The sequence below is a fragment of the Candoia aspera genome, chromosome 4 (genome assembly GCF_035149785.1).
Source record: "Candoia aspera isolate rCanAsp1 chromosome 4, rCanAsp1.hap2, whole genome shotgun sequence".
Lineage (NCBI taxonomy): Eukaryota > Metazoa > Chordata > Lepidosauria > Squamata > Boidae > Candoia > Candoia aspera.
The window spans coordinates 103300526-103444704 of record NC_086156.1 but is presented as its reverse complement, the minus strand read 5'-3'; the positions used below and the strand labels follow the sequence as shown (position 1 = coordinate 103444704).

Genomic DNA, 144179 nt, shown 5'->3' with positions numbered 1-144179 from the left:
GGGGTCTTTATCAGAGGGAGCAGCAGGCTTCCTGCTGAACGGGAAGTGGGGCAGCTTAAGCCTTCGGTCTTCAGCTGTTCATCTATTCAGAAATGTTCAGATGCTTCCCCTTCCTGGAGCTTTGCTTCCTAGGATTAGGAGTTGCATGGATCCACCTCTTATTTTTCTGGGAGCAAAGTAGCTGGGGATAATTTGGTAGATGGGAAAGAAATTTTGAATGGATGAAAATAACACGTTGTTTCCCCATCGTGGATTCTACAGCTGTTTTATTGGAGGAAAAAAACCTTCAGGATGTGTGTATGGAGAGGGGAGGGGGATCAGAGCAGAATTACATATACAGGAAGCCCCGTTGACATCCCCAGGAGCTGCTAGGTCATGCCAAGGAGATGAAGAAAGTGCATGGAGGTTGGCTGGGGATACTGCTAAAAATGTTTGAAGCACGGTGGCTGCTAAATATTCAACACCTTCTCCTTTCAAGCAATGTTGTTATTTTCCAGTTAAAAAATGAACTGAATTAACTCAGTCTTAACCCTGCCAGCGCAATCACTTGTATGCCTCAGAGCTTGGCTTTTAAAAGTATTATGGAAACCAGTTTAGTTTACATCAGCCTTTGCTAGCCTGGCATCATCTGAATGCACTGGAACACAGCTTCCCTGACTCCAAGTCAGCATGGCCACAGGCAGAGAGAAGTTATGGGTTTTGTAGTTCAGCACACCCGAGGGGCGAAGCTGGTTTACATCTTAACCATGCAGGGCTAGAGTTTTCACACTCGTGAATGGTACACACTTAGAGCTTGGTACACGCTTCACCATGTGTTCTCGGGCTCCTTTCTATTGGTGAAGGCGGGTGGCTGCTCATTTGGGGCATGTTTATATATTTTTTCAAAATAAAATAGGTTTTTAAAGAAAAAATGGATGTTTGTCTGAGTCAAATTACCAAAAAAAAAAAAAAAAAAGACTGGAGTTAAAGAAGAAATACAGCTCCATCACTCCCAGAGTTATTACAAGCTCTGCATCTATCAGTGACTTCCCCAGTAGGTATCCCTGCATTTAGAAAGCTATCTCATCAAAGGGTTCTGTAGCCCAGCTTTTGCACAGACATCTTTGACATGCTCAGAGTTTATTACATGGGAACGTGCACAGGAAGATTCGCCCAAGGGGACATGCAGCCAGAATGGCTCAACCTGGATTGTGTGTCCTCTCCTTCATCTCTAATTGATGCTGCCACTGTTGTGCTGCGGACACGCTCAAAATGAAATATTTTATTGTTGATGGTTATGTTGCACCTGGGGGGTGGGGATGCAAACTTATCCCTAATTGGGCATGCGGGAGGGCAGGGTTTGGGAAAGATCAGATTCCTAGGTGGCTTTTCTTGAGCCAGGGCCTGGAAAGTTTAAAAGGCCAGGTTGATGGTCTGTCCTGATTGATGCTTGCTGGAATAGAAGCTTGGACAGATTGAACCCTTTATCTGTGACCTGCCTTTTCAGTGAAAGGATGGTGCAGAGCACAGGATATTCACAATGTGGAATTGGCAGGTCAGCAGGTACACTTTTATTCTGCTTTCATCCTGCAGACCTCTCTACTTTTGTCCCTTTTTATTTTTACCACCCTGCAAGCTTGATTGAACCATAGTACAATTGTGGACTCAAGTATGCTTGGTGACAGCGTCATGCCTGAGTAGGGCCTCCAGACCTAATCAGAAACTACTCAGCTTTCTCTAACCTGTCATCCAACTTCTTGATGTTTGGGACTTACAACTCCCAGCACTGGCTTGGTGTTGTAGTCTCCACATCCCTGGAAGATGGCCACATTGGGAAAAACTGCTTTCTCCGAGATGCCATGACTGTGAGTTCGGATTCCCATTTCAGCCCCTACCTACCCTGCCATCCCTTCTGTCCAAGCCTTTGGCTGCCCCCAGGGTTGTCTGCAGGGGTTCAAAGCAGTCAAAATGGCCACAACCACAGTGAAAACTCTCTTTTTTACAGGAGTCGTGATGCCACTAAAAAAAAGGGCAGACTTTGATTGCATGGTGGTAGCCGTCGTGACTTTTTTGACCTCCTGGGCCTGCCCCCTGCTGCCTTTTTCTCTATTATTCATTCTATTCCTTATTTTGGAAAATTCCCATCTTCCTTCCCAGGCCTTGTAAAGCTCTCCCTTTACACTGCATTCACAGCCTCTGCATCATTCCCCTTTTTTTTGAGACGGAATCCATTTGGGGGCTGGCTGTTCTTCAAGACTGATGAAATGTTTCTACAGTCTGGGAATAGTCGTGGCCTTGGCTGGGGAGATTCCAAGGAAGTCTGGGAAGAGACAGACAAGAGCTAGGGCAGTTGGAATTCGGGCAGCTGAGAGACCAGCACTCCTAGCTGGATGGGGGCAAAGATGCTGTGGGGAATGTGGGGGTTCCATGCACCAACGTTTGCACCTTCCAGTGCTTGTGAGAAAAAAACAAAGGCTCTTACTTATTAGTGGGAAGAGTTTGTCAGCATTTTGCTTCCACAACACATCTGTGGCTGGCTGGGATGACATCCTTCTACAGTCCCCAAGATGTGTTGAGATTTTCCTGAGCTAGGGGTGCAGCTAGGAAATCAGTCTCTAGGCAAAATTCTTGTGCTTCCCCACCCTTTTAAAGAGACACCTGCCTTACTTGGGAAATCAGTGCAAAAAAGAAGGGTGCATTTTAATGTCAAAATGATGGGATGCAGCTCTGGAACAACTCTGGCATGGGAAAAAACGGCGGGCACCCTGGTTGAATTGTACGTTTCAATGAATCCCTAAGTAAAGAGAAGCTGACAAGACCTCTGTTGGTGCAAAGTGAGCACGGTATTTTTCTGCAGACTGGAATGTATCCTTGGTATCAGTGCATAGTTGTTTACAGATTCAATAGAACAAAAGGGTGAATGTGGTAGGTGCTGAAGGGGAGACAGCTTTTCTTTCAGTACTTAGTAACCTCTCCTTTGGCAGAAATAGCAAGTTTCCAAACATTTCCTGTAGCTGGCTTCAAATCTATTCTTGCTTCGGGAATTTTTTCCTACTCTTCCTTGCAGAACTCTTCAGCTCAGAAATATTGTTCTGTCTCCTTGCATGCATGGTGTGTTTGAGATTTCCTCATATTTTTGATAATATTCAAGTCTGGAGACTGAAGGCTAGTGTAAAATGTTTGTTTCTTTCCTATAAGCACTTCATGGTTGTTTTGGAAGTGTTTGGAGTGCCTTTCTTGCTGAAACACCCCTTTTCAGCTTCAGTTTCTTTACTGGACATGGAACATCATCTTCTGGTTTCAGGCTTGCTACATTTTGAGTATTTTGGATGATTACTTTTGTGATGAAGTCAAAAAAGGTTTCCTTCTGTCAATTCTCCCATGCAGATTGTTGCTGAATAAGCAATACTGTAGCCCTGCGGACAGCTTCTAAACTTTTCAGCCAGTCATTTGCAGTGATTTGTGGGTTCCACTTTGCAGTTCTGACCAGTTTTCAAGCAGTCGTATCAGAGATTTTTCTTCCAGATCTTGTTTTGACTTCAACAGTTCTACATAATTTTCCATTTCTTAACGTTTCTCACAATTCAAATACTAGCTGGAAGATGATGTTGTAGATAAATAGAAAGATAATGGATAGATTCTTCCCTTACTTTGTAAGAATAAATTATCTTCATTTTCCAATTCATAAGACAGCTGTTTAAGGGAGCCCTTGGTTATTGAAAGCAGACAGCTTGATTACAATCCAAGAGGTGTTCATCTGTATAATTGTCTTTACCCAGCTAATTGTAGGCCTAACAAGGCAATCACCTTTTTATAGTATAGGGGAAAAAAACAGCAGTGAATCAACTGGAAGGGTGTCCAAACTTCTGCACATATTTTGAATCTATTAAAAACTGCACATAAATAGTAAGCATCATTCAAAGTTGCAGAAAGATGTCACGTTTAACTGCGTATCATAGAGGTGGTGTCACCTTCCATGCACTTAGGAATTCATTGAAATATACAATTCAACCAGGGGTGCGTAAACTTTTGCATGCAACTATATATAAATGTACTAGGGACGCGGTGGCGCTGCGGGTTAAACCGCTGAGCTGTCGATCGGAAGGTCGGCGGTTCGAAACCGTGCGGCGGGGTGAGCTCCCGTTGCTCGTCCCAGCTTCTGCACACCAAGCAGTTCGAAAACATGCAAATGTGAGTAGATGTACGCATAGTTGACCTTGCTGATCTCAAAGAGTTAAGTGGGTCTGACCTGGATGTGAAAACCACTAGGAGGTTTCAAGATGGTAGGGAAGTCCAAAAAGCATCCTGGAAGAAAGCAAAGGGATGACACATCCTTACTGTTGCCAAGAAAATGATGGTGATGTACTGGCTGGGAGTCAATCTTCACGTCAAGAAGACAATTTTTTTAACTACATACATCCCTAGCTGCTGCTCCCTAAAAATGTTTTGTAATAATGAAAAGATTGCAGTAGCAACCAATCCAAGGGGCCTTGGCCTAGCTATGTATTAGCCCCACTTAATAGACCAGACCAGGAAATAAATTCCACAGGAAGGCTAAAACTACTTTTATTGAGATTGCCTATAATTGTAAGAATCTTGCAAGTCTGACTGTGCCGCCCCTCCTCCTCCTCACACTTCAGTGACTAAGGGTGGCATCTGCCTGAGCCATTTCCAAATGTTATCTCATTGTTCTAGACTTAAAAATGTTTTAGCCCCTTTTGCCTAGGTAGCAGTTCTTGCGCATTTTGGTCAAAGTCACCTTCCTTACCCTCTGTCAGCTAGATGTTTAGGCTGGGCCTGTTTGCTGCTGCTTCAAATCCCTGCTGCTTGCAAGATTCTTATTTAGGCTTCCTTGAGGTAAAGACCTTGGATTTCTCACTTGAGAGAGAGGTTTTACAGCATCCCTTCTCATACACTTTGCTCTAAGTGCAGCATGTATGTGAGTAAACAGAAGCCTAGTCAGTGCAGAAATAGGTAATAAACGTTACCCTTGAATAGAAGTTCCAGAAACACCTAAACTGAGCTCTGCTTGAAACCCGTCATGGGAAGAATCAAACTAGCATTAGGGAGAACCAGATCTTCTCTCTGCGGGATGCCTTCACTGGAAGACTTTGAACCATTTTTTGTCTCAACACAATCTATTTCAAAGGACTCTTGTAATTATGAAAGATGTCTGTGTATGTTTAAGGCTATCCTTCCTAAGGAAGGCTACATTAAATATGAAATAAAATCATGCAGCTAAAGCAACCGCAAATGTGGCTTTGAAGACTACAGGAGTAAGGGACTAGATGAAAGGGGACTATTTCTGATAAGGAAGAACCATTTCTGCCTGTGTGTCAATTGTGTTCTTTTTAAGGAGCAGCCAGAGGCTAAATTTTAGACCTTAACAAGTGCTGCCATCTAGTGGAAAAAAATAGTTACTGTATACACTCTAATGTGATAGCCACTTTGGTCTAGTGGTTCAGGCAACCGGCTAGAAACCAGGAGACAGACAGACAGAGTTCTAGTCCTGCCTTAGGCATGAAAGCCGGCTGGGTTACTTTGGGCCAGTCACTCTCTCTCAGCCCTAGGAAGGAGGCAATGGCAAACCACTTCTGAAATTTTGCCAAGAAAACCACAGGGACTAGTCCAGGCAGTCACCAAGAAACGGACACGATTGAACGGCAAAAACAAAACAACACAAAAACACAAAAACCCTCTAACACAGGGTTTCTCAACCAGGGTTCCGTGGAGCCCTAGGCTTCCATGAGATGTCACTAGGGGTTCCCTGAGAGAGCACAGTTTCTTTAAAAAATTATCTCAAATTTGGGCAACTTCACATTAAAGAGGTAAGTTTCATTCTTTATTTTTAGTTGAAGAACACTGTTAATGCATCTATACAGGCCTACCCATGAAACAAATAGAATAATTTTGTAACTTCTGGCCTGTATTTGAGCTGGAATGCACAGGGGTTCCCTGAGGCCTGGAAAATATTTCAAGGGTTCCTCCAGAGTCAAAGGGTTGAGAAAGGCTGCTGTAACATATTTCAAAGCAAAATAACTTTAGGAAGCAAGGTAATATGCTGAAATCAGATGTCTGTTTTCACTCTATGAACAGGGACACAGATTTTTTATATACACACTCAATTATTATTCTGGTTCAGATGTTAAAAATATACTCAGTTACATTTATAATTTGATAATATGAATAGTGGGTCTTTAATTATAATCCCAGTTTATATCCCCTCTGGGTAAGGATAAATAAAACAACAGGAATGGGATGGCAGATACTTCTTTAGGCTCCACATAAAAAGAATTTCAAGGTTAGTGAAACATTGCAGAAAGTGTTTTTTTAGATTATTCTGAATTTTAGAATGCTGTTTCAAGAGTTTTCACCACCATTCACAACTAAAAAATACTCAGGTGTCAAAGCATTTTAAGAGAAAAAAGGACCCCATTAAAAAGCCACTGCACTGAAATAGATTGCTCTCCGAAGCTAGGAAGTTTATTAACTTTACAGCTTACTAGGTGTCAAAACAATGATGCTAACCAGCTTCTTGGAATGGTCAAAAGTTCCAGGGCTGTAGAATTTACTCATGTTTGCTTTTTGAAAGCAGTAACTTGAGGCTTATTGGTTTAATGACAATACAGAAGCTCAACCCAGAGGTAGGTGGGCTGCTTCAATATTTCAAAAGGTACCTGAAGTCCTTAAAGCACAGATAAGGAAAATTTGCAACAGAGAATGCCATAGTTTTTTCTTCTTCTTCAAATATACTATTATATTGGGAATCTGAAACTCTTTCAGAACAATTACGAATAATCCAGAGTTCAACTACAGAAACTGATTTAATTTCTGCCTGCCCCTTACTCACCTCTCTGCTTTTCTCTTAAACCTCTCCCCAATTTTTTTTTCTTTTATATAAAACACTCACTCCCATTGTGGCCGGTCCCTTCATTTGCTAATCCTTTACTGGAATTTCTTCATATGTTCCAGTACAAAAGAACTGCTTAACCACTTTAATTCCCCTGATCTGTTCATTATGTATTATAAGCCATCAACAGAATTTTGTTTTGCTTGTAGAAGTATTTATTTCTTAGATTCATATCCTGCTTTTCCTTCAAGAACTCAAATAATATACATATATACTCCACCTCCTGTTTTTTCCCCACAGCGACAACCCTGTGACATAGATTGGACTGAGAGTGACTGGCCCAAAATCACCCAGTGAACATCTATGGCTGAGGGTGGCCTTTACCTGGATCTTCTAGATCCTAGTCTTTCATCAATATTCCACACTGTCCTGCACACTATACAACCCTCAACACTACTTGCTTTGGAGAAAGAACAATGAAATGTAATAGAGAACCTGCAAGAAAATTAACTTTGTGTGTATATTGAGCAATATATTATTTATTTTTGTTTAATTTATTAAGGATGAAGATTGTAATATAAAAATCTGACCACCATCATGCCACAGTGATCGCTAACATATTAAAAATTCAATTATTATTGATTTATTCCAAGCACTGAACATCATGCTTTTCAGGAAGGCATAATCTATTATGTTACTTTTTGCCTCCTATATGTATTATTACACATTTTATTTTGTAAAAATGCATCTAGTACAGAGACTTTTCAACAGGCTCCTTAGGCATTAATTAGAAGGAATATCCAGGAATTTGTATTCTGTTAGCTCCAGAAAGCTCATGGAAATGAGCCATCCAGTGAAGCTAAATGGGCTTTACTTCCACCTTCAGTGCAATCCATCATCTGGCTTTCCTTTGAGCCTTCCCGGTACAGTACTTTCTATTTCAAGAGTCAACAACTTGAAACTTTTAAAAGCCAAAACAGGGAACAGGTGAAATTCTGAATGTGTTATTGACATCCTAATAGAAGGCTGTACAAATTGTTTAATAGAGATTAAGCTTTTTCTAGCATGGTGGGATGAATTTCTGCTTGTCCCACGCCTATTAAGAGCACAGAGCCACTGCAGTTGAATGGACTGCAATGCTCCTTTCAACAGCATGTCCCCCATCCCCTAAGAAAACTTCAGGGAGCAAATCAGCTCTGTGTTATTATTCTTTATGCAACACCACAGAGAAAGAGTTGTGTTCCTGCTCTGCTGGATTCCCCCGTGGGAGCTGAAATCCATTCTAACCGCACCTGTATTGAAAGAATACTATTCTGCAACATGGCGAAGAAATATGTGAGTATTTTCAATATCTGCCCCTCTGGACTGGGGCCTGAGCAGATCCAACTGCCTCCAAACAGCCCTATAGTTAGCCAGGCATCCTCTCCATCTTGCTTCTCTTCTGGGGCGCGAGGTTTGCGATTTTAGCTGGCAGCGAATGAGCCAAAGAGGTTTCCGATGAGCTCAGCCGTCCCTCGGTTTTAGGGTCAGTCGCCTCAGGTCGGAGCGTAGCAGGCCTTTTCCAAACGACGAGGCAAATTCAGGAGGAGGAGGAGCGTATTGTTGTTGATGCTGTTGCGTGTTTCTGTTTTAACCCCGCTCCATTTTGGTTTCATTCTCGCGGCAAACCGGGCACTTCCCCTCCTACCCTGAGGAGAAAGTGTCGCCCGTCCCGTTAGAAGGAGCTGGGGCTTCTCTCTCGCAGATTCGCCCCTCTCCCTTTCGTCCTCCACCGAACCTCGCGAAAAATTTCCACCAGGGCCACCTCTCGCCCACAAGGCAGCATGCGACCAGGGCGCATCGTAGGGTCCCTGAAATGACGCGTCTTTTTCCGGTCAGCCGAGGCAGAATCTACGACGACGGAACCGCCGACTCACTTTCCTTCCGGAGTCTAGCGGCCATTTCGGAACCAACGATTCGCCCCGAGGTGGCGCTCCGCAGGAAGGCTGCAAAAAATTCCAGAGTGCCGCAGAGCTGCCCGAAAGCCTCCCGCGACACGGGTCGGCGTGCTCGGGGGGCCACACGGCGGCAAGCGGATTTCTTCCCGCGCTCGTTTGCGTCGAAAGTACGGATTAGTGGAACAAAAGGAGAGCCGGCGGACCCCGTCTTGCGAGGAGGCGGGGCGAGTGGAGAAAAGGAGCGCGGGTCTCGCGAGGTCTGACGCGAGACGCTCTCCTGAGTGCGTTGGCCCCGCCCCCTGGTCCCTGTCGGTGGCGGTGGAAGCAGCGGCTTGTCACCCTTTTTCCCCCCTTCCCTCTTTTCTTCTTTCCCCCTCCCCTCGTCCTTCCCTCACAGGGCGCGAGGCGAAAAGGCAAGGCGAGCAGCGGAGCGCGAAGCGCCGCGGGGGCGCGAGGCCGAACCAGAGGAGGAGGAGGGGGCCGCGCGTGCGCCCCCTTGAGCGGAGGAGGGGGGAGGAGCGGGTAGGAGCAGGTGACGCGCGCGGGGGACGAGGGGCACAGCGCGAGACCCCCTTGGCGCGGGAGGGGGGACGCCGCGGAGGAGCGGCGCGCGCCTGAGTGACGGGTGTGCTGGGAGGGGGGGGCGCGCATGGATGAGTGAGCGCGCATCTGGTGGGCGGGGCCGGGGATACCTGATGGGGAGGGGAGGACCCTCAGGGGGGAGGAAGGGGGTTGAGGAAGAAAGAGGAGGGGCTAAGGGGAAGGTGTAATATTGGGGGGGAGTCGAAGTGTGGTAGTCGAAATGGGGTCCGGGAGGAGGAGCAGAGAAGAGAAAAGGCCCTCAGGGAGATGGCGGGGCAGGAGGGGGTCCGGGAGAGGAGAGAGAAGCAGCCCATCTCCCCCCACCCACAGATCATCTCACGTGCATAGAGGGTACGTGTTTATTAGGTCTCCTGAGCAAGGGAAGCTTGGGGGGTGGCTGGTGTTGAAGTTGGCCACCCTTCTAAGAATGGGATACTGTGGATGGTTTGGCTGAGGAGGGTGAATGAAAAGGGGAGCTTTAGCGTGGTAGGCAGTTAGTCAGAGCAGGAGGGATGATTTTGAGGGTTTCTGCCAAGGGATCTTTTCCGAAGTACATCAGTTTGATCCATGCATCCAATCTGGTTCCCCACCCCCAGGCACCCTCCTTTAGCCCCTCTCAATTCACCCCTCTTCATACAGTTTGTGCCAACTATTAAACTGAATATCAGGTGTGCTGGGGAAGAGAATCTAAAAGGTAGTTAGGTAAAATGGGATGAGGCAGGAGATGTCTCTTGGTGGCCTTGGGGATCTCAGCAGTATGATAGAAATACTTGTGGGAGAGCAATATTCTATAGAGACAGGACACTGGAGGTGAAATATGAGGGTGGAGAAGGGAATAAACTGAATTGTGGAGATACTGGGAGACCAAAAAGAGAGAGAGATGGTAGGATCCTTGTGGAGATGGGAAAATCATCTAGGAAAATGGGTTGAGAAAGGCAGGAAATTGGAAGTATGGCCATGCTGAAGTGTAATGCTGAGAATGACACTTAACTATAAGATAAAGAAGCATCAACAAATTAGAAATATTGTTGTTAGCAAATGCATAGAATGAAGATGGCAGGCTTTCTTAACTGCAAAGAAAATGAGTAAGTACTTAAGACAGAAACATTGTAGGAATAGACTAGGGAACTGAAACAAGAGGGCAGATCTTTGTCAGCATGGTTTGTAGGGTTAAGAGATTATTAGGTCTTTATGCTATTTATTATTCCCTTGGCAAAAGAATAGAACTGTGGGAATTTTCTTCCTCCTTGCAGGAAATTTTATAACATGATACCTTTAGCTGATCGTTTATGGGTTCAGTTTGCTCCATTTTGTTTTATTATAAATTATATAATTATCTGTAACGTTCAATTTATAACTTTTTGAATAATTTGGTTAATTTTAAATTTGTGAACTTATAAATTTTCTTCATATGGAGGAGTTCATCCCAAAAAGATCAAATTTGGGTTCTCATTTCTAGATCTATTGTTCATCTTCCAGTGGTTTGCATATAACAACAGAAGGTACTGGAATGCTATAATGCTACTGCCTGAAAATATTTCAGAATTCAAGTTTGTATCTTTCATGAGAATATGTCATATTGCTTGCTTTTTAAAACTCTTACTTTTCTGCTTTCTTCCTAGTCTCTCAAATACTCTGTTTCAAATTATGGACTGAACCGACTCTAACCTGATTTTATTGAGAAGCAGAGAAAAATACTGCTATAGCTATACATTGAAATTTACCAGTAGTTTGACCACAGAAGAGATCATCTACAACAGGTTTAAGTTTATTCCTTTCTTTTGCTGTCATATACTTTCTGTGTATTCTGAGATATGCATGTCTGTCTTTAGGTGGTTAGTAGCTGTGCAAGGGAGTGGAATGCAAGTCACTAGGGTTTCCAAGCTTGCATTGCTACTTGAAATTAATTCAATAATTTTATTTAAATTCAGCAGCAGGGAGATTATGAATAAGGAGGCACAAAAATAGGGTTTAAGGTCAAGTGAAGATGGAATAAATTAAACTTTTAGTCAGGGATGTTTAAAAAAAAAAATTACCAATAATTTTATGATATTGTGGAATATACTACTTTGAGGTTTTTCCAACAGATTTTGGTCAGGCATCTGTCTACATTACTTCAGTTCCAGGACAGTTTGACTCAGGGATGGATGTATGAATAGAGGAGATATCCCAGTTCTAAATAACTTCATAAGGCAATATTAACAGTTTATTACAGAATTATTTTTTCCGTGCTTTCAAAAGCTATTTGCCATCAGCTTATTTTTATTTCTTCAAATAACAAAAAGCCCCAACTCTTACTTTGATCGTTCTTCAGTTTCTGAGATTGCACAGCGATTGCTAACTTCCAAACATTTCTTCACAATAATTAGAAGAAGATGTGTAGAAAGAGTGCGCACGTTCTTGTTTAAACTCTTTTAGGCAAATTTCTGTGTGCCACCTTTTGCAGGTTTACTCTGTCTACAAACACGTAAGACTGTAGAATCACATGTCCGGGCAGTTCTGCTCTAAGTATATTCAATGATTACTTTCACCTTGTGCTGTAGGCTGCAAGCCTCGATTAGTGTAAATACGCCCATTAGTTCCGTCAGGAAGAAAATGGCCACTGCTTTCTGAGGTTCCTTCTAGTCAGAAGTATTGTGTGTCTTGCATTGAGGCAATTGTGGAAAACAATGGACAAAGTAGGTCTTGACAACTAGTTAGTTGCACAGTTCAGGGGAAGAGAGAACAGGTGTACTTAACCAAACCTTATAGCTTAGGATGTCAGCTGAACACAGTTGGCGGGGTTCAGCTATTTTCGAAGCCAGCTTTGCACATTCAAATACTTCAGCATAAGCCACTGAGCCTTAAGTAAGTGAGTAGCACTGGGAATGTTAAACAGATCTTGAAATAGATACAGGAGAAATTTTGTGAGCGGGCTGCCTCAGAGTGCTTAATATTAAAACCTCTTCCAGTGCTTTTATACACACAGGTATATCCTTAGATGGCGATGAGTCGAGTGTTTCAGGGGTGGGTGGGAGTAGAGCCTCTCACTGAAGTGACTTCTGCTGGAAATGAACTAATGTCTTCCTTTGGTTCCGTGTGCATCCTGCAGTGTAAATGAGTCAGAATGGACCAGGAAGGCGGGGGTGACTTCCAGAAAACCCCTAATTTCCAGTGGAGAAACTACAAGCTCCTTGTTGACCCCGTGCTTAAGGATGGCCCGCACAAGATCTACCGCTATGATGGGGTGCATTTCAGCACTAACGTAAGTGGACAGTATTGGATTTTTACTTTTACTGAATTGTGACACTTGTGAGTATTTCCTGCTGCGGAAGGTAGAATGGATGGTCTACTGTTTGGTAATATCTCTAGGTCCTCCTTCATACCTCTTACAGATTCCAAGTTTTGCTTCTCCTGTCTTCTTGATGTATTGTGTTTTGGGGAGTGTTAACATTTTAGTTTGCTTTCCGTCTCTTAGAAGAGAGCAGCTCCAGTGCAGTGGGACACAAATCCTTGGATGAGTCAGCTCTACACTGATCTTTGTCTGGCTTTTACATGATTGCCACAGGCTCCCCATTCCATACTGCTCTTTTTCTGTCTGTGTCATTGTGCATTTAGGGTTGGTAAATTTGCTAATAAACCAGAATGCTTCCCGTGGTTTTCAAAAGGACCAGTGCCAAAGATTCTGATATTGTCTTCTGAAGTATTGAGGCTGGCTCAATACTTTCCAGTTTTGATAATGTTTTATTATATCTAGCATGCACTGGATTTCTGCTGTGAAACTTAGCAAGTGGACCTTGTGTGTTGCCACTGAGAAAGAGAGCTGTCGTTTATTTGCACCTGTTGATGGTCTAGGAAGCCAGAAAAAGGTGGTGATTTGGTTGAGGGAAGGTAGGAATGACTGGGCTCTAGGCTTTTGCTTAAATCTCATAGCAGCCAGTCTTCTGATTTTCTTTCAGGACATTGTAGAGTGAGTTAAAGCATCCCATTGGAATAATCAGTGCTTAAGCATTTGAACCCCACACAGTAGGAGTTTAAATTACTTTCTTTTTCTAACACCTGTTAGTCAGAAGTTTCTCCATATAGAGTATGCAGGCAAAAAATCCAAGAGTATGCTTATAATTGGTTTCTATTTGATTAAAGCTTCTGAAACATCACTGGTATAATACGGAAGGCAAAAGGTTCTTGGTGGTTTCCAAGCCTATTTATTCATATTCTGTACTGTGTTACAGCAAATGGAGAACTTCAGGACAACTGTATTTTCCTGTCTAATTCAAGCAAGAGACAGGCCCTGACTTCCATAAATAAAATTCTCTGTTAATTCTTGAAATCCCAATCAATTCTTAATAAGAGCTATTATAAAAGAGAAATGGCTTCCTTCGAAGATGCTCTTAGAAATGGGAACAGGCCTTGAAGCACTGTGAAGATCACAGTCCTTGGTTTCTCAGTTGCTAACCATACTTGTGTATTTTCTCTTTTAAGCCGTCCATGAGATAATTATTTGTTGATGCTTAACATTGTCTTCTTCAGCAAGCCCCTCTTCTAATTTCCTGAAAAGGAAATATTCTGAAAACCCATTGAAATATAAAACATATTCCACTATAATCTGCGTCAAATTGTGTCAAATTGAGGTATGCAAATTTTTTCAAAGTCAAAATGTTTTCACCATGAAACATTCCATTTAAATATCTGAATGTCCATGCCATCTTAATATGGGTGTTCCAGTATTAAAACAAATAGTTCAGACTGTGAAATAGAGACTAGAACAGCTTATTTTGAAGTCAGCATGGTTTGATCTGAAACATATTTCCGATGTCTAGTGTAGGATCAGAGTGTTTTACCTATATATAATTATGCTTGACTTGTGGAAAGATAATTGCTGTTGAGAAGAATCCAGAAGTAATTAATTCCAATAATTAATGTAATTGGATAGGGGTATGTGAAATGTTTTGAGCCCAGCATTTCATGAAACAGCTTATGGGCTTTGTCAAGCACTATAGAATTTTTTTTAACTCTGGAAGCTCAAAACAGTTCTAAAAAAAGCAACAGATAGCTTATATTGCACTCAGAATGGAAAATTTCACAATTTGTGTGTTTGAAACATTTTGCACACCCCTAGAATTGGAACACTACTTTTTCCCCCTAAGTTTCATTACAGAGGTAGTCCCCGAGTTAAGAACAAGTTCCATTCCAAAGTCTGGCCTTTAAGTCGAATTTGTATGTAAGGTGGAACGGTATTATTGTATAATACTGTGTAAGTAGTATTGAGCAATTAACTCGAACCATTGTGTAATTAACTTGAACCACTGTATATTTAATTCGAACCATTGTGTATTTAACTCGAATTTTGCTAAATAGGCTCCATTCTTAACTATGGGTCGTCCTTAATCTGGGGCGTTCTTAACCTAGGGTCTGCCTGAGGTAGAGCACAAGTTCCATTCCCAAGGTCTGTCCTTAAGTCAAATGTGTATGTAAGCGAGAACAGTATTATTGTATAATATTACATCAGTGGTATTGTGTAATTAACTCGAATCATTGTGTATTTAACTCAAATTTTGCTACAGTAGGCTTTGTTCTTAACTATGGGTCGTCTGTAAACCAGGTGTTCTTAACCTGGGGACTACCGTCTTCTAATATACTGTGTTTGCAGTTTGGTAGAACTCACCTGATAATTATTTTATTTTTTTATTTTTCGAATTTCTATCACCGCCCATCTCCCCCCAAAAGGGGGAGCATCTAAACATGCTTTAGATGTTTCTCTGATTTTGCCTGGATGCACTTTTTTTAGAACATCACATCTCCTCTGGATTAGGCAGAAGATAATGCAAATATAGAGTCATGTAAATCACATGCATCCCCTTCTTCTAAAAAAAATTCTTAATGCCAGTTTTAGCTTTGGCATTGAACAGCACAAAATCAAAAGTAACTCAAAAACTTTCCACATGCTATCATTCAGAGGAATATCAAGAAGGTAACCAGCTGCTATCTCCTTGAAATAGGATGTTCCTTGAAGCTAGAAATGGAATGAATCTTCTCTGCTATTTGTTTTTTTCTTCCTGTACAGCTTGATGTTGTTAGATGTGGTCAGTTTCACATTCATTATAGCTTGTGAGTCTTTTTTTTTTATTATTATTATTAGACATTGCTTTGCCTGGGCATGTCCCCAAGCAGCAGAACTAGCAACAAAACCATTTCAGAGACACTGAGAACCTGGAAAGGAAATCATTCTATGGTGATTTTTAAACTTTTCCTCAAGTTTAGTGCCTTATATAGTTGACTTTTGTGAGTCCACAAATTTAATCCTTAAAAAAACATAGTTGTACATGTAGATTCTTTCTTAGTGTTGCAGGCTGATCTTTTTCTGTTAGAAATCGCAATTTATTATGAAATAATTGTTTCTTAGAACAGAGGTATCTATAATGTACTCTTGCAGTACATTCTAGTCTTCCTGTGCAATTATTTTTAAAATACATGTATCTTTTCCATTATTTTCAGATTGGAAGCTCTTTTTGTTTTCTCTTTATTTTTGTTTTCTGATTATTCTTGGGCCCAATGGCCATTTTTTTGTGGCCTTTGAAGCTGTTAGAAATTGCACTGGGACGTTTTCCATTGGTTTTTGGCAGAAAACAAAATGCAAGCTGACAAGCCTGTTTATACTGTAGACTAAATACTCTCCTTAAAAACCTTCCAAAAGAACTTAAGTCCCCAAAATACTGTTTGAGCTCTCAAAGGAAAGGTAGGATGTATAATAATAAATAAAAATAGCCAAGCCATCTGAGTCTAGATTTCCACTTTTTTTTTTTTTTTTAACATCAGGATAAGCTCTACTCCCAGTTACTCATGCCCTGGTCACCTCCCGAATGGACTGTTGTAATGAGCCTTACATGGGGCTGCCCTTGAAGAGTATCCCGAAGCTCTAACTGGTGCAAAATGCAGCGGTGCAGTCAGTTATGGGTGCTCCTAGAACTGCACACATTGCACCTCTGCTCCACAAAGTGCATTGGTTGCTGGTTTGCTTCCCGGCTCAATTCAAGGTGCTGGTTTTGACCTTTAAAGCCCTACATGGCATGGGGCTGGGTTATTTGAGGGAATCACCTCTCCTCAGTTACATCTACCTGTCCCATCAGTCTGGCAGGAGGCCATATTAGGGTCCCATCTGCTAAGGAGTTCTATCTGATGGGACCCAGGGGGTGAGCCTTCTCTGCCATGGCACCCGACCTATGGAACATCATCTTCCCAGAGGTGAGGTTGGCCCTGACCCTACTGATTTTACAGAAATCTCTTAAAACTTGTTTTTGTCAGCAGGCTTGGGGATCCCATGGAAATAAGGAGCCAGTGAAATGGCTATATAGCATGTAAGTTCTTGAAGGCACTCTCCCATGGCTTTGTTTTTATTTATTTATTTATCATATTTATATGCCATCCATCTCACAGATATGTGACTCTGGGCAGCGTACAATAGTTATGTTTGTGTTTTAATTGTTCAGTGGTTTTTAAAGTTTTATTTCTAATTGTTCTGTTTTTATTGTATACTGCCTAGAGTCACATTTCTGAGATGGGCAGCTATATGATTTTGATAAATAATCAAGAAGTACTTAATGCCATACAGTATTCTTGTTGTCAATAAGACCTTTGAATCATTGCTGTTTTCTAATCTCCTTTTCTCAAGGATTCAGGTCATGCTCCTGTGAAAGTTGTGCAGGATCCGAGACACAGAAAATGGTCCAAAACCAGAGATCTTTCTCTTCCTGTTCCAAAGTTTAAGGTAAGCTACACTTACTTGATCACAGATAATTTTTCTCCAATTCTCTTAAAGTTTCCAACTCCATCAGTACCACATCTGAGTTTCTTGGAAGCCCACTGAATGTCCAGAAATACAGTCTGGGATTTCCTTGTATGTCTAAAGATTTCCTCATGATAAGGAAGGTTGGAAGATAGAGTAAGTTGGTAGGAAAACTGAGACTTGTCCATTTAAACAGTATGCACGTATGTCTGCCTGCTTTGACGTTAATGCTGAAAAATAAGATAATATTAGAGGAGATTGCTACACATCTTTTATAAGAAGTAGAATTCTCAGGACTGGGGATCAAATTTGAATAGCAAGAACAGCAGTAGTGGCTCCCAAGAAGACAGTCTATGTTGCTATTTTTTGTTAGAGTTTCTGTATTTCTTTTGAATGCATTTTTGTGAAATGTCACTGGATAATAAATCTGTGCTTAAAGGGTGAAAAATAAAAGAAGGAGAGAGTCTTCAAAAGAAGTTCAGGATATCTTCAGAAGTTTGTAAGTTAATGACATCCAAATATGTGTCTGGATGTATATCAAAGTGTCAGTTTTAGTTTTGGAAATTATTGCCAGAGAAATGATAAAAGAAATAAATTCTGCTTGACATAATCTCATGGCGAAATATTTCTCTTAATTATTGGTATGTAACTTATTTGAGGTTGATTTTAGCTTCCTTACCCTGTCTTGCCTTCTGTCATTGCTGCAGCTAGATGAGTTCTATGTGGGCCAGATCCCTCTGAAGGAGGTGACTTTTGCCCGGCTCAATGACAACATCAAGGAGTCCTTCCTGTGTGAGATGTGCAAAAAATATGGAGACATTGAGGAGATTGAGATTCTGTATAATCCAAAGAACGGCAAGCACCTGGGCCTGGCCAAGGTGCTCTTCACCAGCACAAGAGGGGCAAAGGAGACAGTCAAGAACCTGCACAATACTTCAGTCATGGGCAACATCATCCATGCCCAACTTGACATCAAAGGTAATGATCTCCCTTTAGTTGCCTTCCTGATGTAGTATTATCACCCTAATTTTGAATGGCAGCTGCTTCCTATCAACTGCTTTTTTTCCCCTCACAGGTCAACAACGTATGAAATATTATGAACTGATTGTGAATGGCTCTTTCACACCTCAGACTGTCCCCACTGGAAGCAAAATGCTGAATGAAAAGTTCTCAGCTGATTCGGTAACTTTGGACAGTTATTTGAATCTACTGGATTAGTTTTGGTGCCCTTTTTCCTCAGAATGTCTCCCCTGTAGGTTTTCTTCTTTGTTTAAGACTGGCTTACTACTTTGATCTCCCAGTAATTTCCTACTAATTTCTGCTTTCCTGATACAGTCGGGATATTGGTCCCTTCCCTCTGCCGAACTGCATTCATTGCCTACCTGCAACTTTCCTGTGTCCTGTAGGTAGCAGCCGATGCCTTACTTTAGGCAGCTCAGTCTTCAGTTTCGCCATGGGTACATTTTGGTAAATGAAGTAGCTGAGCTAAGAAAATGTTATGTAAGTCTAAGACAGGTGATGACACGCGAGGCTGCTGGTGTGAGCCATTTGGCTCGGCGCTGCACGTGAATTTTAGCCGTGAGCAAGAAGCGATAGCAAGCTATTGTCGACATTATTCCCTTTACAGTCAGAGTCCCGAAGACATCATTCGACCAATTCATCGTACCCCAGTAACGCAATGCCTTCGACGCCTGGCAACGGCACCCCTTGTTCTCAGGACACTCCGTACTCCAGTGGCCGACAAGACACACCTTCTTCGTATGGCCAGTATACGCCACAGTCCCAGGGGACTCCGTATACCCCTCGGGGGGGAACACCGTATTCCCAGGATTCTGCCTATTCTAGCAGGTAAGGTTTTTTCCCCCCCCTTGTCACAAGGTCTGGGGAAACAATCTTAAACGATGTGCGAGCTTTTCAGAGCCAGATCCTTGTGGGGAGGAAGGAAAAGCAGGTGCTCACCGAACAGCTTCTTCCTTCTTTCCCTCTCCAAGGCAAGGGACCCCAGGCTACTCAAGCTACCAGCCAGAGTCAACGTCGTACAAATCCTCCCGGCATGAGAACAGCTTTTCAGACTCATATTTCCGCCGGCACTATACTTCCTCCTCCTCATCCTCCTCATCCTCCTCATCCTCCTCCACTCACTACCGCAGCAACGACCATCACTACCCCTCTTACAGTCAACAGTTTGGCGGCGGCAGCGCTGCCACAACCAGTAGTAGCCGATACCAGCGCCTCTCATCCACTTCGGGGCGGTCTTCCTCCTCCTCCTCCTCCTCCTCCTCCTCTCACCGCTCTCACTCAAGAGAGGACTCCGGCTTCCATTCCCGACACAGGGAACGCTCTCAACGGGATGACTCTACTCTCTCGTCCACAGCAACTACCACTGCTCCTTCCACCTGCACCGTCACCGCCGCTTGCTCCTCCTCGGTGACAACGGTATCCGAGAGCGTTCAGTTCCAGAACAGTCACAGCTTTGCCCCGCAAGGCGTGGAGCATTTCCCAGCACCCAGCGTGCTCTACCCGCCTTTTGCAGCCACTCCGGAGCCCTTCTCCGTGCCTGCAGAACCCCACGCTGTGGATCAGGATTACCGGCTGCTCCCCACGGCAGAAACGTTTGCGGCCAACTCCCTGCCTCCCACTGAATTTCTCGCTCAGGAAACTAAAGAGAACATCAGCCCGGCAGTGACAGTAGCCCTCGGGGTCGATGACCCATCCCATTCTCCTGCTGTGCAGACCTCACCGGCCCGATCTGGTTCCCCTGCCCCTGAGACTACCAATGAGAGTGTACCCTTTGCCCAGCACAGCAGCTTGGACTCCCGCATTGAGATGCTGCTGAAGGAGCAGCGGTCCAAGTTTTCCTTTCTCAGTTCGGACACAGAAGAGGAGGAGGAAGAGAAAGGGGGGTCGAAGGGAGCAGAGCCACATGGGCCCTGCACCCCCCCGCCCCCTCTTCCAGTCAGCTTTGAAGATGTGGTGCCAGCCCTGGATGTGGGACCAGGAGATGAATCCCCTAAGGCTAATGGGCAGGACAGAGTAAGTTCGCAGGATCTGGAATCTCTTTTTGTTTCGTTTAATAGAATTGATGAGGGACGCGGTGGCGCTGCGGGTTAAACCGCTGAGCTGCCGATCGGAAGGTCGGCGGTTCGAAACCACGCGGCGGGGTGAGCTCCCGTTGCTAGTCCCAGCTCCTGCTCACCTAGCAGTTCAAAAGCATGCAAATGTGAGTAGATCAATAGGTACCGCTTCGGCGGGAAGGTAACGGCGTTCCGTGTCGTCATGCTGGCCACATGACCCGGAAAATGTCTACGGACAACGCCGGCTCCAAGGCTTAGAAACGGAGATGAGCAGCGCCCCCTAGAGTCGGACTCGACTGGACTTTACGTCGAGGGAAACCTTTACCTTTACCTAATAGAATTGATGAGTGTGAGTGAGTCTCTCAACAGCAAGCTCTTTCTCTGAGCAAGCAGCCTTCTGCTGCAGAACAGTACCATTCGCCTGCAAGAGGAAGGCCTCAGGGCTGATGTCTAAGTAAGCTTGCTAAAGTGCAGTGCTTTTTTAAAAAAATAGGATCTAGGGTAAAACCCCTAAATGGGCCTGTAAAAACAGTATGTTTAGTGCCCAAAGAACGTTAGGAGAATAGAGGGGGGCATCTAGAGAATGCCTAGCCGTAGTCTTATTGCCTGCAGTTTGAACAGGGGCCCCCTAGGTCGTAATATGCATAGGTGTGCTTTTTCCCTGTCTGTGCATATCAGACACTTTGCAGTTCAAGCATACATACGGCAAATTATTTTTAATGTCATGGCAGTTTAATTTGCATGCTTACCAGAGGGTAAATTTGTTGATCTTGCAGATAATGAATCCTTGGACCCGTCAGGTGGGTTGATTGAGCATGCAACATTTAGAAGTAGAAATCAGACTAGCAATCTTTCCGTAATCAAGCGCTTTGAAGTTTGGCAGATATGGCGCTGTTCTCTTGATTTTTAACCTGAGTGTATCCGTAGCTAGATTAGGGCTGGGCAGGTGAGGAGAATGGCAGGAATGGGGAACTCACGCTTTGGTTGCCGCAACAGAGAGTTGCATTCAGGCAAATAGATTACCTGCATTACTCATTCACTCTGCCACTTTCTCTGCTGTTTTCCTTCCTTCCTCTTAATCAGGCATCTCAGCAGTCTTCCGGTGAAGACATGGAAATCTCCGAAGATGAAGCTGAAGTTGAGCCTCCAACTCCCGTGGCAGGGGTGTCTGATCCACATTTTTCTGTGATGCCATCAGTTCTGGGCCACATGCAGTTGGGGGTGTCCTCCTTTACTTCCCACCATCGGCCAGAACCACCCCCCTCTTATCCAATACAGCCTCTCATGTCTGTCTCCCTCCCTCATCTAGCGGGTAAAACCCACTCACTCTCCAATTTTGGCCAAGTTGGTCCCCGGCACGGTCATCGCCTGTCAGATTTCAGAGGACGGGCAAGTGTGGTGGGTGGAGGCCGTGGTGCCCCCCACATCTATGACTTTGTCAACTCCATGGAGCTCATGAACAGACTTGGCAACCAGTGGGGTGGGATGCCCATGTCTTTCCAGATGCAGACCCAGATGCTGAGCCGCCTTCAGCAGCTGCGTCAGAACAAAGGCCAGTATGAGGACCCTTTCTCCTACCACCGGGAGACGGCTTCTTTCTGTGGTCGGCCTCTGTACGGTCCTGGGTACTTACTGGAACAGGGGAGTCACCCCTTTTCGAGAGACCAGCTTTTCATGCAGCAGCCCTCGGCGGTTGGGGCCTCAGAGCAGCAGCAGCAGCAACATTCCTCAGAGCAACCGCCTCTGCCACCTCCACAGCGGCTGCTTGATTTCCAGACAGCTGCGTGGGGCTATCAGGACGAGGAGGCTCCGCTTCCACCGCTTCCTGAGGATCCGCATGCCTCTGTCGTGGACAGCGTTCTCGCCACCCTCATGCAGGAGATGAAGAGCATCATGCAGCGAGACCTCAATCGCAAGATGGTTGAGAACGTGGCTTTCAGCACCTTTGACAAGTGGTGGGAGTGCAAAGAGGAAAAGGCCAAGGTGACTTTGGTGAAAGGGAATTAACGACATAGGTCACCACCCATTTGGGGCAGACTGGAAGGAAATCGGAGTGTATTGGGTTGTCTGTGCAACATTTGGGCGGTTTGGCAAAATTGGGGCCAGATAGATACATGTGAGGAACCAAACTTAACAGTTCGTATGTTTTACAAGTTACAGCTACAGTGATGGCTTTGGGTTTCTAAAGTTGTGGGTTGTGACATCAGGGAGGAGATCAAAGGGCAGTGGGGGCATTGAGATGGGAGAAGCCCTCCCCTCATCCCGTAATATGGTTTGTTTAAAAATAGCTTGTTGTGAATACAGCAGTTGTGCTTTATTATGTGAAACCAGCCCAGATGTCCCAACAGGAGTTAAAACGATAGGGGTGGATAACAGTACGCAGACAGGCAGCTTGAAACAGTGCTGTGCCACCGCGCATAGAAATTGAACACTGATCTTTACAGGAAGGGAGCTCTGTCACAAACTTTGATACCAGTAAAATAGTATCGACTACGAGACCAACAACTGTAGTTATGTAGACCTGCTTACTCCTTTGGAAGAATCTGCTCCGTTGTACCTTCTCTTCTCCCCACCTCCCAAGCGCTGCTTTCTTCCTCTCTGCCCCTAATCGTTCCCACTAACGCTGCAACCTTACTCTCTTCAGCCTTTCCAGAACACTGTTAAACAGCCAGCCAAGGAAGAGGAGAAGGACAAAACCAAGCTGAAAGATCCTGCCCTTCTGTCTCTAGTGGATTGGGCCAAGAGCGGTGGGACTGGTGGCCTGGAGGGCTTTGGCTTCAGGACCGGCTTCCGAGGAGTCCTCGGGCTCCCCTCCTTCAAGGTAAAGGCCCAGATATCCCCTGGGGTTGGAGGCCTGTTCGGGACTCTGCACAGAGTGGGAATCATATTTCTTAAAGGACAAAAGGGTTAGCTGGAGTGCCGTCTGGAACGCTGGTGCTCAGGAAACCCCCTGTTCCTTTTGCCACAGGTGAAGAGGAAAGAGCCCTCTGAAATCTCGGAGTGCAGCGAGGTGAAGCAGCCCCGCCCTTCCACTCCTGCCGAGGAGGACGAGGAAGGTACGTCACCTCACCTCCAAGTTGTCATTTGTACCCTTTAACCTTTTATAATCAGCCAGCGTGTGGCTTTTTTTATTTCGTTACAAAACCTTGGTGTCCCTTGCTTTAGTCAGGAAAGTTCCCATAGTCAGTAATAAAAACCAGGCTGTCCCTGCTCTCTGGCTTACAGTCTGAATCAGGGTTTCTCAACTTCAGCAACTTTAAGATGAGTGGTCTTCAACTCCTAGAATTCCCTAGCCATCTTGAAGTTGCCAAGGTTGAGAAACCCTGGTCTGAATAGATGTGACACAGAAGTGGGTAAAAAAAAAGAAAACCGAAACCAGGTAACTTTGGCCCGCTGTGATGGAAATGGGCTGCCCAGGGAGGTTTAGAGGATGCCCCCCCCCCCCGCCCCCGGATACCAGCCTTGCTCTTCCTCGGGGCCACTGGTCCCAATGGCCTGGGAGAGAGCCTACTTGGCTGCAGCAGCAAAGGGAGATGGCAGTTCCTCGGTGTCTCCTCCTTTTTTCTTCATTTTGAAATGAACATCCTTTCCCCTTTTTCCCCTCCATTCTGCTGTGCAGATAAAAAATCCTTACAGATGCCCAAGACCTCCAAGAGGGACGATGAACGGATCAAAGGTCCAGGAAAACGGCGAAAACTTTTTTGTCTGGACAGCGAAGGGGAGGAGGCGTCTGAGGACTCCTCCTCAGAGAAGGTGAGAGGAAGCTGACATTGAGCTGCTCCTGCCAGCATTATGCTTGTTTGCTGGTGATACTTGTTGGCTTTCCCTGTACCGTTGGTTCCCACCACAGATTTGCTTGGAAGCAGTTTGAATGTCTCTGTGTTATAGAAGGCTTAATGGCCTCTAGATCCTGAGTTTTCCTTGTGCTCTTGGTCAGATGGCATGCTGATTCCCAAGAGAGCCTTCACTCCTTTCCTTTCTTCACCTGTCATGCTTCTCAGCTTGCACTTCTTCACCATGCCTATCGGGGTGCACAGAATCTGGTTGCTGTTGCTGTTTGCTGAACTGTGGCTTGTTTCTTGCATTCTTACATTGCTGCTGGGGTTTTCTGACCCTCTTTAACTGCATCTGCTGTCTCCATCCAGTTTTGCATCTTGCTATTCTTCAGCATCTGAGCGCTCCAAAGGAGTTGGTTCCCCTGCAGAATTCAGAATCATTCTGCAAGGCTTAAATGTTGTTTAGATTGGTCTGCTGCTCCGGTTCCAACAACTCTGTGATTTGGGAATTCTAGCCAGTCTTTACTATAGATGCTTTTTTGGGACGAGTGGGTAATGGGCTTGTCCTTGAGGAAATGTATGTCACTGTCTTCCTAGGAGGAGGAGGAAGAGCGGCAGAGAGAGGAAGATGAACAAGGGGCCAGAGAACGCAGGAGAAAGAGGGAACAATCTGAAGGTATTTTCCAGTTGGTAGTTAATCAGTGGGACCTCATTACTTGGCACATACGGTGAAGTGCCAGTATCATCACCATGCTAGTCTTAATAACAGGTTGTTGATATCTGTGGTGATCAAAGCTGGGCTTTAATTTAAATTGTTTATCTTGTTTTGTTTTATTGTGTGCTGCCTGGAGTTTCAGTGTTTGGGTTGTGCAGTCATATAAATTCTTTAAACAAATAGATAAAGTTCTTAGAAATGTGTTTAATACAGCTTTTAATGAATTAATTGCAGCCTTTTTCTTCCAAATGCGCATTCACCACCTCTACCACTCCCAAGATCATCTCCCCCCCCCCCCCATTCATATCATTCTCAGAGCATTTGTCTGTCCCATAGGTCAGCTGAACATCAGCATTTGGCAGTGTTAGTGGTATAAATATAACCTAGGTGCTACTCACTGCTTAGGCTGATTAAAACCCAAAACTAAACTCTGTGTAAAGCATGCAGTTTGGGCCTTGTTTGTTTTCCTTTAAATACATAAAGGAAAATACTTTTCAGATATTTTGCAGATCAGAAGGAAGGGCAAAGAATTATGTAAGTCTCTGAAGTCTGACCCTCCTGTTTCTTCAGCCTTCTCACATTGAAATGTATTTTTCTCATTTGAGACAATAATAATACTGGAATCCTGAGAAAGCTAAATTCTGGACCTATCATCATGCAGCCTGTGGAAAACCACAGTGCTTATTTCGTTTGTTTCTTTATCCTTCGCACAGATGGTGATAGCGATGGTTCATCAAAGTATTCAGTTTTTGAGGAGTCTGATGAAGACAGCGACAGCACTTCTGATTCAGAAAGCAGCTCTTCTTCCTCATCTTCCTTGTCATCGTCGTCATCGTCGTCATCTGATGAGGAGGAGGTTGAGAGCATGGAGGAAATTGACGATTCTGCTACAGACATCCATCCATCCGAGTCATTGGGAGGCATGGAAGAGAGAATATGGCCAGGAACTGATACTGAGATGGGCAGGAAGAAGCCAGAATCAGTTCTGCTTCGAGGTGAGATGCTAAGCTCTGGGAAAAGCCTGTTGGTCCTTCCGGGATGATGGCTGGGAAGTGGGGAGGACGGCGGCTGGATTTTATCAGAGTTCCTGTGCTTGGAAGCCAAGGGGTAATTTACCCTGTTTGCAGCCACTAATTCAAAATAATTCAGGGCTTTTTGTACAAATCACAAGTATGCTGTCCCTAGATAAATTAATTCTGTGCTGTGATTTTTGGTGCCACCTTTATGCTGATGAACCTCAGTTCTATCTTTCCGTACCAGAAATTTCCAAGTGCATTTCTGATACTGCCTCAGAACTGATACGTCCAAGGTCAACCCACCTTACCTTTATTCCTACGGCCTCTTTGTATGGGCTTTCAGTGTCCATTGACAGTGTCACAGTCTACCTTACTGATCAGAAATAAAGCCTTCATGTTCTCTTTGACATCTGTCTCTTTATCTTCAGTTTGTCACCAGATCATGTTGCATCTTTTTTGACAGTCCTACAGAAGTAAAGTCTGAACACTGCAGTTCTCTCTCTCTTCCACCACCACCACCACCACCATTATTGCATTTGGGGCCCTCACATCTCAGTTTTTTTTCCACAGGCCTTAGTAGAAACTGGCCAAGTGGAATGACAGATTACAAATAAGCTTAATTAATAACAAATTATCATGAGTAGGAACAGGGAGAAGGGTTGATTTTGCTTGGACATGCCTTAAGGATGATGTTAAGGGATGTGCAGAACATTCCAAATGTGACTCATTTCACATTTGAAATGCCAAATTATATGCTCGGAATGTCTAATTTTTATGTGCAAACTAGCTGTCTTGGCTGTGGAATGGCTTTTCAATCATTTTCAAAGTGTTTTGAGCTCAAAAGAGTCTGAATTGCTGAAATGTTTACATGCCCATAATGATATGAATATGATTTTGCATCAAAACCTTCCCAAAGAGAAACAATGATTGCTTTGATTGCCACAACAGGGATCATAGTTGTCAAAAGACAGTAGGCGATTGCCATCTAAAAAAAATCTTTAAGAAAAGACAGAGGTTGGTCCTCCCAGTTTCAAGTAGAACTAATCAGTTTCAAACTTCCATAGTAAGTTAGTACAAAGCAAAGAGGGTTTCTTAGTCCCTGGCTGATTCTTTTTCATTTGAGCCAATTGCTTTCATGAAGTCTTAGAATCATTGAATCACAGGATTGAAAGGGACCTTGGGCATCTTCTAGTCCAACCCTCTGTCCAGTGCAGGAATCCTCAAACCATCCTGGACAAATGATTGTCCAATCTTTTCTTGAAAACTTACATCTTCAGGAGGCAGGCTGTTCCGTTGCTTAATAGTTCTCACAGTCAGGAAATTCCTCCTCATTTCAAGTTTGGATCTTCCTCTATAATGCTTCCACCCATTGGTTCTTGTTTGACCTTCAGGTGCTCTGGAGAATACTGTAGATCCCCACCCTCTTCCCTGTGACATCCCTTCATGTATTGGAAGACTGCTGTCGTGTCTCCCCTGAGCCTTCCCTTCTTTAGGCTAAATATTCCAAGTTCCTTTAACCATTCTTTGTAGGATTTAACCTGCAGAATTCTTACCATCTTTGTCGCTCACCTCTGCACTCTTTCCAGTTCTTCACTGTCCTTTTTGTACTGGGGCAACCAGAACTGGACACATTTTTCACAGTGTGGTCTGGCCGGTGTAGCGTAGAGCAGTACTATCACTTCCCAGGAACCTTACACTTAGGTGTCGGATGTGCTTTAATTTGGATTCTTGCACTAAGCAGTGTATTGGATTTGATGGACTACATGGCCCTTCCAACTTCATAAAATTATGATTCTATAAAATCCTCTATAAATAAGTGAAATGTTAAACTACATAGTGTCTTAGCTCAGAATTGGGGGGGGGAAACAAAATAAGCCAGTGTCTCAGTTTGAATTCTAGTGTTTTAAAGTCAGCCCTTACTGTCAGAGAACTTTTTAAAAAACCAGTCTTTTAGGAAAGCAGGCAAATGAAAAACTGAGATTCTGTCTAATTGTAGTGTTTGGAATCTACCTCCCCCTCGACTCCATCATCCTTTTTCTCCCCCATTGGGGGAGAGGGGTGGTAATATAAATCCAATAAATAAACAAACAAACAGTAGACATGCATACAATAATGATATAAACCTTCATTCCAGTGGCTGTAACCGTGTTTCAGCATTTTCTGACTTCCTGTTGTCTATTTTAGACAAGATAGAAGATAGAATTGCCATGGTTCTGAAAAACTAGGTGATATTAAAGTAGTCCTAGATATATTTGAAGAACCAAAGTTTTTAATTTGTTTGTGTCCATTCCTTTTCAGTTGTGAAAAAATAGATCAGTTTCCTCTTTAAACATTTGAATTTATTAATGACAGGCTAAGATATCTTTTCTCTAAGGTTTATCTGATACTCAGGTGGAACATGAGAGCATATTTTAAACTCTGCAAAATAGCCTGCTTTGAAAGTAATTTATGTCTAAATAAGCAGCCATTTTTCTAATAGTCCCTGTCAAGATTAACTTAGGTCTCATAATAACAAATCAATTCCTAAACACAATAGTTTTGCGCAGCTGTTTTCCGGCTGAGATTTTTTCCAAGAACACTTTCAGGTTAATAATGTAAAGATACAAATAATTGGAAATGTTTAAAATCCAAACTGTGCACAAGTCCCAATTTACTTAAGTGTTCTTTTCCTCTCTTACCTTGGCTGTATGAAGGAGACAGACTGCATCTCAAAAAAAAAAAAAAGAAGATGAAGTGAAGAAGGATGGTGGGTGGGTGGACTGGCTCCTCTCATAAGACAAGCATATCTTTATTGGTTTGCTTTGATTATGTGCCATCAAGTCGGTGTCAACTCTTAGGTTTTCACATAGGGTTTCTCCATGATGATCTGTCCTTAACACAGTCCTTCAGGACTTCTAATAGTGCATCCATCACCACTATAACTGAGTCCATTAATCTGGTTACTGGTCTTCCTCTTCTGTTTCCTTCCACCTTTCCCAGCATCAGAACCTTCTTCACAGAGCAAGGTCTTCACATAATTTGCCAAAGTAAGATAATTTGGACCTGGTCATTTGTGCCTCGAGTGAGAACTCTGGGTTGCTTTGTTCAATGATCTATTTGTTTGTTTTCTTGGCTGTCTGCAATATTCTCATTCTTCAAAAGCATCAAGACTCTTCCTGTCCGGCTTCTTTAATGCTCAGCTATGAATGTTAGCAATCTAAATATTAAAGTCCTCGTTTAAACAAGTACACCAAATCAAGGATCCATAGATAAAGAACTGTGTTTTCTTTTTCTTTTCTTTTCTTTTTTGTCCCTTACTTATCTCAGTTTTCATTGCTGAAAATAAGAAAGCCTTTTGTATTTCTATGCCTAACATTGTAAGGACTCCTTACATTGCTAACATAAAATTTCTCTCTCTCATGTAGGCCGTGTTGTTGAGGAGAAGCCTACTCCTCAGAATGATACTTTGCTAGTCCCACCAATAGAAGAGAAGAGCATCTGGACAGCACCAGGAGAGCGAACGCGGCAAGAAGAGCGACCCTCCTCGCCCATTCCACTTCTGCCGCCACCCAAGAAACGCCGGAAAACGGTCTCCTTCTCAGCTCCTGGTGAGGATGAAGGGACCTTGGAGAAGCCACTTGAATTGGCACCTTTGGCTTTTCTAGCCCCACCACCCCCACCTCCTCCTTCTGTCACCACAGAGGAAGCACAGACTCCATTGGTGCCTGTGGAGCCCATGCCACCACCCCAAGTGTCCTTAACCTCAGATGCCCCAGTCCCGATTACCTGCCCCCTGCCTCCCATGGCTTCCCCAGCAAAGCTAGCGGCTGCTGCCAGCCGCAGGCGGGAGCCCCCAAAAGTCAGTCAAAGAACAATCAGCAACCTGCCGGCAGACCATGCTTCTCTCGTGAAATGTTGGTCAGAGGATATGCCAGTTGGTCGGTCCCGAAGCCGTTCTCGCTCCCGAAGCTCAGAACACTTGAGGGTACCGCAGCCCCCAGAGGAAGATAGGCTGCACATGCGTGAGCAAATGGGAGCTTCCTCGCTACTGGAGTTGGCCAATCAGCCTGACCTGGCCGTGTTAGCAGATGTGGCTCTCAAGATGCCTGCTGTTGCAGGCAGTGAAGATTCGGAGGAGACCTCAGATGAGGCTGAGGAGCCAAAGCGTCTGCTTTTGCCTGCTGCGTTATCCCTTGAAGTCAGCGGCATCCTGATGGAGCATAACTATGCCATGGCAGTCCGTGCAGCACCCGTAACTGTCCCCCGGAAACAAGATGAGACAGCACTGCTTGGTTCTACTGACCTGTTGCAGATGGACTTGTATAGCGAGCACATTGGTGAGGTTCTGGAGGCTCCTGAGGAGATAGTGGCAGATGCCAGTGAAGCCAGAACTGAATCTGAGGTGGGTGACCTTGTCGCACTGCCCCCTCCACCTCCCCAACCCATTGAAAAGCCTAAGGTACCTGTCCCAGACCAGCAGCAGCCACAGACAAAGAAACCTCCACATTGGCTAAAGGAGGAGGCCATAAAGGATCCAGGAGCATTGCCTTTTGGCCCAGAGAATCTGTTCCCTTCTGAGAGTGAGGAGGAGGAGGAAGAGGATGAAGAGAGCTTTGACAGCAGTGATGAAGGGGAGATTCGTAGGAGATCTCTGCGCTCTCATTCACATAAGCACACCCCAGCCCAGCCACCACCTCCACCCCCAGTCTTTGAGACACGCAGTGAATTTGAACAGATGACAATCTTGTATGACATCTGGAATTCGGGGCTAGATTTGGAGGACATGAAATACTTGCGGCTGATGTACGAGCGCTTGCTGCATGAGGACAATAGCACCGACTGGCTAAATGACACCCACTGGGTCCAGCACACCAATATCCTTCCTGGAATAAGTGTCAGAATTGTGGGCGGGCTGTGTCTCTGCTCTGAACTTGTATTGAAAGGATAGCAAACCTGCAGCCTTCCAGATGCCTCTGTGCTACATTTTCAGTCTTCTTCACCACAGGCCATGCTAACTGTGGCTGCTGGGTATTGTAGTTCAGCACCTGGGGCACCACAGCTTCTCTATCCCACTTTAACGCTCTTTTATTATACCACCTAGCAGAGATTTCTGGGTATTGTGTTTTGCCAAGTGCTCCTGGGATTCCTCTGTTGCACATTGTAGGCCTCTTCCCTCCTGTCCCTCAAAGAACTGCAGTGCTCTAGGTAGAAGGAATGGCTGTTAACCTGGATTAAGTCTGTAGTGTAAATGCATCTAGGGCTTTCCATCCTTCCTATTACCTGTTCTTGGTAAGTAGGCAGAACAGTTAGTTTAAGGGACACTATTGTTATTTCTGTGTTTGTGTGGAGAAACTTCACGTTCCCATTATTAGACTTCATTGAGCAAACTTAATGGAATTTTATCAAATGTGGAGTGCAGAGCATGAAGAATTTCACTTTCCAAAACAGCCGCATCTTTGGTGTACAAGGCTGGATTTTAAGTAGAATGATACTATCCTTCCTCCACAGCTGCTATTCAATCTCCTGTTTTTTACCAAATTGCAGTTGGTGATGGGGTGGTGTCATACTTCTTTGTACTTGATAGCTAATATTGGAACTGGGATTCCTTGTTATTACTGTGCTAGATCCAAAAGAATCAGGACAACTGGTTAAACAAATTGCAGAAAATACAGGTAGTCCTTGTTTAGTGACTGCCTCAATTAGCAACCGTTCGCAATTACGACAGTGATAAAAAAGTAACTTTGCAACCAAAAGTAACTTTGCTTTGCAGGTCTGTAAAGCAAAGGAAAGCTGAAGTCGGATCTTAAGGACAGTCACGGCTTGGCTTAACAACCGAGCTGCCGGTCCCAATCATGGTTGCTAAATGAGGACTACCTGTATTTTAAAAGCTGCCTTAAAAAATCAGAGATTGCAGTAATTCAGTTTTGTGTATTTGGCTTTAAAGCTGCCTAATTAGATTTAAAAACAGTTGTCCTAGAAAGATGCACAGTAGGGAGGCTCTTCTCTCTCTCCGATCATTTACATGTAAAGAGACATAAATTCTGAAGAGAAAAATGGCTGCTTTCTCCTCACTCCCCTTAAGTCCAAGGCCTTTAAAGAGGGAGAGCCCCAGTACTAGAGTAGGCAGATGCAGAAGGTGCGTATCCATCTTAGTGGCATCTCTTTCTTCCTGCGTGTATTCTTCCTTTCCTTGACTCCCCTGCCCCCACTCACAAACATTGCAAATCCCAAGCGGAAGAGGAAGTCATCCGACCTGCGGGAACATCAAACAGGCTGTGCCCGCAGCGAGGGCTACTACCACATCAGCAAGAAGGAGAAGGATAAATACCTCGACATGTGCCCAGTCACGGTGCAGCAGCTGGACACCGCTGATACGCAGGTTTGGCCCCTGTTCCTGGGAGGTGCCCACCATAGCTCACCTGTTTAGCATGTTCTGTGCAGCACTGACAATGGGAAGCATTGAGACGCAATGAACATGGGTAGACACTCATACATTAGAAAGAACAGGACTGGCTATAATCCACAATAAGAGTGAAGAATTCTGCACCAAGATAATTCTTACCTTGTGAAACGGAAATTCTCACAACGATTTTCAGTTTTGTGGTTCAACCAGATTTTCCCTAATCTGTGTGAAGTCCGCCACTGCTGAGTTTTCTAATCATACTGACAGGCGAGGTGCTAGAGCAGCGTTTCTCAACCCCAGCTAGCTGGGGAATTCTGGGAGTTGAAGTCCACCGATCTTAAAGTTGCCAAGGTTGAGAAACGCTGTGCTAGAGTAAGATGCTGAAGATCCACCACCAGTAATCTGGGGATGTTTCTCAGCAATTCTTCCATGTTAGATTTCACAAGGCGTTGCTTAAAGTTGTCAGTCATATTCCTTTATTAATAAAGATTAGAACTTTGTTTTTCAAACTGACGATCCAACAGCAGGAAGCGGAAGAGCCAAAAAACAATGCAGAAGTGTGGTTTACGTGAAGGGGAAATACTGAGTGTGCTTTCCACTTTATGTCAAATCATTGCTGCAAACTTTTTTTACCTAGTAACGCTGGAAGGAACAGCCTTTGTTAACATCATTTTATGTAATGGTGCACGCATATGTTAGCCATACTATGATTTAGAAGCAGCTATGGTTCGTATTGGTATTTAGGTTTAATAGCTTTGGTTATCAGTGTTGATGAGTTAAGAGCAAGCCCTATTGCGTATTGGAAGAGAATACTCAAAGTGCAAAATTTAAAAAGTAGTGTTATGTAGCTCCTAAACCACTATCAGTACGGGAAATTATATGAAAAGCTTTAAATGTTGGCGGTATAATGTGCAAATTGATTACTTTAGTTGTATGATTATTTTGGATTTTGTCACGTGATAAAACAATAGTGTATGTGAGAAATTCTAGTATCATTCTTGCTGCCATAGAGCAGTGTTTCTCACCCTTGACAACTTTAATAGGAGTGGACTTCAGCTTCCAGAATTCCCCAGCCAGCATGGCTGACTGGGGAATTCTAGGAGTTGAGGTCCACACCTCTTAAAATAGCTGAGGTTGAGAAACACTGCCATAGAGAGACACTGTCCACCTTAAGGCATTACCATCTTGCCAAGGATGGATACACCTGCAATTCAGATAATAAGATATTTTTTTTCCTGACAGCTTCCTTTACATTCATTATTTCTAACAAGCTTGTTATGCCATCCCAGGGCACCAACCGCATCTTGTCAGAACGACGATCTGAGCAAAGGCGTCTGCTGAGTGCCATTGGCACCTCTGCCATCCTCGATAGTGACCTGCTGAAACTTAACCAGCTGAAGGTACCGAAGCGGTTTCATTAAGCCAATTGGAAAAGGTGGAACAGAAGATATAAGCTGGGGTGGGAGCAGCACGGATGGAAAGAACTGGGACAGTAACCTTGGTTTACTGATACTTACCGGTGATGTTTCCCAAAGAATCTCCACTGAGACCTAGGATATGTTAAGGCATTTTTTGTTTAAGCAGGAAAACAGTGACTATTATTACTGCAAATTAAATAACTCCCTCCCCCTTTTATTTTATTTATTTTATTCTATAATTGGCCAAAATTTAAAGCGTATTTCCTTTTTCACGCAACTTCTCTTTAGAATCTTGAGGAGCCATCCTAATTTGAAAAAAAATTATGACGAAACTATCATAAATCCAGTTTACGTGCTGTCTTTTGTCTCTACCTCTCAGACAGCAGAATAAAGAATTTCTCTTCACGCCCCGTTCCTGGGGTTTCCCTCTCCCTTTACTTTCCCTGCAGTTCCGGAAGAAGAAACTCCGGTTTGGACGGAGTCGAATTCACGAGTGGGGCCTGTTTGCCATGGAGCCAATCGCTGCGGATGAAATGGTCATTGAATACGTGGGCCAGAACATCCGTCAGGTAAGCAGCAGCAGGCTGAGCTGTCTAAATAATACTCTTATTTTCTGATACCTTCGTCTCTTCTGCCAGAAGTCAGATGCAACAGCGCGATGGAGATTTTTATAGCAAGTAATTTACCTTAAGACCGAAACTATTATTGTAAAACAAATGCCTTGATGTGTGCTCGTCCTTTATTCCTTCATATATTATTCATTATATTTAATTTTGAAGAAAAAATAATTATAATGCTTGTAACATTAACATTCAAAACTGTAATTAATATTGATAGAATATTCATTTCTTTTTCTTTTGTTCTTTCTTACCTACATTTAGTACATCAGTGTAACAAAGTATTTAGAATCTAAGCATATTATATAAATATAATTGTATCAAAATAACACATTGTACTAAAACTAAGATGGAGCAAGAGATGGTTTTCGTGGCTAGATTTAATAATGTGTTAAAGGATCGAGCTAGTCCTGTATTAACGTTCTGTGGATATACTTTTAGTTTCTACAAATGTCACTCATTTTTGCTTTTTTTTTTTCTGGTTTTATTAGCGCTGATATTTTTGGGGTTATATATCAGTGGGTACTTCATCGTATCTTCTGGTTGTTATCCTTACCAACAAACATATATATTTAAAAAGGAAGAAGTAAGTTGTGATAGTAGGTGACAGCCGTTGCTGAAAGTTTTGCGAATAGAGGCTGTGCCTTTTTTCATTTTCTATACAGTTGGGTGGTGGAGAAGCGGCAGTGATGAGTAGAGCAGAGTTTTTCATGATTAATCCCCATTTTTTCAGGTTTCTCATTTTGTTAGTGTTTCTTTTCTGTTTTTATTGCTTCAGTTTTAAATGTGGTTAGCTTATTTGAAAGCTTACTGCATGTTAATTCAGTTTACTATGAGAAATCAGATCACTGACATTCAACAATTTGTTGCTGAATGTTGGTGCTGTGAGTGTCTGGGACTCTGAAGGGATGCAGGTTCCCCATCCACGGAGTAGTCCAGACAGCGCTCCCAGCCTCAGTCCATAGCTTTTATTTCACCTCGTTCAAAAAACAAGCTTCCGGTGAGATGCTAAACCCTATGATGTTAATGAAGCCCCAGTCCTTTCCCATAAACGAGCCCTTTAAAAAACAAAAACAGAACATAAAGCACGCAAGCTTTGAATGGTTTCCAAGGCAGCTAATGCCATAGTTACAGACTGTTTTCCCTGATGCTTCTGATTGTGATACATCAAGAGAACTGTGTCAGGAGAACTGTCGAGCTCCTATCTGAAAGCTGGAAAGCTGAGCTCTTCACTTGCCTGTGTCTCCTACTTTGTTAGGGAATCACCTGTTTTTTAAAAAAAAGGGGTGGAGTAGATGAAACAGGAGAATGTAGTGAAATTGAGGGGAACTTGACCTGAGCTTGTTCAAGCCACGCTTTTAGAGTTGGGGTGTGGGTGAGGTGCATGCAGCTGATTGGCACTAGAGGGTGCTCTGAAGGCTGTGTGGAACAAGCCCTGCTTTTTCAGTGCTGAGAGGATCAGCTTGTGGTTTGGACAGTGGCTTGAATAAATGCCAGCTGATTTTGTATCTGCTGGAATAAAAGCGGAGAAGGCGCTAGTTTGAAGACTGCGCAGTTGCAGTTGCACAGTCTGATGACTACTTCCCCCACTTCCCTTTCCTTCCCTTCTCTTTCCCCCGAGAGAGAGAAGGTTTGACTTATATTCTGAATCTCTGCTGTGCTCATTCCCTTTAAAGATGGTGGCAGACATGCGTGAGAAGCGGTACGCCCAGGAGGGTATCGGGAGCAGCTATCTTTTCCGCGTGGACCATGACACAATCATCGATGCTACCAAGTGCGGCAACCTTGCTCGTTTCATCAATCATTGCTGCACGGTGAGTTACGTGGGAATGGTTCCTTATTGTGATTCTTCCTGCCCACCATCCTGTGCTCTGGCTGAGTTCAGTATTTTACAGAAAATATTGTGGATGGGCACACAGGTGCACGCATACATGAGAGAGACAGAGGAAAAATTCCCTTAACAGACTCAGAATTTAATATATTGGCATTACTCAGATGTTATGGTGCAGCAGCCTGTTCCACAGTCTGCCTAATAGCATTTAAAGTCTTGCCAGGATTAGGACTCCAGTAGTAAATCCGAACTATAAAGAAATGTCTTGGAACAGTGGCATAAGGGAAAAGGCCTCATGAGGTGATGCGCAGGGTGACCGTTGATCAATCAGGAATATACGTTTCCCTTCCCCACTTCCCTTGTTCCCAGCGTCTTTTTGTTTTGGTCCCGAGTGGCCTTTGAGTTCCCTTGCCTTTTGAATACCATGGAGGCTGCAGAAGGGGGTTTGAAAGGTGCTTGGGGTGGCATGAGGCTGTCCTCCTTTCCTCAAGGTCCTCTCAGCTGGGTCTGTCTTTCCTTTCTTTAGCCCAACTGCTATGCCAAAGTCATCACGATAGAGTCCCAGAAGAAGATCGTTATCTACTCCAAGCAGCCCATCAGCATCAATGAGGAGATCACATATGACTACAAGTTCCCAATTGAAGAGAACAAGATTCCCTGCTTGTGTGGCACAGAGAATTGTCGGGGGACCCTGAACTGAAACTGAAGCCTGGCATTCCTATTTATTTTGTTGGCTCACCCCATTTTCCACCAGTAGTTTAGCATCTCTTCCCATAGATTTGCAGTGGGAAAGTTCTCAGTCGCCTTAAGACCCATCTGGAATCCTTTAGAAGTTTTCCATTTGCCTCTCCTCAGGTTCTAATCAGTGAGAAATTTCCTTTTCTTCCAGTCAGTCGGAAGTGGTTCTCTCCTCTTTTACTCTGGTGTTTCTGTCATTTTTGGTCCAACCCCAAATTCCAGTGGAAAAATCATTTAATGAAAGCAGGTAGCAGTTAAATACCTCTCCCCCCTTGGATTAAGAACATCTTTCATCTTAGTTGCTTAATAGTCAGTTCTGCTTTTAAATTTGGTGAAAAGTTTGAGCCTGCACTGAAGGGTATGGTAAACAGAATTGATCGCCTTCAGTTTAAGGATCTGCAGCATGCTGAGGTCGGTTAATAAAACGGTAAAAATTGCAAGCTCTAAGAAAAACACACAAAGAATTTTGAGGCCATTTCAGTGCTTGGTGTCTTGAAAGGCATAAATGTGAATGGTACACATAGCTAAGAGTTGATGAACCTTGAAATTCCATAGTTGAGCTTTCTAACAGTTGGATTCTTTTATAAAAGATTATGGGCTTATCAAGGTATATATGAGAACAGTTCTGGAAGCAAATCCTTTCCTAAGTGGACTTGGTTCTGACATTCAGAGCATTCCCTGAACCTTTGCTAGATATAGCCAAGATTACCCAGGGATTGTCACTTTCCAGTTTCATTTGGCTATGCTTTTTACCATGAGCAAAGGTTTGAACTTTCTGGCTTCAGATGATTATTCCTAATTCCATCCTGGCATTTATTCTTCCCACCAAGCACTTAAGGCTACAGTAGCAAAGATTCTGAAAAGTAATTGGGTGGTGTCACTCCCTTTCCTTGTGTTGTGTCTCTGCCTTGCAACAGGTATTAAGAAGGAGGGAAAAAAGACCTGAACCTGCATGGTTAATGGAGCTGTTCCTTTGCTACAGTTACGGCTTCAACCATCTGGCTCATAGCATAAGCTAAGACCTTATCCCAACCCACCCTGCCCCAATATTTTTTTCTTAGGAGAAGAAAGTTGTGTATATATCTAGTCCAGATGGATTGGCTGTTTCTTGTAGAAACACACGTTTATTGGTATGTAAATATTTTATTTTTGTTTTCCACTTCATACTGAAAAGAAAGCTGTAAATAATGTTTCATTGTATTTCCTTCTCCTGTTTTTACCTATATTTGCATCGTGCCACCTTTTTCTTTTAATGCAACATGGGATGTTTTTTTTCTTATCCTGGAGAAAAATTGTAACCTTTTGGATGGGGTATTGGAGGTCAAAAAAGCATATCTCTTCAACCTTCTAAATGGGAGTCAGTTCAAACAGAAGACTTTAGGGATATAGAACTATTTTAGCAGGATTTACATTTTCTAAAACATTCTCACCATTCTGTTTGTGTTGTGTGTGTGTGTTTCTAAACTGCTGTACTGAGATGGCAATTCTGTTGAGGGCACTTCCTTTCTCACGTGTATTTCTCTCCATGGGCTGCCTAGAGTTGAGGTCTATTGAATGGCTTCCAGCTTCCATAAACTGAATGTCTGAACATACATGGCACAGAGAATTACACATTCTCTGCACACTCTGCTTTAATAGTGGGAACATAAGTGGGAAAGAGGGATGCTTTTAGGATAAGGGTGGGATGCCCAAATCCTTGCTGCTCTTCCATGGCATGCTGTAACCCACACAAACAAAACAGGAAATCACTGAGGAGAGGAGAGGATGCCTTCTCCAGGCCGTGGGGAAAGCGGAATAGAGCAGAACAGGAAAACTGTGAAAGGCATTCTCCTGTTGACATCACAGGCCAATCACATGGCTGGGATGAGCGCTACCCAACAACACCCACTGGGTTGTGCTGCTTCCAAAGGTAGACCTGCGTGTTGTGTTAGCAAGTATGGCTTGTCAGCTCTCCATAGCCCGCCCTTTTTGGCTCTTCCCCCACCCCCAGTAACCTGTTAGTGGAGATGAACCTGTTTAGGTAGTGAGAGTAGCAGTGGTAGATGAGAGTTTAAGCATCTCCCATTCAGCTCTTCTTCCTGAAAATGGCTCCTTTCTCACGTTTTTATTATTTAGTAAATAAGTTGGGGACATAGTTCTAATTAAAACTTATTTCAGCATTTGAAGGCTAATGAGGGTACAGTTAAACGGCATCTTCTCACTGGACTGTATGTTAATCAGCTGTTTTACACTGAAGGTGTCTTTGTATATTGTTTTGGTGGAGGTGACTTCTGCTCATGCTTGGCTTGGGGCCCTTGGAGGAGAAACCCTCGGCATCTCGGCATCTTTTCGCATCTGTTTCTTTCCCAGAAAGCGTGAGATAATACAGTTTGCACCGCCTTGAAAAGATAGTTTGGGGTCTTAATTTTGACGTTTTTGACATTGAGACCGTTAGTCTTAACCAACTAAAGAAGTGGGAGAAAACCCATTTCGCTTTGTGGGCTGCACTGAGCTTAAGAGGCCAAAGGAAATTTTGGGGGGGTTGGAATTTGAATTTGCAGTTGTTTTCTGAGAAGTGGAAGCCCTGCACAGACTTGCCAAACTCAGCGGTGTAACTGTTGTTTCTCACTTCATGTGGTTTTGTTATCTGCATTTTCCCCCTTGCAATACTCCTACATGCTGAAAATAATAAGGAAGTCGCAGTAACCCATTTTAGCAAGGAGAAGTGGAAAGGCTGAATCACCTGAGAAAGAGCAGGGACGAATGCGGAGTAATAGTGTAAACACACATACAAATAGGTAGCTTGATGGTTGTCTTGGTCCTAAGCGGCCAATCTCTCTGGGTCCTGGCTTGCCCCTGAGGGCTGACTCTGGTATCACATTCTGTAATAGTGGAATTCATTGTGTTGCTTTGATTTAACTACATCCTTCCAGATCTTGTGTCTGGGTGAGATCTGGCCTTCTGACTGGCCCTGGGAATTTTACCGAGAAACATTGCCAGCCATTTCCCCCTTTACAGCCTATTACTTTCCAAATGTGATTTTCCTCGACTCAGATGGTTGTGCACTTGTACTAGGGCCAAACGTAACCTACGTGATTAAATTGTGAATTAAAGCGGTTGTGGTTGCAATAACCCATTCCATCTAGCCCCTCCCTCAGTCATCCCTCCAGTCACTGTGTAAGCTGACAAAATTCTGGCTTGCTCTGTGATGCTTATCTCCGGGTTTTTGTTATAGATACCCATCCATGGGCCAGTCTGTTTTGAACATCATTGTCTGAAAGGTCCCATGGAGTTAGGATCCTCAAACTCCTGCTGAATTGTGCAGCGTTAGATGAAGCCCTGATAAGTTCTAGCTTTTGCTTGAAACTTTGGCAAGATGATGTCAGGTTACTGTTACTCTGCTAATTCCACAGAATGCTGCCTTACACACATTCCTTTAGCATTTAAAAAGCTTAGTCGCACAATTTTTCTAAATTGTTTTGGAGACATGTTTTGGGGGAAAAAAACTGACTAAATTGCAGCAAATTGTCATGACGCATCAAACTTCTGCTTTTTATTGTGTTTAAATATTTTCCTTTGAAACTTTTGCATCACAAGGGCCACACGATCCTGAATTCCTATGCTTTGGGAAAAGTTGAGCTTTTTTAAGAATATGCCTCCCTTTATTTTAGACTTGCAGGTTAAAAACCTCTTAGCAGGGATAGCCAGAGGGTTACAGCTGGGAACCATTATTTACTTTGCATCAGTAAGAATATGCTAAAGAATACTGCTCAGTGGGTTTTATGCCAATATTTCATCACCTTCGTTTATTTTTTAATTTTTCAAATAGCAACGTCCAGTTGTGTTCTTCAGTCCTGCAAAAACAACCCCCGCTATCTGTTTCTATGCACATTCTGGCACGACTGTTCCAGATGCTCCGTTTATTTATGAATGGTGGCCAGTTTTTTGGATTGATCATGTACCTACAATAGTCTTCCTATTATCAAGAAATGTCATCCTGCACCCACCTCCCCCCCCCCCAAATTTAATTACATGTGCACATTTTTAAATTAGTTGCAGGAAGTTTTCATTTACCCTCACCTGTTCATTGTGAAAGATAGACCTTTTGGTTCCACTGTGTTTCCCTTCTCATCAAAAAACGACATTGCTTCAATTGATCCATACAGTCACCTCCACAATGGTTATATCCTGCTTCCAATTCAGCTGCATACCTCCCAATAGGACGGATGAGATACTTTTAAATTTTAAATAAAGCAATGAAACCTGTGTAAATTACTCTACGTGCTTTAACAAAACCCAGAATTGGGTTTTCTTTTTCCCTCTCTTCCACACCTGACTCCTTGCCAGCTTGTAAAGCTGAATGTTTTGAAATTACTCATTTTTCTTTATATGTGGGTTTTTTTTTTCCTGTGTACATATATGTAAAAAGGAAACAAGGAAAAAAAAAGATATACAAAAAAAAAAATTTATACCAGAGAGGGTTATGCTATTTAATCTTCTCTAGCAGCAACGGCAGCTTGCCAAGAGTTTTTGTGTTTTAACACAAGGATGGAAATGTACGGACGTGGATGGATAGATACCCCCCCCCCTTTCCTAGCTGCCCAGTGGATGGATGTTTTTTTAATTTGCGTACCTATTCTTCTGTCTATATAAATATTATATATATAGATATATATAAATATATAAATATATTTTCGTTTGATCTTACTGGCTTCCTACTTGTAAATATGTTAATAATTTGTGGATTCATTACTTGGTGCCAGATAGCACATTTTTATAAAAGTCATTAAACTTTTATTGTACAAAAAAAAAGTAATGGCTTTTGTCTTCATTTCTGTGCTCTGGATCTCCTCCTCCTCCCGGATATTCAAATTCAAATTTCGTCATGATAATTAAGTCTGAACATCAATCGGCTCCACGCTAATTAAATCACAACAATTTGGGGGGGGGGAAGTGCAATTTATTTGTCTGGAGTTGTGGAATGTTTAATGATCTGTAGCCACTTTAGAAATGTTCCAGCTGATTATACATACTGAAATAATTCTTTCAGGGAAATTGGAATGCTTTTTCAAAGAAAACTACGCTGAGGACTGCAACTTAAAAAAATACTTTTTTCAGGCAGTCTGTGAGAAGGGCCAAACTTCAGAATAGCCCACGTATTTCTAATAATACCAGCATTAAAGAAACCGCCGAGAGTCGTAATACGAGATGGGTGGGGAAGAAGTATGATAAATAAATATATATTTATTATATTGACTTACGTAACTGCCCATATTGTAACAAGCACCCTGGGTGGTGCATAAAACAGTAAAAATGGAATCCCCCAAACCATGAAACAAAAACCTATAAAAATTCATGGCACCCTGGTGCAGCGCTCTCCTGTAGATCTATACACCCTTTTGCTGGGCTCCAGCCTCATCCTACCCCAACACTGGAAGGCCAGGAGGGTGGGTCTCAGTGTGTCAGAACCCACAATCAAAGAGTTGTTAGATCTGTTGGTTGTGTTCTCTGCCACTGAAGCAACAAATCTCAAGCTCTGGATGGGGGGGGGAGTTGTTGAGAGTGAGTAGAAATCCAAGGTCATACCACCGGGCCAGGAGTGGAATGCTGGTCTGTTAAGGGAAAAGGGGGGGGGAGCGTGGAGGAGGTTTTGAGGTGCCTATGTGTCTTTTATCAGGTAGCTGTGTGAGAACTTTTCTAGTCGTGGCTTTTTGCTTAACATCTGTACACATCATCGATAAATCTGGAATCTGCATTTCATCTGGATGCCTGAGTCAGAATTTTATTGAATCCACTGTGTCAGAACGTTACACAGTGATCCACAGGGAACAGGCAGCTATGGAGAAAGCACACTTCCTTGGTCCTGGTAGATGACAACATTTAAGGCAGCTTGCTGGCTGGGGAATTCTGGGAGTTGAAGTCCACACACCTTCAAGCTGCCACGGTTGAGAAACACCGATTTAACGAAAGGGAGCTGGAGTGCGCCCACTCTATCTGACCTGGTGAGACAAGCAGATGCCCTCAGGGAGAGGCGGGCCTGCAAGTAGCCTGGTCCTGTGCCATTTACGGCCTTAAAGGTGATAACCAGCACCTTGAATTGCACCCAGAAAGAAACTGGAAGCCGTGGCTGTAACGTGGGCAAATCGTGGGGCACCCAGAACTGTGTGTGCCACCATATCCACTTGTAGTCTCTGGATGGTCTTAAGAACAGCCCCAAGTAGAGCACATTGCAGTAATCCAACCAGGGAATGACCATGGGCAAGGCCTCCTGGTCCAGGTATGGCTGCAATTGGTGCATGTGATGGATCTGTGCAAAGGGCCCCCTAGCCATTGAGCAGGAGCCACAAGTCCCGGAAGACCCCAAATTGCACACCAGCTGTGGTCAGGGCAGTGGTACCCCAATGACAGTCAAAGATGGACATATCACTGGCCCCCGGAGGTCCTCCAAGCCAGAGCCACTGTGCTTTGCTCGGGTTGAGTGAAAGCCAGCTCCTCTCCGTCCAGACCCTTACAGCTTCCAGGCACTGGGCCAGCCCCAGGATAGTGTTGCTTGGCTGGCCAGGGGTGGAGATGTGTAAGTGGGTATCATCAGCAAAAGGGGGTACCACATCGCGTGCCCCCAGATAACTTCTCCCAGCAGTCTCATGTAGATATTAAAAAGGGGTGAGAGACTGAAGCATCCCACATTGCAGGGGCCTAGGGCTCGATCTCTCCCCCCCTTCCCCTCCCACCCCAAAGGAAGGAGGAGAACCACCACAAAACACTGTGGTGTTATTTTGCAGATATGTGTGGATATTCCACATTATCCAAAATTATACAGGAATCGACCTTCCGCCCAGGATGGAAGTAACAGGGTGCCCAAGGCAAATGAGGCCATTTACATCCAGTCATTTTTATTGACTTTTATTGACTTTCATTACATTTGTAGCAGTTGATGTGAGCTTACTTATTTTATTCTCCCCTTTCTGCCTCTTCTTTGCAAAACAGCTTGTGCCAGTTTGCTTTGAAGCCTCCCATTTTTTAAAAAAACGTATACAATCATTTTTCATGTACAGAGAATAAACAGGTTAGGTTAAATAGAACAGAAACGGTGCTGGGAAGAAGGAAAAGTAAAGGAGAAACTGAAAATGCTAATTGATCTTCAAGCTTTTTTTGTGTTGCATATATTTGCAGGAACTTTGCCTATATTTCTTTAGACTTTTTCTCCTTTCTTCACAGACCACTCCGTCTCTTGCTATGCCATCTGCTAAATGACATTCTCATAACTTGCAACATGGTCATTGCCTCCTTTTTTTCTCAACCAGTGCAGTGCTCAAATACCCACCACGCACCGAAATCATTAGTAACTTTTTAAAATGTAAATTTATTACCTTTACAGTATTTATTACGGAAGAGTGTTTCCTAATAGGCCTTTAACATTGGATTAATATGTTAGTGCTCGCTCCTTCCCAAAACTGAATTACTACAAGGGTGTAATTCCAAGGTCCTTTACAGTCATGAAGACCTTGAACAGGGGTTAACTTCTTCCCTCCACGCATCACTTAAAGGAGGAGAACAGGGGTGGCCCTGCCCACTTTTAGCTCTCATCCTACCAGCCTTTGGCCTCCCACAGATCAGAACAAAGTTGGCTGCAAAGTCTATTGCTACAAAAGCAGCTGTGTGTCTTGTGGCACCTTGTGAAATCAGCAATTTTGTCATTGCACAAGTTCTCATGGACCGCTGCCTGCCTGATCCCTAACAGAGCAGAAAGTACTACAGTGCGTACCTGTGTTCATTTTTAAGGTGGTCCACAACTCTGTGTGGGTCCCTCAAGGCCACGCAGTCCAAGACAGGAAAAGTGGGCTGCATTCCATTAGTAAGGTTCAGCTGAACTGGAAAGCTTAGCCCAACCTTCCCCAAAGTTTGCAATGAAAAAAAAAAAAAGGAGGGAAAGATGACTAGAATCCCGTTGGGATTATCAAAGCTGGCAAAAAGCAGGCTTGAGGAAATGCTTTTGCTTTCTGCATTTCCAAACTGCTCTTAGATTAGTTTTGAAATGAAACCTAACCTGTTTACCAAAGGGGAAAATGGGATCGAGGGTAAATTCAGAAGTACAGGCTCCTTCTTCCAGAAATAAATCTTTGGATATAATTATCGTTTTCATCTGAGGACGTAATCCACAGGTGGGCAGATTTCACCCTAGCAGGTCCTACTTTGTGTGGGATCTACTTTGTGATCACATTCACACCATGCTGTGGTTTGTTTGGCTGGGTTGCCCAACACACTGAACCAATTTCAGGGTTTTGTTGTTCAGTCACTTCCAACTCTTCGTGACTTTATGGATCAGCTCACACCAGAGTTTCCTGTCGGTCGTCGCCACCCCCATCTCCCCCAAGGATGAGTCTGTCACCTCTAGAATATCATCCATCCATCTTGCCCTTGGTTGGCCCCTCTTCCTTTTATTTTATTTATTTATTTATTTATCAAATTTATCACCACCCATCTCCCCGGAAAGGGACACTTTTGCCCTCCACTCTCCCTAGCATCAGCATCTTCTCCAGGGTGTCCTGTCTTCTCATTATGTGGCCAAAGTATTTCAGTTTTGCCTTTAATATCACTCCCTCAAGTGAGCAGTCTGGCTTTATTTCCTGGAGGATGGACTGGTTTGATCTTCTTGCAGTCCAAGGCACTCTCAGAATTTTCTTCCAACACCACAGTTCAAAAGCATCGATCTTCCTTCGCTCAGCCTTCCTTATGGTCCAGCTCTCACAGCCATATGTTACTACGGGGAATATCATTGCTTTAACTATGCGGACCTTTGTTGTCAGTGTGATGTCTCTGCTCTTAACTATTTTATCGAGATTTGTCATTGCTCTTCTCCCAAAGATTAAACATCTTCTGATTTCCTGGTTGCAGTCAGCGTCGGCAGTAATCTTCGCACCTAGAAATACAAAGTCTTTCACTGCTTCTACATTTTCTCCCTCTATTTGCCAGTTATCAATCAAGCTGGTGGCCATAATCTTGGTTTACAACCAGATTGACAGGAGTCACACAGTGCTTATGCCCAAACTAAATTAACATACAGTGTGATGTCTTTGGTCAAAATAGCAGCCAATCTTTGTCCTCTTTTATTTAACCTCGAGATTCACTGAAGAGAGTCAAGTGCATAAGAAAACAGGCCCTTCAGTTAAGGAACCTGATCATGTACAGTATTTCAGCCAGAATCAAAACTCGGTCTGCCATGCAAAAGTCTTACTTGTGGTTTCTGGCCTAAGCATGCTTTGATCTCAGTGGCCTGTTTTAATGCTCAGGAAGGACAGAGCCCAGTAGATCTTGATTTATTCCCTTGCCATTCCTGCTTCAATCATCCAAGATGCAGACACACACAGCCTAATCTCCCCAGTATGCAGCTTTACGCCTTAATCAGATCACTAGTTCAGACTGGTGGCAACCGTGTGCAAGATAAAAGGAACTGTTATGTCTACTGTTAGTTAGCCTGTTAAAATCCCAGGCTAAGAGAGCTATGCAGGCAAAGAAAATCTACCTTTTATCTTGAGGTGCTTTCTTTCTCATCTGGATAGACCAAGTTCAAAGCAGACTCAAAAGAGAGTATTTTACTGGCTTCACAAAGAGAAGCCTGCAATTTTTCTATTGCAGACTGGCCAGAAATAATTACTGGGTCATAGTGAAGAGCCGATCTAACTGTTGCTGTCTCGCTTTTGTAATATGCTTGCACTAGGGACAGAGGAGATAAGCAAAATTGCTATTGAGCCGGGGCAAAGACCTGAAGGTAGCTTTGTGATTGAACCATGCCACCCCTCAGGGGACATGCGTCATGTCTCAGGCATGTATAAAGCTCCCACATCTTCCTAATCCATCCATGTGGTCTGCAACCCATAAGGGCTGGATTAATGCAAAATGTGAAGCCCAAAACAAGCCACAAAGGTCTCATGTGACCTGTGAATTTACACATACTAATGAAGCAAAGCATTAGGATTTCAGTCCAACTCAGAACTTCATCCCAGGTGGTCCACTGGCTGCTGGGAAAGTGCTCTCAACAGCAGCAAAGTGTTTCAGAATAGGGCCCATGTTGCTTAACCATAGCCAGCCTGAGATTTCCACTGGCTTTAGTGATTTCTTCATCTCAGAGGTGGCATTTTGAACACAGAAATAGCCAATTACAGCGCAAGATTATCAGGTTAATTGATGGAAAAAGCAGCCCATGCTAGGAGTGATGTTCCCCAAGGTGGTGCCCGCCAGATGTTTGTGACCAACTCCCATAATTTACAGCCAGCATGGCTGTCGAAAGCATGCACCTTCAATCTGGTCCCAGTTCAATGTTCATCAGCAATCCACAGGCCTCCAGGCAATTTGTCATCAACTGTCTCCAATCTCTTTTCCATTGGCATGGCATGGGTGCAGCTGTTGCTGAGATAGAAAGCTGGGAAGAATGGAGAATCCAAACTGGGAAAACAGGGAGCAGATGTCAGAGTGAAGAGCACAATGCATGCTGAAATGAGCAGCATTGGTACACACGTAAACTGTTGGTATACATTCTGTGACTTAGCTGCATAGGGAGAAAAACCTCCGACTGGCATGGAATTGCCAGGATATCTTGTCCCAGAGTTTCTGCTTTGATGAATCTGAGAGATTATATTTTGAAATCTGCATTCAGCCTCTTCAGATTTCCTTGACAAAGATGATAATCTTATGTAAAGAAACAAAATTCATCTTCCTGATATTAAGGGATGTGTCGCGTCACGCGACCAGTCCTTCGCCCTTCGGTCTATGGGATTCCCTGGGGGGGAATGAGCCAACGATTCCCTCGCAAGGGTGAGGTCGAAAAAACAACGGTAGGCACAGGATTCTTTTGTGGTGGTGAGTGACGCTACATCTCAGGAGGTTGCTGGTACTGCCTCCTGGTGCCACGCCCCCACCTCCTTTTATTCAGCAGTTCTATCAGGGCGGGGGAGTGAGTACAAAGAGAATAGGGAAATACAAGTCATGCCCTGAGGCTACGTGAGAGACATGCAATCTAGCTGTGCAGTAATGGAGTCAGATACGTCACAATTCCACCTTTTTTATTTAATTTTGTTCCTCCCCCAGAGGGTCTGAGTCGGGGAGCCAGGGACTCTTCAGTCCAAGGAGACCCATCCCAGCGTCCTCTCTCGGGGGGTAGTGTGACCGGGGGTCCTTTTCCACTTCCGATTCACTATCGGAGGACCATTCCAAGAGTGGTGTTTTCTCCATACCTACAGCAGTGACCAGGTGTTGAACAGCAAGCTTTGTCTCGGATACCTCTGAGTCCAATGTATGAAGTCTCTGCTTTAAGAAGCGGAGAACGCGACCCAGCACACAGGGGCCTATGGTGCATACGAGAATCAATAACAGGAGGGGCCCCAACAGAGCGGACAACAGTGTGGTTAGCCATGGAGAAATGCTAAACATATTTTGATACCATGACATGGATTGTTGGCGCTCCAATTCCCTTGTTTTTAAACGGGAATTGAGCTCTTTCATAGAGTCCAATACTACTCCTGAGTTGTCGGCATAAAAACAGCAGTCTTCCTTTAGAGCAACACACAGTCCCCCTTGTTTGAGGAACAGAAGGTCGAGACCCCTACGATTTTGCAAAACCACTTCGGATAGAGAGGTAAGGGAATCTTGTAGCGCCACAATAGATTGTTCGATGGCGCGAAGGTCAGTGTCAATGATAACGCTAAGGTGACGCAGGTTCTGATCATTGACAACAAGGGCTGACACACCAGTGGCGGCTCCAGCCGCACCTAAGCCCAGTAGGACTGATAAAGTTACAGCAGTCACTACTTCGCGCTTAGCCTTGAGGGGATAATGAGGGGGCTCTAAAATGGAGAGAAGTTCGTCGGGGGAATAGATAGAAATCTTGGGGAGTAGGAGCACCTGAATACAAAAGGGTTAGTTTGTAACAAGGTATCACCATATACACATGCGGTGAGGCCAGAAGAACATGCCCAAACAGAGTTGTTCCCAGGGATAAAGTATTGCCCTGTCAATCGGGCAGAGATATTACCAGAGGTAGTGTAGAGTACACCGTAGCCACCATGGCCGGTGTGACCGTTGATGTTCAAGCGATTTTTTGGAAGATAGAGGGCACAGTGATCATGAGAAGAATTAAGGCAATATTGAATATAGTTAGCAGGAACACGGCCAAGGCAGCAGCCCTGCCCTATTATAGAGGTGATAGTCAACGTGGTGTTTTGCCAGCGGCAGGAGGCGGCTGAGGTAGAGTTTCGGATAGGGTCAGGAGAACCGACTGCTTCATAGAATGGTGGGGAGGAAGACAAGCAAAGCCAACATCGAGATGTGTTAGAAGCGGTGTGAACAAGGGAAAAGGAGGAGTTAAGAAGAGAGACAAGGGGGTTTTTTTGTTTGGTGAGGGGTTTAAGAAAGGTGGAGTGAATGTCGTCGGCATTGGGCCCAACAGGTGGGGACTGAGGGAGAGTGACCTGTCGTTGAATGTAGAATATGTTGCCGTAATGATACCCGGGCCATCCGGCATATATACGACCTCCCCATTTTACACCTGAGTCCCAGGCATTCCCCTGAGCTTTTCCTGCAGCAGTGAATTGTACAATAACCGGATTACATCTATTCCAACCCCCCTGTCCTGCCGCATTCTTTTTGGTTGCGGTGCACCTAATGTCCTTTCTCAACCGAGTGAGGGTGATGTAATCAGTCTTATATGGAGGGGTCCAGTAGATGTAGCCAGTGGAAACGCAGGACCAAGATTTGCAAAAGTAATCTGCTATGCCTCCGCAGTCGTGCACGTGATCAGGGCTGGTGTCATGTCCTGGGCACACATACAGGGGATACCTTTTAACGGTGGAGTGGCTGGGCTCTGGGAAGCCGTCCAGCCTCCTGTAGGCTGTCACTCCTAGAAGCATTTCTGAAAAGTCAAAATACAGGTTAGGGAAACAAGATATAATTGGGCTATAACAAAAGGAGGTATTCAGGATCTGTCCCAAGGCATCGCGGATTGTCCAGGTGATATTGTAAGGGCGATGCGATCCCTGGGCGTCAAATGCCAGTAGGCGTCGTCCCTGCCAACGGGCGGGCTCAGGAAGGGAGAGTAAAAATAAGGTGAGCGTAAGGCGAGATGAGGTGGCGAACCCCTTAATTAATTTTGTTATTTCACAGTGATATTGTCCTAGATCGGTCAACTGTACGTTGGTGATAGCAAGGGTAGTTTGGCGAAAGTGATAAGTGATGGAGTAGGAATCGCCATCTTGGAGAAGAGTGTTGTTGCGAAACCAGCGCCAGAAGGTGCCTTTTCTTTTGATGGGAGAGCGTTGAAGACATTCCATGGCGTTGGATGCTGAGCTGCGGCCAATGGTGGCAGGGTAGCGTAAACGATGGGTTCGAATGAGAGAGGTTGTTTTAGGGTTCGTTGTGAGGGGAGCAGAGATGGAAGAGAGATGACAGAGAAGGAGGGTCAAGAAGGTGCTTGTCAGGAGGCTGCCCATGATATGGCCGGATGCAGCGAGCAGGAACCCAGAGCACTCGATCAGGAAGTTGCACAGCAGCGTAGCCTTTTCCCCAGGTGACGAGTTGCGCAGGGCCTTTCCACTCAGGGCTGGGCAGTTGCCTAAAATAAACAAGGGGACGGGAAGAGGGAACTACTGGCTTGGAAAAGTGTCGAGATGCAGCCGTAGCAGGGGGGGTACCGGTAAGATTAAGGAAATTCAAGGTAAACAAGGTGAGATTAAGGATATTTTGTAACATCGGGAGGCTTGGGGGGCCTAAGGCCTTTTTCCCCGTTTGCCGATCAAGGGCATTCTTTAGGGTCTGGTTAGCCCTTTCCACAATAGCCTGACCTTGGCTGTTGAATGGTATACCGAATCTGTGAGTAATGGACCACTTACGGCAAAACTCAGCAAAGGGAGTGCTGACGTAAGCGGGGCCATTGTCAGTTTTCAAAGTTTTGGGACATCCCGATGTGACGAAAGTGCGAATACAATGATTGATTACGTTTTTCGTGGCTTCTCCTCTTTGCAAAGTTGCCAGGATGAATCCCGAATAGGTATCCACAGATACATGGATATACTTCCAAGGTGCAAAAGAGGGATAATGAGTGACATCCATCTGCCATGTGTCACAAGCATGGACACCCCTGGGATTAACTCCCTCAGGGATGCACTTTGCCTGCAAACTGCAGGTTGGACATTGTTGAAGAATGGCGGTAGCTTCTTGATATGTAATGCCAAATTGGCGCACCAAGGCTTTTTTATTTTGATGGAAATAAGCATGGCTGTCCCCTGCTGAAAGCGGCGGAGGAAGAGGGGAAGAGGCCATAATTTTGCAAGCCTCATCTGCCATGTGGTTGCCTTCGGACAGGAAACCGGGTAGCTGTTGGTGGCTTCTAATATGCGCTACAAACAAAGGGGATGTTCTGTCCTTCAGGAGAGTTTGAAGCTGCAAAAAAAGCGTCATGAGAGAGGGGGGGGTAACAGGGGAAATATATGCATCAAACATGGCCACAGCCATTTGAGTGACATACATACTATCTAATATAACATTCAAAGGCTGTTCTGGGAAAAGAGACAAGGCTAGCAAAAAGGCGGCTAACTCAGCCTGTTGGGCAGATGCTTGTGGGCCTGTTAGGCGTTTATGCCATTTGCAATTATTTTGCCATGTACAAGCCCCTATGGTTTTGGAGCCGTCTGTAAAAACAGTGAGGGCTTCCTTGAGTGGCTGCTGAACGAACGGCGAGGTTAGTGTGAAGGGTACCGTTCGCAACAGTTGCAATCGAGGATCAGGGGGAAGATGGCATGACACCTGGCCACACCAGTCCTCCAAGGCATCCTGCAGTGCAGTGGAGTTTTGTAGGAGGGGTTCCCATTGAGTAACCTTAAGGGGAATGTACAGGGTGGAAACATCCAGTCCCATTAGGGCTCTAATCCTCTTCCGGCCTTTCTCAACAAGAGAGGCCATTTGTGCTGCTCTGGTGATGATGGATGTCTTAGGTGTGTGTGGCAAGTGTAGCCATTCTAAAATATGTAGATGTTTGTTATCAGACGTTTGGACAATGATGGCAGTTAATAATTGATGTGTTGAAAGAATGGCAAGAGAGGGTGGTTTGTCAGTGAGCGCACGGTCCACCCATTGGGTCGTAAGGACGGCATTGACCTGTTGTAGGGCGTGCAATTGTTGTTCTGTAAGGTATACCTTGTCAGCTGGGTTTGTCAAACCCACTAGCGCTTGGAATAAAGGTGATAACATGGGTGTAGTTAAAGCAAGGTATGCGCGGGCCCAATTAATGACCCCCAGACATTGTTGTAATTGGACCAAGGTGGTCGGCTGGGGAAGCGTGAGCATAGGTAGAAGTGGGGCAGCTGTGGAGGCTAAAACTTTGTGGCCTAGATATTGCATTGGATAACGAGACTGGACCTTTTCTGGTGCAACGTGCAACCCTGCCGTTGCTAGGGTGGCTAAAAGAATAGGAAAAGTTTTTTGAACTGTCCCTTTCGGGCCCTCAGCAGCGACTAAAATGTCATCCATATAATGATACACAAGAAAATGCGGAAATTGGGATCTATAGGGTTGCAATGCTTTATCGACAAAAAATTGGCACATTGTGGGTGAGTTCAACATGCCTTGTGGGAGGACCTTCCACTGGTACCGAGCAGTAGGCTTTGAATTGTTAAGTTCCGGTACCGTAAATGCGAAAATAATTCTGTCCTTTTGTGCCAAAGGTATGGAAAAAAAACAATCCTTGAGGTCTATTACAATAAGGTCGTGTCCTTCCGGAATCAAGTTGGGGTTGGGAAGTCCACACTGCAAAGGTCCCATGGGCTGAAGGATGGTGTTGATAGCCCTAAGATCCTGTAGGAGGCGCCATTTGCCAGACTTCTTTTTGATGACAAATACCGGAGTATTGTATGGGCTGGTGGAGGTTTCGATATGGCCTTCAATTAACTGCTGTTGGACCAAGATATGTAAGGCGTCCAGTTTCTCTTTGGTGAGTGGCCATTGATCAACCCATACCGGCACAGAGGTTTTGAGAGAGAGAGAGAGAGACCCTGAAGGGTCCTGTAAAGCCATTAGGGAAGTTGAATAAAAGCGTGGAACTGTGAAAGCAAGTCACGGCCCCATAGGTTACAGTGCAAAGGCAAGATATAAGGCTTTAGATAAGCTGTAATATGAGAATGAGCAGTCACAGCAGAAAGCCAATGAGAGCTGACCTTAGCGGCCTGTGCTCCGCCTACTCCTTGCACCGAGGAGGCTTCAGCGATAGGCCAGGAGGAGGGCCATTCAGCGGAACGAATGACAGAGACGTCGGCGCCGGTGTCAATCAAGCCTTCGAAAGAGCGACCATTTAGTGTGACAAGGAGGGTGGGTTTAGAGGTTTGGACTGGTTGCTGCAAGGCAAACAATGATGGCATATCAGGAGAAGGGAGAAGTATGAGCGTGGCGACAATTGTTCCTTTATTTAAGGAAAAGCACCTATCTCCCACTCCTGCCAGAGCAATTCGTGTCAAATCTGATGAATCATACAAATAGGGAGCAGCAACCATCCCCTCAAGCGTGAGCGAGGAGTTGGGAATAAGCAAAACAGGGGTAAGAGGAGGGAGGGGTTTATGCAGCGTGACAACAAGAGGAAGGGAAAGGACAGCCCCCGGATCGTCATACAAAAGATCCTCTGCCAACTCCACAGGGAAGCTGGTGATGGGTAATTCAGCCTTTGGGGCGGGGTTAGCTGACAACCCCCGATCTAGTTTTCCGAAGGCTGGTGAGGGGAGGAGTTATTGCGACATTGCGAGGCCCAATGATAGCCTTTGCGGCACTTGGGACAAGGAGTTTTAGGTTTGGAGGGGGGGGGCGGCCCCCTTTGAGTGGAAGGGGGCGCCCCACCTCCCCCGGGTGCACGGCATTGATTCTTAAAGTGGCCCGGCTTCCCACAATTGAAGCAATTTCCATGACGAGTGATTGCGAGGGCTTCCGGGGAATGGAGCTGAGGGGAGGGGTTAGTAGAAGGCAGCGAGGTGGTAATGGCGGCAGCGAGAGCGCTCACTTTGTGAGAGGTGGTACCAACGATTCTGCAGAGTTGCAGGAAGTCTGCAAGCTTTACACCCGGTTGATTGACTGCGGGTTGCAGAATGGTCTGGCAGTCATGATTAGCGTTAGAGAAAGCAAGTTTCATTAGCAGCTCATGTTTAGCCGTGGCATTATCAATTTGTCGGTCTAAAGCAATCTGAAGGCGACTTATGAAGGAAGCATATGGTTCATTTGGTTCTTGCATTATTTTCAAAAACGTTTGGGTGGATTGAGAGTCGGAATCATCCACTCTTTTGAGAGCATTCATGGCGCACATGTGAATAATAGCAAAACAACGACGGGGGGAGTTCTGTTGCTGGACTAAGGTTGCGAATTGTCCCTTTCCTAATAATTGATTTGCGGTCACCCCTGCGGGAAGACCTCTTCTAATTTCTACTTCCACCCCTTTGTCGTATTCAGATTGCCACACAACGTATTGCGCCGGGGTCATAAGCATAGAAAAAAGCATTTTCCAATCATACAATAACATAACAGTGTTAGCAGTAACTAAAGAGTCTAAAACTCCCCTAGTAAAAGGAGAGTGCAAGCCGTAGGTGGTTACAGCATCTTTGATTTGTTTCAAAACCTTAAGTTCAATATTGTTATACAAATTTCCTCCCGCCGCCCCTAGGCCGATGGTCATGGGAAAGGCAGAGGGACTCTCCATTTCCAATGAGAGGGGGGAGGAGAGGAGTTCAGTGATGGCGCCTCCTAGGGGGTGGTGTTGAGGGGATCCGGGGGTTGGAGCTGAAGGGGGAGGAGGAACGGCTGGGTATGGAGGGGGTGGTGGTGAGGCAGCATCGAGATGGGCGGCAAGAGGGGGTGGGGTTTTTGGGCCGGGAGGAGAAGGGCAAGTTTCCGGGGAAGACGGGGGAGGGTAAAGAGTGTTGATGGCCGCCATAACAGCCTTCCAGGCAGTCAGAATAGGCACGGGCGCTCGTGGGGTATCATGAAAATATTTTCCTATCCTTTCCCAAGTGGATGCTTTGAGCGACCCCTCTGAAGGATAGACAGGGCAGTGTCTGTCCATGTACAGTAGGAGTTGAGTCACCGATTTTTTTGAAATGGGAAAGATGGTCGTACCGTTAGCCTTTTGACAAGAGTTAGCCTTCTTCACTAAATCATAAAGTTCGTCCCTATGAACTGACGAAACTTTGGAGAGTGGGGAGCCCATTACTTACGATTGCAGAGCCTTTTCCAGGTGCGTAGTAACGAGAGTGAAGGCAGTGCACCTCTAGACAGAGATCACACCGTGAGACCGAAGGGATCCCGGACGAGCCCCCAGTTGTCGCGTCACGCGACCAGTCCTTCGCCCTTCGGTCTATGGGATTCCCTGGGGGGGAATGAGCCAACGATTCCCTCGCAAGGGTGAGGTCGAAAAAACAACGGTAGGCACAGGATTCTTTTGTGGTGGTGAGTGACGCTACATCTCAGGAGGTTGCTGGTACTGCCTCCTGGTGCCACGCCCCCACCTCCTTTTATTCAGCAGTTCTATCAGGGCGGGGGAGTGAGTACAAAGAGAATAGGGAAATACAAGTCATGCCCTGAGGCTACGTGAGAGACATGCAATCTAGCTGTGCAGTAATGGAGTCAGATACGTCACAGGGATGGATTCAAGATAGGTGCTTGGGATCCATTTTTAAAAAAATATCTTTATATTCTAAAAATTAGAGAAGAAAGAAACATGTTTCTACATGGTCCAAATTTAATGATAAATTTAAGGATTGAATTACTTTTATATTGATACTATATGGATCTTGTTTTGATTCGTTCTGCTTTCTTAGGATTATTTTATTTTAATCATTATAATGTAGGTAGATTTTTACTGTATAATCACCAGAATATTTTGTTTGTTATATTTCACCAATAAAAATTAAAAATCATTAAGATTCTTTAGATTGAAGATGGGTTTGGCCTTTCCATTTGTTCTGAGCAATACGAAAATAGTTGTGCTGATTTCCAATGCATGTGGAATCCCTTGGTGCTTCCAGATGTTCTCGGATCCTAGCCTAGGAACATCTTCCATAGCCACTTGGCAAACCTCGGGACATACCTCAGGAGCACAGCCTCCTGGACTGGTATACAGGTAGTCCTCACTTAACAACCATTCATTTAGTGACAGTTCGGACTTAAGACAGTGCTGAAAAAAACGACCTACAACCGGTGCTTACACTTATGACTGTCACAGTGTCCCCATGGTCACGTGATCACGATTTGGGCGCTTGGCAACCGGTTCACATTTATGACCATCACAGCATCCCATGGTCCTGTGATCGCCATTTTTGACCTTCCTGGCTGGCTTCTGGCAAGCAAAATCAATGGGGAAATGTATGATTCGCTTAATGACCACATGGTGCTCTTAACACCTGCGGTTTCACTTAATGACTGCCGCAAAAATGTCGTAAAATCAGGTCAGATTCGCTTAATGACCGCTTCACTTAGCAACCAAAATTCCAGTCCCAATTGTGATTGTTGAGCAAGGACTACCTATACTATGTCCTGGACTTATCTCTCACATTCCTAGGCTGCCCTTCTGCCAAATGATGCAGGCAGCTTCACAAACTAAGAGCACAATAAAATACAAAACAAAGTATAAAACTTACATGACATAAGGAGGGAGCCCATGAAAAACTAGAACATAGCTCCACTATACCCGTCACTGAAAAGGGACCCATCCAAACTACTTAGCCCCCAACTTCAGGCCACAACCAGGTTTGCAAAGGCTGTCTGAAGGTAGGCAAATGGGGACCCTGCAGATCTCCAGGGAAATGCTGCTTCAAAGAGCAGGTGCTATGACCGAGAAGGCCTGCCACTTGGGTCCCACATGGTAGCACTGGAACTGCAGCACAAACTCTGTTAGACCAGATAGGATGGGCAGACGCTACACAAGGCCCTCAAATAGCCAGGCCAAATACCATGTAGGGCTCTAGAGGCGATCACCAGCACCTTGAATCATACCCAGAAGCCAACAGGCAACTAGTGCAGCTCATATAGCAGGGTTTACATGGGCACAACATGGCCTGCCCATCACTGTTCATGCCATCGCATTTTGGACCACGTATAATTTGGGGGGGGGGGTCTTCAAGGGCAACAGATCATGTGTGGAACCTGAGTTCAATTGGAGTTAAGTCACGAAGGTCTCTCTCTGGTGCTGAAAGAAGATTCAGGTCATAATAATCTTCTTTTCATCTAGGACATCCTGTACCCACTTGATGCATTCCAAACATGTTAGACTAAAATCCCCATGATTTCAGCTCCCAAAGGGCCTAGGAAAATGAATTTAGTTTTAACAAGCAACACTTTTCAGCTGAACAGAAGTAAGCTTAGACCTTACTGCATCAATGTGGAACAGGACCGGTTTGGAGACACGGATTGGCCGTTCCTGCTGTCCAGAGGAAGGGGCTAAACCAAGGTTCTGGAATGGAAGCAGATCAGAGGATGGGTCAGGCAAACATTGTTGCTGACCACAAGGATGCAGGCAATATTAAGTTTACCAGGAGTAACGAGATAAGAGGTCTGCTGATGAGACTGCAATCTCAATTTGCAATCTCTGAATTTGCTCCAGTCCAACATCCACATCAAAGAAGGAAGATACCTGTGCATCTATTACGGTCAACTCCCACAATAGCATAATAACTGGATTTTGAGGAGTGTGCTGGTGAGGCAATGATGAACTCTCTCTCCACCTGACTCCCCTCACAGGGTTGTTCTTATGGGGAAAAATGGGAGGAGGCACCACTAGAAGCTGCTGGAGCTCCTGAATGAAAAGCGGGATAGATAAGTAAATAAATAAATGGGAAAAATAGGGCAACGCCAGGACAAAGGGGGTCCAGGATGGTATCTCAATTGGTCCTCATGTATTCATGTATTCATTGGTTCATTCATTCGATTTATATAGCCGTCTACCTCGACTGCATGACTCTGGGCGGCTTAAAACGATTTAAAAACTACAAAACAACAAATCATATTTTTTGTTTTAAAAAAAAGGTATAAAAACAATACAATTAAATTAGCAAAATCCACAGCTGGGGTCTGTAAACAATCTACACTCAAGCCTAACCACTGTATGGGCCCCGGTACATTCACTGGGTGAAATCAGATGCTGATTCCCCACGCGTTTAATTGCGTCCCCCTTCCGCCATGTTGAACGTTACAATTGGCTGCAGCTCCTTGGTGGGGCTCTGGGAACATCAATCCGGGCAGCTGGGTGGAATTTTTGTGTATTTTTGACATTTTGTATGTTCTGAACATGAAAGTACCAGACATTAGATCCTTGGTGGCCGCATCAGAATATAGGGGACTGAGAAAACGCTTGCTCTTCCAGATGGACGCCACTCAGAATTTGCAAAGGAAGTGTCTGCTTGCTTTGCTAAGGAGAGCTGCATTGAGGCAAGAGTTGGGTGGTGGGGGGGGAGGAGAAAAGAGAGAGGGATTCAGAGAGATCACAGCATGACAAAAGGGAATATGAAATTATGAACTGGGAGGTATTTCATGACTTAGCCAGGGCTCTTCCACGTCTATTCATGGCTGCCAAAGAAATAACGTTTCCCACTGATACCAACGCTTCAAATGTTTCCCACATGGACTATATGTTATGAAATTGTAGGTGTTGATAATGCCTCCAGGTAAATGGCGCTCTGCCAAGAATGGAAAGTGATGTTTCTGGCCTTAAAGAAGGGAGACAGGAAGAAAACCAGGGGGCATGGAGATAAAACTGAGGGAAAAAAATTCCATTATTCGAAGGAGCTTAATCCTTGCTGAAACGGCCCAGAAGGACCAACTGCCTAGTTTGGAGATATGGCAGGCATAAAGTGGATTGGGATTGAAACAACGTTGAGTATACACAGTTCCCTCCCTTCCTCCCACACACCCAAAATTTCTCCACCTTGTCTTTCAAGTTAAAGCTTCAACTATAAATACACCTCCTTCATTCCTGGTCTCCTGTCTGCTTTATCCTCAGCTTGATCAAAGGAGATCAAATGCTGGGCGGTGGAGGAGGACATCTGGGTTTAGCAGAAAGTTGCCACTCCTGCTTTCCTACTCCAAAGCTGAAGAATCCCAAGCAGGGATCGCTGAGCACCAGAAATGCAGCCAAAAAAATCAAAGCAGCCTTATAAGGTGAGTGTCTGGCTTTTGCTATTCAAGCAGACGTTTCCTGGCTATTTGCTAGGAATCTTGGCAGGGCTATTAAAACAGAAAAAGGAAAGAAAAAGATGTACGAGAATTATGACTGCAACAATGAGGATGAGAGAAAGATATTTTATAATCTGTACAACTAGGTCTCAATTAGTATGGATCATGAATTCCATCAAGTGGTCACATTACAGGTAGTCCTCACTTACTGACCACAATTGGGACTAGCAATTCTGTCGCTAAGCAACACGGTCGTAAAGTGAAATGTCACATGATCATGATGGACTTACGACATCAGTTCCACTGTGGTCATTAAGTGAATCACCGTGGGTCATTAAGCATGATGTCAGGTGACCGCAACCTGCAACTTCCTGCTGGCTTCCCCTTTGCCTTTGCTTGTTGGAAGCCAGCTGGGAAGGTCGCAAATGGTAGTCACGTGACATGGGATGCTGCGACAGCCACAAGTTGGAGGACTGGTCGTGAACCTACTTTTTCAGCGCCGTCGTAACTCCAAACAGTCGCTGAACGAGGCAGTCGGTAAGTGAGGAGTACCTGTATTCGAATTGACACTATTCAAAGTTATAATTATATGTAAAATGTGGTAATTGGTTCCAGCCCGACAGAAATAGGCAATGAAAAATGTAATAACAAGTCTCTTCTCCTTTTTTTGCCCTCGTACTGTTTTTATCTGAAGGAATCTTCCTTTTGTCTGTTTTGTTAAGGGCACTTCTTAAAACAATTAAAACATATCACAAAAACAGCAGGCAGCAGCCCAGGCACATGTGAAGATCAACAAGGGCAGACTGAAGTAGCAGGATCTACAACCCTAAGGGTAAGTTGGGAACCTCAACTGCCCTTTCTGCACTGTGCATAATGTTGTTTACACCCCAAGGGGTGGGTGATGAATATGTGTATTTGGGAAGGAAGGAAGGAAGGAAGGAAGGAAGGAAGGAAGGAAGGAAGGAAGGAAGGAAGGAAGGAAGGAAGGAAGGAAGGAAAAAAACCCCAGCCAGTTTGGTCTAGTGCAGTGTTTGGCAACTTGAAGATGTGTGAACTTCAACTCCCAGAATTGCAAGGCTTGCTGGGGAATTCTGGGAGTTGAAGTCCACACATCTTCAAGCTGCCAAGGTTGAGAAACACTGGTCTAGAAGTTAAGGCACTGGGGTAGAAACCAGGAGGCGGTGAGTTTTAGTCCCACCTTAGGCGTGAAAGCCGGCTGGGTGACCTTGGGCCAGTCACTCTCTCTCAGCCCAACTCACCTCACAGGGTTGTTGTTGTGGGGGAAAATAGGAGGGGGAAGGAGTATTAGGTATGTTTGCCACCTTGAGTTATTTATAAAAATAATAAAGGCAGGATAAAAAAACAAATCTAAAGGAAGGAAGGAAGGAAGGAAGGAAGGAAGGAAGGAAGGAAGGAAGGAAGGAAGGAAGGAAGGAAGGAAGGAAGGAAGGAAGGAAGGAAAGAAGACCTGTATAAAACTGAAGAATTTAAATTCCACTGGGCTAGGCTATTATCAGTGATAGCAACTCAGTTAATTTACTGCTGGATCAGCAAGATTAGATACTGGGCAAATAATCTTATGCAAGGCCATGTCCAAAGAGCAAAGCTGGATTATCTCCAGGGCTTTCAGTGCTGCATTGCATGAAGCCTCCTTTCAGTTTTAAGTTACCTCTCACTATTCAGCATGGCTGGGTTAGGAACCCATTTCTTTGGCCCCTCGGCCATTTCAGCCTCCATCCTCCTCGGGTGAATTGCTGCTATACAGGCTTTAGGGTCCAAACAATTCCTAGTGCTGGAACTGGAAAATGCTAGAATTGAGGTCCAGGGTCAGGACTGGCCTGGAAGCCTTCCTATTGGGCAGCAGATGATGCAAGTTGTGCTCACAAGTGCACCCCTGGCCTTCCTAAATGGTAGATGTAGCCACAAAACAGTTTCTGGATTGTATGTTCTAATGGTGCCAAAAGGCAGGAAGGTGATCCAGGCCTTAAAAAAGCTTGTGGATTTCTGCTGTTAAATCCAACCAGTGGATTCAAGGCCCAGGAGGAGCTGAATTGTCCTTTCCCACAACCTTAATTGGTGGCCCATAAGCAAACCCCATCTTTTGGCATCTCCAGACAACACTTCCACTGTGGCTCATACATGGCCTACTTTACAAGGTTGTTTGTTTGTGTGAGAAAAGCAATGATATTATATCTACCCACCACCTACAAGGTGGGAGGACATTTATGGGCACGACAGTATTACCTTTAATAATACTTTTATTGAGAATCTGTAGTAAAAAGTGCCTCCTGGCTGATGGTGGATTCATGATAAGGAATTTCTTTTTTTCCTTTCAGCAGCATCTTCCAGAGTCCCAGAGTAGATCAAATAAAAAGATAGAATTTAAGACAAAACAACACCAACCAAAGTAAGAATATGAAAAGTGAAGCAGACATTTAATTTTAAAGTCACTTTCAAACAGGACCGGGGTCTCCTGAAATAAAACGGCTGTAGGCGCTGCGGGTTAAACCGCTGAGCTGCCGATCGGAAGGTCGGCGGTTCGAAACCGCGCGGCGGGGTGAGCTCCCGTTGCTCGTCCCAGCTCCTGCTCACCTAGCAGTTCGAAAACATGCAAATGTGAGTAGATCAATAGGTACCGCTTCGGCGGGAAGGTAACGGCGTTCCGTGAGTCATGCCGGCCACATGACCACGGACGGGTCCTTAGGGACAACGCCGGCTCCAAGGCTTAGAAACGGAGATGAGCACCGCCCCCTAGAGTCGGACACGACTGGACTTTACGTCAAGGGAAACCTTTACCTTTACCTTAGGAGCAGTGATGGGGGAAGTGATGGCCGTTTGGATGTATTTGGATTACAGATCCCATCATCCTTCATCTTTGTGTTGGCTGGAGCTGATGGGAGTTGGCTTCCAACAATACCCCTGTTTTTAAAGGGGGCGAATACGTCTAGGAGCATCTCCTTGTATTGCCATTCAAGGCAATTCTCTATGATTCTCTGCTCTCCCATATTTACAATAACCCTGTGAGATAGGCTAGCCTGAATCAGGACATGGAGAACTTCCTGACAATGTGAGGATTTGCATCTGGGTCCCCCCATCTTTCCTCCTTCCAGTCTTGTCCAATTTTCCAGTGCAGTGATAAGGAAGGGATAGTGGGGAAAGGAGGGAGACTGTATTAAAACTCTGCTTTTTAAATATCATCTTTCTCCTTCTCGTTCCCCCCTTCCTCCCTTTTAATCAGCTGAAGATCAAACCCCTAGCATATAAAAATTATTCTGGTGTGAGTCGTAGTGTTTTCAGTGTTACGGTATAGTCAACCTGGATGAAAAAGCCAAATAATTTTATGCTTGTAATATTGACACCTTAAATTGTAATTAACACTGACAGAATATGTTTTTTTTCTTCTCTTTCCTATTCTCACTATTCTAAGCTACCTAAACAATGGAAAGTCAATAATTTTCGAACATATTATACAATCATCATTGTATTAAAAGAACAGGGAGAATCGGTTTGGTCTAGCGGTTAAGGCTCCAGGCTAGAAACCGGGAGAGTCCCACCTCGGGCATGAAAGCCGGCTGGGTGACTTTGGGCCAGACACTCTCATTCAGCCCCCGCCCGCCTCCAGCCACGAGCCGGCCCGTTAATTCCGATTGCAACCAACGGATCGACATTCGGTTGATCCGAAAAAAGCGGAGCCTGCGCTTGCGGGGAAAAACGCTAGGAAGGAAAAAAAAAAGTATTGAAACAGCACAAGGTTCCAGACCATTTTCACTGCTTTGGTGGTGCACATCCGCCTGCCTCCGCTATTCGAAGAGGAAAAAGTGGGGCTGTATCCCCACATCACACCTTCCCCTCCTTAGCCGCCCCTGCAGCAACTACATCTGCGCTGCAGAACTCCAGACCGTCACTAGAAGGCAATAAAGAGACCCCCAACTTGCTAATAACACTTCGTCGCCCCCTAGTGGCCGCTTCCATGCTGGCTGGTAACCTAGAGTACGGTATATTAAATTAAGCCGGTTTTCTGCGATCCCGACAGACAGAGCCAGAAACCAGACCCCGAGGCGGGGCTGCGGACCGACGAGCGCTGAACCACCAACACGCGAGGCTAAAAGGTGGCTGGCTGAGGGCGGGGGGTCAGTGTGCGGCGCTGTTCACTTCCCCCGCCAGCCGCTATGGGCGGTCCAGATCTAGAGCTGGGCGGAGAATCGCCGCGGTAAATAGACAGCTCCGCGCTCGGGGAAAGCGGCTGGAGAGTCGCGTTCCCTGCTGCAGAGAAGCCGGGCAATCCGCGGGGGGTTGCAGGTTCGTATCCGACGGAGGAGGGTCGGCGGGCCATGCCTGGTGCAGAGAAGCTCCCCGCCGGGTGGAAGCGGGCGGGCGGGCGGGCGGGCAGGGGCTGAGCACCGACCGGCTGCCTCTGGGCGCGTGCGGAGCGCCCCTCCGTCGGACGCGCGGTTGCAGCGTGGGAGCGAGTTTCGGGAGTTGGGTGTTGTTCCCATTTGCGAGCGGGCGGCTTTCAAGCTGGAATGAACCCGCGGCGTCTCATAGCAGAGGACGCAGCCCGGAGTGAAAGACTAAAGTCCCGACCAAGCTGCTTTCTCGCCCGCACCAGTGACTTCGCTCCCCCGAATCCAGCTAAGCGGCCCTTCCTTTAGCTTTAAAACCTTTCTCCTCCCGCCGCCCGCCAGGCGCTCTCTGGAGGTGGAAAGTTACACCGCCCGTGGTCTAGAGGTTAAGGCACTGGGGTAGAAACCAGGAGGCGGTGAGTTCTAGTCCCACCTTAGGCGGGAAAGCTGGCTGGGTGCCCTTGGGCCAGTCCCTCTCTCTCAGCCCAACTAACCTCACAGGGTTGTTGTGGGGAAAAGAGGAGGAGGAAGGAGTATTAGCTATGTTCACCGCCTTGAGTTATTTATAAAAATAATAAAGGTGGGATAGAAAATCAATCAATCAGTCCTCGGCTGCCAAGGGTGGAAGGCGATGTTTGTGACCTTCAAACACTTTGGGGGAACCCCAGAATGCGCAAGGCTGCTGGGGAGGAACAGTGGTGTTTTTGCCGTGTTCTTTTACATGTTGAATAGTGTTCTTCCACCAGATCATAATTTGCAAGGCCGTCTTTCCCAGTTTAGGGTGTTGTGACTCCCCCCCCCCCCAGTCCATAAATCAGTTTGCACCATGATGGGAGAAAGAATACCATTCCTAATTTGGGGAAAAGATGTTGCTATGATCTCAGTGCCCCTGTGCACAAGATGCAAGGTGCTGATGGGGTCTCTCGGGGAAGACCTCTGGCTGGCTTGGCTTTCTGGCTTGAGCTCTCACTGTTTTCTTCCGAAGGAGGGCAGCTATTTATCAAATAAAGTTTGGGCTGTGCTGTTTCTCTGCAAGTGGCCACATCTGGGGGACTCTTGTCTGGACTTACACACAAAGCAAGTTTGGACCAGATTAGTATTGAATGGGGGACCACCAGGAAACCCCAGAAATGTGGGCTAGGTTGGGATGTCAGAAAAGCATCCAGGAGGAAGACAGTGGCAAACTGTGTCTTTATACAGAAAACAGCTTGAATGGATCCAGATTCTTGGAGAGGGCTATCATCTCCTGTCCCCCGCCCCGCTCCCCATGCCTGTCTTCTTTTCTCAAGACTAAACATGCCAAACCTTGAGTCCCTCTTCATAGGTGATTTCTCACTGGCATCTTCCCAGCATCACCCAGCCATCCCCGCAGTGATATAAAGCCTCTCCACATTACTGTTATTTTGGTACAGTCGTGGTTGGATGACTCTGGAAGATGCTATTAAAGATGCTGTGGATCTGCCCCAGTTGTACTTGATCTTTGCACTTGCACTTGCTCCAGCTGGTCTTGCTCATTCTTAGAGTTGGGTGTGCCCACCCCTTGGGATAGCATGGGAAATGTGGTCTGGCCAGCACAGAATAAAACGGCACTGTGATTTCCCATGATTTATAACCTTACTTACTTACTTACTGCACTCTAAAAGGGTCATTGGCCATTTTAATTTTATTTTTTTTGCAAACAGCCACATTGCTGGCTGGTGCTTACAGTTGATTCCTAGCCTCAGATCTTTTTCATCTCTACTATTACCAAACTATTGTTCTCAATCCTGAATGGGTGTCTGCTCGCCATGTTAACGCTCATGATTTAGTTCGCCGTTTCCACCTTGCTTATCCTTTGAAGCCTGCTACTTAGTGTTTTCTTTCTTTTGGGGGGGCAATATGTCATGTTCACTGATTCAATGTAGTTTATACATCGTAATGTTTCACATGCCATGGCGCTGACGTGTGTTTCTGTTTGGGAGGGAGCTGCTGTGATACCTTGTACCGAGCTCTGTATCTGTGTTCATTACAATGGAATGTGTTTGGGTTATGTGCTCTGCTCAAGGACTTTTCCCGCAGACCATCAGAAGCTGTTAGGAGCACCTGGGATTGTGAACTTGGGAAGATTCTACGGGGGAGGGATCTCATTTGCACCGAGTGTTTTTAGGTTGCATTTGTCGCGCTTTTATCATTCTCAGCTTTCTTTGTGATCCTGCACACTATTCTTTAATAAATCAGATATCTTTGAATTCCTGCTCATGAGTCTGATAGTGTTTTAGACTAGGCAACCATTACACCTTGATGCGTCCATTGGATTCCTTGGAGAAGGAGTTTTGTTTCTCTTTATTCGGTGCCATTCAGTAATTTTCAGCTCCTCCTCTGACATCGCAGGATCATTCAGAAAGTGATGTCTGCCTTCTAGAGCAGTAACTACCCCTCTCTGGATTCATCGGCTATTGCAGTGTTTCTATTATCTACCGGGTGCTATTATCATTCAAAGTCCACCAGGGAGTGGGGATGTCCAAAACGTCAGCATGGCAGCCATGACTGTGCAATGGATGCTCTGCTGTACTTAAAAAAAGGGTGAAGTGTCAATTGTGTGGGTTGCAGCTGCCATCTTGACTTTTTGGACACCACCCTCCCCTTTGCAGATGTCCCTGTTGCTGATAGAGTGCCTAGGATGCTTTGTCAGATCCTCTGCTGAACTCAAAATGAGTTATATCCAGCAGTGTTTCCTAAACAAGGCCCCAGCTGGTACCTACACTAATAAATGAATAAATACAGGTAGTCCTTTGCTTAACAACCATTCATTTAGTGATGGTTCAGACTTATGACAGTGCTGGAAAAACTGACTTACGACCGGTCCTCACACTTACGACTGTTGCAGTGTCCCTGTGGTCACATGATCACAATTTAGGCACTTAGCAACCTATTCGCATTTATGACCATTGCAGTGTCCTGTAGTCACGTGATCGCTATTTTTGACCTTCCTGGCTGGTTTCTGGCAAACAAAATCAATGCAGAACTGTGTGACTCGCTTAACAACCACGTGGTTTGCTTAATGCCCATGGTGATTTGTTTAATGACCACCACAAAAAAGGTTGTAAAATCGGGCCAGATTTGCTTAATGACCGCTTTGCTTAGCGACCAAAATTCCAGTCCCAATTGTGGTCGTTATGCAAGGGCTACGTGTACAGCGTTAGTTTGGACATGTTCTGAGAACATTCCTGCTGTTACATTTGGAGGTATGCCTTCAGGTATGTATTCCTGCAAGATCTGTTGATTAGCTCTATGTTGGGCAAGCTTCCTGTTTTGCTGCCTTAAGTAACTTCAACGTACTGGGCTATTTCCGCCTGCCCGGTGTGGTGATCTCCATCGGAGGGCTGGAGATATTTGTACTCTTGCTGGTCCGCCCATGCCTGTGAATGCACAAAGCCAAAGTTTGCCCAAGTAATCATGGTTACCTGGGATTACATTACCTGGCTTCAAAACTACATTGCAAACTCAGCCCGATGGGAGAGTCACAGTTCTCCTGGCTGTGCTTTGATTATACAGACCTGCAAATACAGGCTGCCTGTAGTGGCTCCTTTAAAGAAATCGACAGCTTTGGCTGCGTACGTCCAGCGATGGAATGACCAGCCACGGGCTCCCTGTTGCATGACCCTAATGATGAGAACTAGAGCTCCACGTTCCTGTAATAGTTAAAGAGCATACGTGTAATAAGTGACTGACCTTTCCTCCGGAGCACCAAGGAACAGAGCCAACATCAGGTGATGCTGCAGAGAGCTGACTGGTTTCTGTTCAGGCTGTGCAAATCAGGGAAAAGGTGCTCAAATGTGCAGGAGCAGGCAGAAGGTCCTGGCTGCAAATCTCCCAAAGCCGTCCTGTCTTTCCCCGCAGGCAACTCTGCAACCCCCCACCCTTACTTAGCACTGGTCTCCCCTGCACTGATTGCTTGTTTGATTAGGTACCCTCAAGTTGTTGTAAACTCTTAGAGACCCCCATAGATGAATTTTCTCCGCGAGGATCTGTCCCTAACCTGGTCTTTCACTGTCACTGAGTCCCTCCCCCTTGCTGCTGGCCGTCCTCTTCTTCTCTTTCCTTCCACCTTTTGCAACATTAGAGCCTTTTCCAGGAATTTTCTATCCATGTGGATTTCTTGGTAAAAAACTACAGCAGGAGTGGTTTACCATTGCCTTCTCCTGCACAGTATGAATGGATGCCTTTGCTCTTGTTGCTGAAGTGATAATCCACCTCCAGTATCTTCCTAAACGGCTGCTGCACAATCTAGGTGCCTGCTTGCTTTAGGTGGGCGGCTAGGATGACCTTCACTCCTTGGGTGACCCTGCTGGGAATATATATTCTTGCCATACCTGCCTGACATTCTTTGCTCAGGAGTGTCCTTCCTCCCCACTGCCTCCCCATGATGAGGCAGCACACTAGGACTAATGTGAAAGAGTTGCTTGAAAGAGTTGAATCTTCAAAGCTTTCTTTAAAAGCCAGTATGGATGATGGCCTTCAGGGCAAGCGGGGAGGTTGCGGAGCCCATCTGCAGGAAGAGGGGCCTCCTGGGATGGTCTTCGGAATAAAAACCTTACAGGAAGAGCCACTGCTTCCTTTTAGTTGTGCATTCCCAAACAGCTGCATTTCTTAACGCCTTCAACTTCACGCTTGTTAAATGGCATGATTTAGAGCGAATTCCTGAATGTGTGTATCAAGGCGAGGTGAAGGGTTAACCCTGTTTGAAAGTTTAGTGAATCAGGGCAGAGTTTTCGAATCCCTGTTTACGGGCATTGTCACAACTTGCTGGTTTTGGAATCTTTCTCAAAATGTTATATTAAGACGCCCTGGACTGTCCTGATTATTAACTACTTTGATACTGTTCATTCTGAAGGGCTAACATGATCACTTCATGTTGGAACTGACTGACTGAGCTGGAATGAGTTGCTGTCTAATTTCAGTAACAGCTTTGCCTTCTGAAGAAGAGAAAAAAGTGAAATTTGAAAGGGAAAATGTTCTGTGTATGCTTGGGGATACTTACCTGTTTGAGGGACTACCGACAGGTGAAACCTACTGATTCTTTGGGTTAACAAGACATCACGTCTGTGTGCACACAGCTTGCTGCTTCCAAACAGATAAACAACATTATGGCATAATGTGATGATCAAGTTCCCACAATATACCAGGGTGGATTCCCCTCACACTCTGGATCACAAACTGACCCCCATTTTAACCTGATGTGCAGTGTGAACCTAAGCTTGGATACCTGAGGAAGAGTGGGCCTCTTTTTAAATGTTGAAACATGCTCATATGAGTTCTCAGTAAAAATCTGACAATAGTTTTATTTCTCTTTATTGACCCAGTAGACGCTCTCTGCTGGATATTTGAAAGGCAGCCAACACTTGTGTCCAGTTTAGGCCCTGTGAACTTCATTTTTTGGATGGTGGTCCTGGCAGTTTTCCCCTAGAGCAGTGTTTTTCAACCATGGCAACTTTAAGGCGTGTGGACTTCAACTCCCAGAATTCCCTAGCCAGCTTTGGGAAGCAAAATAAGGCATCCTTCTCACAGGTTAAACCAGTGTTTCTCAAACTCTGCCACTTTAAGAGGGGTGGACTTCAATTCCCAGAATTCCCCAGTCAGCAAAGCTGGCTAGGGAATTCTGAGAGTTGAAGTCCACACGCCTTAAAGTTGCCATGGAAAAACACTGCTCTAGTGGATACCCTTTAAAAGGGGGATGTTTCCTAATCAACTTTGTCTTCCTCTCATAGCTTGACCCATTTTCTCCATCATGCTGAGTCCAGCGGTGTTATAATGTGGGCATCCTCGGGTGCCCTTTCTCCTGTGAGTTTTAACTGTAGTGTCCTTATTTCTCAAGTGTTGGTTTCATAGGAAATGCTCCAGAATCTTTTGGGGTGCAGATAATTTCCTGGGGTTAGTTCTTTTCTTCATTTGGCTTTGAGCAGCAAAAATCCATGCTGTATAGACTTCAGCTCCTGGATAAGCGTGCGTGAAAATACACATATTTCTCACGAGAGGGAACTAATGTGCATGCCGGAGCCGCCAGGCCAAGCAGTCTTCTCTCTCCCATCCAATCCCATAATTGTAGGTCCTTCTCTGAACCCAGTTACTGATAAGGGAAGCAGATATTGTTCCATCATGTGCATCAGGAAACTGCCTAACTTGTGTAAGGAAGTGCTGTGTCATCTACCAATCTGCGCAAAGCATTTTTTGCTCTCATTGTGCTTCATGTTGTTACACTTGATACATAATACTTAGCCATGATGTTTCTTGTTTTTGGCTTAGTGTGACGACAAACCAGGCCATTAGGGTTTATTGAAGAAACCGCAGTCAGAACCCTGGCTTACTCTGGTGCCAGTTCCTGTCAGGATTTAACAACGGCTTAACAAATCAACAGCAGTTTCCTAGGTTTGCCCCCAATGATACACTACAAATGTCAGTGTCTGGATTCACATATCAGAGTTAGCCCAAACCTCAGTCCACTTAGGTTGATGCTCTTTTCTGAGATCTTTTCAGCTGGCAAGACTGGGGAACTTAACATGGGGCCTCTTGTTTTTAGAAAAAGATATTCCTTCATAAAGCAATCTGTCCCAATCTGCGTTGGGAAAAACCACGTTAAAAGTCTGTGGCTGCAGGTCACACAGCAGAGAAATGTGGGTTTTGCCTACAGAGAAGGGAAGGTATCTTTGCTACAGGAACCACCAAACCATGTTGGTCAAAATTCCCCCTTCTTGTCCCCAGGTTCTGAGAAATAAAGGTGATTAAGCTGCCACAGTCACCAGTCACAATGACAATGTAGTCCTGTTTAAACACTTGGAGACAATCTGCTTCCTGTTCTCAATTGCTGGAGCATCCTCTCGTACCCCAATCTTCCTTCCCATGTGGGGGACATAGACGTTCACTGTGCAAACAGGCAAGTCTGCTCCAGCCGTCCTAGCTTCAGCATTGTTCTTCCTCTTTCCTCTGCCCTTTTCCAATACTCTTTTCCTTCTCTAATTTTGCTCCCCTGCCCCCCGCCCCCCGCTTTCCATCCCACCATTTGCCGTCCTCTTCTGGCAGCAGGTGCTGCATTTTTCAGCCTCCAACAGCCCTGAAGGTGCCTTTCTGCAGATTTAACTCCAAGGTGAGGGGAAGAAATCAATATAATTGCCCTGCAGCTTTGATGGTTTAGCCCAGTGTTTCTCGAACTCTGCCACTTTAAGAGGGGTGGACTTCAACTCCCAGAATTTGCCAGCCAGCCATGCTGACTGGGGAATTCTGGGAATTGAAGTCCACCCCTCTTAAAGTGGCAGAGTTCGAGAAACACTGGTTTAACCTGTGAGAAGGATACCTTATTTTGCTTCCCATCTTTCTGCTGCCAGATTCTCAGGAAGCTGAGGTCCTGAACTCCATCCCTCACTGAAGAATCCAACCCCACCCTGTGTCATCCCTGGAGCGAAACCAACATTTATAATATATGGCCTGCTGGCAGCTAACCCTGCACAGGTTCAGCTCCCTGTCATTAATGTCAAAGCTAGTACTGGGCTGTGGAGTAATGAGAAATGACAGGTGCTGCTGTCAAACTCGAGTTGTTTGTGAGCATGTCCCCGTGCATATCTATCCTAAGAGCAGCGCCCATGTAATTAAGATAATCTAAACCATAGTGTGTACATTTAAGGCGGAAATGCTGAAGACATTCTTCATATTATTGTTTTTATTCTAGCATTTAAAGTCTTGGGCTTCTCTCGGCTGATACCAGAACTGGAAGCCACTCCGGCTGTACCTCGAGAATGCAGATTCCTGGTAAGTGCCTTGCAAGGACTTGGGATGCTGTTAAGCAAGAAAATCAGCAGCTGCCAAGTATAAAACGCCAGCCCATTTAAATGTGAGGTTAATTCTTGTCTTTGCCTTCTTCTTTTTTCCTCCTGTTATACTTGTGCTCTTTACAGACCTATCTATCCATCCATATGTCCTTTCTATAATTAAATAGCACAGAAAAGGGGGGGGGGAAGGAAACAACAGGAAAAAAAGCAAAAAGAAAGCAAAACAACAGCAAAATTGTATCTCCATATTCTTTTTAACTACATGCTTATTATGTGGAAATTGATGGTTGGACAATGGGAATGGGATTTCTGCACCCTTATTTCTAGAAAGCTAGTCCTCCAATGCTGGAAAAATAAATGTATGGATCAAATTTCTCGGTGGATTGACATCTTGATGATCCTTGTGAGTTGCTTACAAATGTAGATTAAGTATGAACAATTACAAAGTAGCATGCTCAGCCTTCATGAAAATTGTTGTGGAAATTTTATATACATATCTGTGTTTATGAGAAGCTTGTGTGTGTGTGTGTGTGTGTGTGTGTGTGTAGAATAATTTTTCTGTGAAGACTTTGAATTTGAAGACTTTGGTTCTCCTGCCTGTATGATAGCCAGTTTGGTCTAGTGATTAAGGTGCTGGGCTAGAAACCAGGAGGCGGTGAATTCTAGTCCCGCCTGAGGCATGAAAGCTGGCTGGGTGACCTTGGGCCAGTCCCTCTCTCTCATCCCAACCCACCTCACAGGGGTGTTGTTGTGAGGAAAACAGGAGGAGGAAGGAGTATTAGGTATGTTCGCCGCCTTGAGTTATTTATAAAAATAATAATAATGGTGGGGCAGGAAAGAAAGAAAGAAAGAAAGAAAGAAAGAAAGAAAGAAAGAAAGAAAGAAAGAAAGAAAGAAGTTGCTCAAGGCCATACAAGCTTTGGGGCTGGAATAAGGGGGGCGTCCCTTGTTATTGTAACAAACTCTTCTGGTTTCGAGTTGTTTCCTTCTGACTTTGCCCAGATAAGTTCTCAAACCATCCCATTCCATCAAGTCCTCCTTTTCCCCCTTCCTTGGAACTTTCCCCCTCCCTGTCTCTTAGATGGTGGCTTTGGAAGGCCCAGTCCCTCCTCCATTACGTTTATCCTGCAGACACCAATAAGAAAGGCCAAGGCTTTGATCCTGCAGCTGCGTCTCCATCTTGACTTTTTGGGCCCTCTTGTGGACCCCCTGCCTCTATCTGTGTTTCTGCTGATGCTGAACAATGTCCTCCCCTCCCTTCTCACCTCTGGGGACATCACTGAATGAGGAATCAATGTCCTTCCCTCCCCGCTTCTGGCCTGGGGAATCAGGCTTGGAGGAGGAATTGGGGCGAATTCCTATTTCTCTATTTCTCACTCAGTCTCAGTGTTCCCCCAGTGAGACGATTCTTTGGAGACCTTTCATGCTCCTGGATTAAAGTGATAACCTTCCAAAGCCACTTTCTTGAGTCAGCATGAAATTGGAAGCCCTCATTGCATCCCTAACTGGTGGCTCTCTAGCCTCTGCTGGAGTGAATATGTCCAACGAAGAGCCCACCGCTTCCCTGGGGGACCCAGTCCACCGGTTCTTTCCCTGAAGGTCTTTCCCCCCTAATATTCAGTTGGGATCTGCCTTCCTATCGCTTCAGTCCATTCTAGATCTGTGGTCTGGAACAGGTCCTGATCTCCTTCTGTGTGACCTCTTTCCAATACCTGAAGAGTGTGGACCTTCCAAGAGGGGGCCCAATGCAACATAAAGTGGAATTTCCTCTTCCACTAATTTGGAAACTGTGCTTCAGCCAGCCAATCTAAAACTATATTTGCCTTTTCTGCAGCCACATCATAATGCTAATTCTTACTCACTTGGCAGTAAGAGTGAAAGAGCCTTAATAGTAGAAACAGAATAATTAAATATCCCCTATTTTGTTGTTTATTCGTTCAGTCACTTCCGACTCTTCGTGACTTCATGGACCAGCCCACGCCAGAGCTTCCTGTCGGTCGTCAACACCCCCAGCTCCCCCAGGGACGAGTCCGTCACCTCTAGAATATCATCCATCCACCTTGCCCTTGGTCGGCCCCTCTTCCTTTTGCCCTCCACTCTCCCTAGCATCAGCATCTTCTCCAGGCTGTCCTGTCTTCTCATTATGTGGCCAAAGTATTTCAGTTTGGCCTTTAATATCATTCCCTCAAGTGAGCAGTCTGGCTTTATTTCCTGGAGGATGGATTGGTTTGATCTTCTTGCAGTCCAAGGCACTCTCAGAATTTTCCTCTAACACCACAGTTCAAAAGCATCTCTCTTCCTTCGCTCAGCCTTCCTTATGGTCCAGCTCTCGCAGCCATATGTTACTACGGGGAACACCATTGCTTTAACTAAGCAGACCTTTGTTGTCAGTGTGATATCTCTGTTCTTGACTATTTTATCGAGATTTGTCATTGCTCTTCTCCCAAGGATTAAGCGTCTTCTGATTTCCTGACTGCAGTCAGCATCTGCAGTAATCTTTGCACCTAGAAATACAAAGTCTTTCACTGCTTCTACGTTTTCTCCCTCTATTTGCCAGTTATCAATCAAGCTGGTTGCCATAATCTTGGTTTTTTGAAGTATAGCTGCAAGCCGGCTTTTGCACTTTCTTCTTTCACCTTCATCATAAGGCTCCTCAGTTCCTCTTCGCTTTCAGCCATCAAAGTGGTATCATCTGCATATCTGAGATTGTTAATGTTTCTTCTAGCGATTTTAACACCAGCCTTGGATTCCTCAAGCCCAGCATGTCGCATGATGTGTTCTGTGTACAAGTTGAATAGGTAGGGTGAGAGTATACAGCCCTGCCGTACTCCTTTCCCAATCTTAAACCAGTCCGTTGTTCCGTGGTCTGTTCTTACTGTTGCTACTTGGTCGTTATACAGATTCTTCAGGAGGCAGACAAGATGACTTGGTATCCCCATACCACTAAGAACTTGCCACAATTTGTTATGGTCCACACAGTCAAAGGCTTTAGAATAGTCAATAAAACAGAAATAGATGTTTTTCTGAAACTCCCTGGCTTTTTCCATTATCCATCGGATATTGGCAATTTGGTCCCTAGTTCCTCTGCCTTTTCTAAACCCAGCTTGTACATCTGGCAATTCTCGCTCCATGAATTGCTGAAGTCTGCCTTGCAGGATCTTGAGCATTGCCTTACTGGCATGTGAAATGAGTGCCACTGTTCGATAGTTTGAACATTCTTGAGTGTTTCCCTTTTTTGGTATGGGGATATAAGTTGATTCTTTCCAGTCTGATGGCCATTCTTGTGTTTTCCAAATTTGCTGGCATATAGCATGCATTACCTTGACAGCATCATCTTGCAAGATTTTGAACAGTTCAGCTGGGATGCCGTCGTCTCCTGCTGCCTTGTTATTAGCAATGCTTCTTAAGGCCCACTCAACCTCACTCTTCAGGATGTCTGGCTCTAGCTCACTGACCACACCATCAAAGCTATCCCCGATATTGTTATCCTTCCTATACAGGTCTTCTGTATATTCTTGCCACCTCTTCTTGATCTCTTCTTCTTCTGTTAGGTCCTTGCCATCTTTGTTTTTGATCATACCCATTTTTGCCTGGAATTTACCTCCGATGTTTCTAATTTTCTGGAAGAGGTCTCTTGTCCTTCCTATTCTATTGTCTTCTTCCACTTCCCCGCATTGCTTGTTTAAAAATAATTCCTTGAAATATCCCCTATAGCATATGTATAATCTATGTTAGCATCCTGTTTGGCTTACTTTCAGGGCTGATGATACGATCTTGGGAACTGAAGGCTGCTGCCAGATTATTTCCAAGGGCAGGTTATGGACCATCAGTTTCTTGGCCCAGTTCCTACTGTTGGCCTTATAAAAACCAAAGTGTTTGAAACACACCATTCTCTCATTTGAGCTGGAAGCTCCATGGGAAGAGTCATTCCTTCTAGTCCAGAACAACTGGGTACATTTGGCTGGAATGCAAAGGAGAGCCTTCTCACTGACGGTCCCCATGTCCTGAAACTCTCACAACCTGAGTAGAGTTGTAGTTGTGTTTCTGTTGCCCTTGTGTTCATGGTTTTTCAAAAGTCTTCAAATTGAGTTTAACTCCTAGTATCTTCCATCTCATTTTCTTGGCAACAGTATGGATTTCTTTCTTTCTCCTCAGATGGTTTTTTGACTCCCCAATTCATCTTATAACCTCGTTATTTTCTCGTGGTCTCCCATCCAAACACTAACATGTGCCCAACTCTGCTTAGCTTCTTAGCCAGATAAGGTTGTCCTGATGCTGCCACCTGCTGAACTGTTTTGAATGAGAGTTTGGTCAGCTCTGTTCTTGGTGCAGAGGCAAGATGTACATTTAATAACGCATGCCTGATTTGTTGACAGTATGCAAATCCACTCTTTTGGGGCTTTAAAAACATTGAAAGGGGGGTGCTCAAATCTACAGTTCTCAAGAAAAATATTTTAAAAAGGGAGGGATCAAACTTGGAAGCAAAAATGAAGTTGCTCAGGGACCACCACCCTTCCATTCTTGGAAATGTGGAGAAGACTTGTTTCTGATCCAGAACTTCATGCAATCATTTGTTCTCCCAGATATCCCCAGATACCTGGATTGATAGTTATGTGGTGAGGTGGTATGACATGCTTCATGTTTAAGGTCAGAGAATTCCATCCATCAACGATTAGCAAAGAAGGACTTGGAATAATCTGGATGCATGTATGAAACCATTGCATCCTACTTTTAGAAAGCCGGAAATCTCAAAGGAAGATCTGGAGCTGTTCTTAGAATGGATGGGGTTTAGGACTGCCTAACTGGAATATATAAAGTCTGAGTTGGCTGATGAGCTAGTATACAGTTTCATTACCAAAATTAGCAAAATGTGCCTGTGTATGCTCCCAGAATTGTAAGGATTCAGTGATGCCACTTGTGTTCCACTGTGTACAAATTGGATATTGTGTGAAATTCTGTAGCCTAATAATCTTGGTTAGAAAGAAAGAACTAAGTTTCCAGACCTTATGGGTGCAAGACTGTCTTCAGCATACCTAAGTAAAGCCTGGCCAGGTTTCAGAAAATTGGGAAAGGGGGTGGGTTGGCCCATCAACTAAAGTTATCATAATATAACCAAACAATAGGCGGAGCATAATAAATAAATGCTAAATACATCCACAATCTGGAATCTCTTAATGGGTGGCTTCAACTTCTTTTGTTTAGAGCAGTGTTTCTCCACCTTGGCAACTTTAAGATGTGTGGACTTCAACTCCCAGAATTCCCCTAGTCAGCTGAGGTTGAGAAACATTTGTTTAGGTTCTTCCAGCCCAAAGGTCTCAAAGTCATTTAAAAAGTAATCTCCTTTGACTCACACTCAGCTTCTGTTGATTTCACTGATCAGTGCCTGTACTTTTCTTGGGCAACAATATGGAAGAAATTTGCCATTGCCATCTTTTTGGACCCCGTGGACCCTTTTTGAACCCAGTGAAGGAATTCTCTGGTCTCCCATCCAACAGCTAACCTTGCCTGACTCTGCTTAGCTTCCCAACCCGAAGTCCCCTAGGTGCTCCCACCTGCTAAGGCCAAAGTAGTTTAGAATGTAGCATTTGATGACATCATAATTCTAACCTTCTGCCGTATTTTAGTGCTATTCTTGCTGAGATCTCGCCAGCTTTCGTAGACAAGTGGATTTGCAATGGCCTAGTTTCTGCAAGTGTGTTTGGGAAATTTGACAAAAGGGCCAAGGAGGATGGGTGTTGTAATCAATGCACTTTCCTATCTCTCTTCTTGCTGTGGTTGTCAAAATAGATCACCGAAGGCTCGAATCCTTTTGCCCTGGAGCTGCGTTTTCAGGTTCAGCTATCCACCTGGTGAGTATCTGGAAAGCAAGAGGACTTTTGTTCACGTGAACAAACCTTCAACCTTCCATATCTAATACCATCTTTTGTAATCCTCTCCTGCACCACAGCTGAGTTTTAAAAAAGATTTCCAGTTCAGCTCCTGGTTTCTCTTTCTCATCTTTGCAGTGTTACCTGGTATTTTCTCAGTTTCATGTGGAACTTGGTTCACTGTAAGATTGGTGTCCTATTTTCAAAGTGGTTAACAGTATTTCATCTTTCTCTGTGCGTGTTTATTTTGTGACTGGTGCTAAAAGAGACTTCGTTGTTTTCTCGGTTCCCGGGTTGACATTTCTCAGAATTTGTAAGCTGCAACTGCCGGTAAATGCTTAGATGCTTTTCTTCTTCCTTTTGGTAGATGGGCTGCATTGAATGCTCCAGGTAACTTGATATCCAGTATTTAATACTCCGACCTTCAATTCTAAACATTTCCTGAGAAGGCCTGTGATTAAAAAAAAGACAAATCAAATAAACCGCTGCTGAGAGAGAGAAAAAAAACAAACTCTGAGCAGTGTTCAAGTAAAAGCTAGAAGATGAAAAAGTATAAATCAAAATAAGGTTGTTTCTCCTGAATTGAACCAAGACAGTTTATTTTGCGTCCAAATATTTATCTTATGGGGTTGTTGGCAGGCCTATATCCACTGGACTTGGATCTGAGGATGGCTGGCAATTAATCTGGAATAGGCCCTCAATGTGGATGTATTATCGTCTTTTTTTTTAATGGACGAGAACTTCAATTACTCATGATTCTGCTTTAAAAAAGTAAGTTGAAATGTTTCTTTCAAACAAGTCACTCTTTTTTTTTGCAGTTTGTGAAAAATTAAAATGTTTGAAGCTAGATCAGATTGTAGGTAGGATTAGAATAAAGGGATAACTAGGAAACACCCCCCTGCTCCACATATTTAAGCCGGTAAGTAAATAGCAATGATCTTTTTTTAATCTCATCTGCTTTTCTTTACCCTCATGATTTATAGATCTACTATAAATGTGTCTCTGGCTTTCTTGCTGCTAGAGTTAAATATTAAGGGTGTTGGGTCAATGTGAATTTAGTCTGTTCAAGCCCTCAGTGTGAAGTAGATCTTAGCATGTGTTTCCAGCTCTCTGGAGCATTGTAAAAGGAAGAATTATAATGATAAGCTCCCTAATTGTGATCTATGTAAATCTATATAAACAGCATTTGTTTGGAGACCTTTGGTTTCTGTGGTTCACAGATCTGCCTTTACGTTCAAGTGATCAGTACTGGCCAAATGGGCTTGCTTATTAATCTCGTGTGGGGATCACAAAGACTGGAATTCATTTTGTTTCCTTACTCATTTGGGTGTGGGTGGAAAGGCATCTAGAGTAAAAGAAACAAGGCTCAACCAGAAACCAGATAAAGCCACTTAGACTGATTGCCAAAACTTTAACATCACCTTGGTAGGTACTTTAATTAGTGTTCTCATCGTCCCCAACAAGAGAATAGAAGCTGCAATCCTGCTTGTGCACGATTTAAGATTTAATCCCCACCACCATCACCTCTTTCAGAGCATGAAAAGTGAAGCTTCTGAATCATGCCCAGAAATCTGTGGGTGGGATTTCGAATCGAATCGAATTGAATTATCCATTCAGTCGTATTTGGCCCTTGGTGATTCCATAAGCCAGCTCTCTCCATGATTTCCGGTCTTGTACAGCTTCGTTCAGTTGCTTCGTATTTTGGCCTGTGTCTGCTTTGATTACATCCAACCAGCGCATTCTTTGGCGTCCTCATCGTCTTTTGCCACTGACCGTTCCAAGCATAACGTCTTCCTCCAACGATGTTGATCTCATGACATGACCAAAGTAACTAAGTCTACGTTTTGTTATTTTTCCTTCTAGTGACATGTCCGGTTTTATGTGCTTCAACGCTTCTTTATTTGTTATCTCTGCAGTCCAAGGGATGCGCAAGAGCCTCCTCCAACACCATAGTTGAAAAGAATCAATTTTCCTTCTATCCAACCTCTTCATCGTCCAACTTTTACAGCCATATGTAGTAATGGGGAACATGATAGTGCGGACTAGTCTGCATTTAGTTGTCAAGCTGACACCCCTGCTTTTCCAAATTTGATTCATACTCAAGATTGCTGTGTTGCATGATTCGGTGCTTAATTTCTTGGCTGCATTCGCCTTTTTGATTGACCAGAGATCCTACAAAGGTGAATTCTTCCACGCGTTCCACCTCCTCTCCATCAATTACTATTTTGATGTCTCCATTCCTTGCAGTTGTCACGAGTTTTGTCTTTCTGATATTCAGAAAGAGGCCAAACTTCTCGCTTTCTTCTTTGAGTATCATGATTAGGTGCTTTAGGCCTTCCTGGGTCTCTGAGAGGAGGGTTGTATCATCCACATATTGAAGGTTATTGTTGTTTCTTCCACCAATTTTTACCCCAATTTTTGATTCATCCAGCTCTAGTTTCCAGTTTGGGTAGGATTTAGTGATCGTTAACTCACATGGAATAATGATGGTGCAATGACTGGGTTGCTAAATTAATCAAATAGTATTCCTGCCGTCTCCTTGTTGACATGACGTCCAATTGTTTTGCAGCCTAGCATACGGAAAAATGCAAGATGCAAAGTGCTTTTCCTGAAAAGTCCATTGTTAAATGCCGGTCAATACATAGAAGTTTATTTTCCCTCCTTATCCCTCTGTTTGAAGGATGTTGGGAAACATGGGTTCTGTTATCAGCTGGGTACTTTTCCTCTGCCTTCCAGGAATGCTCAGCTACAGTTTCCACCATCCCCAGTCAGCACACTTTTCTGCCCCCACCCCACTGAAGATTGGGGGAGATTGGTCTAAGGATGGCTTCTAAACAGAACGGAGAACTTTGTTCTTCCTTTGAAAAGTTGAAAAGGATCTTGGCCGCTTCTCATGCTTTGGGGCAGTTTGAGGTCATGGTTTGTGCAAAATAAATAAATACATATCTAGCCAAAGCTTGTATCCCTTTTAATTGTGATTATCTACTCACCTTTCAGTGCTGGGAGGCAGTAGCTTACTGGTTCAAACCAAATGGAAATGTTTCTGATCAAAGAACAATAATGTTCATGACAGATTAGGCGATCAGCAATATTCTGATATTTTAGACTATTTTCAGTACTGTCGCATTTTTGCCCTTGATTCTGGGTAGTTCTTCTAACTCATTGTCACATCTTATCTTTTCGATACTTTCTTTTGGGGGGTGGGATTCTACTTCTTGGGATGATTCCAAATTGGCAATACCAATAAAAAGAATATCCTGTCCTTTTCTCCTTTAAAAAATATTTTTTTTTCTTAATGAAAATTAGAAAACACAACCAAAACGTACAGACACACAGAAAAAGAAATGAAGGAGCAAAGAGGAAATAGAAAAGAGATTTACAAGTTGTATAAAACTGAATAAATTTTTTTAAAATAGCATTAAACTACTAATAATTAGTTTAATAGTATTAATCTCTCTCTCTCTCTCTCTCTCTCTCTATATATATATATATATATAGTTTAATGGCATTAATAGAGATGATCTTATATCAATTGAGCACTTTGAAACAATTATTAAAATCAAATCAGTATTCACTAACGAGCAAAGGCAGCTGGTATAAGAAGATTCATTAATCAGGATGAACAATTGCTAAGAGCTTCTGTCAGGTTTGAAAAAGTCTGACCTTATTTGTCACAAATTAGACATTATTTCAACATCTCTTGTAAAAAGAGATTTTTTAGGGGAAAACACCCTTTCCTCCTTTATGTCAGTTGTGCGTCAGCACAAAAGTATTAAAAGGTTGAAAGAAGTGATGACAGCAAATTCAGATGGAAAATGATGACCTCTTCCCTTTCATTTTCTGATATTTTCTAGTCACGAAAGAAGGGAGCAATTATCCAGGAAAGGAGTAGCTGTTTTGTTCACAGCAAAAAGCAAATTTGAGGGCCTTTCCATCCTCTGAATAAAAAACTTTTCTCACCTCCTTCCTCCGTTTTTTTTTTTTAAATGTTCTTCAAAGCCGAACAGGGCTGTATAAATAAATGCATACATTATTATCCCCAACATCAGAGGAAGTACATCCATATACTGCCATGCTCCATAAAGCAGTTTTATTGGCTTCCCCTTCTCATTGAAACCTTCTTACAGGGAGGGATCCAAAGAGTCAGGAGTCAATTGGAATGGGCAGCCATAATAAATTTAATACATAGTAATACGAAGGAGAATATGATGGTCGCAACCATGTGATCAAAGCCCCGCCCCTTTTCTGCATGCATTGTGATGATGTAAAAGAGGGCCGGGCTATTGGTTGCATGGTTGTGACCACCATCTTGCCTTTTCTGACACATACCCTGTCTATCCCCATGCTTTTTGGCTTCCTACATCTGTGGGATACCAGCGTTCTTGTGAAGAGTTGAGGCAATGTGTGCAGTTTTGAAAGTGGATGACTGGTGCCTATGAGATTGGTGTATTGGGTGCTTTGGCTGGTGTGGGGAGTAAGAGCTGGTGGGGTGCGCTGCTTCATTGGGGGAAGAAGATGCTGTATCTTCCGCCTGGCCAGGGTGGAAAGGGGATGCTGAATAACACCTGGGACATAGTGGTTAGATGTTAGACTAGGACAAGGAGACCATCAGCTCTGGAAGTTCATTGGCGCTTTGGCCCAGATGCTTCCTCTCAAAACCGCCTAACAAGGCTGTTGTGCAGATGCTTCCTCCCGCCTAACAAGGCTGTTGTGCAGAAAAAGTGGAAGAAGGAATTTGATGAGCACTACCTTTTGCTCTTTGAAAGAAAGGCAACATTTAAATTTGGCAGATTAAAAATCCATCCTTTGTGCTCTCATGCTTGTTAAAAATAACTGGCCATGTAGGTAATTCAGGAGAAATTGTTTGACTCGTGAAGATCCTAAATCCAACATGTGGAATTTTTCTCTCTTCAGATGACATCCAGCAGATACTTTGCACAAAGCCTGGGATAAAAGCGTTAAAATGCATGGTCTAGCTGAGGGTTAAGACACGTAGAAGAGCAAAAAGACTGGTTGAGCCAGCATGATGCAGTGGTTAAGTCATTGGACTAGGTAGGATTGAATCCGTCCTTAGCCATCAAAGAGCATTAGGTGAGTCCCTTTCAGCCCATCCTACCTCACAAAGTTATTGTTTGGGATAAAACAAAGGGAGATGGCCACCTTAAGCTTAAGATGAGATATAAATTTGATAACTCAAAACAAATCTGTACCAAGCTGGGCTGAAAGCAAGGAAAGAGGAAGCTGTGGTCCTTCAGATGTTGCTGAGTTACAGCATGGCCAGTTGTGAGGGATTCTGGGGGCTGTAGTTCAGCAATATCTGACTAGGGCATCTGTGGTACTTCGGACAGCCTTCCCCAGTTGGTCTTAAAGGCACATCCACGTCTTAAAGAAGAGGGGGCTTCCTTTGTAAGGGTTAAGAAACCTGAATGCCTCCCCCCACCATAAAACTCCGCAAAAGCAGCCAAAATAGGGTCTCTCCTTTGCAAGATACAAAAATCTATTTGCCCTCTCATGAGACCAGTATTTCCTGAGATGGTGTTTCCAGCATTTGGAGAAAGATGGATTGAGACCAGACTGCCCCAGTGAATTTCACAGGATCTCTGTTGGATTGTAATCCCTGCCAGAAAGTAGAAGCACAGCTATCAAGTAAGCCTTTGAAGGTTACGTGGAAGGATAAATGATTTCAAAATGCGTCTGCCAGGGAAGTCGTCCAGAGAGCTAAAGACTTTTCTTTCAACTTCATGAGCAACCAAGTAAATTCACTTGCTTTCATTTTGCAATGCCTTGGTGATTCTGACTGGTTTACAGTATGTGACAGTAGCACGTCTGAGAAACTGTAAATCATAACAACAAAAATATGACACAGCATAGTTTTTCAAAAACAGAGACCACAGAAGCTCCCCCCTAATGTTCCTGGGAAATGTGACCACATTTGCTTTTGCCAATCCACACCGCTGCTGTTTCCTCTGTTTTGTCAACATCGCATGTTGATTTGGGTGTGAACTGGGGCAGGATTCTGGCCTTGAGGGTAAACAGTATAGGTGATAGATAAATAGCAATTCATCACTGGTGGAAAAGATTTATACAAATAGGAGGTTTTTCCCAACCACCAAAAATAAAGCAACAATCTTCCAGGCCAATTGTACTAGGGAGGAAATTCCAACGAAATCCGGTTGTATTTTATAATAGGTCGGCTTACTTCGTTTAATAGTTAGCCAGCACGGGTTCCAGATATTTGGAAAACTGCAGGATACAATCTTCTTGACGGTGGCTGCAAAATTATGAAATCACTTCCAAGGAGTGATTTCACCTGAGTTTACCACCGCTCCTCTCCCTAAAACAGAGGCAGCAAGAGGTTTATTATTTCAGGGGAACTGGGAGTAAAGAGTGGCTGGTGTATTTCACCATCAAAGTGTGCTTTTTTCCCCTCCTTTTTTAAAAAATATGGCTGATTGATTTTATTTTATTATTATTATTATTATTATTTTGGCACGCTCAGTACTTTCCAGTACACAATTTTGTCATACAGTTTTGCGGAGTAAACCATTGAAATGTGACTCTAATTGGGAATGTGGGAAACGTTGCTAAGTGGTGAGCAGACACAAAGGTTTATTTTGAAAGATGCACCAAGCCTTCTTGAAATCTGTACCATGCTGGCTTGGCTTCGCTAATGTGTTCCTCTAAACGGGTTGGGAAATCCTCAGACTGTAGGGTAGGAAATAGCACTTCTCCACCTCAAGGTAGCTCAGCTGGGGATTAACCCAGCCAGGGAGAACTTCAACAGTGTTTATTTGATGTGTCCCCAACCCTTCTAGTCTAAATGAGAACTCAAGGCAGCCTTATTTGCAAGCAGAACATATAGAATAAGATCCACAACTGCTTCTTAACCACTAACAGTGGAAGACATGGTACCTTCCGAGTATTTTGGACTGGAATCCCCATCTTTCCTAACCATGGACTGAGCTGGCTAGAGATGGGGGAAGAAGGCAGTTTAAGCGGACTAGATCTTTAGGTTGCCCCATCTTCTAGATCAGTGTTTCTCAACCTTGGCCGCTTTAAGGTGCGTGGACGTCAACTCCCAGCTGTGCTGGCTGGGGAATTCTGGGAGTTGACGTCCACACACCTTAAAGCGGCCAAGGTTGAGAAACACTGATCTGGAGGGCAACTTGTTGCCCATCTTTTTGTGACTCGTGATTCCAGGCATAGATGACTGTGATGGGAACTTAGCAGGGAAGGAAGGAAGTGAGTAGTAATTTCACCTTTCTTACGGCCGCACTTCCTTTCTTTCTCACTTCCTCTCTGCTCTCCTATATGAGAGTCTGAGGTGTGCGTGGCGTTCTAAACCAAGCCACGTTCCTGCGCATGGTAGCCCGGACTGAGGCTCAAGTTTGCATCCAGTGAACTACTGAATAAGTGAGCAACCGCTTCTTTTGTTTCACTTGCTTGCTACTAGTTTTTGGTATTTTCATCTTTAAATTTTGCTAGTAAGGTTTTTAAAGAATTTAGTTCATTGTGTGGGCTGACACATTCACGTAAACCTTGCTTATGCTAGGTGCATGACACGTGGCCTTGGGAATTTGTAACCTTTCAATGTTTAATATTCTCTTTAATGCCATTTCATAATATTAACCTTTAAAATGGGTTGATTTAAATACTCAAATGTAGCATCTAGATCTTTACCAGCTAATTTTAGGCCAGAATAAAATCCATGGCAGTTTTTAAAAAGAGCTTGTTTAAATAAGGCTGCTCTTAAGATGGTGGCAAACAACGCTTTTTGCTAACATCTTTACAATTTATAGAGGCACAGTATACTTGCTTTGTGCTCAATTCATTTTTTTCTTTTAAATTTGTGTAAGAGTAGGTTGAAACAGTAATGTGTGGACATGGATGAGCATACAGAGGTTTTAAAGGAGTCACAGGAATCACTAAAAAATAATTGAGGAATTAAACAGCATCTAACCAATCTGACCTCATTTCTCTTATTACGTATGTGTCTTGGTCTTTCTGAGGAATGTTCTTAAACATTTGCCTGGAGCTGCAAAAAAATAATAAGCAAATCTTTGTTCTCTTGGTGACTGGTACGTGATAATAGAGGCAATGCTGTATTGCTTCATGCTTACAATGCGCAGTTTCTCAAGCTGCGTTTGAATTGGGGAAGCTAATAACATGTTCTCTGTCTGAAGGCTCTGCTAGTACCCAAACCTTCCATTTCCTTTAAGATGCTCTGTTCTGGAGGAGCAAGCCGATCTGTGAACACTCCCCAACCCCAAGGAAACTACCTTGAACAAAATCAGGTCACAAGTCTTGGTAGCTGAGTATTGTTTACACTTGGTGCAGATGAGCCATATCTGACCTCTCCGGCCCCCGCTTTCCCCCTGCCCAAACACCAAGATCAAAGAAGGCCAGAATTTGGTGGTAAAAATGTTGATTTTCCGTGGGACACTCTCTTTTTCCACAAAAGAAGGGGCACCGTGAGTTCCTGAAGTTTCTGTACGGCTGAAGGCTGATTTGACTTCTTTAATTCCCCCCAATGCCAAGAAAATCCCAAAAGGGTCAAATATTTGAGCTGACCCACCTCAGTATCATTCTAGCATCCCAGGGATACCTCTTGGGGACCTCATTAGCACCTGTCCTGGGGACTGAACCCAGAACTTCTTTCTTGCAAGGCAGAGCTCATCCCTTGAGCAAGAGGAAGATAGGAGGAGACAATTCCAGGAAGAAGATAGGAGAGGAGACCCTTGTGATGGAAAGATCTTCCTGGCTTCCAGCACTCCTTCAGGTTGACCACTGCTAATTAACGGGTCAAATATCTCTGGGGCTGGCCTGCATTGAACTCAAGGAAGCTCTCCAGAAGTTGCTGAACCATAATTCCCAGCATTCCTCATCATAACATCTTGCTTGTGGGGTTGCTTTGGATGTTTGGCTGGATGGGACTGGCTCCCCCCCAGCCCCCGTGTTAGATGATGAGACCCAAGTAAGCAACAAAATGACATTGGCGTCTAGGCTAAGAGTGAAGTTCTTACTTGTGATGCTGAACGATTTCAAATAGAGATAGGTAAGACCACAGCACCCCATGGTTTTTTATTTACTTGCGGGCTGGTGGAGGCTTAGTAAGCAAATCTTAGAGCCTGGCGTTGCAATTATCTCACATCATCCAGTAACTTGTGAAAATACTGTGGGAGGTTCAGTTTGGCAGCACGGTGTAGATTTTGGCTGAGCTGTTTACATTCCTGCCTTAAAAATGCAACTGGAGCCTCCCTGAGTGTGTGCAGCGCAACCTCTCTGTGGACATCCCGAGAGCAGTCAGGAATCTGAGGTTAGAGAACTACCACCCACATTGACGAGCATGACCCTTTCATGACTGGGGAAGACCAGAAATACCGATTGTTGATTCGGTTCTCTTTTCCCCCTTTTTGCACCAGTTAAGCTTGGCCAGAAATGAGAATGTCATCTGGGCTGGCTTTGGTGGAAGGAAATCTGGTTTTGCTTCTCGTTTACAGCCAGCTTACTTTTCCCCTTGCTCTTAGTTAGCATCTTTTCTCTCCTCTGCAGGGCGTTAAGAATGGCTACATCTGGAAGGTAGTAGGTTGGAGAAGACAGGTGTATTTTTAAAGGTCACTGACCCTTTCTATTTGTGGAAAGATTAAAAGAGAGAGAGAGAGGGAGGGAGAGAGAGAATGAGGAGAGAAGTGCAATCTTGTGGCTCCTTTGAAAGGCCTGAGGATTATATTTAAGGGTTATTTCAAATTGGTGACTTCCTGCTTAGGCAGAAATTCTTTGGAGCATTTCTCAGGGACTGAACTAAATTGGCCAAATTGGCATGGAAACAGATTAAGGGAAGAGTGATTTGCCCCATGGCCTCAGGGAAGGCTACCTGATCTGCAGGAATCCAGATAGCCACCAGATGGCAGCAAAGAGCTACAGAAAATTCTCTTTGTGCCATCTAGTGGTGAGGCAGAGTTTTGCAGCCCAGGTGAGATTTCCCTAGCACAGTGTTTCTCAACCTCAGCCACTTTAAGATGTGTGGACCAACTCCCAGAATTCTGTTGGCTAGAAGAATTCTGGGAGTTGAAGTCCACACATCTTAAAGTGGCTGAGGTTGAGAAACACTGCCCTAGCATCAAGATTGCTGCCCAAATGATCAAAATAGAGGTAATCTGCAATTAGCAGTCTTCCTTTCGCATAGCATTAGCAATTGGTCAGACATGTACTGTATATCTGCTAACATTCTTTCAATTATAATGTAAATTTTTCAACATCTAGAGCAAAATAGGCTGTTGTGGGGAGGTTTTTTGAACATATCAAATGGAGAGGGAAAAAATGTATTCTTAGAACTGTGTTTACAGTGTGATGAAAGATTAAAATTAAAGGAAGGACCTGGAAAACAAGATCAAAAGCAAATTAATCTCAACCACTTCAAAGTCCTCTTCTTCTTCTTTTTTTAAACTAACACAAATGTAGACCAACAACACAGAACAACAGCCCACTGCTGCAAATACGTTGTAGAGTTATCGTTCTAGTGTGGCATAGTATTTCTTTTGGTTATGCCTCAAGCATGAAAACTCCCACAGTACTTGATTCTAAATAGAAGCAAGGTAGTAACTTTCTTGGCTTATAAATCATCCTATAGATTTCAGTCCCAAATGGGGCAATAATTGGACCTTCCCCCCCCCGCCAATTAAAGTTGGTCCAACCCCATTTTTCCTCCCTGCCACGGCCTACATCCAGAGGTTCCAAACTGGACAATTTGGGAAAATACAATTTTTGAGAGCTTGGGGAGGTAGGAGAGCTATTCTTGTACAGCTAGGCAGCCATGGTGAAGAAGGGTCCCCTGTGCCAGCACCGAGTCATGTCTGACCCTCTGGGGGGACGCCGCTTTTGCGATGTTTTCTTGGCAGACTATAGAGCGGGGTGGTTTGCCGTTGCCTTCCCCAGTCGTCACCTTCCCCAGCAAGCCGGGTGCTCATTTTACCAATCTCCGAAGGATGGAAGGCCGAGTCGACCTGAGCTGGCTACCCGAGAGAGAATCCAGCTTCCGCTGGGATCGAACTCCGGTCGTGGGGAGAGTTTTGGCTGCAATACTGCCGCCTGCCACCCTGCGCCCCACGAGGCTCAGTCATGCCAACCCTAATATAGAGATAATCTCTAGGACCAAAAGCATGAAAGGCACCGGTGATCCGTGGCTCTTGGTTCACTGCCTTCCTAATGGCTGTTTGGAAAGTCAGCGCATTCCTGGAGCAGTGGCATTACAGTGGGTTATTTTTATCCCAATAAACTTTCCCCCTCCGCCTTGAGTGTAGCCTCAGAGCCCTTCCTTTTTCCCATATGTGACATGTCTGGCCCTTATGGATGCTCCACCTGTGAATCTAATTTCTCGTCTTTTGTTCATTTACCTCTTCCACTCATTCCGACTTCCTGTAGTCCCATTTTAAGCTTCTTCTTTATGGTTCTTCCTCTCCAGGACAAATGATGTTGACTAGCAAAAACCAGACCTATCTGGTGACAGGAGGCTGTGGTTTCCTGGGAAAACATCTGGTTGAGATGCTTCTGGAACAGGAGCCCAATCTTGCCGAAGTACGGGTCTTTGACTTGCATCTGGATGAAAGTATGCGCGGCTTGGACAGAGGTGAGTTGGCCCTTTTCTTCTACACGCAGGGAGGTTCTGGTGACCTGGCCATTGGTACGTGCTCACCTGCATTAAATAAGCATTTGGTCTCTGAGTGACCAACATCTCTCTGAATAAATGTGCTGTTGCATCTCTAACAAACCAGAGGCCTCAGAGAGAAAGAGGCCGACCGGTTCAAGAGTCTGGCACTGGAGCTCCACTTATTATTTCTCTGCCTCGTCTGTTCATAACGATTATAGGTGGCTTATCTTCAGCAAACAAAACAATAATCTCTCCAGTATCCCTTATGCTGACCACTCCCTGCTACAAGAGGATCTCCATGTTCCAATATTCCTGGTTTGGGCGTGATAATACCATTGGGATAACAGCATTAGAGGGGGCACAAATGTTTATTTTCCCTGCATGGTTTATTTAGAACCTTCATTTCTAATGATGTTAGGAAGCCAATGAAATTTGTGAGCTCCTAAGACACTTGAACAAGAGCCTGGCCCCTTGGAAAACTTTGTACTCCAAATTGCTGGTGGTTAAAAGTTACTTGTCGTTATTTGGTAGTGAGGAGAATGTGCTGGAGGTCACCCTATCTTCCTTCCAAGTTATTATTTGTTAGTATTATTAGTTTTATATTTACTTACCATTCCTTTCTCCCGAAAGAGCCCAGAGCAGAATACAAGAGAGAAAGAACATTAAAGCAATCTTCAGTAAAAATAGCTTAATAAAACGATCAGCACTAAACCTATCTGGCATTAAAAAAAATCTATAAAAACTATAAAAATACAGCTATTAAAGTAAGGTTTACTTTAAAAAGGCAATCTAGTCCTTGAGCAGTTGTTATTCTGTTTTATTCTGCCAGATTCTCTTGCAGAGCCCTAGGTTATACTGTAAGCTTTTATATAAGCAGAAAATTAAATATTTTTCCCGCTGATCTTGGTGATGAGTGTATGTTTTACAGTCTATCAGCCCAAACAATGCTAATTTTCATTAGGTTTTTGGAGGAATTCCGTTTCTTAAGTGATGAATGCGTCTTCAGATCTAAAGGTCCTCTTTTCTTTTCTTTTTAAATACAGCTGGTTTCATTTTTCTATCAGAAGCAAGCAGTCTCTTCAAAAATAAGCTTATGAGCAGAGTCTGTGTATATGATTTGTAGCCCAAAGACTCAAGAATGCACACTGGGAGCCAGTAATATAATTCATTTCCCCCCAGTGCCTGACCTTTGAATCACTTTGGCAGAGCAAAAATTGGCACATTGGGGCATATTTTAAAAGAAATCTTATATTCAGGGAAATAGTAACCCTACATGGAAAGATTGATGTGGCAAACCAAGCCCCTGTTGGTTCAGGCAGATGGGAGAAGATTCCTTTAGACATCAGTGTACATATATTTTAATTCTCTGCCCCCCCTCCCCCCCAGTTGCAGTGGGACCAGCTTCAGGTTATCATAGGCAGTTCCCCATTCCTGAGCCCTCCTAGGGAAGCAGTGGGCTTTGGATCCAGTACATCCAAAATTGCCCACAACTTACTAAGATATTCTATTCAGTGCCCTGTTGCCAACACTAATATCCCTGGAATTATGCTGGTCTTACCCATAATATTATTTTACTATGTGGACTTCAACTCCCAGAATTCTCAGCACCAGCCACACTGGCTGGGGAATTCTGGGAGTTTAAGATACTGTCCTCCTTATGGAGGTCCTCTCTTACTCTGTACATTTCTGGTTGCCATTTTTGATAGAAAAGTGCAGAAGGCAACTAAAACCAGCAACAGGCTTGAGCACTTTCCTTATGAGAAAAGGTTAGAATGTTTGGGATCCTTTCGCTTGGAAAAATGACGATGGAGGGAGGACATGTTTGAGGAGGTTAAAATCATGTGTGGTGTGGAGCAAATGGAGCAGGGGTTGTTTGGGGGAGCTGATTGGCAGGAGGTTTAGAACAGCACAATAATTATTCTGTGAAACCCATTACCACAAGACACGGTGATAACCACAAACCTGGATAGCTTTAGAAGAGGATTAGAGACATTCATGGAGGAATCTATTAAGGGTTGTTGGTCTTCAAGACTCAGTGTTACCGTAGGTTGGGGGCCCTGTGCTTCTCAACACCAGTTGCAGGGGAACAAGGTTGGGAGAAGAGCCTGTCTTGCTGCCCCAGTTGGGAGACCTGAGAAGCATCTGGTTGTCCTCTCTGCAAAGCAACATGCTGGACTAAGATGAGTCTTGGCCTGAGCCAATATAACGATTCTAAAATTCTTATGGTGGAGCTGTATTTCCTGTTCAGAATAAGTACGTGTACGACTCTACACTATTTGATTTGTGAATAAAAATAGAGAACTAACTTCAGTGTAGTGCAGTGTTTCTCAACCTTGTCAACTTTAAGATGTGTGGATTCAACAAGGCTGGCTGGGGAATTCTAGAAGTTGGAGTCCACACATCTTAAAGTTGACAAGGTTAAGAAACACTGGTGTAGCGGTTAAGATGTTGAATTGGCACCAAAGAGACCCAGGTTCTAGTCTGTCTTCAGCCAGCTTTGTGGCCTTATCCAGCCCAGGAGATGCGTCTTCTCTAAAACAGCCAACCAATATGGCTTACCTTCATCACTTAACTGCCCCTTGGCAGCTTCACAGCTGCTGATCAGCTGCTATAAGCACAGTGATATCCTGAAATGAGATTCTTTCTAAAGTATCTCAAGAAAGTTCAGTCACGCAAGGAGGTGCTTTGCCTCTGTGATGGAATGAAGAGAAGAAAACAATGTGAAGCCAAGCCAGCTGTGAATAGGTATGTGTGTGTGGGAGAAGAGGCAGAGAAGGGTCAGAGGCAAAAAAACAGATGGTTGTGGTTTGCTCCGAGACACACGCCTGGCCTGCATCCTTCGACCAGATCCTTTCCTGCCAAAATATATTTGGCAAAGTGCAAACAGCAAACAGCCCTCAGTAGCAGGCAGCTCTGTAGAGAGATGATAAACAGGAATTGGAAAGAGGGGAAAATATGGGAAATACAAAAGGCTGGGATCAATGCCCAATAGGATTGGCTTCAGCTGAGATGGTGCCAACTCAGATTTTGTCTCCTTCCTCTCCTCATTTTGCTGAAAACCAGCCCTGTTTGGTTTCAGTTCAAGATAAGCAACATTCAACCTTGGAAATGTACTTAGCTTTGATTCAAGGGAAGCAATAAATCTCCATCAACTTTGCATGATTGAAAGATAAAAGAGTTGGATAAAGAAAATGGTGGCTTGGATTATAGGAAAGCCACTGAGATCTTTTGGGTCCATATTAAGCCCTGTAGTATTTAATTTAAATTCTATACTGTAATATATCATCATTAGGCACTATCTCCTTCTTTACAAACGGCTGGCTTATAAACACACACAATAGATGCGTGCCCCCCACCCCAGAGGTTTGTGAATGCCAACGGGCTGATCATAGATCCTCCTTTGGGAGAAATCATGAATGCTGGCTTACATGTGCATAAAGGAGGTTCTGCTGTTTCATTTCCTTTGGCTGTTGAAGGATGCTTCGTACGTGACATTCTTCTCAATGTGTCACCATCAGCCTGACCAAAACTCTACTTATTGATATCAGATGTAATAACAAAATTTTATTTATTTATTTATTGAATAAAAATTATTTATTAAATTAAATCTTGAAAGCCTGGCTGAGTTTCCCCCTCCCTCCCTCTTATACCCCAGTGAATGAGGGTGCAGCCAGTCTGAGCAGTTTTCTCATGATTTCTGTTTCCCGGGCTGAAAGCATATTTTTGTAAGCATCATCTCTGTCTATTTTCTCCAAGGTCATCTCCATGGTTCCCTACCGCAGGATGGGGTCCTAAACATTGGGACAGACGGCTTTAGTATCCCAAATGTCTATGGGGTTTAGTCCTTCTGAGTTGTTTTCTTGCAAGCGGCCATGAGGAGGGCTAGAGATTGTAAAAAGAATTTTAGATAACAAGCGAAAGACCAGATAATGCAATAGAACGTGTATGTGTGTGTGTGTGTGAGAGAGAGAGAGAGAGAGAATGCATGTCTGTCTGTCTATCTTGCCCTGAGAGATGTTACACAGAACCACACAACTGGCCCAGGAGTATTATACAGTGGCCCACCAGAAGTAGATATGATGGTATGATTGGAAAACTAGGAAAAGAATTGAGGAATTGGAATGCTGGTGTTAACTGATGCTGCTCAGCCAGAAATGCCAACGGCAGGGTCTGTGGAAGTTCATGAAGCAAATAGGACCTGCTAACTATCAAGTAGAGACAGATGGAAGAAGGAAAGATCTTCCATGTAGACCTTCTACAGAAGTCTTACGGCAAGAGGGGTCCTCTGCTGGTACAGAGAAAGTCCTGTATATACTGTAGCTACAAGGCCAACTCTCTGAATTTCTAGCCCAAAGAAATCAGAAGTACAGACCAACCCAGATATGTTCCCAGCTCAAAACAAGGACATTAAAGTTCTTAGAAGTGTTTTCAAACCAGAAACCAGAACATAACAGACTGGAGAATCATGGCCTATCCAACAAAAAGCCATATTGAGAACCAGGAAGATTACAAAGCGTAGTAGAAAAAGATATCACAAAAATGTTACAGTTAGGGCAATTGAACCCTTGTACAGGTAGTCCTCGCCTTATGACCATTTGTTCAGCGACTGTTCAAAGTTACAATGGCACTGAATGAATGGGGGTTAAGACCGGTCCTCAAGAGTTCCGGCCATCTCAGCACCCCTGCAGTCACATTATTGTAATCTGGGCACTTGGGAAGCAGCTTGCACTTAATGACTGGTTGCAGTGCCCCGCAATCACATGATCACCATTTGTGAACTTCCTTGTTGGCCTCCCCAGAAAGTCAATGGGCAAGCCACCTGGGACTTGCAACTTCCTGCCAGTTTCCCCACTGACTTGGTTGTGAGAAGACAGCAGGAAGTTGCCTCACCTAATGACCATGGGATTTGGTTAATAACAGCAACCAGGACTGCAGAGATTGCCATTGCTAAGCGATGTGGCTGCACTTTATGACCGCATTGCTTAGTGATGGAAATTCTGGTCCCAATTGCCATTGTAATTTGAGGACTACTGTGTGGTCGGTGGTCTTCTCCTACTGATAGTTTCAAAATCTGATGAGGAAGGTAGGTTTTATGCAGACCTTAGAGAATTAATCAGGTGGCTACATCTGGTAGCCATTTCTGCTGAGAATGGACAACCTGTTAGTACTTATCCAGCTTGGATTTGGCAAAAGACTACTGTCATTTCCATAAGGGTGGCTTTTGTAGCTTAATAAGGGTTATTCCAGTTTTACTAAATGTTTCTGGTTTACCTGAAACCCCTCCTATCTTCCACAGATAGAGTCTTACCAGGTCATGGAAGATGGTGTGAAGTGTACATAGAGGATATAATAGTTTGCAGGACCAGTTGGTAGGAGCACTTGAAGCATCTACAGAAAGTAGTGACTGCCTTAGGTTTAACTATAAATCCAGCTGTCATTTAGGGTTCATTATAGGACACTGAAAGAGAAAGTAGAAGCAATTCAGGGAATAAACTCACCAGAGACAAAAAAGGAAGTGAGGTCATTCTTTGGGATGGCACCTTCATGTTCTATTGTTCAGCCAGAAGACTTGGCCAGTAGGCTTGGCTAGCAGATCTGAACCAAGTAAGGTAAGGTGAACGAGGCAATGTTAGAAAGGATTTGAGGATGGAAAAAGGTCTAATTTAACAGGCCATTATCAGCTATCCTTCCTGTGCCTTTTTGAAATGACCAGGCCATGCAAACCAAGGTTGCCATAAGTGGGGACCTCAGGCAACATCCTCAGTTTCTCAGTGTTTGTAGGGAAATAAAGTTATTTTTGCCAAGGACTCTGGCCATGGCACAGCTGTAAATCTCCAGCCCCTCCACTTTTCACAGCTTCACTAGACTGAAAGGTTTGAACTCAGCTGATGTTGCTCAGAGGCTGAACACGGTACAGCCAGGCAAATCCTTATTGGAAACCAGAATGAAGCCCCGTTAGATGAGTGGCTGCCTTCTCAGCATGAGAGTGTAGTTCCCTTTTATACCCATGGCAGTTTAAACCTTTTGCTCACCCCACCCCTTTCACACTTTGCCCTGAGTTTTCTAGCCTTAAAACTGACCAGTTAGGGGTTGTTGACATTGCTGGCATTTCTGTCTTGAAAACCCCTGGCTCTCATATATTTCTCACAAGTGTCCTGCATTGCGAGGACTTCGATATATAAGAAGCATTCCATCCAGGTGGCTGTAACTGAAACCAAGTGGGATCTGCTCTCCCTCAGCCTGGAGCCAGGTCCAGGAGGGCTGTTCCAAGGTAATGGGATTACAGGAATTCTAGGAATCAAGCTTGGCTCGGGGCTGCTAAGATAGTGCTTCCCAAGACCCCAGGCCTTGGGGGTGGGAAGATCCAAGTGTAGCGTCTGCCCATCTGGACAAAAAGAAACGGGAGTGTGAGCCCCTTTCTGATCTCAAGGGGAAGGCAGGGGGAGGGAGAATGAAGCAGATCCAGTTCACGGCTGGAGGGGGGAACAGATCAGTTTTCAGGAACAGCAGTGGAAACCCTGGCAGCTGGCTCTTGGCAGGTGTTCTGCAGCACTCTGTCACAGCAGGATTTCCTGAAAGGGTGGCAGGTTTCCGGGCTACACAATGGAAGAGAAAGAGTGAATTACTTTCTGAACCTGATAAAGCACCATAAAATCCAGGGGGATTTTCTTTCTCTTCCTGTTCCCCTGGCCGTGACCCATGAGGATTTCCTTTGACTCCCTTTGCTACTGCTCAGGCCAGCAGGATAGATCTCATTTCTGCCCTGAAAAATCACAAGTCTTGAGCAACCTGCAAGACTAGCCATAATTACTACTACTACTACTATTTTATTTTGCATACACACTCATCACAATATCCCATTATTCCCTTTTGGAACAATGTTAGGCAAAGTGCAGAAGAGAATAAGGGGTAGTAAGCAAAATAAATTACAGACAGGAGAGAAAAGGAAATCTAACTCAAGCTAGTTTACTGTAGCTGTATCACCCATTTTATTTTTGTCTTTGCAACCAACCTGCTTCCACCACATCCATCCGCTGCTTCATGCAGTGGCTTATGTTCTTTACATTTCTGTCTCAGCCCTCTGCTTTCTCTCTTGGTTTTCCCAAGTGACCTTCCTCATAGAACTATCCCATGCTTGTTTCTTCCAAGGGACAGAAGTTAACCACACGTTAATCACACAAAGAGTTTGGGGGAGTTTTAATTTATGCTCTTCCCTTATCTCTTTCCTGCTTAAAATGGCGGGTAAGCAAATGTTTAAGTCACTCATCTGTCAGATGGAGGTAATAACTATATCATCTTGATATGTCCGGGTTGAGGACATTCCCATAGCCTGCTCTCTGAATGCATAGAGTGCAACTAGACTTTTCTGCAGTACTTCTTCCATTCTAGGACTCTGTTGCAACCAGTCCATTTCCAAGCAAGCCAGTTCAGAGAGCTGAAACAAGTATCTCAACCCACATGCCGTGATGGAAGATGATTCTCCCAAGTACACCATCACGAAACATTTGCCAACACCCAACGTAGTGTCTCCCCATACATTTTAGATTGGCGGAACCCTGCAAAACTCAGAATCCTGAGGAGTTGTGATTCTGTATCTGGAAGACACATGTTGCAGACAACTGTCTAGAACAGAGTTTCTCAACCTTGGTGACTTTAAGATGTGTGGACGTCAACTCCCCAAATTCCCCAGCCAGCATGCTGGCTGGGGAATTCTGGAAGTTGACGTCCACACATCTTAAAGTTGCCAAGGTGGAGAAACACTGGTTTAGAACTATAGTTTGGACTTGCCTATTAGTCTTCTTCATTCCAGGCTCAATCCGGTTCATCAGATTTAGGATTAAGTTTAGCCTTAGTACTTTTAGTCCCCTAATTAGAAGATTTCAACACCTTCCAGATCAGATTTAGTTACTGTATTGGATGGGAGACAATCACCCCAGAGTTGTAGGCTGGACCAAGAAATACTACTGCTACTACTACTACTGCTAGTGATAATGGTGATGAGGATGATGATATAATTATAATAATATCCTGGCATAAGGCAGTGACCACTTCCTAGTTGCTAGGAAAATATACCGACTGCACTCTTGAAGTTGGCCAACTCAAGGCTGTGCTTGTTAAAACAAAAACAGAAGTTGTCCTGTGTTCCTCAAACCTGCCAAAGAAACAAAATGGGATTTGTATTTGTATAATCTGGTTAACCCCACAAGGCTGACATCAATCTTGCAAGTAACCTACTCTCTTCCAAAGAGAGGCATTTCAGGAATGGCCTCTGATTCTCAGGGGACTCTGCTATCCCCTGAGCATCTGTCAGCAGCGTTGCTGCAACACCAGCAGCAAGATTGATGCCCGCCTCACGGGGCTAACCAGATAGGGGTCACAACCAGATGAGCTAATTCTACTTTATTGTAAAGCTACATTGACAGCATCTTGCAAGTATGAAAGTACAATTGCCCCCCCCCCCAACTTTACAGCCCGAGAAGCTAGGGAGAGTCCCTTCTAAGCTTCTTGCCCCACCTACTATCCAGCTGCGGGCTAAGCTGTCTTTTATCTGACCGTTCCCTTGGCAGCGTTTGTTCGCCCATTCTCCCTACATCTTTCCCACATAGCATTACACCACCATCTCTTTTAAAAGTTACCCCACATTCTTCATCCAATGCTTGGGACGTTGTTGAATACCAAATGCAAGCCGTGTTGCAAGATGGGCTTAAGGCAGGATCCAGATCTGGGAAAGGTAGCAACTTGATTAAATAGCTTTGCTTCTTTGCTTGTTTATTTCAAACATTTATGTCCCACTTCTTAGCCTGGGCGGCTTACATAATAAGATAGTCTTTTCTTTAAGTTAATGATATCAAAAGACATAACACAAAAGGAAAAGGAATGGGGAGGGAAGAGGAAAGTTTAGCATTCTAGGCCTCAATTGCTCGTCTCCCTGAGAATAAGTGCTAATTGCTAACTACACCCTGGCATGGTACCTTAGAATTGTACCATGTTGTTGTCCAGGGGTGTAAAATTGTACGTTGTTTATGGATGGTGTTGTCTGGAGTTCCCACTGCACAATTCTTGCTTTTTGCCTCCTGCTTTGTATAAGCCAAAGGCAATGCTGTTTTGGGGAGGAAGCACCTGTTATGTCACTTGGCTGGGGTCTGTTCTTTTCTCTTCAAGGAACTATGTGGTGTCACTTTCAGCGCATGGTGGTTAATGCAGCATGTGAATAGGATTAGTCAAAGCTGTTGCAATCATTTACATCCCTGAGAATATGCGCACAGAGGCCTCAATGAGGAAGATAGAAAAAGAAGAATTGAGGGCTGGGTTTTGCTAAACCACGCTACCGTTTCTCTTTCCTGGTTTTATATCCAGTTATTCACAGAAGGTGCCTACCTTCCCTCCAAGACTCCACAAAGTTATTTGAATTTTTGAGATCTTCAGTTTCTTGCTTGCAAGAAAGATGAATGAAGCTTGCATACGTTTTCTAGACTGATGGTCTCCCAACTTTTCTTTTTTAATCACCTTACCCTGAGCAGTAAACTTTTTTGGATCCCCCCATACATTTATTTATTTAGAAATTATACAGTATACATGTATGATGGTACAAATAGATTACATACATTCTGAAACATATCCCACAGATACTTTGTATATTCTGTTATTAATTGTGAGTAGAGCTTAATTTCTCTCTCTCTCTCTCTTTCTCTAAGATTAAATGATAAATATAAATAGACAACTTAATTATGTTTTTCACACTTCAATAAATCGTCTTGCACTCCCCTGGGGCATACGCCCCCCATTCGGGAGTCCATTGTCCTAGATCCATGGTGTCTCCAAGGGAAATCCATAGGGAGCAGAGCCAGAAATAATCAAGTGAGCTCCCTAAAACAGGCAACGTTGTGAGATCAGTCGGATCCTGAACCCCTTTTCAAGCCATAACAAATAATAGTTTGGAAGCGTTCGTATCAATGCCTCCCTCTTCAACAGCCTTCCTCCCCATGTTTTTCTGATGTAAGCTTTAATCCTAGCAAGCGTTTGCTTTAGTAGGTCAATGCTTTGCTGGCACTGCCTGTTTTACTTTATTTAATTATTCAATTTGTATGGCCACCCACCTCAACAAGCGACTCTGAACAAAATTAAAAATAAAGTAAAAACGATTATAATAATACTAAAATTGCCTCCCGTCGCCTCCCCTCTGGAACATCCTCCCTCCTGAGATTAGGATAGCCCCGACCCTTCTGGTTTTTCGGAAGGCCTTGAAGACCTGGCTGTGTGCCTGGGCCTGGGGTCCTGAGTGTGCAAAGAGTGTGTCCCGTTTCCTGGTTGTGCTGACACCGACAGATTTTAATATCTCTTGGCTGCTGTTTGTACTTGATTTCTTTTGTACTGTTTTAACTGTTCGACTGTTTTCGTGACTATTAGCCACCCAGAGTCACAGGTTTGAGATGGGCAGCTATATATATTGAATAAATAAACAAACAAATAAATATTAAAAGGCATAGCAGCTGAATATTGCTGCCTCAAGGAACTTTCTGATATTTTAGAATTACTTTTCGTGCTTCTCATCCCCCCCCCCCACAAAGATATGTAAATAGTAGAAGGGCAGAACAGAAGCTCCTATGCAGCTCCCAATATTCTTAGAAGACACAAGATCCACAACTGAGTTCCAGCATGGTTTCTACTTGCCATTTTCAGGCACCATTCACATGTTTGAAACTTGCCCCCAGATTGGAGCTGTTGCCCCATTCTTGATGCCCTCTTGTGTCTGTTCTGCCCATCTGATCTTCCCTGGGGAGGGGAAAAGAACAAATGGAACAAGATATATCCTGTTGTTTCTATCCTGTTGCATGTTTCTGACCATCACTTGAAAACCCCATTCATTCATTCATTCATTCATGCCATGGACCCCGTCAGTTAAAGAACTCTGGTTGGCGGGGTCCAGGAAGCGGGCCTTCTCTGCAGTGGCACCCACCCTTTGGAACATTCTACCACCAGAGGTCAGGCTAGCCCCATCCCTTTTGACCTTCCGGAAGACCCTGAAGACCTGGCTCTGCCTGGGGTGGGGAGGGGGGTAGTCATTCTTGTGGATGGCTGGCACCTTAGAGTGCTCCCCCTGTATTTACGATCTTTTGTAGCCATCTGGTTTTTTATCTTCTATTTTCATTGTTATATTATATTATATTGTATTGTATTATATTATGTTTTATTATGATTACTTTTTAATTTTTAACTGACTAATTTATTGTAAACCACTCAGAGTGCCTCTTTGTGGGGAGATGGGCAGTAGTATAAATTTAAGAAATAAATAAATAAATTATCCCCCTTTCTCTTTCTCTCTTTTTGCTCTGGAAAATTAAAGTGACTCTGATCCAGGGAGACATCAGCAACCCAGAGGATGTGAGGCCAGCGGTGAAAGGCGCCCACGTGGTCATTCACACAGCCGGCCTGGTGGACGTCTGGGGCAGAGTCCTGCCCGAGAAAATCATAGCAGTTAATGTGCAAGGTGGGTTTTGGTGGGAAACTTCCAAGTGTCTGATCAGATTCTCTTTCTTCTGGATTTGTGGAATTTGTCCCAGCGAGAAGCAGGGGGGCAGGTAGTACAAAATTGATTCCAGGGGGGGAAATCTTTTGTTGTTGAATCTGCTTGCCTTAGGGAGGATGTTGGAATTTTGTAATCACTGCATCCATTCACAGCATCCACCCATTTTGTGGAATGGCGCTTTCCCGGCAGGGCCTTTTTCAGCATGTGTGGAAGATTCCATTCCATGGATGAGAGCAGAGCACACCCCTTTTTACATTACATTTCAGGAAGATCAAGTGAATGTTATTTCCTGTATATTATGTAATTTACTCCATCTGTCAGAACAAAAATTTATATCTTAATAGAAAAGCCTGGGGGAACTTTTGTGTATTTTCCAGGGCTTAGGCCAAACTTGGTTCTTTTCTTTGATCCCAGTTTAAAAAAAAAACAGGTTGTTTCCCAAAATGTTTTGGTTTTTGCTAATTTGTCTCTTTCGTCTGTGGTCAGCAGGGGCGAGGGATGGTGGGGATGGTAGGAATGAATCATCGGAGCTCTCCTAAACCATCTGTCTGCAATTTCTCTGAACCCAGAATACATTTGTCAGTTTAGCACTCAGCTAGGAAAGGAAATCTTTGCTTCAGGATCCTGGATTAGAGCAATAGGAATCAGGCTACTTTCTGCTTGATAGCATTCTTACTTTTAAAGTCTACAGCAGTGTTTCTCAACCTTGGCAGCTTGAAGATGTGTGGACTTCAACTCCCAGAATTCCCCAGCCAGCCATGCTGTTGGGTAGCTGGCTACCAGCTTGGCTAGCTTCCAAAGAGGGTTGGTCCAATTCACAGAGGTCATGGGGATCGATGGCTCTTAAGCCTTGATGGCAATGGGACTGCTCCTGAAGGCCATCTGCTGGGAGACTATGGGCTTCCTTGTGCAGTTGGTTGGCGCCTGCTGGAGAACAGACTGCTGGACTAGATGGGCCAGGGATCCGATCCAGCGGGGCACTGCTTATGTTCCTACGTTCTTAAAACCTTGTACACATGGTGTAATGTAACATCCATATCTTTCTAGCCTGAGAACTTAAGGGATAGTAGACTGTATCTACTATTCTCATAGGTACTTTGAAGTCTGTAGGATTTGATGGTGAATTTTCACTTGGGTATATATGCTTCATGAGAGCCAGTTTGGTGTAGTGGTTAAAGGCACCAGGCTAGGGACTAGGAGACTGTGATTTCTAGTCTTCCCTTAGGCACAAAACCAGCTGGGGGACTTTGGGCCAGTCAGCCTCTCTCATCCCTAGGAAGGAGGAGGCAATGGCAAACCTCTTTTCTTTGCAAGAAAACTGTACGGACTTGTCCAAGCAGTTGTCCAGAATCAACGTTGACCTGAAGGCACACACGCGTGCTGCTTCTCACTAAATGTCCCATTGCCTGTCAAACATTGGGAACATCTGTGGGACGGGATTGAGGTGATAGCAGTCTGAAATGCTGGCTGGGGAATTATGGGAGCTGAGGTCCACTTCTCTTGAAGTTACTGAGGTTGAGAAACTGATTTGGACTACTTCAGGTGGATATACAACTGGGCCAACTGGGAAAAACCAGTCAATCACTAGAAGGCAGCAAGGAGTTGGACTTTTCTGCATTTCTTTGCTGCCGTCTAGTGCTGCCACTATCTGTATTTCTGCAGCCTTGATAACGGTATCCTGATCAACGGGATGTTTTTGACAGGCCAAGTCTACTGCGGCAGCCAATTTGTGAATGTGCCGGCCCTCTGTGGCAGCCATTTTATAACAGCCATCCCTCTGTGTTCTGAAAATTCCAAAGATATTCAGGTCTGCTAATCATAGGAGATGGATACAACTTTGGACATTCCCAAAATGTTATCTGGGATAAAAGATTCCAGCCCTCTTTTCTCCAAAACCCACCAGTTGTCCCAGCTGGAGAATCTTTTCACGTGGCAGCATTTGATACACAACTTTGCCCCCATTTTGAAACGGCACAGCCCTGTTAGTAGGGCAATTCTCACTTCCACATCTCCTCTAGCACCTGCTGGTTGAGGAAGACAATTCAGCTTTCTGATGTAGCTGCTTTTTTAAAAAAAAAAAATAAAGTTTTTGGTCCCACTAAGAGAAGGATTGGCTTTTTAAAAAGGGTTTCATGGGAATGGCCCTACACCTTAGGTCGATTTTCATGCATTTGATGTTAGGCAAGAAAACTGAGGACCGTTCACTTGGAATAACTCCATTGTTTGTTTGTTTTTAAATAGTTTGATGGTGATGATGATGGTGATGATGATAGCATGAGATTCATTCCATGTAGAATGGTATAAAGAACCAGAATTACTCAGGGAATGTGATGGGAAAAGAAAATGAGATGATTGGAATGAAAGCTGTCGATGTTGTTTGTGCAACAAATACCGATCAACATTTCTAAGGACAAAATGTTTATATCTCTGGCTTAGAAGGCCTGGAAGAACAGGGGTTCAGCCCTGGAGACTTTGCTTAACTACTTTGTGAGGGCAGGGGGTCTTCTTCAGTCTCCTGGATGCCAGATGGGGCCGGGAAAGTCTCAGGTGTCCGAGCTGGTGAAAATAGTGTGGGTGAGAAGGGCACGAGCTTTGGATCCAGCCTCCCCCCAGCAAAAAAAACTTCCATTGGGATTGTAATTCCTGTTCCAAACTGGTATGTGGGGTGTAATCGTTATCAGCAATCCTCAATATCCATATGAATACAGAATGGAATGGAATGGAATGGAATGGAATGGAATGGAATGGAATGGAATGGAATAGAATAGAATAGAATAGAATAGAATAGAATAGAATAGAATAGAATAGAATAGAATAGAATAGAATAGGATTTCACCTTTAGAATTTATATTTGAAGTGTCTCTTCTAGTTTTCCTTCTCTCCCTGCCTGTGTTGCTCCGCTCTCAGCCCGGTGCCCCAGCTGGAATGCCACATACTGATGCCCTCGCCTTCTGCTGTGTGTCAACCTCCAAGGATTCCCTTTGTGTCCTTGCCTATTTTCCTGGCCTTCCTGGAGCTCATTTGCTTCAGCTCCAGAGGCCCAAAGTGATGATTCCCTCTGGGAAAAGGCTTTGTAGGGCTTTTAGGAGAGTCGTTTTGCTTTCCAAGATCTTGTCTGGGATGAGTCAGGAGCAAGAATAACAAGATCCATGTGTGAGCCATCTTAGTATTTTTTTTTGTTTGGGTAATGTCCCAGGGCGGATCAGACAACCGGTGGAGAAGATGATCCAGGAGGATTTTCGTTCTTTTCCAACAGACTTTTGCAACAATAGGCTTGAACCAACCAGCAGGCTCAGGTGTCAGGATGACAGACAAGGACTGTTGCCTATTTTAGCTCAGCAGGGTGCATCTGATATCACTCCTCCATATTCCAGAAAACAATTATTTTCAGAAGACAGGGCTTGTTGGGAAGCAGAATAGCGGAGTCTTTAGATGGGGACTGCCCAGCCTGGTTCCTCTGCTGTTTTTATTATTATAATTATTATATTTTAAACAACCACATTTTTTGTTTTCACAACAACCCTGTGAGGTAGGATCATCTGGGCTGTGTTCACTCAATCCCTTCACCATTAACGGCAAATTTACATTTGGCTTTCCCTGGGTCCTAGTTTTAAATCTCAGCAAATCCCTTGTTCTAATCCACTAATTTTAAGGCACTTGGAATTCTGGGAGTTGAAGCCCACACAATTTAAAGTGCGGAGGTCTTAAAGTTGGTCCTAGGACCCCTGGGGGTCCCCCAAGACCCTCTCAGGGGTCCACAAAATCAAAATCATTTGCCAGCCTATGTTGGAGACTTTCATTTGCAAGCCAGAGAGAGTCCCTCAGATCCTTCAGTGATTGACACCTGTCATCCTTGTGTCATTTTTTTTAATGAAAGGAAGCCCATCTACAACTGAATTGTTCTGGTGGTTCCATCATTGCTTCCTCGAAAAACCCAATGTTTGTCTCACCACCCTTTCCCTCTGCAAATCCATCAATGCTAGAAAAAGTGTGGGGTCTTCTGGGCGCTATAGGCTGTTTTCTCATGACATCTGAACCACAAACCAGCAATCCACTCTAGCTGTGTCCTGCAAACCCAACCGGTATAGCTGGCTTATGGTCACAGCACCCAAGACACACACCAGTTTTCTCTGACGCTGACAATTTGCTTATGGGAACCCAGTAAATTAGACTGAGCAGGCCAAGGTCCAATCTGTTGGTATATTACGATGCTACACTTACATTGACTAAGATCATTTTCCCGTCAGATAGCTCTAACTTCTGAATTGAGCAAACGAGTCTATTGAAATAGCAGAGAGACATACGGTAACACACACAGAATTAGTAGTTTGGAGGAGAAAAAAGACCTAAAAAAAGATAACTGACCTAAACCGTAAATACTAACTTTAACACGAGATACTTTATTCCCTGAAAGAGCAGGATCAGGGCTAGAGTGAGAATAGATTATACGAATACCAAACAGCTTTCGTCATTGGCTGTGCAATCTGACCGCGTCCTGTTATTATCTCTCTCCTCCCTTCAGCTTCTGTGGGTGAGGCTGGATCAGGTTATCATTACACGGCCAAATTTGAAAGACAGCTGTCATTTTCTGCAACTGAGCTCACTGTGGGTATGTGTCATTGGGTGAATATAGACTCTGGGTCCCACACCTCTCTCACCTCCTACATCCAGGCTTCTTGTGGTCCATGAATTTGGGAAATGTGTCTTGCCACGATAACCTTCCAGAGCTTTTCCTGTTACCATTCGCATCTGCAGTCCAGCGACACCCACGGCCCCGTCAGATAGCTTGCGCCTTGGCCATGCAGTTGTGGCATTTCATGCAACAAAAGGGGGAAATTCCCATGCTGATCCTGCTGTCATTCCAGGCAGCCCTGAAGGCCCGCCCCTCCCCCCCGGCCCTGGGCTAGGGTGGGGTCTGCATCCACTCTTAGGGATGCATATGTTGAATTACAGCAATATGCCTTTCAGCTAGCTGAATCGTTCCTAAGCAATGTCCAATATGAACCAGATTTGCAGAAAACGGCTTCATCTGCAAAGAAAGCCTACTTCAGCAAGGCTGAAGTTGTCCTGGCTTTAACAAAGTAACGTTGACTTCCCCCGTCACTTCTTTTCAGGATCTCTGCTGCAAAGGAGGAGTTATGCAATTATAGACTGTCTGATCCTGCAGAGCAGGGCAGTTGTAACTCCGCCTCGTTCTTTCAATAATGCTTGCAAATGGGTTTTGCCTCATTTTTGTCTTGCTTTGCAAACCACATTTAATATTCCTTGTGGAAACTCATATGCACGCTATGGGCATACAGTAATTGTGTTCAGTCCCAAAGGGTAGTACCATGTGTGTTTATTTGCACCTTTTGATTTTGCATTGTGCCTTTCGGAGATGTGTGAAAATGAGAGGCCCTAATTGCCTCTTGGTTCACGTGGGAATATAAAGTGCAAAAGCGATCGGTTCCTACAGAGTGGGAACCCACAGATTTCATGCCCCCCTTTTTCATTCCTGGCAGAGGAGTGTGGAACCTTCCCAGCATGCGAGGGCTGTTGCTGACTGCCGTGTCATGTACCCTTTCTCCCCGCCTCCTCTTGTCCCCTGCCCCTTCCCACTTTCACTATAGGAACCAAGAACGTAATTGAGGCCTGCATCACACAAGGAACCCAGTACCTGATTTACACCAGCAGCATGGAGGTGGTGGGACCTAACATAAAAGGCCACCCTTTCTACAGGTATGGGCTCTTTTTATTTCAAAAAAAATAATGATGATGATGTTGTGCTCCACCAGGCCAGGAAGCAAACCGAGGAGTTTTCCTGCAATTTCTGTTTAACTTATTTTTATTTATTTATGTATTTGTTTATTTATAAATTTATTCACCGCCCATCTCCGCCTCATGGGGGACTCTGAACTTCCCTTTCCCTTTGGCTTTATTTATTTATTTAATATTTTTTTATCCCGCCTTTATTATTTTTATAACTAACTCAAGGCGGGGAACATACCTAATGCTCCTTCCCCCTCCTATTTTCCCCACAACAACAACCCTGTGAGGTGGGTTGGGCTGAGAGAGGGGTCTGGCCCAAGGTCACCCAGCCGGCTTTCATGCCTAAGTCGGGACTAGAACTCTCCTACTACTCCTGATTGGCTATTGGGCTGAGAGGGAGTGACTGGCCCAAGGTCACCCAGCTGGCTTTCATGCCTAAGTCGGGACTAGAACTCACAGCCTCCTGGTTTCTAGCCCAGCACCTTAACCACTAGACCAAACTGGCTCTGGCTTGCCCCAAACACCAATCTTGTAGATGTTCAAGAGCCACCAATAAGATCACCTTGTTAGAACACAATCAGAAATGCAACTTCATTTACTGTGTAAAAATCTCTCTCTTCTGTGGCAACTTGATTATAATATATATGGTTCCCTCCCCTCAAATTTTAATCTTAAAGACAACAATAAGCCAATGAGGTGGTTTGAGAAAGAAAATTAACAGGAACTTGGTATGTGAAGTCTGGATTTGTATTCTGGTGTCTTAAATCCTAATCTGGTGTTCTAGCCATTGTGTTGTATTGGATTCTAGCTTCCTGCCACAACTGAGAGCTCCCAAGAGGCACAGACATACCACAAAAATACTAAGCGGAACCCAGTTCAGGGGGAAACACCCTTCCCCCATTTAATCCAGGGCCTGGGGATGAAAGCCAAGTTTTCAAGACTTGTTTAAAGGATAGCAGACTTAGGTCTACTCCAATCTTGGGTGGACACTATTCCAGAGGGTCCTTGGTTTGCATTTGACAGGCAATAATCAAGAAATATATCAAAACAATGATGTCAAATCATGTCAAGACATTACAAGAGATCTTGAAAGGTGAGAAAACTTAAAGCCTTCCTGGTTAGGTTAAATTGCAATTATCAAAATGAATGTATTACCCAAGATAAACTCTGTGTTTCAAATGGTACTAATTCCAGTTTCAGAGAAAAAAACTTCCCAAGAATGGCAAGAAGGTGTTGGTAAATTTTCATGGAGCAGAAAAAAAAGCCTAGAGCCAAACTCAACATTTTACAGGACTCGAAAGACAGAGGTGGCCTTGTTCTTCCAAAAATGAAACTGTATTACAGAACAAGCTGTTTGTCATGGCTATTCCAGAGGACAGGCATTGCGCCAGAGAAGGCACACCTTCTAAGTCCCTTTAGAAGGCATTTCTTAATAGATCTTAGGATATGTGGAGAAAAAAATGGAGAAAGGTGCCCCCCCCTCCAAATAGCCAGGACCTTTGCCACAAAGGACATCAACATCAGGAATTATACCTGGATGCTCACTGGTAACTAATGCAGTTGATGGAGGTGCTACAGTGAACATACTATATTTCTCCCCTCCTTTCCTTTTACTCTCCAGAAAACTAGGGAGGGTCCCTTCTGAAACGCTTCCCATGGCCTCTCTCCTTTTGTGGGCTGAGATACCTTTTACATGCCGATTGTCCAATCTGCGACTCTTCCTCCTGTCTCCCAAGGTCATTCCCACATACCACTACACGTGGCTATGTTCCGGATCAGCTGTAGCTTCTGAGTGGTCTTCAAGGGCAGCTCCAGGTAGAACACATTGCAGTAGTCTATGTCCAAGATCACTAAGTAAGGATCTCCTGGTCCAAGAAAAGATACACTTGGTACATCAGACAGATCAGGGCAAAGGCTCTCCTGGCCAGAGCTGTCACCTGCTCTTTAAGCAGGAGCTGTTGGTCCCAGTTGTGCACCAGTTTTGTCTGGGGACGTGCAGCCCCATTCAGAACTACAAAGTGGAAATTCCACCACATTGGAAGAACCATGAATATGCAGCCACTTAGTCTTTTCAGGGCTGAGCTTGAGCTTAACCTTCCAACTAGGCCTCCAGTAGCTTCCAGGCATTGGAACAAAACTCTGACCACATCACTTGGTCGACTCGGGATCAAGATGTACAGTAGATATCATAGGTTGATGATACCTGACCCCCATATTGACAGATGACCTTACCTGAAGCCACTGCATGAGGTCATGCTAAACAGGAAGGGTGACTGCAACAATCTGTGTGACCCCCTGAAAACCAGGGGCTTCAGGTTCGACCTCTCCCCTATCAACACCAACTGGACTCAGCTACACAAAAGGGGGAGAGTGACTGTAACACTGTGTCTCCCACTCCCACTGCCCTGCAGTCAGCCCAGAAGAATATCATGATTGATGGTATCAACATCTGCTAAGAGATCAAGGAGAAACAGGAAGATCACACAGCCCCTTTCCCATCTTCCTCAGAGGTCATCAGCAAATGTGATCATTGCCACCTCCATCCTTATCCCAGCCTGAAACCCAGTGAAAAGGGTCCAAATAATCTGCTTCCCCCAGGACCCTCCCTATCAGGGGATCCCAGGGTAGTAGGCCAGAAAGAAAGTTGAAAAAATCTTAGAAAGGAGTCTTGTCAATCTCCTTCCGTATTGCTGCCAAGAAAACCATGGAGACGTATCCACAAAATCATTATGAGTCATACTTGACTGGGAGGAGACTTAATTTGGTCAACTTTGGGGTTTCATATTTGTTTGAGGCTTCTCACACAGTTTTAGCTACAGCATCGAAGGACCTAACCATGCATATTTTTAAATAAAAGTGAACACCTAAAGAGTTAACTGAGTTTCAGTGCTGGCTATAGATAACAGGGAGTTCCTCCGGTTTAGTTTCAACCCACATGTTTTGGCCCCACCCAAGGGTTTCCCTGGGGTTCTCCCTAGCAACGCCATGACAGCAGGGATACACAGTTACTAACAGTAACCGTGGAGACAGACAGGGAAGGATTTTTAAAGGCATAGCGCTCTCTATGGGTGTGGGCCAGTGTTCTGGCTCTGCTCTCTCTCCTAAAAAGTGGGGAAACCTGACAGTGGTTCATGTTTAGAAGCTCAGTCACTTCAGGGCTTGCACATTTGAAAATTTTTCACTGCAGGGTATTTCACCCAAGGCAAGGAGAGAGAGAGAGAGACCCCAAAACTGTACTTAATAAGAAAGAACAGCATCATTTGAAATGCACCAGGGTCACATCTTTGCAGGTATTCCCCCCATTCCTGCTAGGGTGAGACACTATCTTTTTCATGAGAAAGAAGGGAAAAAAAACTCTCTTCGATGTTTACTTTTCTCATTTCATCTTTTTTTAAAAAAACTTCCCTGGGATGAGAGCGTGAATCGAAATGGAAGGTTGTGACTGGGATGTGGAAATGATAAAATAATCGGATGCAACGTGCTTGTACCTTTCATGGATGCATATAGGAGAAACCTAATTAGATACAACCCTCAGGCCCACAACTAGGGTCTGTGTCACCCAGGGCAAACGTGGATTCTGTGCCCATTTTGGCACCCCCCCAGCACTCATTGTGGCGCCTCCCCAGTGCGGCGCCTGGGGCACATGCCCTGCTTGCCCCCCCCAGTTGTGGCCTTGACAGCCCTTCCCATCATTGGGGGTGGGGGTAGGGCAAGGGAAGCAACAGGAAGCAACAGTTCCCCGCCGCCGCAGCCGCAATTTTCTTTTCTTTCCTGTATCATTTGATGGCTCAGGAGCTTTCTCCTGTCCTATGTAATGCAGGGTGCAGCAGCCACTGTAACAATTGCACTGGATCTAACAGAGCAGCACTGAAGTGTATTTAAGATACATACGGTAGCTTTGTTAACTGTAATCCGGTTGACCGCTCTTGGTTTCTCTTCTTAGCTATTGGAAGTGCAGGGTTCTGATTGCCTGCGATGCTTTCTTCCTTGCTTGCAGGGGTAACGAGGACACAAAGTACGAGGCCGTCCATTGCCATCCTTACCCACTTAGCAAAGCCAAGGCTGAGGAGCTGATCATCAAAGCCAACGGGCAACCGGTAAGCGAGATCTTGAGAGAAACGTTAGAAGATCTTCTGAGTCAGCCACACAAAGCCTCTGCAGGGTCCTTACGTCTCGTTTAAAACCCTGCCTGTCCCTTTGTCTATAGCAGTTTCCTTGAAACTGGTGCTCTGCAAAAGATTCAGGCAGTGTGTGCTGGCTGTGGATTATGGGTTTACAGGTCAAGATATCTGCAGGTGCAGGGCTGGAGAAGGCTGCTTGAAGGAGCTGAGCTTCCACTGCCTTCCCCGGGGTTTTTTTCCCCCCATGGGCTTTCAACCCTGGACCTCTTTGATCCAGTGCTGTAGTCTTTATTGAGAGAGCCAGTGGGATATTGTGGTGGAGAAAGGCCCAGGTCCAAATTCATCCCCAGTGATGGAAGTTCACTGGGTGACCTTGGGCTGTGTATGGTCTCAGCCCAGCCTACCTCACTGAGTTGTTAGTGGAGTCTGATTGGGGAAGCCCAGATTTGAATCCATGTTCAGCCATGGAAGTTCACAGGAGATGTGAGTTTGGGCCAGTTGGTCCTCTATGTTGGCCCAGCCTACCTCACAGGCTCACAGGATGAGGGACAGCTAGATCCCTTGCCTTAATCTCCAAGGAAATTTGGGATAAAAATCTAGCAAACCAAGAACTAAATAAAATCTCTGCCACCAGCTTCTAACTTGCCTTAATGGTGGACTGCCCTGAGGCCCACCCACAATATGCTCAGATGTGCCAGTCAGCAACAGGGGAAGGTAGCAAATCTCTCTTTTTTTGCAGATGCCAGGTGGGAAGCAGCTGGTCACTTGCGCCCTTCGTCCAACAGGCATCTATGGGGAGAACCATCAGCTGATGAAGGATTTTTACAAGCAAGGGCTGGTGACAAAGAAGCACATGATCCGGGCCATCCCAGCCTCCGTTGAGCATGGCAGGGTCTATGTGGGTAAGTTGTGGTTGCGCCTGGTGCATTTTCAACCCACCTTCTTTTATTTAAGATACTTTTGCTCTTCTTGTGCATGTGTGTGCACGTACACACTTCTTTGTATCAGGTTCTGAACTTCTTAAGAACTGTTAGACACAAGTGTCCTCACCCTCAGCAGTCAAGCCCCTGGGTCTGCATTACCATCTTGCTGTCAGATCGCTGGAATGTAAATTCCAGGCCCAAGAAACAAGCCTGATGGGAATTCATACTAATTTGAAAATGTTGTTCAGGGCAGGCCCTTAAAACTTCCCCCTTCCCCTCCCTGTGACTAAAGGTAATGTTTTCATTGAGTTGGGTGAACAACAAAACAAAGGAGCAAAGTCTGCAGTGATATTGCTTGCACTTTGCCTGGGCAAGCCTGATCATCTTTAAAAAAAAAAAAAAAAAAAGCATCGCCCCCACAAGTTACTTATGACACGCAAGTTGAAAACCCCTGTTGTAAGAAAGATTTTTTTAAGAAAACCACTTCAGTTTAGCTGCTGGATTTGTTTGCTAACCTCTGCTGCAGGATGAGTAATGGCAATGCCTATGCCCTTCCCCCAAATCCCCCCCCCAACTATGAGCTGGGCAGTAAACAAACACAGGCACGCACACATATGCACACCCTATTACAGTGCATCTTGTATTTTATTTTTAATTTACAGAATGTATGAAGCACTATTTTCAGAAACAAATTTGAGATTTTAACCCGCACTGGGTTGGCTTGAGTAAACAACGCTGCCTTATTTTGCCCCGTCTTATCTCTGTCTTTCCACAAAAGCAGGGCTGGCTGGTGAAACATCCCTCTCCTTGACCGTACCTTTTTTCTCTCTCTTCTTCCTTGCCCCTTCCCCTTGGATGGATGCCGCCATAGGCAATGTAGCTTGGATGCATCTGCTGGTGGCTCAGAAGATCCAGGAGGACTCCTCAACCATCGGGGGCCAAGTTTACTTCTGCTATGACAACTCTCCTTACATGAGCTATGAGGACTTCAACATGGAGTTCTTGAGGCCCTGTGGCTTCCGCCTCCTGGGGTCCCGCCCCCTGCTGCCTTTCTTTCTTCTGCAGTTCCTGGCACTGGTCAACAGCCTCCTGCAGTGGCTTCTGAAGCCCTTCTGCGTGTATGCCCCGATCCTCAATCCCTACACCCTGGTGATCGCCAGCACCACCTTCACTGTTGAGACCAACAAGGCCCAGCGGCTCTTTGGCTACCAGCCCCGCTTCACCTGGGAAGAAAGCCGGAATCGCACGGTCCGGTGGCTTCAAGAGTTCAGAATGGAGAGGCAGGTGGGGAAATAGGCCCTGGCAGGATGGGGAAACCTGATTGGAGTAACGCTCTGGAGGGAATCCCCGTTTGTGGCAGGAAAGCTGCTGGATTTCAGATGTGCAAAACACAGGACATTTGCAATGTCAAGCTTTGGCACTATTGGGACCAGTTTGAGATTGTGCTGTGCGGCTTTTATAAAGTACCTACACTTGCGCTTTACAGAGATCAGACGGCCTTTGGCAGCAGGCCTAGAGTTTCACAGATGTGACTCAAAGGGGTTGGGAAGGAATGGGTGGACCCTCTGTTTTCCATGTGCAGATGTCACTACCAAAGAAATATGTTTTAGATGTTGGCTGAGGGCATCAGTGCATCATTCTCAGCTCAGCAAGTGCTTTTTTTCTGCAAAAGTTCCGAATGGTTTTCCAAATGACTTTGAGACCTAGGATGCTTCCACAATGTCACACATTCCAAATCCCCCGCTTCCATTTCTTGCTCCTATCCCAGGGTGTTTGTCCATTTGCCTTTGCAGTGTTGACTTAGCATGCTCCAAAGAGGGAATAGCCGGAAGGTGGCAAGGTTGGGCTCATCTTGTGTCATCCCTTTCCTCCAGAATGCGAATTGTTGATCCATTCCACATCACTACAGACCAGTTCCATGTTCTTCTTCCTACCTCAGTCACCATCACTATACAGTGCAATAAGGATCGAGGACCACGATTAGATATAATCTAACCAGTTACCAATTATCTAAGTAGGCAGATGAAGATGCTATCCTATAATTTTCTAGCCGCAATTATCTTGCAGAACTTGTGCAATAGAAATATATGACTGGAAAGCCTTCTTGGTAGCAAATGATTAAGTTAAGCAAGCAAATAAATAAATATATTTTATTCTCACCAGAGCCAGAGTTGACTTGTATGACATCCGGGAGACGTTTAAGATCTAAGGAAGGGGTATAGGGTGGATCAAGAGGGAGATATCTGAGTGGTACATGCTGGAAACAGTGGTGATGGGAATTAGTGGCCTTGAGTAGAATCTGATGCTGTATAATTTAGGCTCTTCACTTTGAAGTTTACTTATTCAGTTGAAGATTAGGAGCTATGAAGGCTTTTTAAACCATGTATATCATCAATTATCTCTAGCATTGTTCCGTAACACTGAATTTCTTAGTGTTTTTGGTTTCTATCTATCAAGGAAGCTACATGTTTCATTTCCATGGAAATATCCATGGGTGGATAGTTCAAAAAACAGCAAGGCAACTACAGCATTGTTCATCTTCTCATCTTGCATCCCTTAAGAGAGCCCTGGGTGAACCCTTAAATTATCTCAGGTCACTCCCAGGTGCTGAACGCAGCTGCTGCTCCCCTCCACAGTCCCTTAAGACTCTGAGCCATAGTTTGTTGTGGACTATGGTTTGTTGATTAAAAAAGCATAGTTTGTTAAACAATGGTGTGCTGACTGAATTCACATATAAGTCATGTCAGTCGCACTTGCACAGCTTCTTAAGGTGCTTCAGTAAAGCACAAGAACCCCCACACAATGACTTAACTGATGATCGGGCCTAGCCATTATCTAAGTACAGGCTCCAGATTGTAAATAAATCCCCTAATTTCCTCCTCCTTTTAAGGCAAGTTGCCTGATACAAAGTTCTAGCATATGTACATATACATGCTTGCCTGTTATTTTGTCCTCTTGATCTTTCCTAATATAAGCCAGTCAAGGCCCCTTTAAGTTGAGTCCAGCTCCTGGTGACCTCCTGGATACATCTGTGCAGCTCCCCTTTTAGCCTTCAATTGAGCACTAAAGGGAGAAGTTCCTTGAACCTCCATGACCCAGATGGGCCCAAGACCTAAAGGGACTTCCATCCTTTGACAAATGTTACAAGTTTGGCCAAAGCAACTTCATCTTCACTTTTCCTGAATGTGGGATGATAGCAGCAACCTGGCATCAGGGATAGTTAAATTAATAGGTGAGTGGAAGGTGAAAAGGAAACAACTTTATCACTCTGTGGGAAAGAGAAGACTGTGTCCAGAGCTGAGAACAGGCCCTAATATGTGGAACAGGGAAGCAATTCCTCCAGATCAGGTCAGGTCAGATCAGCTCATAGAAGGACCAGATGACAGCAACCAGGGATAAGAAGATCTATATACTATCAAAACTCTTGTGTCTGTTTGATACTGCAACCTTTGAACAAAACGGTGCATTGTAGGGCAACCATTTTTGAACCAAGGTACCTCAAATGGGCTAACTTACAGAATGCGTCCAAAATCCGGGACCCATGACTCCTGTGGAATAGAAATCTGGTAAATTTTATAAAACATTTTATGACATAATACAGAATGTCATAAAACACTGCCTGTGGTCAGCTCCTGATGTTTGAGTGGGCTATAGTTCAACATGGGCTACTTTCAAGGCGGATACATCTCTGAATGTCTCCCTGAATTTTTAAGAACTTTTCCAGTGAAGGCAGTACGTTAGAAGCTCTGCCACTGTTGAAGTCATTGAAGAATCTGGTAAGGAAATCGCTCTGAAATGATGACCCAACGGGTCATGGGTTGTCTAGTTAACAGTTAAAAGCCATGTAGCAAACCAGATTGGACTCAGCAACATAGATCAACCAAAGGCATCACAATGACATTGTGATGGACGCTGCTGGCAAAGGATAAAAGAGCAAGCTGTGCATTGCCTGGACCTTCTCCTATGCTGTGTAGTGGTCTTTCCCAGAACCCAGGCTAGGTTTGGCCAGCCAAGCTGAGGGATGGTATGTAAGCTGTACAAGTGAGTGAATGCTACCTTGTTTAAAACAAAAAGTTTTGAATCAATCCAGTTTTATTTGCCCTGAATCTCAGTGACCTGGGTTGCTCCATGCATAAGATGAGGCTCTCTCTCTCTGACTGACAGCCACTCCCATATTGACAAGGTCCAAGCCACTAACCCAACTGTAAGGGAAGTCACGGCCATCTCCGTGGAGCAAAATTCCTGTGCAGCAACAGGCAAAGTAGATCAAGTCATATATATTCTCCAGCTTATTGCCAGCTGACTCAAACAAGCTTGTTGAAACCCTTTGAAATGTTCAGTTCCTGGGAGCACCCCAAAGTTAAATTGCATCTAAGGGTGTTTGATTTGTGACAAAGTCTGGGACTTAAGCCAGGCTGATAACTTGCAAAGAGCCTATGAACAAAGTGAAAGAAAATCTGGCAACAGAGACTTTTGAGAAACTTGGGTTTGTCTCCTAGCCGCACCCCAGTATGGATGCCTCATCCCTCATTGCTGGAGGTGCTTACAGACACTGATATATGTCTGCAACATCAAGAGGTCAAGCCTTTAGTGTTTCTCAACCTCAGCGACTTGAAGATGTGTGGACTTCAACTCCCAGAATTCTGGCTGGAGAATTCTGGGAGTTGAAGTTCACACATCTTCAAGTCGCTGAGGTTGAGAAACACTGCTTTAGACAATTAGGAAACTGCATTCTTGAGTTTGCAAGAAGGATCTGCATCAGAGAGGAACCCTCTTAGCTCATTGCTGAACAGCTGAACTTGAGGGACACCCTGGGCTTCTCTAGCAGAAGATACCATTTGTGCTCTCTCCTCCCTTTCACCTTTTAGAGATCCCCACCCTGCTCTTCCTCCAAATCCAAGTAAGTGCCTTTGGAAACAGCCAGCTGAGATCCCCTCCTGCAGAACAGCTGCCAGCATGGCAAAGTGGTGAAGGGGTTGGACCAAAAGTGGGGAGACCCATTTTCCACTTCTCCTCCAGCCACAGAAATGCCCTGGGGAACTTTGGGTCGGTCCCTCTCAGTCCAACAATTAGTGAGGTGCAGTGATGAAGGGGTTGGACTAGCAGCAGGGAGACCCAGACTTTGGTGCCACCTCAGTGATGGAAGCTCCCTAGGGACTTTGGGCTAGGCGCGCTCTCAGGCCAAGAGCCAGCGTGGTTCAGTAGTGAAGGTGCTGGACTGGGAGTGGGGAGATCCAGGTTCTAGTCCCCGTTCAGCTACAGAATCTCAGGCTATCTCACAGACATATTGCACGGCCTTGACCGTGTGAAAAAAAGGAGACGAACATCTGGTGCACTAATAAATGCTTTCCTCACTGCTGGTTGCAAAAGAAGCAAACAAGCTTTCTAAAGTTTGATCAAGGTTTAGATCTCAAGGGTGGGCTGTGTCCTTGGCGTCTCTTTGCCCTGTGAGTCAGAGGGGTGGACTATTCAAAATAAATATATAACTGACTGCAAACAATACAGAATTTGAGGGCAGCTCTGGCCAAAGGTGCCACAAGAGAGATCTGCCTGTCAGGGCAGTTCTAGGAAAAATACTTGGGTAAGATTCAGGAGAAAGAGGAAGCCAGGGCCCTGGCTTGCAGCAGTCAGAAGGCCTCCAAGCCAGAATCTCAGGATTTGTTGCCAGGTTGCTTTAAACTTTGTGTTTACCAATTGCCCTAACCCATTATTTATGCTGGGTTTCCATGAATCAGAATGTAACCGCGTCTGCTAGGTTCAAATGAGATGGGTTAGTGGGACTATGTTTGCACAACTCAAAGTACAAAGTTTAGTTGTTCAGTCATAACTAAAGGTAGCTTTTTGCAGAAACATAGACTTGGGCGGCCATCAAATTCAACCCCGTTCTTCATTCAGGAATCTGGATTAAAGCATCTCCAACAGATGGTTTTCTGGCCTCTGCTTGAACCGATCCAACAGAGATCTGGATAAATGGTTCCATAATCAAACTGCTCTTACTAAAAACCATCTTTCCAAGCATTCAGTAGGAACCTGCTTCCTGTAACTTATATTCATTATTCTGAACCCTGTACTCTGGAAAGGTGGAGGTCTTGCTCTTCTGTGGGACACCCTTCAAGTATTTGGAGTGTACTATCAAATTGTTCTTCATTTATTTTTCTCAAGGTTCAGCATTCCCAGTTTCTTCAGTCTCTAACATTTTCTAGCCTGCTCTTTTACTTTGGCCATTCTCTGAATCGGTTCCAGAATGCCGGACTCCTTCCTTAGTGTCATAGGCCCAGAACTGGACACACCACCCAAGGTGGTACTGATCAACGCAGAACAAAGGGGAATTATTAGAAGCATGCCTGGGCTTTAATTGGTACACGTTCCACTAAAACACCCTGAGAATTAGGTACTGTGGAGGGGTGCAGTGATTTATCTTCATAAGTCCTACCTATGACTTCTAAACCCTTATCTCCTGAGTTCCCGGGAAAAAGGAAATGGTTCATACATTTGCAGGATGCCCATGAGTATCAATGACACCTTTTGACTGTACAATAAATTGATGATCCAGTTCAATTCCCAAGCTCTCCAATCTCTACATTTCTTCACAGGCAAGAAAAAAATTGAGACTTTACAGCAGATGTTTTTCAGATGTGGTAGTTTACAAGAAGTGAAGTCCATTCTGCTGTTTTCCCCAATACCATAAATCCTGTTGTCTGTTTTTTCCATTTTAATTTTTCTTCTTTCAACCATAGCACAAACACCCTTTCCTCCACAACCTCCTTTGCCCATTTCCCTCATTCAGTGCACTGCAGAGAAATCCAGCCCTACCAGCTGGCAAAGTGAGATAGCTAGCTTGGGCAGTTGGCTTTGTTCATACCAAAAGGGCAGCCAATAGTTACATTATTTGAGTTATTACTATACTGGATTTGTCCCCCCGCTGCTGGAAAAGACAGTTCTGGAATTTTTCTCCTCTCCAGTAACCTCGGGGCTATTTCACAAGCAGGAAGACCATTGTATCATTCTCTGGCTATTAAATGACTCACCTAGTTCTAAATCAGAAGGATGTCCATGGCATACACTTGCTTCAGGCTCGCCAGCTGGACCGGGCCTCACCATTGACCAGTTCCAGCTGTGATCTAGAATGTACTTGACATTCTCTTCTGGCTGCACATGGCTGGAGGAAGAGAAATGGTGTGCTAATGGGCCAGCCTCTGCCTTATCTGACATATCTCATTATTTGGAAGCCTCTGAATGACCTGTTAGAGAATCCATTTCCCTGGAGCTTTTGGAGAAAGAAATCCTGGGACGCCAACTCTAGGATGGCACGGTCATTGTGGCCTAGACACAATCCTCCCCTAGGGGTAAAGTTTTCCCACTTTGCTGTTGATTCTGGGGTCTTGAAGAGGTTTGATGTGTCTCTGTCCACTTGTCCCAAGGACAGGAAGGGAACAGTAATGTCCTGGGAGCCATGATGTTGACTTTCCAACCAAAGAAATGTCAAATGGGCTGCCAATAAGGCGTAGCCCAGTAAATGAGAGTTCACCTCTGGCTCGAGATCAAGTAATATATCCCAATGGTGAAAGGACAGGATTGGTGTGGCCACCACATGTCTTTTCTCCACCCACACAGGCAGCTGGAGGACCCTGATATTTTGACATGGCTAGCTAGAGGGCTGTATGGGGAATATCTAGGCTCTTCCACAAAATTTAGCCTGGAAAATATGGCTTTCTGGCTCACTTGGTTTGATTAAGTACAACAACCCAGTTTCTAGGCCAGTGTTTCTCAACCTTGGCCACTTTAAGATGTGTGGACTTCAGTTCCCAGAATTCTGGGAATTGAAACCCACACATCTTAAAGTGACCAAGGTTGAGAAACACTGATCTAGGTCATACGAGCTCAGGCTGTTGGCAACTTCACAATTCTTCCTTGGGTTGAAGCTGGAAGTGTGAAAGAATCCAGCAGCCTGATCCTGCATATGTTTACTTAGAAGTAAGTTGCCCAGAGTCAGTTGGATCTTTCTGCTCAGAAAATATACAGAACTTTTAGCTGTGGGCAGAATTCAGGCTTCACAATGTTTCCCGACTACAGAACAGGCCCATATGCCAAACAAGATGTCAAACTTTCCATTGTGGGAGTAGCTTTTCCTCATACCCCCATACGAACTAATGGGGAAGTTGCCCCAAATGACCATTTATGAGAGCAGACAACATTATTTAAAAGATAGTGCAACCAGCACATCAACCTATATTTCTTTCAAAAATATGAGGGCTAGAAACTTCTTATAGATAGGCAAATTCCATGTTGCATATGTTTAGTTTATGCTCAGTAAGCCAACATTACCCCAGACTTTTATACCCTTTTTGCTAGCCTTCCTGTTTTAAATAAAGAAAATGGATACTGAGACTGGATTTATAGATGAATAAACCAGAACTGGCTGATTTGGCACATCATACTTTACAAGCCACAATGCTTGGATATGTACAACACAAACCAACCCAACCAACTTCATGAGGGGTTAGTGCTATGGACTGGTTAGGAGTGTTTCTCGGGGCCATTTCCTTGAGCCATATTTCTTATAATTCTCCAAACTGTAAAGGATGGTGTTGAGTAACTCTGTTCCTAAGGGGACACCTCCAGCATGACTCTCTCCTGCTGTTCCCTCCATCTCTGGAGGAATCAGTGGGTATTCTGTCATGGATGGCTGGGAAAGTCTCACTCCTGCTGAGGAGACACCTCCAGCCACCGAGATGAGTTCTTGGTCTTGCCACTCATCCAGTACAGTTAGTTCCCCAAGAATGGTCGACAATCCTGGATCTGCAGAAGGTCCTGCTTCCTCAGGTAGAACAGTGTCCTCAGGGCAGGTTGCCATTTTTTCATGATTCAGAGCTTTCTGTGATGGTCCCAGTGCCGGGATGTTAACTTAAAGAATTCTCCAGACAGTCCATTAGGAAGCCTAAAGAATTCTTTATTAAAATCCGATTAACACAGGACAGTTGCAAAGCTCTGAATAACGTTTTGGCGCCAAAGCATTCAAAGTAATCCCTTCCCTCTGACACATCCCTCCTCCCTGTCTTACAAACAAGCTCTTTCTCACTCCTGATTCCCCCCCTCCCAGCTCCAGGTGTCTTATCAGCTTGTCCTTGGCTCTAACAGTCTGTGAAGGAATGTGCTGAAGCATTATCTCTCTGTAGGAAGCTGCAAAACTGCAAAGCTGACACGGGCTTGTTCTCCCTCAGCTGATGTGTCTAGCAGTGCTTTATGGCAGGCATGCGAAGGGAGCCTGACAGTAACACTCTGTAGCACGTAGTAATAATTAGCAGATGGCAGGGGTGAGATTTAGGATGCCCGGGGAACATCGCCCAGATGCATGGATGGAAACTCATTGTCTGTCTTAAGATGCTGTTCCAAGGAAATCTTTCAACTTCCAAGGAACTGGGCCCCCAAAACTTGTTTACGTGGCTAAGTCAAGTCATCAGGACTAGGAGGGTGGGGCTAATGATGCCAGCCAGGGCAACAGCTTATTTTGGGGGAATGTGGGTGCTAAAATAAAATATTGCATAAAGTTTCATCTGAGTCATAGTGTGTCCAATGATTAAAAAAAAAAAGAATCTCTCACACTTCCAAGTGGTGGCTGTGCTGTGGAAGTCAAGAAAGAAAGAATCAGAAATAATAAGGAAAAATAATTAACATATGCAGATAAGGGAAAAGGAAACAACAGCTTCATCTTGGTTGAACCAACACCTTTCCCTATCCCTCCCCCTCCCTTTCTAGCCTAGCTTCCACCAGATCCATCCACTGCTCCACACACTGTTTTTAGTCTTTCAAACTTCTCACCTCTTTCTTTCCCAGGTTCTCATCAACTCCATCCATGACTTTCTTCTCCTTTGTTTCACTGTGGCCCTCATCCTTTTTCTCTATAGGGCTAAAGCACTTTAGTGTGCTTCTTTTGTGCTGGTTACTCACTTTTATAGTCCACCCAGCTTCAGTCAGCACCCATTCATTCTGCAACTTACCTCCCCTTGTCTTACTGCAAGCACACCTCTTAAGTACCCCATTCCCATTGCATTCAACTTAGTTCTACATGACTCCTGATATATCCAATCTTCACTTCCATATAACAAAATGGGCAGAAGCGTGCTCTTATTCACAACCATTTTCACTCCCTTCCACATTCATTCTTCACAACAGACCACTTTGGTAAACATTCCACCAAGGTACCAATTCAATTACTTGCTCTAGTCTTAATTGAATGGAGCAGCCTACAGGTATTGTAAGTATGCCTGTGTAACTTACATCATTCACTCCATTTTCCCCATTAAGCACAATGTCCTTGGTCTTTGAAGCATTTTCAGATCCAAATGCTCTTACTGCATTCAGCAGTCGATCTTCAACTCCATATTCACACAAAACATTCTGTAATCCAAGTCATTCACTCATCAAAGGTTTTCTGTAAACCAATAGATGCACAAAATCTCTCTCTCTCACATACACACACACACTTAGTGACTTACTGGAGAGCAAAGACCTGGTCTACCCCCCCCCACACACACACATACCCTGGCCTGGCATAAAGCCACACTGCACTTCTCAAATATTGCTTATGTAGTGGCAATGTGGAAGACCACTGTATTTTGAGGAGTTTAAGTGACATCTTTTAGTTTCTCCTTCATGTTAAGAAAATTATAGAAGCTTAGAGCTCACTCTGAGTCATAGTAATGTTTAGCTCGCTTGTTTACACTTTTACTTAGAAGGTGGTGGGGAGAGGAGAAAATCCCAAGATTGTTTACATTAGCACTAGCTTATCTGTATAGCTTCCCAGGCTCTTGGATTATGTCAAAACCAGGTGCTCCAGATCCTGGGAACTATCCCATCAAGGTCAGATCCTGCAGTCTCAGTACCATGGAAACAGTCACAAGGTTTTAAGGCCAGACTTTGATAAAAACCTTAGGATTGCCTCTTGGGTTGGGAGCTGGGCCACAGACCCTGGTACCGGGTGCTGTGGGCAAAATTGGCCTGGGCAGCTTCTGCACAGACTTAGGGCTGAGTAATCTGGAAATGGAGCTGCCCCAGGGTATCTCCACTGTCGTTATTAAGGGGCTCCTGACAGCCGATGGGAGATCGGGTATCATCTTGCTTGCTATGCTATGATTTTTCTTTCTTTAGGTTATGCATTTTATGTTTCTGTTTAATCTGCTTAAACTGTGTTTCTGCTTAAATCTCTTTGCTTAACTTAATAATAAAGCTTAAGATCTCTTTACTCACTGGTGTGCTTATTGTCTCTGATCTAAAAGAATCAATTGTCTGGGCACCTGATCACTGCCTGGACACTTGGCAGAAAAGCTTATTGTCGTCCCTCCTGCTCTTTCAATCAGAATTTTACCAGGCGCCTTTCCCCTGCTTAACCAACTAATCCTTTGTGGTTTTTGCATTAAGTCTGGCTACCTTTCTATAGAGCAGTGTCTCTCAACCTTGGGAACTTTAAGAAGTGTGGACTTCAACTCCCAGAATTCTCCAGCCAGCATTAAAGTTCCCAAGGTTGAGAAACACTGCTACAGAGCAATAATAATGGCATTTTTCTGAACATGTCATGCGTGTTGTCTTTACATGTGTGCTAAACAAGTTGCACAGCCCCTTCTTTAGCAAACCACACCCATATTTTAACATTTCTCCAATTAACATCGTCCTCCCATTTTCCAACACTCTCACACTTAGGACTTCCTTTTCATCATTTTTTTCTTTGGGCACCAACATTTATAGGATTTGATTCCATTCTGCTCTTCGACATATTATTATTATTATTATTATTATTATTATTATTATTATTATTCCCATACAAATCTCTAAAATACTCCTGTCAGCATTGCTAAATGTTATCCCAAATCATGACATCACTCCTGGTTTTAATTTAATTGACTCTGCTGGAAGCTCCTGGTTTGGCCCTCTTCACCCACTCCAAAGCCATTTATTCCCATTAACATTCCTCTGCATTTTCTCCACCTCACTTAGTCTTACCCGTGCTGTGCTTTTTTTGACTACATTCTCTGCACTTTTTTTTTTTGCCATGTATAGATCATACAGTATCTTTCTCTTCTCCCCACTTTTTGCAGCAGGTATTCTCTTATATGCATTTCCTGCTCATCTCCATCTTTGTTCCCTTTATCAGTCCACCAAGCATCCTTTCTCATGTTTCCCACTGCTGTAACTTCAGAACTTCTGTGGCACTTGGGAACACCCTTCTTTTCACTTTGCTCCATGGAACACTCTGACAATTAATGTTTCGAAGACCAAAGACGTTCCACATCCTCTTTCTTTTCACAAGTTCTGTTGGGAGACTGATATATCTGTTGATGCTTTTTCATGCAGGACTTGTACTTTTTCGTCTTATGGACATTGCACTCTCACTCCCTTTCCATACATGAATATTTATGCTTAAGCCACATATTCAGAATGGATTTTTTCCTGAGCAGATCCTGTCCAAATAATTGCCATTCCTGTTCATTCTTGGATCTCCAAATTGCTTTTCTCTGCACTCTTGGGGCACATTCCCACCAGCCTTCATGTCACCGAACAGATTCAATGTTTCCCTCGAATCACATTCATTCTGGTCGTTGCAAATTTTTCTCCAAACTCATCCCTAATTCATCCATCTTTACCATTCACTGAAGTGCAACAGGCACAATGGATTTCCACTTTCCTACCTACTAACAACTCAGATTAAATAAATTCTGACCTTTTAGCCATATCAATCATAATTACGCCTACATATCCACTTCTCTGCATGTCTTCATTAACTCCACTCTATCTTCATTCAGATGTATTATGTCCTTCCTCCTTCCCTGTTTCCCAGACACACAACACACCAAACTCCGTTACCTACTTTTCCATTTACTCCTCTTACATTCCAAGTCGCAAACTCCCATATACCACAGCCATCACTAGATGGCCCATAAACATCAATGGCCACTGCCATGGCTTTGGTCGATCAAGGTTTTTCACAGATAGTCCAGATACAAATTGGTTTCTAGCCTTACGGCAATTCTGTATGGGAACCCTGTTTGCTTCCTGTGCTGGTCTTGTCTGGAAAGGAAGCTGACTTAAGAAATCACTGTCTGGATGGCAGCAAAACAGGCCAGTGTCCTTCCCATGGCCCCTCATTGCTGTAGTCCCCTGCTTCTTCACTCCTCCCACCCTTGCTGGGAAAGCAAGTGCTGATCACTTTCCCTAGATTTGTCTTTGAGGACATGCAGTTTCCATTTATAACCTCCAACAGTCATAATATCATGCAGTTGGAAGTGACCCTTGAGGTCATCTAGTCCAACCCCTTCTCAGTGCAGGAGTTGCTTGCACATGAGAAGCATTTCACCCATCCATCAGTGGAGGGGTGGGGGGGGAGGGGGGAGTCACCCTCTCACCATTCTTGCTGGTACTTCAGCCAGAAGAGGGAAACTGGCAAACTCGTGTCAATTTCACACCCGCGCGTGTGCTTGGTCCAGGGAGATGTCCTCTCCCCTTAGCTTCAAAAAGGCTACTGGATCCCAGTTCAGAGAACAGGGAGGCACATTTATGCTGGGAGAAACATGACAGGGAGGTGTTAGTTTTTCCTCACTCTTTATAATGCCCCTGCCAGGAAAAGGGGTGAAATTTGCTTGCTTCCTTGATGTACTCTCCTGTACAAGCAAATCCATGTGCATGCACACATGAGTGTGTGCACAGATACACCCACATAGGGAGTTCTTCTTTCCCCCATCCTTCCTTCTTCTTCTTCTTGCTCTTCCCCCCTACTAGCCATCATCGGGTCTCCTGTCGCTCCACCACCTTCCCACTTGTAGATTTTTTTTTCCATGGGACCAATTGAAAGAAACAAAAAAAAGAAAGATCTACCATTTCACAAAAGGACTGAGTAAAAAAAAAAAACGTAAAATATTTACTGTTTCACTGGTCCTACAGCCCAGGACAAAATAGCAGTGTGCCTGGGTAAGTCCTTATTACACCCATGCTGTGTGTATTCTCTCCTACTAATGATAAAAACACAGTACCTGCCAAGTCTGGCACAGGCTGGCCAGTGTAACACAAGCAGTAGTGCACACTCACATTTTTCTATGCAAAGTAGGATCTATAATTTAGAGATTATTTCGTGAGCCAGTATGTTGTTGCTTTTATCCTACTACTTAGGAGAAACGTGCAGTGTACTGGCCCACACTTGGGATACGCTTCCTGTTTCTGGGATATTCTTTTTTCAACTTTCCAGACTAGCCTAGAAAGTTCAGGTTTGGGATTTCTTTGTGGTCTCCCATCAAAGTACTAACTGGGCCTGCAATCAGCCTAGGTCGGTTAGATTGTGGACCTGAGCTTATGCAAAAGTTACTTTGCCCTGGTGCTTTCCCCTGGAATGCTGCTGTTTCTCCTTTGCAAACCAGCCCTGTAATTCTGCTTTATGCAGGTAAAAAATGCAGTGCTTATTCTGAAGACGGTTCCTTCTGCTCACCCATCCCCAGGGAGAGATTAATGCTTGCAGACCAAGAACTAGCCACAAAAACACCTTTTTTTGCATACTGTATTTAATCCACTGTACAGGACCACCAGAGGGCAGTAAAATAGCACCGAACCACTACATTGCCAAAAAAATATATCAAAACAAAAGCAGCTTTCCAGACCTTGGAGCCTAAAAATAAAACAGAGTCTGTACGGAAGAGGGAAGAAAGAATATTTTTAAACCAGATTTAAGTCGGAATAGATGGGAACGGACAGACCACCACCTGCTTATGATGAGAGAGTTGACAGGTCACAATGCCCAGGCAGTGTGTCATGTGACCCTTGGAGAACTGCCCAGAGGGTGGCTTTATTGGGAAATGAATGGAGAAGTCTTTTCACCGATGCTGCACCTGCCTGATCTCCATTTTCACTATACCCAGGAAGGAAAAAGTGAAGGATTGAAGCAAGGCACTTGTAGGAAGAATGCACTGCTGACTTTTTAATCTGCTGAGAAAATGTGCTATTCAGTTGAGAAAAGTAAAGAGCTATGTGCTCCAGGACTTGACAGCATATCTGTTCTTAATTAGAGTTGCAGAGGATGGCATTAGGGACCTTTACGTTCAACACGATTTGGTCAGATTATGTTTTAGAAATACATCACTGTGGGCAACTAGGATAACCAACTGACTGGGGGGGGGGGGGGGATGGGGAGCCTTTCCTTGTTTCTGTGCCTTTATCAGAAGCCTGCCTTGCCATACACAGTATGTTGTTCTTCATAGCATGGCCATAGGCACAATTGATCCTTGTGGTCATGTTGCAGAAGAGCATAGAGGGCCATTAAAAGTTGGCAGTGATGCTGGGGAGATGCTGAGTGTTTTGACTAGAATGAGGGCTTTCAGAAGCAGCAAAACATCTCCTTAAAGGTCTCTCTACAGGCCACGCTCTTTGGAGCCACTGGCCAGACACTGTTGTGTGCAGAATGAGTTCATGTGTACAAGAACATTAGGGGACCGCTTAGGAGTTACAGGATGGCACTGATGAAGCAGTGAACGCCGAGGCCGCAAAAGGATAAGCAACCACTTAGTCTAGTGTAACAAACAGAACACATTCAACCATGGCTGAAAAATGAAGAAGGCTAACAAGTACCAAAGGTCAGGTGAATAAACTAACATGCCTGAAGAAATAAAATCAATTATTTTACCTTTCATACTGATCAGACACTTCGAAGAGCACAGTCTCATTTAGATTTTTGATACTATTGCCCACTCTTCTCCCTTAAAAGTAAAGATACTGTGTTCTAAACTGGCTAGGTAGATTTCAGAACAAGCTAACATACAGGCCCATTTGCAGAACGCAAACAATCCAGCCATTTCCTGTCCTGTTTAGTAGATTCACTGCTGCTTGTTCACAGCCCAAGATTTCAGGGATAGCTCCATCCATGTTTTTCAGTCCTCCCAGCCAGTGCAGAGGAGACTGAAGGGCTGTCAGTCATGCCTCCATGATCCTTCTTTCCTCCAAAGCAACAAACCAACCAACCACACAATTGGGATTGGCACTACTAAGGACAGATTTAGGGAATCTTACCTATCTCTCCTCCACTGCTGCTCATTTTCACCCCCTGGGGGGTGCGGGGGGTGGATAGGGGAATGTGAAAAGCCCAAACAACCATGGAGATGGCGTGCCTAGAAAGGTCCCTCTTGGACTTCATCTCCATTTTAGGAGAGGCAAAGTTTCTTAACCCCATGTTTCCCATGACACAGCTGACCAAGGGAGTTAGTTTAACTCTGTGTATGATTGGATCCATTTAGGGCTAAATCTAACTCCTTATGGATTAGTTGAATCAATTATTTACTTGTTGAACTTCCCACTATACATTAAATGGTTCAGTGAAACGCATCCTGGAAACAAGGGTGCAGAATCATCAACAAGGGGATCTGAAAAGAAGAAAAATGTGCAAGTTAAAACATTCAGATTCCAAAATATTTCTGTAGTTTGACTGAAGTTCATCAAAAGACTTCAGTCAAACCAACCTGTATATGTTTCATGTACCAACTTATTATTTTTTTCCCCTAATGCTAACCCTTTCAGATAACTGCAGACTGTTTCCAAGTGGTTTGCTTCTAAAATACAATCCAGTTCTCCGGTAAAAATGTAAGAAGTTAGGAAACTGTGTGCGAAATTATGGCCATTTGCTGGAAAGATAATACGCCCAAAATTATGTATTTGAGAAACTGCTTCCAAAAAATGTGTAGACGGGGTCGGGGTGGATGTGGGAGGAATGCGTACAAAACTGTGCATGGATTTTTGTTCGTAGGAAAAGGCACATGCAAATAATTTCTGTATCATATGAAAAAGAAGCAGTAGCATAAATACGATTGAAAACTGGGAAAGACTGTAAAGTACGGAGTTGGAATATATGAGGCTGGGTCCTGGCAAGGATTCCGACTTCCTCCCTGCCCCCTCTCTCAGCATGATCCCTCTGCCTTTAACAAATGTATGCCAGCTAACAATGTAATTGTGGAAATGTGCACATTATTGTATTTCTGCACAGGGGCAATGTGTCACTTTTCAGCTCTCAGGGTATTATGCATCTCTCCAAGGCCTAAAGACCCTGCTATAGGAATATTAGGGGGAGGAATGAAATTGATGGCCTTGTAGTGGCATAACGAGAACAGAATATGTCATCAAACAAGTAAGGAGATAAAGGTCAACATTCAAATCCCCTGCACAGAAGGCAGCACATTGCATAGGCCTCATCCAGCTGTTATGAACATCTGAAATAAGATAATTCTAACAAGATTTCCCGTTCACAATCCAGGATTATCTGCCCCACCTGATTAGTGGGCAATCCGATTCGATCCCTAATCTGTCAGGCCTGGTCGCCAAGTACTGGCAACTCTGCTACAGGAGGGCTCCAACCGGAATTCACTGAACTATGTGGCACTCCCTAGTGCTGGACCAAAGCATCACAGGGCCAGAAAGTAACTGGGATCACATCAAGCCATGGTTGGCCTCCAGATGCATGGCAGATCTCCCGTCATATGGGCTTACCCCTTGACTGCAATGAATGGAAGCTGCTTTTTGTGTTGTGCAGGATGTCAAGAAAGATCTGCCACTGTAATTAAAGGGAGGAATGAGGTCCATGTGCCTGAGAGTGATTGGATCAGGGAGCGTATGTGTGAATGCCAGAAGATGGGAATGGGAGGCCACCATAGCAATGAAACCACTAAAAAAATCAGCAAGGATGGCAGTACCATGTCAGAAATATCTTAGGCCCCTTTATATTGCTATTTTTGTTTGTTTTCCTGTTCCAGAGAAGAAGGAAAGTTAACAATCTGTTATTCTACCCATACCCACCAACACACGAACAGGCTTTTAAGTTTTTATTTTAATTGAAATATGCACATACTCTCCTCCCACACCCCCAACATATTAAGAAACAAAAGCAGAAAATACATCTAGAGGCTAATCTGGGTCTAAACCATAAAATACTTGTCAGGGGGATAATTGGTGGTTAGAATGAGCTCTTCAAATATCCACAAAGGTGGTCTTCTGTGTGCATTTAAACTGAAATTCCTTCCTAAAAAATCATACTCAACTCTCCTTTCAGGGCTTGGACTCTGTGCTTTAACAAATGTAATACTCTTCACTTCCCAAGTAGTTAAGTAGCCAAGATACTGCAAGGGTTGTACTGTATCTCATTTTCATATAGGAAACATTGAACTACAAGGACTTGGAGGTCCCTTATGAAATCAGCATCTTGGACAGCACCCAGGGGAGAATACCTGCATTGCAAAATTTAGCGACTTGGAAGACAGAGAACGGACATGTGCAGGTATTGGCCTGAAAGATACCTTCAGGATGGTGTGTATTTAAGGTCCATCCTCCCTGGGGCAATTAATCCTTAGCTACTGTTTAAGAATTTGCTAGTTGTGATCCACACAACAGATCCATAACAAATAAAAGCAAGAGATTTTTTAAAAGAGAAAAAAACTTTTGATAACATTAAAAATAGACTCCCCTTTGAGTCAAGGTCAACTCCTGCTGTCTTCATGGACACAGCTCTGTTCTCTTCTTAGCAACATTATAGAGTTGTGTTTTTTAAATTCCAGTCTAGTCTACAGCTCTGGGGTTTCCTGATCATCTCCTATCCAAGCACTAAATAGATCCAACCCTGCTTCATTTTTCAAGACCAGCCCAGGAAGTTTAGAAGCCAGCAAAGTGAACAAGAGATAAATTTACTTTTTGAGTAGCTCAGAAACACTGGGAAGAAAGGGGCATTTTAGGGATTAAATTAAGCCGCTGCTGAGTCCTTGAGCATCTGTGAAATTCCTAGAAATCCAGCTTCCATTCTGCTAAGTAGAAAGCCAGTGAATGAGAAAGAAGAGACAAAAGGGAAATTTGGATGAAAATATTGGTAGGAGAAAGGGGTGTTGTTTGGCTATGGTATCACACACACACACACACACACGCACACCTCTGCAGTGGGAGACCAAGTATGGTCAACTCTCTTACTTCTAGACCAGAGGTGGTAGTGAAAATGGCCAGCATGCTGGCCATTTTCACTACCACCTCTGGTCTAGAAGTAAGAGAGTTGACCATACTCAGTCCAGACCTTCTCTGGACTTCTCCAGACCTTCTCTGGAGGAGTTACTGTTCTTTGAAGATGGCAGCAGAGAAAATATTTTCTGGAGCAGGTCTCAGAGCTGCCTATTATAGCTTTTCCTCAAGGGAAGCCTCTGCCATATTCCTATTTAACTCAATGACTGTTTCCTGAGACAAGGGATCATTTCATTTCTGGCTAAGATCAAATCTTTATCTTGATCAATCTTTTCACGGCAATGTTCTTCATAGCATCTCACCCATTTCCAGGCTCTATTTGGAACAGCAAGCCACTCTTTTCTCCTCCGTTCTGATATTCTTTCTTCTCCTCCCTGCACACACTCCTGAGCAGCTTCCTGAGTTGCAGCATCCAGAATGCAAGCCGCTTCTTTGCAGGTAGACTGGTATCGCTGTACTGCACTGTACAACCTTTAACCAATTCCATCCCATGGTCTGTTTTAGCTAAGGAGACCTTGCATTTACCTTCTTCTCTTTTCTGGAAATTCCAGTTAAATTATAGAGCTTGGTTGTTTGCTTGACCCATTGAATTAATTACATCCAAGTTTATCTTTATGAAAAAATAGTAAAAATAAAATATGGTCATGGCTGTAAGAGAAAACTGTAAGACACTTGCAAACCCAGCCCAATATAGTGTGGCCTTCTTCAACCTGATGCCCTCCAGAAGTGTTGGCCTTTATTTGTCATATAAAGCCAAAACATCTGGAGGTCACATCACTTACTGACTTTAATCTTCACATATGTAGTTTTTTTTTTTTAATTCAAACCATTTCAAACTTGGAACGCCCTGTTTTGAGTTCAAAACAATTGTTTCACTTTCAAAATGAGATGTTTCTATCATTTGGGGAATGTTTCAAGTGAAGGAGAAAAATTCAAACAGCACTGGGGACAGACCACAGGGTTCTGCCCTCTGAAGGAGGGTACAAACAACCTTTGTATACTTGTATAATAAATGCTGACCAGTAATGAGTGAAATATCAATCATAACATGGGTTAGATTTTCTGTTTATAGTCAGATGAGCAGAATAATAAAATGGAGGTTGGCACTAGTCAGTTTTTATGGTTTTCCTAGTTTCCATCTAAATATACAAGTGCTAATTTAAGATAACTTGTAAACCAGCATCTGCAAATGCCTAAGCAAGCTATTAAGCAGACTTACTTGAGTTCAGGAGCCCTGGTAATTTGAAGGTTTTGCTTCAGGTGTTTGTTTTACTCCCTCACAAGCCCAACAAGAGCTGTTTCTATCAATTTGTGATAGTCTGAAGCTCAGAAGATTTGCAAAATTATAGATACAGCCTGCTCCGAATGGAGAAGTTCACAAAAATTATGTTGAACCCAAAGCAGAGTGTTTCCTATTCAGATCAGTTTGATTTTGAAAGATTTTGCAGACCCCTACAAGGAAGATTTTGGACCCTTTTAGGTAAGCAGTTGGCACTCAGGTCAATTTATCTCACTATATTTCTAAGGATAAAAGAGGGGAATGACCATATGTGTATTGCCTGAGTTCTTCGGAAGAAAGCAAAAGAAAATGATAAAAAAAGAAAGAAAAGCAAATCCAAAATTTAGAGGTTGAGGATTCTCTGGCTGAATTTCCTTAAGAAAGTGAAATCCTGCTTTTTAAATGGTACTATGAAGAAAGGAATTGCTGGCTCCCTTCCTTAAAAAGACTGCTGAATAATTCCAGGTGAACAGACTGTTAACTTACCATCTGTAGAGGGGAAGGGGCTGATATGGAAAATCCCGGGGGCAGGAATTCCCCCACCCATCCCAGTTTTCCCAGTTGCAAGGGAGATACTCAAACCTCAGAATTCAATAATTGATCATACTAAAAACCTCAGAAAGAGGAGAGAAAGGGTACAAGCAAGAGAGAGGGAAGGAAGAGATAGTTGGTTCAACACAGAGAGAGAGAGACAAAAGGTGATACCTTTTTATTAGACCAACTTGCGTTGGCGAGAGCGTGCAAGCCATCGAGCATTTGGAAAGATTTAGCATTTAGTCACTGGCTTTAACTAAGCACATTTGGACAGACATTGAAAAAAATAAACCCAGAAACAAATAGTTACCTTTTGGAAAGAAAAACGGAACAGACCTTTTTTTTCAAAACAAAAAAAAATTAATAATAATCATATTTTTTTTAAATGAGAAAATTAATAAATTGCTATACAAACAAATTCAAAAGAAAACTTCCCCAGGGGGGAAAACACTCAGACCTTCCGAAGTCAGCCAGTAAAGCGCATTCAGAACAAAACAAACACAACTTTTTTTCCACAAAAAACAAGGGGAAGGAGAAGAGAAAGAAAGATCACCCGTTACACACAGCAGCTGGTATTTACACACAGAGGGGGGGAAAGGAACTAAAGAGTGAACGGGGGGGGGGACTTGAAAAAGAGGAGGAGGAGGAGGAGGAAGAGGAAAATAAGGAGATGAGGCGGGGAAGTGTTTCCTTTACATATTTGGCCCCTGAATGCTGCTAAGATTCATGCGGCAATCTAACTTGGATTAAATTCAGCATTGATCCTTCACTCTGCCACATGCCAACCTCACCACTGGTCCGGAGGTTTGCTGCGCGGAGAGAAATTCTGTGTCCACGTGGCGTAGCAGCACCACCACCACTTGGTTCACCTTTTCTGGCACCACCACATGGGCCAATGTACCTGATTGGACCTCTAAAAATCCCATGTTTTGAGCATGTACGCTCTTCTGCTTGTTGCAAAAATGCTCACCTTTTCAAGAATCGTCAGCCCTGTTTGGAAACAGGGCTTTTCTCTTTTCTTTCTGCCTCAGATATACACCGCAGCTAGAAGGCCGTGCCTTCCAACCACAACGTAACCTTTCTGATTGTAATCCTGCAAAGGGAACCAGGTTCTCTAACGGGCAGTTTTCAGCATGATCCACTCATCATCAAAGTACAATTCTCAGGATGCTTCGCATGGAAAGCAAGAAACCAGTCTGAAACCAGTTGGAAGTCAGAATAGGAATGTGTGTTTAAGCAAAAGATGAAGGAAAAAAACTCCACATTCTTATATCTAGAACCATGTTTTTCAACCTTGGTGACTTTAAGCTGTGTGGACTTCAACTCCCAGAATTCTTTGCTGGTGGGGGAATTCTGGGAGTTGAAGTCCACACAGCTTAAAGTCGCCAAGGTTGAGAAACACTGATCTAGAAGAAGGGGCAAACTAAAGATCTAGTCAGCTTGAACTGCCCAGAGGACTATGCCTCTGAAAGATGTATGAATTACAGGAGACAGCTAACATTTGACAAGACTATTAGGAAAATTATACAGTTGCTAATGATGCTAAGATTTTTTTTCCCCTTTGTCATTTAAAAATATAAAGCAGTTTGGGGAAATACGGCAGATCTTTCTTCTGGCTCATATTGAGAGGTTTTCACCAGGCCCCCAAATGGTTTGGGAATACATCTGCCTGTCTGTCTACCCAGGATATATTCCTGACATAACAGCTGGATAGTTTATGTTCTTACATTATCTGTGCACTACAAGCCTACTTCTGCATAAATGGGGAGAACAGTGTTTTGCGTATAATCCATTGCTAGATGGGTTGGTACCTGCCTTGTCCATAGACACAAGCTCACATTTTAACAGGATCCACGCTAGACTTCTCTGCCTCGCTCTCTCTGGAATCATGACACTGAACTGGTGTCTAAACAAGGCCGACATCCGCTAAGCACTTTTGCAAAGGGCTCTTACAGGGTTTTAAAGCCAGATTCTCCCTTTCAAGTTAAATATCCCCATAAATCTCTGCGCAATCATGGGTGACAAGCCCTTCTGGTTCTTGAAAGCACCACATGAGAGGAAAAGGAGGGGGAGAGGAGGGGAGAGGAAAATGTTTTGACTGGGAGATGGATATATATTTCTTTTTCTAAAAAAATAAAATCCCCCTTTTCTTTGGATCGAGGGAGGTCTTCTGGATGTAAAAAGAAAAACGTAAGGTAGAAATTGGTATTTTCTGGTCCACAGTGAATCATATTTAGACTACAGTCACCGGAATCAATGGGACTATTTTAAGGGTTTTTTTCCCCAGATCCAACCCTGTGTTTTTAAATATAGTTCAGTGACAGCTGGAATTTGAGTACAACTCCTCATTTGGAAAGGTGCTCTTTGACCAAAACTTTGACCACTTTCATGTCACAAATCATTCCTAAGTCAAAGAAGCAACTATCTAGGCACATGCCAGAAGAGATGTATATTAGGGTTTTCACCTCTGTTGCTTAAATGTATGAGTTTTATATTGCAATCTTTCACAAACTGTACATTGGATTATGTCGTCAATACAAATTTACATTAAATGGGTGGGAGGAGGCTTTTAAACTGCTGTCTCATCAGCTGGGACACTAATTTTAGTTGACCAGAATGTTTTTAATGGATCAATCAGTTGCATGTTATATCCCAAAGTTATATCCTTCACCCTATCCACATCTGGGTTTTCTGGGTTAATTCTTCTGTAGCTCAAGCTTTTTCTGCATGATGTTATCCATCTTGTTTGACTGGGAGAAGGGTGTTCCAAAGTTAAGCCTGAATCGTGGCTAGCTTCAGCGAGTGAAGGTGTTACCCTGGTTCCACAAAGGGTATAAGGGCTGACCTCTTCAAAAAGCCATCATTCAAGATGTCTAGGCAGCCACCTCCAGCAGGTTCATGAGAGAATGATCAAGAGCGATCCCAGGAGCAGAGCAGGCTTCACACAGGAATCCTTGCATCCTGGAGAAAGAATTGGCTTTCTTTACCAAAGGGAAACTTCATACAAATGTCCCCAGGCAGGGTTGGCAAATAGGAACATTAATGGAAGAGTATGTAGGCCACACAATTACCAAGGGAATCTGTTCCCTCACTCATGAGTTGGAAACAGGAAGGTTTACCTTTCAACAGGCACACAAGAAACTCCTGTGATCGTTTTGGGCAGTTGGTGTTTTCCAGCCCCACCCCACCCCTTTAGCTTCTTCTCAGAGATTTGTCACAGAGAACCTCAAACTCGGTGATCGGGGGAAGGTGGGGGAGAAAGGCATCACTGATGTCCAACCAATAGAAAACCACAGCCTTGGCACCATCCTCTGGCTAGAGCATTTGTACCCACTCCAGCACGTTTGATAATGCTTTCCTTCATGTTAATGGGATGAATTCATGAAGTGCTGGGGAACGTATTAGGAATGGCGTGTCTCGATGTGTATAATCCAAGGGTAGAAGGATGTCCTTTGGAGTCCCCAAGTGAAACACCATTAACTGTTGATTTCAGAAAGAGAGCCAGCCATCGCAGCGGGAGGACCCGAGAGTCAATAAGCTCTACCAGCACTTTGGTTCTCATGGTTTTTAGCAATTTTAGAGGCACTCTTTACAGAATGTCAGAAGAAACATGGACTGCCTCCTGTGGAACACCCTGCTCCCAGCTGGTGAATGATCTGCTGTTGGCAGGATTAATAAATTTCACTAAGTCAGGGAGTGGGAATTTTCCAGGGCCCGGGGGCTACATTTAACATTTTTGGAGAGCCCAAGGGCTGGAATGTGCAGGGCAATGATGCAAAGTGGACAGTGATGTTTTGGGGTCAATTTGGAGGGTATCTTGGTTTTTCCGCTAAGCCTAACAAGGATTATGCTAGGGTATTTATGCATTTTCTGTTCCAGAATGATGGCAAATTGCAGTAAACAATTTTCAGCAATATTTTCAGAGGAGCTTCAGAAAGGGATTGGGGCTATATGTGGCTCTGGTGCTCCAGGTTCTTCATCCCGGCACTAAGCCACTTATTTTCCATTTCAAGAGTAAGAGTGTTTTATGCCTCCAGATGGGAAAATTTCTGAAGAAGTAGGAGCCACAGAGTGGCTTCATCTACAGGAATTGTCCTGCTCATTTTGACAGGTGCAAAAGGTATGCTAAGGGTGATGTTCCTCTGAAATAACAAGCTTCCCTAGAAGGGCTCTTGCCTGATAAGCATCCTTGATCCAAAACTAAAAGCTATCATTATGTGATTTTAGGTAAGGGGGAACAATAAAGAAAGCTCTATTGATAAAATAATTACATTTTTTTCTGCCCATAAAACAGGTTAACTGATAATATGGGAAAAAGTATGCTTGAGTTTGTTCCCCCATTTTTGTTTGGCTTTTCTTCTTAATATTGTAAAGTTGAACAAAAAAACTGAAGGGGAATGGAAGAGTAAGGGAAAAGAAAGATATGTCAATTAAAAAAAAGAATGATTTTTTTTATAAAGAAAATGTTGTTAAAAGTTGTTGCTTTAGCAAATACGCCACAGACTACAATAAACCGCCTACATTGAAACAATACACAGATCAATACCCAAAATGGAAAGTCGAGGGGATTTCAACATGTTCAGAGGATTTGTCTTTTGTCTTTGTGTTGCAGCTAACTTTTTTTTTCCAGAACAGTTGGTTTTGTTGGTTTGTGTGTTATATTGGATACGTTTTGTAAAAAAGATCAAAAAATCTAAGTTTTTTTTGTTCTTTCTTTTCTGGAGTTTGATCTCTTATGCAGAGATGACGGAATGAAGACTTTATAAAAAGAAAAATAAGAAAAGTATGTACATATATACACAAACAAACAAAAAAATCACAAAGCTGAATGAATATATTCTGAAGCCATTACTGCATTTACCCCCTCCAAGGTATCCCTAAATTTAATATGAAACAATTAAAAAAAACAAAAACCACTTCATGGCAAATGGATAGATGGACTTGAACCTACCGATATCGCCTGAAAGAGTCTAAGGCATCATTTAAAAGATAATGCTCTCCAAAACTATGTGAAAAATATAGTCAGTTCACAGACGGTAGTCTTTGAGAAGAAACCGTATCTCGACTACATCTCTTACTGTCCAGCCAGATACGATTTGGATTACCCCACCTCTCCAATAATTCCCCTAATATGTGGAACCATGTAGTTCTCTTGGCTGATGAGCGTAATTTCAATTCACATTTTAAAAAGTGTGAATATGTCTGTGTATATGTGTGTGTGTGTGTACATGAGCTAAATTATGTCCCAAGTGGGTTGTGCTTACTTGTTTATGTAGATATGTGTGTAGGAAAACACAGACACACATATGCTCAAATAAAGATATACATACCCACATCAAAAAGCACTCTTGTATGTTGAATCTATACCAGTGTTTCTCAACCCTGGCAACTTTAAGGTGTGTGGACTTCTTAAAGTTAGCTGGCTGGGGAATTCTGGGAGTTGAAGTCCACATATCTTAAAGTGGCTGATGTATACACTACCTATCTACATATTAATATACTGATATAGTGTAGGTTCTGGATTTACAATAGCTTATATGTGTCCCAACGGATTGTTTTGCTTCTATAACAGAAGAACTTTTAAGTTTTTATGTTTTATAACTGAACCACTTTTGAGACCACTATTGTATTAAATTTTTGAGTCTCATAAAGAAGGGGAGAACAGCCCCTAAATGTCCACTGCATTTTAGTAGTCTGCTGCAGCTCAAACTCATGCATATACCGATATATAAATAAACGTTACCTTGCTCTTCTCCAAGATATAACATAGATAAATATAGGTCTATCTATATTTATACCCGAGACAGGTTCTCCAACTGTGGATTCATTAAAGCAATGGAAATTTTTTCAAAGAAAAAGGCAAAAAAGTGGGTGGGTCTTTGGATCTTCTGACCCAATTGAAAAAAAGAGGGAGAGGCACCCCTGAGGGGATCCAGCTGTCCCAGCAACCATTTAGTTAGGCCTGTCTCGCACTCGGAGAACCAACAAGCTATTCATGCATGCATACAAAGACATAGAGATAGATTGCATAATATTTAGGCACATTAAAAGCTACACACAGGCGTTGACAGGATCACATATGCATGTAGGCATACTGACTCATGCCAACAACACAGAACAGACATTTGCCACATTGTGTACTCTGGTCCCGTTTCCCCAGGGATCACAGGAATTCACATTTCTAACTTTATTATGAATTTGACTGATAACTTAATGCATCAGACTGGGGAATGTGTGGACTTCAACTCCCAGAATTCCCCAGACATGGCTGGCTGGGGAATTCTGGGAGTTGAAGTCCACACACCTTAAAGTTGCCAAGTTTGAAAAACACTGGTCTAGATTCGTAAGTGGCGGCAACGCACCAGTTTGGCCGCAAAGGGAGAGCTGACTGAATACTTGCTTGCATGTAGTGTAATCTTCCAGGAGGTGCACTATTCACACAAGGAGAAGACATACCATTAATACGGGCAAAATCGGTAAAATAGGATCCACAGTTCTGAGGGATGATTCCCTTGTCTCTAATCTAAAGTAGTACAATTCAGTGAGAGATACGGCACATGAGCCCAAAGACTGGGTAGTTTGTTTCTAAGCAAACTCAACTTTCAAAGAGGGGTTTGGCTCTAAGGAGGCCCGTCTTAACCAGACTTTCCATTCGGTGGAATAGTATCACCCGGCCTCGTACTCCCATCTGAAAGTCCTGTGAATAGCAGTGCGGTAAAGGCTTCAGCTGGCAGGCAGGCGCTAATTAATTGCCACATATAGCCCAGATTATATACACCCTTTTTTTCTAAAATCTGTTTTCAACACAATGCAGGTGCATAGTTTCCAGGTGTCTTAGAATGTATTTATTACATTTTAGCATTTTCTGACCACCCACCCAATCTGGGTGCTTAAGACAATATAGACGGGGGGTGAATTCCCCCGCCTTCTTCTGCAAAATGTGCTCCATAAAGGTCTAATCTTCACACCTGTGCGTTTTATTCCGGACTCACTTTCAATAGGTTTCGTTGCCAATTGCACATGCATATTAAAACTGCATTCCAAACACTCTTTGGAAGAGACAGCTTTGCTGTATCTTCTGTGGCAAACTCGTTCAGATCTAGGGATCGGGTGTATATCCAGAAAGAAAGACTGGCACAAAATGAGATCGGCAGTTTGTGAAAAGATCTGCGCAGAGAAACTGTTTCAGTGGCTTTTAAAACAATCTTCCTGTACAATGTGATAACAAGGATGATGCGAACATATTTGGTGTCTTCTGCATACTGGGGCCTTCTGCACCCAGGATTAGGGAGCAACCTTTCTGCAGTCCCAGCTACAGCGAATTTAGTTCACTCTGGGGTGAGTGGGGCAAAGTGCATTTGCCACCATGCCATGCGCAAAGCCAACAGCATAGACAGAAAAGACATACATTCTTGCATACAGCTCGAAGGAGACTTGGCATATGTGTTGACGTGTTCTTACCTATATCCCCGCCAGTTCCTTTGTATATAGGAACCAAAACACACCACACTGAATACATGTACTATACATATATTCATAATTACATATGTGAAACATGCATGCGCGCACGCACACACACATACATATACCCACGCGCACGCCCACGCACTGGTTTTATAAAGTCAGAATCAAGGGTGGCAGAAGAAATAGCAAATGTATATATGGGGAATGAGAGTTTTGGAGTGGAGAAACTGTCATGCCCCACCACAGGGGAAAAGGGTGAGTATATGAGCAGGGTCTCTTTTGCTTATGGCACCAACAATGGGAACCCTTTGGAACAGATTTGGAAGGGCAGCGTTTCAAGGATGGATTTTAGACTGGGAAGAGCAAAGCTAAACTGCAGGAGAATTGGAGAAGAAAAATGGGTGTCTGTGGAATGGCTGGCCATGGTCCCTCTAACACTTCATTCTGCCCTCTAACTAGTCATCATCGTAACTAGTCATCAGCCACAGCTAAAGCTTTTGGGGCCGGCAGACATCAGTCCTCGGTCCTACTAGAGGTCCAAGGACCAGAAGGAAATGTTTGGGAGGAGACCATCGGATGGGAATGCCCTGCCGTTTTCTGTAGGAAATGCAGTGTCATGAGTGGTCAAAAAAAGATAAGGAAACCCACCTTATCCTGGGCTCTGGGTGTCAATTTAAGGGCATTCTGGGAAGAGCCAACTGCCTCATGAAACAGCACACGCTTCACCAGGTGAGGGACTATGGAAAATGAAAGACATCCAGTGAAGATGGGCTCTCATTTGACTTAGCTGGGTTTACTGTTGAGGAATTCTTCAATAAAACCGCATTCTAAACCAGGAACATCTTAATGTGCTGTTAGAAATGACTTAATGTCATCATTGTGCACTCTGTCACTGAGCCTCAGGGAGACTGTCCACTGAACTTCTGCATGCTTTAATAGTCTCAATTTTTCTCTGCCTAGTCAACTTTATACAGAAATAAGTAATTTCAACATCACCTCTGCGCTGAGTATATTTGGACTACCAACACTGAAACTCTGTAGTTACCTACCCACCAAGGAGACTTGTCCAGAATAGTAATTCATGCTGGAAGAATAGGCCTCTGGGTCCCCTAGCTGATGGGCGTCTCAATCTTAGACACTCTCCAAGAAAACTTTACAAATGTAGGAAAACAGCAGGCATCGGAATTGCCCTACAAGATCCTGAAGAAATGGAATACTCTGGATAGACACATGTCCAGGTTGCTATTATTATGCTATTAGGATTATTTTTGTTGTTAAATAGCAATTTCAGAATGTTAATTCCATAACACATCCACTTGTAATATTAGCTAATAGCTGGTGGCGACCGTGGACATATCTGGACATATTGCGTTAAGAATACGGATACTCATTGCAGTTCAGTCTAGAAGTGACTGATGTTTAAGTCATCGCTAAGCAATTTAAGAATGACTCTTGATGTTTATAATAAAAGGAACAGGCATGCTTTTTGAAACAAGTGCATAGTTAAAGGTGTTAAGGTTGCTGGCACAATTGCATCACTCCTTGTGTCATCTCGGTTCAGTAAATAATAGATACCTAACTATTTCACTAAATGCACAAAGGGGCATAAAATATTACTTTAGAATACTGCAGTAGTGCCTTTGGCAAGTGGGAAGAGGCTTCATTCTCAACTACTGCAGACTATTTAGCAAGAATCAGTCATGTTCCTTTTGACTGCATCCTTCATCCTAAGGTTTTGTACATTCACTCCAGCACAGCCTAACTCAACCGCCCAGAGTCCCCCTTTTGGGAGAGATGGGTGGTGACAGAAATTTGAAAAACAAGCAAACAAACGTGCTGCCTTTGAGCTATACTGAACTTCAGCATCTCGCAACCCCAAGCAGCGTCGTCCTAACTTGGATATTTGGGGAATGAAAGTCCAACGTATTTGGAGAGAGCCAGGTTGGGGAGGGTCACCTTAGGATACTCTAGTAATACAGCAAGATTTCCCCCGGGGCATTGTGTCAAAGCACAGAGGTTCCTTTGGATAAAAATACTTGACTCTGTTTTTTGTTTGGGGTGAAACACAATGCCACAGCATAGCCAGCAACAGTGGACTAGAACATTGAGTCGATGTGCATGCCCGTATTGTGCAGGGTGCTTTGAGGTGCATATGCATTCGCCCTAGCAATAGGGTGCGGATGGGCTTTGGGTCTGTTCCTGCATCAGCTACATTTTGTATGTGCATAAAAAGACCTGAAGATCATCCAAGATCCCCTTTTCCTAGCCAGAGGTCAGATCTGTTCCTGTTTTCAGGAAGGAAAGGGCAAGCAAGGGATCACATCCCAGTTCCACAGGCAGTGAGATACCGTGGCACAGCCTTCTCCCAAGCTGGTGGCCTCAGGTCAGGAGAAGGTCGCCCTAACAGGTTGCTTGCATAGAAGAGCTGCTCTGGGTACCTAACGGTGCTCCACCCATGAAAGAGAAACATGGAGGGAAGGCAACATGGGGTGGGGGTGGGTGGAGGAATAAGCAGAACAGATTTTAAGGCTGTGTTGCTAAGTAGACATATTTGGAATTAAGAGCCAGCTTTGGCATTTAATTGAATCAAGTGGCAAAACATTTCATGGCCCACCAATTTGGGAAGGAGGTGGGAGAGATTGGGATGAAGTAGAAAATTTCCACAGAAAACTAGCATATCAGGGAGAGTGGCTAGGCCAAGATTTTCTCCCCAACATGCTAACCTTCTTCATGAGAACAGATTTCAGTCTGTCTGCCTGCCTGCCTGCCTGCCTGATGCAAACATACATTCCTTCTTTTCCATCTTGCAGTGGACACGTGAATATTTACCTCTCTATTCTGCTGAATGTAAAAACTGTCAAGAGCCACGCACATACACATATACGTGCACACACACACACACACTAAAAATTAAAAAAATGGCATCTTACCAGCACCCAGGCTATCAGGAATGGTTCCTAATGGTGCCAAGTAGTTGTCATAATGTATGAAGCAGCACCTTCTAGATGATCCACTGGGATCAGTCTACAAGGGATGGAATCAATGGATCACCTCTCTACATTTGGGGCCATTATATTTTGCTGTGAAAGGAACAGAGGTAGCAAGCCTTCCTCTGTCTCTCGGTCTATGGAAGAAAACGTAGCAATCATACCCTACCGACTTTAGTGAGTTATCAGAAAACAGAGAGGTTTCCTAAACTGTTAATTGATTTCTGGCATCAGACCTCCAAGAGGCCTGACCTATTTCTCAGTCACTCTGGAATTAATGGTAGCCTTGAAAATATCACATGATGCAGAGCCTCTAGAGGACGACTTGCCTCAGCTAGGAGTTAGTTAGTTGAAAGCAGAACCTATACTTCTTCATGTGTAAGGGAGTTTTAAAAAATAGAAAAATTCAAAACAGAAAGTCATAATTTTTTCCTGCACCTGTGATGTTTCTGAAGGTGTACTGTAGCCCTGAGCTACTTCTTTTGGTCCTTGACAAACCAAACTGGATCTGAAGTTAGTCATCTGGTTGAACCTGGTATATGCATTTTTTAAAAAAGATTAAAGGCAGAGATGGTGGAGTGAACTGAACTGGATCTGGGCTGTTCTACATGGCAGAAGATACCCAACTTTCCTGTGGGTTTAATACGAATCCTCACTGTTGGAATTTGAAATGGGAACTGCCTTCCTCCTACAGTAATAGGAAGCCCAGGTCACAGTTCCTTCTGGCGCTCTGACAATGGCAAATATAAATGTCAGTCCCCACCCCACCCCCCCAGTCCTAATCTGAACTAGTTCACCCCACCCCTCTATTGGTCATTTTAAAAAACATGCATGCCAGGTCTACCCAAGTGAGCGACATCACATCTGGTTTGGATCTATATTGAAGGCTGTGTTCAGGTTTAATTTGTGTTTAATTTCTTACATTGTCAGATAGCAGTGAAACAAATTACTCCTTGGCCCCTAGTGCAAAGGCTGGAATAAGGACAATATGGCCCTGCAACTGTTCTGAGCTACCAGTAATTCAGAATTTTATACTAGTACGTACATGGTTTTACTGGATGCCACGATCACTGTTTTCTAGGCTTAAATACATGAGTATGTACAGTTCTGTGTAAGATTGTAGTGATGCTTTCCTGACAACTTGGTGCTGAACTGCTGAGATTTCCATTCCTTTAGTCACAATAAACCAGGCCGTTGCAATATTGCTTAACAGTACCACATGGAGATGGACACTGTAGTCATCTATTTGCTAAATCTTGCAAATGATGCTCAGCACACTCTTTTCGAAAATGGGACTGTGTTGGTGTACCCACTTTCTCCCAGGGTTGCATCCCACATTTTGTATCATGGAAGCTGTCCCTGAGAGCGCCTGGGACATCGATTCACAAGAGTTCTCAAGGATGATGGCATCCCTTGATATCTGAGGAACTGACTGAGTTGGTCCCTTAGATGCGTCATCAGGCCCAGCTAGCCCTGAGCTAATGCAGATTCCTGCCAATGGAAGGAGATGAGGCTGGTCAGACCAGGGCAGCAAAATCTGCTTATGGAAGAAGGCTCTGGGGATAAGGATGCAGCAGGTGAGTAGACTGTGCCCTGAGAACTGACTCAATTTTTTTTCCAGGTACCTAAGAATGAAAACTTGGACATTTCTGAAAAGTCTGAATTAAAAAAAAAAAAAAAAATCTCTCTTCTTGGGAACCATGTGCTATGTGGCAGCCCTAAGGACCACCAGCACACGGGTTTTCCCATTTCACTTATGGAAAGAGAAAGATCAGCATTTGCTTATGATATGTACAAACCTTTCTTTCCCCTCCGCAAGGACTGATGATCTGAGTACTTGCTATTGCTATGAGATGTTAAATCATGGGGAAAAGTATACTAGGTGGTGGCCCTACGCTAGTGCTCAATATACTAGTGTGAGTACTGAAGTATTTCACATTTTCTCCTACATCTGTGTATTGTAAATGATGGCTTGACAAAGCTGAATGCTCAATCCATGGCTATGCTCTCTCCCGTGGCAAGCAGGAAAAGAGGACCATGAGCCATTCCTTCCCACAGGGTTAACCGCTGAGATGAAAGGGG

The 144179-nt window shown here is 44.1% G+C and overlaps 3 protein-coding genes across 5 annotated transcripts in view; all 3 read left to right on the top strand.

Annotated features, from left to right (window-relative positions):
- ORAI3 (ORAI calcium release-activated calcium modulator 3) overlaps nt 1–905 on the top strand; it is a 14704-nt gene extending 13799 nt beyond the window's left edge. Inside the window, exon 2 of the mRNA XM_063301433.1 lies at nt 1–905. This exon is cut by the window's left edge and continues 2206 nt beyond it. The gene's annotated coding sequence lies outside the window, so the exon portion shown is untranslated.
- Nucleotides 906–10768: 9863 nt separating this feature from the next.
- Nucleotides 10769–41462, top strand: SETD1A (SET domain containing 1A, histone lysine methyltransferase). The gene is made up of 19 exons (XM_063301432.1): nt 10769–11108; nt 12440–12592; nt 16997–17092; nt 17818–18088; nt 18186–18292; nt 18738–18958; nt 19102–20143; nt 21268–22167; nt 22829–23005; nt 23153–23240; nt 23804–23937; nt 24558–24636; nt 25389–25670; nt 29096–30544; nt 31880–32049; nt 33363–33473; nt 33941–34060; nt 35785–35922; nt 36466–41462. Exons 2-19 carry the CDS (start codon nt 12455–12457, stop codon nt 36637–36639), a joined length of 5697 nt encoding a protein of 1898 aa, XP_063157502.1. The 5' UTR covers nt 10769–11108; nt 12440–12454; the 3' UTR covers nt 36640–41462.
- A 21630-nt stretch (nt 41463–63092) lies between these two features.
- On the top strand, nt 63093–112975 carry HSD3B7 (hydroxy-delta-5-steroid dehydrogenase, 3 beta- and steroid delta-isomerase 7). Of its 3 annotated transcripts, none has more exons than XM_063301428.1 (7): nt 63093–63140; nt 88312–88476; nt 99842–99985; nt 105634–105742; nt 109770–109869; nt 110633–110795; nt 111688–112975. In XM_063301428.1, exons 2-7 carry the CDS (start codon nt 88317–88319, stop codon nt 112110–112112), a joined length of 1101 nt encoding a protein of 366 aa, XP_063157498.1. In that variant the 5' UTR covers nt 63093–63140; nt 88312–88316; the 3' UTR covers nt 112113–112975. The 3 variants fall into 3 exon arrangements, with proteins under 3 accessions (XP_063157498.1, XP_063157497.1, XP_063157499.1); XM_063301427.1 differs by lacking the exon at nt 63093–63140 and adding an exon at nt 70907–70963; XM_063301429.1 differs by lacking the exons at nt 63093–63140; nt 88312–88476 and adding an exon at nt 95660–95739.
- Nucleotides 112976–144179: the final 31204 nt, after the last annotated feature.

Excerpts from the sequence above, each read along its gene's own strand:
- HSD3B7 (XM_063301427.1), top strand. Across the intron at positions 99,986-105,633 it reads CATAGCAGTTAATGTGCAAG|GAACCAAGAACGTAATTGAG; the intron begins GTGGGTTTTGGT and ends CTTTCACTATAG. Across the intron at positions 105,743-109,769 it reads AAAGGCCACCCTTTCTACAG|GGGTAACGAGGACACAAAGT; the intron begins GTATGGGCTCTT and ends CCTTGCTTGCAG.
- SETD1A (XM_063301432.1), top strand. The coding sequence starts at position 12,455 with ATGGACCAGGAAGGCGGGGGTGACTTCCAGAAAACCCCTAATTTCCAG. Across the intron at positions 23,006-23,152 it reads TCGGGCTCCCCTCCTTCAAG|GTGAAGAGGAAAGAGCCCTC; the intron begins GTAAAGGCCCAG and ends CTTTTGCCACAG. Across the intron at positions 30,545-31,879 it reads CCACTGGGTCCAGCACACCA|TCACAAACATTGCAAATCCC; the intron begins ATATCCTTCCTG and ends CCCTGCCCCCAC.